General features: G+C 43.9%; 1 protein-coding gene across 5 annotated transcripts; it reads right to left on the reverse strand.

The window, feature by feature from the left end:
• Window positions 1-5,744: 5,744 nt before the first annotated feature.
• DCBLD2 (discoidin, CUB and LCCL domain containing 2) lies at window positions 5,745-96,378 on the reverse strand. Of its 5 annotated transcripts, XR_016443330.1 has the most exons (17): window positions 96,105-96,377; window positions 74,595-74,822; window positions 60,188-60,325; window positions 58,639-58,690; window positions 57,097-57,169; window positions 56,464-56,597; window positions 53,271-53,311; window positions 50,608-50,823; window positions 44,092-44,216; window positions 26,620-26,767; window positions 26,034-26,168; window positions 24,576-24,669; window positions 22,061-22,110; window positions 11,367-11,504; window positions 9,071-9,518; window positions 8,138-8,200; window positions 5,745-7,607 (listed from the first exon to the last, which is right to left on the reverse strand). XR_016443330.1 is itself a non-coding variant. In XM_090055909.1 (16 exons), the coding sequence occupies exons 1-15, from the start codon at window positions 96,214-96,216 to the stop codon at window positions 9,076-9,078; spliced, it is 2,127 nt and encodes a 708-aa protein (XP_089912035.1). In that variant the 5' UTR covers window positions 96,217-96,377; the 3' UTR covers window positions 5,745-8,200; window positions 9,071-9,075. The 5 variants fall into 5 exon arrangements, 3 of the variants coding, with proteins under 3 accessions (XP_089912035.1, XP_089912023.1, XP_089912046.1); XR_016443328.1 differs by having other exon boundaries at window positions 8,138-9,518; XM_090055909.1 differs by having other exon boundaries at window positions 5,745-8,200.
• Window positions 96,379-116,339: the final 19,961 nt, after the last annotated feature.

Below are 116,339 nucleotides of genomic sequence, written 5' to 3' on the forward strand. Positions count from 1 at the left end.
ATTTCTCCAACATATTAAAAATCAAGAACAGGTATGGGCACTGAACATAAGTATATTCCTGTTTTAGACATAAAAGGTAAAAACACAAAGACAAGTTTTTAGTTCTGCTCATTTCCTGAAGAGATTGGGAACCCTACAGTGTTAAAACGACTAGTAGTTCAAGACCACAACATAGATTTGGACCCCTTTGCTCTTATGGTTGTGTTTAGCAGGGAGTTAGCCAGCTATGTTAGTCTCAAGTCAGGCAGAAGGCAAGGCAAAGCTGTGCCTTAAAGAATTATGACTCTCAGTATCTGAGGAAGCGAGCTGTGGCTCATGAAAGCATATACATCTCTAATTTGCCTTTAATAGGACGAGCAGAGTTCTAATTATCAAGTAAAGTCCATAGGCAATTGTCCGGGGACTGGATGGCTTGAGAAATTGTAGTTAAGATGTATGATTGAGGTGACAGTGGGGTAGGAATCTGTATACTATGAGACTGACTCTTCTAATACAGGCACCCCCTGCTTAGTGCTCTTAACTGGTACCTGAAAAACCAAGCGTTAAGTGAAACAAAAGTATTTGATGACCCAAGATAGCAACTGCAACTGTTTTTAATGACCCAAGATGGTGACCGCGAGCGTTATAATGAAACCTGCTGAGCACTGAGATCAGGTATCAATTTTAAATGAGCGTTACAGTGAAATAGCACTATGTGAAACAGCATTAAGCAGGCGTTGCCTGTAGTGCATTTTTCTCGCACATTGCCAACTGTTGGTAACGCTGGAACTGAAATATCTGAAAAAACACACTTTGTCCAGTAATTTCCCAGTGAAATCTCTGGAAACATCATGTTCTGAAAGGCTCAAAGGCTGGAGTACAATTTTAAGGGTATTGTTGTCTTCTGTAACCAAATACTGTAATGTTATTTTGTAAGCAAGGCAAGAAAAATATCCTGTAATTATTTTAATAACTTAACAAAACCAGACATTGGCCATCTAGGGCCACAGACTCTGGTGATGAGAGGGAAAATGTATAAAACAACAGAACAACAGTCAGTCACGTGGAATCATGGTGAGGAAATATGTAGCTGCTGATTTAAGGTCACACAACTATTTAACTACAAAAAAAGGCCCACTAAGCAGAAATGTTCCTGGAAAAAGAGGTGGTTCTGGTTTTGACAATCACATTTTTCATGGTTGGAAATACCTTGAACTTTTAGTGCCTAAAGAACATGCGTGCATCATACTAAGCTCAAAACTGCTTTTCCAGGCAAAGTATTTACATCTGCAAAAGGAACTAAAAACTGTCAGGCAAAGGTGTTCCTCCAGGCACAATGGGAGAAAGTGCAAAGAGATCATACAAATGGTAACTGGCCCTCCATGTAACAGCTACCATGCTGGATTAATACTGCAAGTTGCTTTATCCTCTCTCCAGTGCAAGTAGTGGTTAGTTAGTCACTTTAAAAACTCTTACCTTGAGATTTGTATGTGGGTTTTGTTCTTCCAGAGGCCCCTTAGAGTACATGAGCTTCTGATTGTAGGTCTGGTGGCTGCTGCTGTGAACTCATGTCTGGATGCATCCTGCCTGCAGCATCATAACTTAGATGTGAAAGGTCGCCCAACAATTCCTAGGTGATACCTGAGGCAGTGTTTCTGTGATTGGCTAGGTGCTCAAAAGGGTCCTTTAAAAACCAGTGGAAAAACATGGGTCTCTTTTTCAGTTGAGAAACTGAACCAACATCTGGCTATCTGGTGTCATGAATATTCACCCGAGACTTTTTAGAAGTGTCTTAGCTTTGTGCCTTGACCAAACTCTAGTGTTCCCCAAAACTGTGAAGTGTTGCTGTTAAACATGTGCTGTGTTCCCTCCAGAGGTGGTTGAAGTGATAACTAGTTAAGAATTGTCACACACAAGGCTTTATAAGTCCTGCTTATTCCTTTTTAATCCACCTTTGTGGATCAGGTAAGGTTGTGACTATAAGATAATAAATTTGCCTGCATCCACTTTAGAGCAGTTATGAAACAAGGCTGCAACTGCAGGCCTTCAAGCCACACAGGGGCTACAAGTTCTTAACTCATAGTCCATGGCTTCCACCACCTTTACCTCCTTAGCTCCCTGCCCTTCCCCAATGGGTTCAGGCATCATTCTCCTGCTTCTTCCTTCAGCTTCTGTTTCCTGCCATGTAGCCTGCAGCCACTCAGAAGTTGGACAGCCCTGATTTAGACTATTGGTATAATACAGCATGATGCCTTTTTGTAGAGCAAGAACATCTCCGCATTCCTAAGTGTCATTTACATTAACATGGTGAATCATGCAATTACTCTGTTAATAAAACTTAATTTTTGCATTTTCACTTATAGAGCAGTCCAATTTGGAAGAACTTTCCAGGGTACCTCCTAAAGCTGTGCTTGGGTAGCTAAATGTTGTGAAGCTGCAGCAGGTTCACCAGCAAGAATGGTCTGAAATTCAGGCACTTAGGAAAGAGCTGAAAACGTTAAAATAGTTCAGAGCCCAGCTGCTGAAGAAACCAGCAATAGGTCTAGAAACCAATGGGTTGGGATAAAGGTGGGGTGGGGTTGCGGGAAGACAGTCTTTCCCCTTCTATTTTGTAATTTAACTACAACTTAATACAGAGATTGCAGAATTGTTCAGTTCTTTGAGTGACTAATCTCTGATAACTTTATGCTCTGATAACACACAGTTTCATGGGTTTCTCCCCAAAGTATGTTAAACCACACATATTAAGTTAGATTTTTGCCAGAAGGTGAAGTTCAAGTTTGGGCTAATTTAAATTCAATGCCAGCTAATACTTTTAATCACATCTGCTTTTTAAAAGTGGACATGCACAACAAGGGCAAGGTTGCAAACAGCAGTCCAACTAGAAAGCACTCTTGGCCTGAGTGCTCAGCAGCAATCTGTTTGCTCTTATTGCTCGTTAGACTGCACTTATTTTATGGTTGCATTAAAAAGAAAAAAACAACCTGTAGTTTTTAGATCAAAACTAATTCTCATCTCAACGGTAACAGTCTGGACAGTTCAGATTCTTAAATCACTCATCATCAACTAACCTCTTCCGTATCAACCCCAACTACTAGTAGTAGTAATACACTCTATAAAGATGTGTTAATGATACCTGAAACAAAGGGAATTTAGGAGGATAATGTTTGTTTGTTTTATCCTGGAATGAGTCTTGTAAACACCAAATATAGGAAGCAGAACAGAGAGTATAACAGGCAGGACTAGGTCTTCATTTCATTGTCGCCAAAGTGAGCTAAATTAATCTTGGATAGCTGTATTGTTACATTCTGTCAGACCTTTTGTAGCAAGTAACACTGGGGGGCTGGCTGCACCCAGAGGGTGGTGGTGGATGGGTCCTTCTCAACCTGGAAGGACATGGGCAGTGGGGTCCCCCAGGGCTCGGTCCTCGGGCCTGCACTGTTCAACATCTTCATCAGCGATTTGGATGAGGGGGTAAAAAGCACCCTGCTCAAATTTGCTGATGACACTAAGATGTGGGGGGACGTGGGCACACTGGAAGGAAGCAACAGGCTACAATCAGACCTAGACAGGTTACAAGGGTGGGCAGACGAGAATAGGGTGGGTTTCAACACAGACAAGTGCAAGGTGATGCACCTTGGGAGGAACAACTGGCACCATACCTACAGGTTGGGGAACTCCCCTCTTGTCAGCACAGAGGCGGAAAGGGATCTGGGTTGTGAAGGTTCAACAATGGCAAGGTATTCCTTTGAAAAACTCCTTTTGGTACTTAATCATTCTTACTTTCAGTTAATTTCTGCTCACTTCTGTGTTCTGTCTCTCTGTAAGATTATTCATCTGAAGTTACTTGAAAGATACCGCGTGTTCAAGAAAAACATTTTTCCACAAGGAAGACAAAGAATCTTGAATGTGAAGTTGCAGCGGCACAAACAAAAGTAGCAGCAGCTCAGGTCAGTCAGAAGATATGGCAAGGTTTCAGTAAAAGGAAGGGATACTGAGGAACATGTTCTGTCTTAGCACTGTTGGGATGTGAAGTCTTCCGATTGGCTAGAGCGGTGCGTATATCAAGTACTGCATTGTTGGAGGACTGATGGAGAAATTTTGTACAAATACTGTTTTAGGATGGTAACACCAACCTAAGCTTAGATTCACTAATACTACCTTAGCCCAAAAAAGTTATTTAGCAATGGTTTTCTATAAACTGTATGTTTTTAAAAACTGGTGGGGAAAAACAGTCCAAGCTGTTAAAAGTAAGTCTTGGCTAGCTGGCTTTGTGATAATCCGGTAGACTGTTCCCCTTGGCATTTTTTCAGTAATGGGACAAATCATGGAATGTAATCTGAGATTGAGAGTGTGGAGTTGCATAGTTATAGCAGTCTGAGTACTAGCTCATATTGCTGAATTTGCTTACTGTAAAAAATGTAATTGGGCATATAGCCTGTAGACAACTTAAACTTGGTGATGAGGAAAGAACTGGTCCAGGAGGCTAGCGATCTGCCTGTGTATAATGAATAATAAATAGATGGCTCATGTCCCTGTATGTCACAAAAAATAACTGCAGTTTACTTAGTTACTCCATGACACTTGGCATTTCCCTTTCAGCAGAGGGCAAATGTCTCCTTTGAACTGGCTAGTCCAGTAGACTTGATCATGAAATTTATAGATAAAGTAATAATTGTTTTTCCTATTAAATTTCTCTCCTTTTAGGAACATCTCGGTAACACAAGGACGGCATTACAAGAGAGAGCAGCCTTTTCTCAGTCAGTGAACAGCACCCAAGATCTTGAAGGTTATCTTAAGATGAGACTAAACAGAATCCTGCAAAGAACAGATATTGTTTTGGAAAGAGAAAAAATAATCCAGAGTCATTTGGATTGAAGGGATGCTATCCTTAAATCCAAATGACTCAAAGCAACTCTAGGTCTAAGGAAAGACCAGTAGCTTGTATACTTGAAAAGATGTATTAATAAACAAGACAAATAGAATACTGAGGATGCAACAAAATCATGAAAATATTTCCATAAGCTTCATTTAAACATCCCTTGAACTCTGAAAATTTAAACTAAAACAGGGCTAAATTGTGACAAATGTATATACATTCTTAGAGTGCACGGCTAGTGTTGAAAACATACTAAAACTTATGAATTACTATGAGCAGGAAGGTCAAAATTACTAGGAATTTGATACAGGGTATATGAAAGGACAAAATGAAAATCATATTTTTTAAGTTTAGACAATGCTTTAGAAAGCTCAGTTGAAAGTATATAGTGTGTGTATAAAATATAAATATATAAGCTTGCTCTAAGTAATGTTTGTGCCTTTGAATATAAATGGTTTTCCCCAAAGGTCATGCTTCATTGAGATGTTCCTGGAAAAATGAATATACAAGTATATTGTATGTTAAAATTTTACTGCTGTTGTCACTACTGTTTTGGGAAGTTGCATACACAGGCTTTACACGTCCTGGTCTAAATCAGCTCTGGATAAATTCTTATTGCTGTCTTAGAGCAGATCTTATTTGTAGGTTAAATAAAATGTGGGTAGCAGATAAATGCAAGCTTGAAACAAATTAGTTCAAGGCAGGAATGGGAGACCAGAGCTGTTCTTCCATTTGGTCACAGCTGTACCTAAAATAACAAACCCCTACGCTTGTAGAAATGGAGAAAAGAGTAACTAGAAGAAGTACAGACCTTGAAGCAGTTGTCAGTGTAAGGTATGAGTACATCAATCCTGCAGAACTTAAGAAAAGGATACAGACTCTGAAGAATGATACGTATGTACAATTTATTTAAAATACATAAAAATCTTATTATACAATCTAAATTCTAGCAACATATACAAATACAGACCAACTACCAATACATGCTGAGGTAAGAAAAATACATTCTGGGAGAATATAACTGACACTCAAGCCATTCCCATTTTCATACAATATTTATATGCATTTCCTTGTATCTATCTTTTCAATAATTAAAAGAAAGACCTTAAACGTACCTTTCAGTTATGTTGTACATGGGATAATGCCAGAATTAAGTCTAAAAATGAATGCCTTTTATATCATGCATTTTACATTCAGGAATCAAGATCTACAATATAGGATGTTAACTCAAGCTTGATCCATTTGGGCAGGGGCAGGGAGGGTTAATACCTCACTTAAAACATTTTAAGAAAATGAGACAGTGAATATCTCAACTGGTCCTAGATATTGTGAACCAAACTGCACTGTCTCCAACTTCCAGCATTTCATCCTCTGAGAAGAACAAAAAGTTACACCCTTTTGTTTTAGGGAACGGAACTTGCATTATGCTGACCTTGACTGAAATCACTATTTTGCAGGAATTGATCAAAAACTCATTCCATACACAGTGCCAGTAGTGAAATCAATTTGATTTCAGTCTTAACACCAATTTGTACCAAGTTTTTCTAAACCCTGAAGATTTTTCTTCTTTTTTAATCATAGCTTTTAAGACAAAGTAACAGCATAGGTCGCATGAATATGGATTTCAGAAAGCAAAGTGGCTTCAATAACTTGTTTTATGAACAAACTTTTATTTGCACTGGATGCATTCTACTGTTTCTGAATTGTAATTTAAAATTTGTGCCCAGTTAGAAATGAGGGGATTTTTAGAATGGCTTTTTAGTAAGTCATTTCCATTAACCACTACTTGACTGACCAACGACATTTCCAACAGGAATTGGGTACAGTATGCACAATTCTCTTTTCATTTTTTCCTCTCTCTTCACGTCCCCTCAATCACTAAAATAATCCTTTTTTCTTTTAAAAAGAGTTGTAATTTTTTGGATGAAGTTTGATTAATTTCAAAGTATATGGAACAGTAGGGAAAGGGTTTTATGAGAACATTATTACTTATTATCAAGTTACAAGAAAGTAAGATGCACTTAAGAGCTACAGATTCAATTCTCTTAAAATAAATAAATATCACACATTGTGGAGAGTGACTCTCACCATGTTTAACAACACTGAAACAATAATGGGGTTTGATACTTTTCAGCAGAAGACTGACTCTAGAATACCATTCAAGCTTAAAACATTCACATTTAGGCATGAGGAGCCCAATCCTGCAAAATCTTATTCTCATTAGCAGGATTAGTCCTGTGTTTGTAGAATCAGGCCTTAAGCAGCACAGTGTATAGAATCCCAAATTCAAACTGTTTAGTACGACACAGTGAAAAGTGTTGGTACCACAAAAACAGGATTTTCATAATAACAAACTAAATATCAAGGGAAAGTCAGAGTAAATATCCTAAACTGAAGGAAAAAATGAAGTACTACCCTAAGTATAATTGATTAAAATATTCTAAGACTTGTGAGGGGTATAATCACCTTTGTCAGCACTAGTTTATTTATATCTGGATGCTACAAGTCTACTCTACAAACTGTGCACGATAAAGTCTTATTTGAATTGTGTGTTCAAAAAAAGAAACATTCTACCAACGACCATAAAACTGGGGTAATGTGTATACACTGATGTCACATACATAAATTCTTTCAGCATTCTCTCAACAGTGCCATCACGCTATTAAAATAAAAAGAGCCATTTAAAGAGGTTTTTCACTACTCACTGTTTCTGCTTAACCGATGTAAAAGCAGCAGCTGTGCTTTCTTTCTACAAGATAAATATGACTTATTAAAAATTAAGTATAACAACTCTAAATTGTTTTAAATAGCATCTGGCACAATTAAACAAGACTTTCTATCTAATCTCAACTACTATAGATACCAGTAAATCTTTTTCAGAAGATAATTCAGTATAGGTCAAAACCTAAAACTAATATACTGCAGAGAAAGGTAAAACCAGTCAAGTGTATGATGAATCCACTTGGTTACATAATTGCTTTTAAGCTGATACACTTTAAAACAAGTGCCAATTTTGTTGTTAAGCTTTGGTCATTTCCACCCTTTTAACGACAAAGTGGTTATATTTAAGGCCCTACGGCCAAAATTTCAGATGTGCCTGTGCCACATTGTACACACACACTTACGTGTAAGTAACCCTGAAGTGTACCATGGTGGCAAACCGGGGTTTGTGCTTGGGTACATGCATGAACACTGTGCACTTACCTGGGTGTTCATAAGCTTACACCTGCATGTTTTAAAATACATCCCTTAATCTCATAAGCTATCAACCATACTTGCCTCCTGATGAAAGAATCTCTAAAAGTTCTTGGAAAGGCAGGCACCCTTGTAGACCTGGCAGTTCTGCAAAGAATGACCAAGTTGTCAGACCAACTGTAGAGGCAATTGGAAACCTTGGAGGATTCAAATTCAGATTATTCAGTAGTCTTCACTTGCAAGGTGTGAACTAAAAAGCAACTAATTAGAAGACTCAAGTCTGTGCACACAATCCATTAGTATGAAGTTAAAGTTCTCCCTGGAAAGACCAGGTCTGAGTGGCTTGGGAAGATTTGACAGAATAAAGCAAAAACACTACTTAACTACCCAATTTCACCTTTCAGAGTTAAAAGGGGCAGGAAACTGTTTTCTCCCAAGAAGCTAAAAAACAATCCAGATTGGCAGGCCTGAGTTGCTTCTCTGTCATGGACAAAAGACAGGACTGCTCCTAAAAGAGTTGTAGTTCCTTCCAATGAAGTTAGTGGGAGTTTGCCACTGGGGTCAATAAGAGCAGGAGCAGTCCTCAATTATATCAATCAACTTGCTTTTTCAATATTATATGTGAGTATTTGAAATGTGCTTTAAGTGGGAAGGTGAATCTTGTATAACACTATTTTCAGACAGACTTAAATTACTGATATTTGTACTATAAAAATCATCTTTCCAAATGGATTGTTCGTGTCCATGCAGCATGACAACTTCAGCAGTTCACTGTGGAAGTTCATTTCCTCCTGTCTAAGAGAGTACTATACTGGTGTCCATATTTTCTGAGCAGGCAAGCAGTAATTGAGGGTGTATATATTGTCATAAAAAATGGCAGGAGTCTTAGTTTCCTGGACTACAGATATCACATTATTATCCACCTCCACGCTACTACAACTAACAATATAAAAACCATGATTAAAAAAATTAAATTCATAGCCACCATAAAAGAATTTTGTTTTAAAAAACTGTCACCTTTCCTAACTCAGTTCATCCTTGGCTCCTGTGGAATGTGGTGCACTCTGTGGTACCTGGTATACCAGTTCATCTGAGGAGCCTGGTCCCAGCATCCCCTTAGGTGTGTCATACAATGCATGTGCGGATGATGAACTGTCTGTCCTAGATAAAAGTTTATTATAAATTCCCAATATGGGAGGGGCTTGGTTCCCTGTAGCCTTGAAGGTAGAAATTGAAGAGACACCCAGAGGGACTGTAGGATGACTTGACATGTCCATGATTATTGGGGTTGCATATTCTGGTCCAGTTAGAGGCAGTGGTTCAGCATAAGCGTGATAGACTTCTTGCACGGGCGAATTATAAGGATCCAAATCAGCATAACTTGCTTCTTTTCCTTCTTCTGGCTTAAAGGTTGATCTTTGATGAAGAGTGCCAACAACTCCACCTACCAGTGGTTGAGCATACTCTGCAACACCCCCAAAAAAGAAAACAGTTACTAATAGGAACATTATCAACTCCAATATAGTGGCGTGATATTAAAGACAGAACTTCTCATGTGAACCACAGGAAATATTACACTGTGTCAGCCTAGTGGGTGCCTCCAGTGTCAGATGCTTTGGAGGAAGCTGCAAAGGAGCCCAGTAGTAAACAGTTGCTGTGCCTATAGTGAAATCTGAATAGTTTCCATTATAAACCCAATTTCACCTTTATGGGATGAAAATTTCCCATGCTGAGAAATTAAGGCTGTATTGTTTGGAAGGTACAGCAAAAACAGCTCATCCCCTTCCCAGACTTAGGTGTCAGGGATATGGTTTGTGCCACCTGGGTAAGCCATTGGCTTTTGAAAATAAATTTTACTTATGTTCAGTACAGACTTAGCTGGCAGCAACAACAGCTGAACACAAGAGATAAAGGGTGAGGGAGCATGGGGTGAGCACACAGGGACTGGCCAGGTGAAAAGCAAGACAGGACAGGGACAAAATAGAAGCCACTTAAGAGTTCGTGCTCATTATAGCGCAGATCTCCCACAGATCACACAGCTAGAGCGCTGCCACTACCTAAGCTAGCTAAGGAATGTCTCTGCTACACTACAATAGGAGTAACGAAGACTAGGTTTTGGATCGTTACCAAAAGGGACCAAACTAGACACTGGCATCTGGTAAAATCAGGGCTTCCCCTGAGATGTCCTAGACAGCCTTTCACCGTTTCTGGATGCTCTTCCTACTTAATTCCTGATTTCCTGTAAAAGATCCCTTACAGGTCACTCATTTGCCTGGTCAGAAATAAGCTATCAACTCCTTTGAAGAAAGTGAATGATACAAAATAACAGGTTTCCAGGTATTGCTGAAATTCTGAATGGGGACAGCACGATATAAAGGTAATTCAAATGGACAAAAACCTGATGCAGGTTGCCATCACTGGAAGATAATGTTGCACATGAGGGGAAAATCAGCCTGCAATCAACTTGATTTCAAAATAATGCTATTTGCATGAACAATACCAGGACAATTTTGCAGTACATTAATTATTTGCCATTCCTTCACTCACTGTTCTCTGCCCTTCTATTTGTAAAGAAACTGAAATTTAATCTTGGTACTACATAAGAAATTCTGTGTTCCTTGCAGGTATTCTTGGGCAGAAGAAAAGGAAAAAAAAGGAGTTGAGGGGGGGAGGTCAGCCAGGAAGCAGAAAGAGAAACGGAAGCTAAAAAAGTGGGAAGAGAACATTTACCTGAACAAAAAGGAAGAATCTAACCCCCACCACCACACAGGTTGGAACCCAGTTAAATGCTACTTTTATTACTTGTATGTCAAAAGGCGATTCAATTATTTTTAATGCATTACATTAAGAGCAGGCTGGTTAGACACATTGTGCCTCTATTAGTTTCTCCTCGGTAAGAAACTTGAAAATACTTCAAGCTGTTTAGTGCCTGTAGAGGAACTTTAGAATGATGTACGCAATGTCTTAGCCTCTATTTCACAAAAAACATTAATAGATTTACATGTTAAGATATTTAAGTGTTAATCATCTAAATCCCAAATTATGTTAGCATCTTGGGGCAGCAAAGATTATCAAGAAGCAGAAACTGCATTCTGGGAATTGCTGCACTCAAAAAAATAGCTGCATCTCTCCAAATGGCACCTGCAATTACAAGCTAAACTTTATTTTCGGATTCTTTATCCTTAGGATAGAACAGAAGTTATATAGATTTTGCATGCAGCAAATAGATACAAAGTATAAAACTATTTGATGTACTTATTCAGAATTCTTAGCCTACAAACAGGTAAAAACAAGCAAAGAAAACCCCAGGTACCTGCAGACTCTGTTTGCAACATGGTTGGGACATCTCTTGGTCTCAAGTGACCTATTTCACTGCTGCTATAGCGAACAGGGGTTTCTTCATGCTCGGCTGACTTGGCAGGAAAAAACTGCTTCATGCCTTTCCACCATCCTTTATGCAGATTTGAGAAACACAAGAATGTAGGAATTTGCATGCAAGAACTGTGTTGCATTACACATTAAAGGGTGACATTGTAGTCTTTTCTGATCACTAAATGGCCATTTTTTGGTCAACTACATGGCATTTTTCTGGCACTTACATTATAGTAAGTGGAATTGTGTTCCTGAACGCACAGCCCTGCATGTATAGAAAACCACCTAGGCACACAGAGTGGACATCTGCAGTAGTACCTGGGGCACATATGCACACACCTTGTAGACATGTGGGGGGGGGGGGGAAGAGAGAGAAAGGGGTGGAGCGGGGAGAGGGAGAAGGGCTTCCTGTCTTTTGCTCTCAATAGCTGAGAGCAAAAGACTCACCTAGGAAACAAAGGTCCTAGATTCTAGGCCACCCTCACCCAAAAGGAATTTGGACCTGGGCATTCCTGACTTGCCAGCATAACATTCTAACCATCATACCATAGACCAGATATTATCTAGTCCAATGGTTTTCAACCTTTTTACACTAAGGGCACCCGTTGGAAAATGCCAGCACTTAGTTTGCACTCTTTTTTTGCCCACAGAAAAATATTAGAGCAGTTTTGTTCTTGCAAACAGCTCAGAAAGACTCACAACTATGGATTCCTATTTGATATCTCTGGTTTAGCTAATGAACCATGTCTGTAAACCTAACAGCACTAACACTGCATGCCATCCTTAAAAGGATCTCAAGACACCCCAAGGTTGAGTCATGAATCTAATCCTTTTCCAGCCCTCCTTTCCACTGAATGAATAAATGGCTGTAGTACCTGCATTTACAGATGTGGGGAGGAGAAGGATTTGAGGAATCCAGTACCCAGCAAGAGCCCAAAGATTTTTGGAGTCCAGCCGACCCCTCTCCTCGCAGGGGTGAATATATTTTTTCCCCATTACCACTGTCTGATGTGAATGCTAGTTAATCTCTTGTCTAGCTTTTCAAAAAAGTGATTTTATTGAGAAGAAACAAGCGCTTTCTCATTATTTCATAGATTTCATAGACATTAGGACTAGAAGGGACCTCGGAAGATCATCCAGTCCAGTTCCCCACCCAAAGGGCAAGAAGTCAGCTGGGGTCATAGGATCCCAGCAAGATAAGCATCCAATTTGCTCTTGAAGGTGTTCAGTGTAGGTGCTTGAACCACCTCCGGTGGCAGGCTGTTCCAGACCTTGGGGGCTCGGACAGTAAAGGAATTCTTCCTTATGTCCAGCCTGAAACGGTCTTGCGGGAGTTTGTGACCGTTCGACCTTATTATCCCTTGGGGCGCTCTGGCGAAAAAACGTTCCTCCAGATCCTGGTGGTCACCCTGATAAACTTATAGGTGGCCATCAGATCACCCCTGAGCCTGCGCTTTTCCAGGCTAAAGAGCCCCATGGCTCTCTGCCTGTCATTGTAAGGTCTGTTTTCCTGACCTCTGATCATGTGCGTGGCTCTTTGCTGGACTCTCTCAAGCTTCTCCACATCCTTTTTGAATTGTGGAGCCCAAAACTGGACGCAGTACTCCAGCTGCGGCCTCACTAAGGCCGAGTACAAGGGGAGAATGACGTCCTGGGATTTGCCTGAGAAGCATCTATGGATGCAAGCCGGAGTTTTGCTCGCTTCACTAGCCGCAGCATCGCATTGGAGGCTCATGTTCATCTTGTGGTCAATGATGTCCCCCAAGTCTCTTTCTTCTGCAGTGCTAGCCAGCGTACCACTGCCGAGCCTATAAGGATGCTGCAGGTTTTTCCTCCCGAGGTGGAGAACCTTGCATTTTTCAGTGTTAAACACCATCAGGTTCTTGTCTGCCCATTTGCTGAGCTTGTCCAGGTCAGCCTGGATTGCCTGCCTGTCTTTAGGTGTGGAAGCTTTGCCCCAGAATTTGGTGTCATCACCGAACTTGGCCAGTCTGCTTCTGACTCCAATGTCCACATCATTAATGAAGATGTTGAACAGTATGGGTCCCAGGACAGAGCCTTGGGGGACCCCACTGGTCACAGGATACCGTTATGAGTCGCTTCCACCAATTACCACCTTCTGGGTCTGACCACGGAGCCAATTTCCTAGCCAGCGGATCGTGGTGGACCCAAGGCCACAAGTGGCCAGTGTCGCCAAGAGGTGATCGTGGGATACCAGATTGAAGGCTTTTTTGAAGTCAAGATATATGACATCAATCTCTTCTCCCTTGTCCAGGTGATAGGTCACCTGGTCATAGAAGGAAATGAGATTTGTCAAGCAAGACCTACCTGCAACAAACCCGTGCTAGCTGTCCCTCAGGATGTTGGCATCAGCCAGTCCATCAAGGATGGCCTCTTTAATAAACTTTTCTAAGACCTTCCCCGGGATAGAAGTCAGGCTGATGGGCCTATAGTTAGCTGGATCCACTTTCCTCCCTTTCTTGAAGATCAGCACCACATTGCCCTTCTTCCAGTCTTCGGGCACTACACCAGAGCACCAGGAATTTTCAAAGATTCGTGCCAGAGGTTGGGCTATAATGCTCGCCAGCTCCTTGAGTACCCTGGGGCCGGCTGACTTGAACGTATCCACTCTCTCAAGGTGTTCCTTCACGAGGTCAGCATTAATGGAGGGCAGGGGATCTCCCTCACCTGGACCTCCCTGTCCCGTGGTGGGCATGGGCATCCCATGGGACTGATGAAAGACCAACGCAAAGTACCCTGGAGAGCTGGGGGGACTGTTGTGCCCTCTTGCTGCCTTTTCTCCAAGATGGAATAGAATTAGCTTGTGCATTGAGGATTGCTCCCTTGAGCAATCTTGTATTACAAGACCCCATCTAACAAAGTAAACCCACCCTGTCCTAATTTGGAGCTAAAGGGCTTCCCCAGTTGACAAATTTGTGTGTTTTTGTGCACTATGTTTTTGTGTGAGGATTCAGGTTAGGTGGAAACTAAAAGCAGCAAGTCAGTATTGCAGGTGTGCAAGGTTAAATGGAAAATGTTATCTTACAATAGAGTTCTTTAAGATTTCTTGTCCACTCTTAGTATACACGTACCTCATGCATTTGAGGGCAGAATTATTTGGCTATTACTGTCCTTTGGGACCACATCTGACCTACAAGGATCTCTGGGCATTTATACACAAGTATTCACTACAATGCCATGTGCTATTAAAAGCGCCTGGTGCTGTTGCGCATACCTTTGTATAAATGGCAACATATGTGTCAGTGCTGAGAAAATGGTGCCAGTGCACTTTTGAACTAAAACACATTGAAGGTGTTTTAGTTCAAAAGCACACCACCACCTTTTTTTGCATGCTGACGTTCATTTTGCTGTTTATATAAATGTATATAACGCAGCTTGCGTGCCCTGCAGACTGGGTTAATTGAGTCTGCTCTGATGTGCTGGACTTCCAGTGTATCAGAGCAGACAAAGGTATGTATATAAATGCCCCTTGTGCTCTTCTGTCAAAGGCATAAAGGTTAGTGCAAGTCCAACAACTACTCAGTTCTTTTCCTGTCATAACGATACAGGAAAGAGGACTGCTCATGGAATATATGGACAAAACTTCAAATAACTCCAGTAACTTTACAGGTAAGCAGCATTTCTTTCTTCTGCAGTACGTCTGTATGTATATTCCATTCTTGATCAGTGTTTAGAGTCTGCCTAAAAATGAACTGTAATACATTATGGGCAAGTACAGTTCTACCAATCTTTCCTGCCCAAGTGCAGGTGGGCTGGACCAGATGATTTTTAAAGTTCCTTCCAGCCCCTAACAACTATGGAACTATGAACAGCATGGGGTAAAGGTATATACAGATCTTCAAGAGGCTGGCTTGCAGATGTCTACAATAGAGATGCCCCTTGTACAAGGACTGGAGTTTTTCCAAGATGCAAACATAACTTTTTACTACGATCATTGGATGGCATAAATTGTGAGACAGCATGAGAAGCATTTGGAGCTGCTTCTAAAGATATTGTAATGTGACCTTCAAAATTAGAAATATAAATCCATGACTATTCTTTTTGTTGCAATTTATTAACTGGATTCCATTGTAATTTAGAAATACAGGGTGCATTTACACAAGACATATGAACGTCTCAGTGTCTACACATGCACCCCTATTAGAGCACATGAAACTAATAAACGCCACACCTGGGTTGTACTTGTAGATGCTGATTGGACTAGTTGGGGTACAAGAGTGCTTCAGTGCAAGGGCTGCCTGCCAACTAGCCCCACACTAAAGCACCCTCATACCCCAGCCAGTTCCTCTGCAGCACACTAAGCCCGGTCAGAGCAGCCCCGGGCTGACAGGCTGACCCCCATGAGTCCCCTGCCAGATGGGGCTGCTGCAACCTGGCTCAATGGGCTGCAGTCCTGGTGCACATGTAAACCATGTGCCTGGGTGCAATACACTGCAGCAGGGGTTCTCAAACTTTGTGATAATGAGATCCTGTACAATAATATGTAAGTTCATGTGACTCCCTATGATTAAAGCTATTGATTTAATTAGGATTAAGCAGGAGATAAATAAAGAACATTTACCTTTGTATATTAAATTAAATATATTTGTCAAAAATCACTTTATAAAATTTATCAAATTCAAAACTTTCACTAAAAAAAACACTGTCAAATTTAAAACTGTCAATAGTTTTCAATGAGAAGGATGAGCTTGCTTGGTATTGCTTAGTTTTTCAAACCTGGGCTTTATTTTCAAGACTGCCAGTCTCATTTTGTGTTCCACATTTATTTTTGACCATTATTTGCTCTTTATAGTGGCAACTGCTGAAAAAACTTTCACTCAATCGCACACAGTCAATCGAACTGTTGGCAGATAAATACTGAGCTTCACTAACCTGTATATGCCGAGATTAGAAAACAAAAGAGACACTTCCAATGTGAGTAAGTCCAAGAACATGTGTGTCGCCGCTGGGCAAGGGAAGCAGGCAGAGTGTATGCGCATTGGGGAGGGAAAAGAAGTTTGTGACCCCTTTTTAAGTTGCTCGTGACCACCCAGGGGGTTGCGACCCACAGTTTGAGAACCCCTGCACTACAGAGCCATAAGTTCTGCAGTTCATTGCTGCATTTTAAAGGCACATAAAGACATGCCCATAGCCTGATACCTGAAATGCAACCACTGTAGGTTTGCAGAAGTTACATTCATAACTCAACAGATTCAATTGCTTTGACTTCTTTCTAGCTATGATCATTTTTGGCAGGTTTGGTTTATTCCTTCTGTTAGTTGTGGCAGCTACCAAAAAGTCCAGTTATGGAGACAAATAAAGGTATTCTCAAGAGAAGAAGCAGGCCCCTCAGCTTGCAGAATGCTACTTTAAGCTGCCTTAAGTTACAAATATTTGAGGTGACATTCTGTTACCATTTGGTTTTGGTTCCCTAAAGGTAATGTTCTATTTGAATTGTGTTGTCTTAAATGACATTGTGCCATTTTTGTCTGTTTTCCTTGAAATTGAGGACATGGATGTCAGCGTCTGCCAAACATTCTTGACAAAGTTCAGTGACATTTCATTAAACAGGAAAAAAGATTCTTCCTGGCAAAGGAGTGTAGAGAACACCTACAAACTTAAGCAGGGTCCCATATGCTTTTCCAATGGGACCTAGAATGATTTGGTTAGTCTTGAATCCTAAAAACTCCTGTCATGTGACTGAAACTGTGTGAAAGAAATTAGCATGAAGCCAAGATCCTGTCAAGCTCCCTGAGGTTCTTAATTCAGGCTAGAGAGCCTTCTTGGAATGGGAGTAGAAAGGTGATTCAGACCTTTCTTTGCTGTAAGTTCTCTGCAGAGATCTGCTTACAGTTTTAGATGAGTAGTGATGCTTGTTTCCCTCCATGGATTTAGCAGAAACAGCCTACTGGAATTTTTTTTTTCCATCTGGAGCCTTGGAAGATGAAGCCCAGGATTCAACAGACCCAGAATTCAGGAGGGCATTTCTTGACAAAAGTGATTACTGTCCTGGGGAGTCACCCATTCTGGATCAGAGCAGAGCACAAGGCAGTTTAGCAAAACATTTTAAGTTGCACTTTCTGTCTTTGGGGAGTGTGGTAGGGTGACGGAGGGAGACTCGCATATTGAACATTTACTACATGTCCAGATGTCTGAGAACCACCTCCTTTACCAGATTCTCTTTTCCCAGCTCTCTGTTGGCCAATGCTCAAAGGGTGGTCAAAGGAAATGGTACAAAGACACACTCAAGGTCACTCTCAAGCAGAGGCATCAACACCAACGACTGGGAGAAGCAAGCTGCTGACCATTCGGTGGGGTGCCACCAGGTCCACCAAGGCGTGCACCACTTTGAGGCCCAATGATTTAATACTGAGGCGGAATGGAAGCAGCAGAGGAAGGAGAAGGAGACCAAACTGGTGCTATGAATCCCAATCCTCCATGCAACAAGCCCCCATTGCCGAAGAATGTGTGTATCCAGAATCGGGATCCTCAGTCACCCGGGGACCCATCAAGCCCGATGGATGTCATCCTTGACTCCAAGGGACTGCCTCTGCCGAGGGACATGGACTTCCCCTACATACACAATACACTTACTGTACTCATCATTAATAGGGATTGCTCTCTTGCAAGAAGGGCAATATTTAAATCCAGGGCACCTAAAAAAATGCACCATCCTAAGATCCTGGCACTGGGAGCTATCACCATGTGGAAATACAACAAAGAAAAGGTAATTAAATTTCCTATCAAAAAAGAATGATGTACAAAAATTACTAATGGACAAATTGATATTGAAACAAAATTTATCTATGAATTAGGACAAGAAAGTGAAGCAGAGGTACTCAGACACAGCAGTGAGAATGAACTGAGTGGCAGTGGAGCCAAATAAATCTTTATGCCCATGGCATGGAAGCATGAAGAATCTTAGAGTTAATGTGCAGACAGTGCTGTTCAAAAACTGATGATCAAAAAATCTGTTACTGATAGGCTAACCAAAGGCAGTTTTCTAAATGACAGCCAACATAACTTCATTGTGAGCAGGTCAACCCAGAGGGGAAGGGAATCAGATGTCGAAGGGGAGTGGTTGCTCCTTAAGGAGACGATCCTCCATGCCCAAAGGGAGGTAATCCCAACAAGGGTCAAAGGGAGCAGGAGGGCACATAAACCCCCATGGCTCACTAGGAGCATCCGGGAATGTCTCCTTGCTAAAAGGGAGGCATACACCCAATGGAGGGTGTTTAGCCTCCACAAGAGAAGGTTAAGGGGGGACCTTGTGGCCTGCTACAAACTGGTCAGGGGGGATCAGCGGGTATTGGGGGAGTCCCTGTTCCCCCGTGCGCTGCCAGGAGTGACCAGGAATAACGGTCACAAGCTGGCGGAGGGTAAGTTTAGATTAGATATTAGGAGGTGCTACTTCACAGTCAGGGCGGCTAGGGCCTGGAACCGGCTTCCAGGGGAAGTGGTGCAGGCTCCTAGCCTGGGGATTTTTAAAAGGAAGTTAGATAAGCACCTTGCCGGGGTCATCTGACCCCGGTGCTCTTTCCTGCCAAGGCAGGGGGTCGGACTAGATGATCTACCTAGGTCCCTTCCGACTCTAGCTACTATGATACTATGATACTATGATACTCATTTCCTTCTACAATCAGGTAATTTGCCAGCTGAATAAGGGAAATGAGATTGATGTCATATTCTTGGATTTCACAAAGGCCTTTGACTTAGTATCCCATGATTTCCTCATGGTTAATATTGGGAAAATGCATGGCCTTGACTACTTTAAGGTCTGGTGGATAGAGTAACTGGCTCCATGAGATAGGACCCAGAAAGTATTGACAGACAGCACTAAGTCAACATGGTGGAAGGCAACCTGTGGTGTCTCTCAGGGTTCAGTACTCGGACCAGTGCTTTTCAACATGTTCATTAAAATGATTTGGATTTGGGTGTTAAAAGTGTACTGGTAAAGTTTGCAGATGACACCAAATTATGGGTGAGTGTAGTCACACTGAGGGCAGGCTGGAGAAACAGGTTGACCTAGACAGGCTTGCAAGGTGGGCAGAGCAAAACCTGATGATGTTTAACACAGAGCAATGTAAAGTGCCCTATATGGGGAGAAATAATCTGCAACACACTTACAGGCTTGGCGGTGCTACACTTGCCAGCACCACAACTGAAAGAGACCTGGGGGTCTTAAGAGACCACTGAATGAACAAGAGCCACCAATGCAATGCCATAGCTGGCAGAGCGAATAAAACACTGGCATGCATCTACCGATGCACCTCAAGCAAGATGAAGGATGTCATCCTCCTGCTCTACTTGGCCTTGGTGAGACCACAACTGGAGTACTGTGTCCAGTTCTGGGCGCTGCACTTCAGAAAGGATGTGGAGAAGCTTGAGAGAGTCCAAAGGAGGGCCACACACTTGATTAGAGGTCTGGAGAGTAGGTCATACAAGGAGAGGCTGAAAGACATGGGACTGTTCAGCCTGGAGAAAAAAAGACTTAGAGGTGACTTGGTGGTAGCCTATAAATGTATAAGCGTATATATAAGCATATATCAGGGCCTGGGTGAGCATCTATTCAACAAGGCACCCCAGGGGAAGACAAGAAAAAATGGACACAAACTGCTTGAAGATAGCTTCAGATTGGACATAAAGAAAAACTTCTTTCACAATTCAAGTGCCTGAGGGTCTGGAACAGACTTCCCCCAGGAAGTGTTACAGTCACCTGCCCTGGCAAGATCTTTAAAAAATGCAACTTGACACCTGCCTTGCTGGGGTCATCTGACCCCAGCAGTCTTTCTTGCTCAATTGCAAGGGGGTTGGACCCGATGATCTTGTAAGGTCCCTTCCAGCCCCTAACATCTATGAATCTATAAATGGCTTGAAGGGAATAAATACATACAAGGAACACTTTTAATGGGACAGTAAAGGAATATTGTGGCAGGGCACTGTTTGTGCCTGCCACTTTAAGGGCCCAGCCAAGCAGCCAGCAGGTGCTTGATTGCGGCAGATATTTTAGATCCCTGGCTGCCTATTTAAACAGTTCAGTTCCCTGCTTGCAGGCCAGGCAGCAACATCGCCTGGCTGCAAGGTTTCATGCATCATCTTGGAAGTAAGGGCAGGAGCTGTAGGGGATGGTTCAGAGGCTCCTGGTCCTGGGCATGACCTAAAACTGCACCCTGCCGGGGGTGGGTGGCCTGGTGGGGCTCCCAGTGGTGCAGGAGCCCCCAGGAAATACCAGGCCAGTTACCACCCTGGTGAAAGCCAGGTCAGGGTGCCTTAATAACCCCAGCTCTTGCAACCGGGTGGGTTAACCCCTAGTAGGGGCCAGAGACAGACCCAAGAGAGTGAGGGGGGGGCTAGTGGCAGAGGCCTGATGTAGAATACCCTCGACTGGTCAATGCTGGGGCCAGGACCAGAATGGTCAAAGGGCCAAGGGCCCACCATGAGTGACTCCCAGAGCTGAGGGCCTGGGGTTCCAACTGGCCTTGGAGGCGAAGCCAGGTCCTGTGTGGCCAAAGGTCCCAGGGGGACCACACGTGAGAGGGGAAATAGTTTCAGGGAACTAGGCAGCCCCGAATGAAGGCGGAGTAAGCCGCCTGAATGGAGGGATCTTAGAGGGGTCCCTATTGGAGGATTCTGGCGCCCTGAGATGATAAGAACAGTGGATGCCATCTGCGAGGGTTGGGTTGCAGTGTAGGGGAGGAACAGAGCCGCAGATAGCGCCCTCTGGCATCAGAGCAAGAAATGGGTAGGCTCCCGCCTAATTAACATTTTAATGAATTAATAGCAAGGCATGACAGGAGAGAAGGCAAGCGGTTGGCCCAGAAACAGGTGGGCCCCAAGAAGGCACCCTGTTACAAATATGAAAAGCTGACAGGCATACTAAAGGCTTTTGATACCACCTAGACCAGCAATTCTCAGTCAGGGTACTGTAAGATCCTTTTAAGGCTATTTTGGGGTGCCACAGTATTCTGGTATTGTTAGGTATACAAATACCTTTGTATGATTCACAGGATAAACCCAGAGATTTTAAATAGGAATCCACAGAGTCAAAAACTTTCTGACCTGTTGTGGTGCTCTTTAGAGTTCTTTGCAACAGAAGAATCACCCCATTTTTACACAGTCAAAAAACAAGTGAAATAAGTTTCAGAAATGAGGTGCTGCTAAATTTAGACAAGTTACAGGGGGTGCCCTCAGTCTAAAAGGGTAGAGAATCATCGACCTAGATCATAGGCTTTATCCCGAAGAGTGTCAGACTTAGATTTTTTCATCAATTTCAGAACACATAAGACATTCACTTCCCATCTGCGTGTAATTCTCTCTCAAAAGTGAAATTCTCTGTTCTATTTTTCTTGTTTTTAAGGAAAAAAATTATTGCAAGTTGGTATTCAAAGATCCTAAAATAGATTTAATAGAATACTTTAGACAGGCTGCTATCTTTAAGTCCAAAACACAGAAACAGAAGTTACAAGTCTAAACTGCAGGTAAATTCAAATTTAATACTCCAATGCTTATAATCACCAATCGCAGAGAATAGTCTCATAGCTCATTACGATGGAGGCAAAGATGGATGTTACTGTAGACTGAAATGTACATTTTAAGTGATGGTTAGATTAAAGAACGTTCCAGCCATTTTCTTACCTGCACGATTCCAGTAAGGCAAGTCATAGGTACCTTCAGTTTTCTTCCTTCTGCAAGGCAGAAAAAAATGTTAAGCATATTTAGGTATACCAATTAAATACAAATCAAATTAATTCTGATAAACTAAATGCCAGTTTAACATTTTTCTTGGAAAGAAAAAATCCCAACAATTTATAACATTGACATGTTTAAGGCTTAAGTTTCAAGATATCAATCCCAATAAACTTCCTTCTCATTATGACAATTTAACCTCCTGCCACAGAAATGAAAAAGTACAGGGAAAGTATCCTCGAAAGTGCTTTACAAGAAGTGTACACTAGTACTAGCTGACAAAATATTGAGTATTCAGAATGAAGAACACTTCATCTTCATATGAATGAAGATTATTTTGAACTGTGGGTTCTCGACCACCTAGGCGATAGCAATCATTGCCTACTGGAATTCACCATCCAGCGCAGGGTGTCAAGACTTCCTAGACTTCAGGAAGGCAGATTTCAATGAGGTAAGGAGACTAGTCAGGGAGGCAATGAGGTCCCGGGTGGGGGGAGTTGGGTGTCCAGGAAGAGTGGTTGTTCCTTGAGGAGGAGATGATCTTCCAAGCCCAAAGGGTGACAATCCCAACATGGATCAAAGGGGGCAAGAGTGCTCAAAAGCCCCCATGGCTCACCAAAAGCATCCAGGAATGTCTCAAAGCTAAAAAGGAGGTGTATGCCCAATGGAAGGGAGGGGCCATCACCAAGGAGGATTATACCTCCATTGCTCAAGACTATAGTGGGGCTGTTAGGAAGGCTAAGGCAGAGATGGAACTGGGACTAGTGACCTGGATCAAGGATGACAAAAAGTCCTTTTTTAAATACAGTAGGGGGTAAAAAGAGGGTACCGGGTAATGTAGGGCCTCTTCAGGATACGCTAGGAAATCTGGTGGTCACACCAGACAGCAAAGCTAACCTCTTTAACAATTTCTTTGCCTCCATCTTTTTGAGCAGAGGAGGCACTGCCAGGCCCAGGGTCAGTGAGGACCGAATCAGGGAACCCTGGCACAGCTTTACGAGCACGCGTGGTGCTCTGGCAAGGTGCCGGAGGACTGGAAAAGGGCCAATGTGGTCCCCATTTTCAAAAAAGGGAGGAAGGAGGACCCAGGAAACTACAGACCCGTTAGTTTTACCTTGGTCCTGGGGAAGCTCTGAGAAAATTATCCAGGAACACATCTGTGAGGGACCAGCAGGGGAGATTATGCTTAGGGGTAACAAACATGGGTTCATTTGAGGCAGGTCCTATCAGACCAACCTGGTGGCCTTCTATGACCAGGTCACAAAAGCATCGGACACAAGTGTCGCAGGGGACGTAGTCTTTCTGGACTTTAGGAAGGCCTTTGACACTGCATCTCACCCCTTTCTCATAAAAAAATTAGACAACTGTGGCATCGATGCCTACACAGTCAGATGGATTGCAAATTGGCTAGAGGGCTGCACCCAGACAGTGATGGTGGATGGGTCTTTTTCAACCTGGAGAGATGGGGGCAGTGGGGTCCCCCAGGGCTCAGTCCTCGGGTCCGCACTGTTCAACATCTTCATCAGCGACTTGGACAAGGGGGTGAAAGGCACCTTGTTTAAATTCGTGGATGACACTAAGATGTGGGGAGAAGTGGGCACGCTAGAGGAGAGGGACAGGCAACAACTAGATCTGGATAGTTACAGGGGTGGGCAGATGAGAACAGGATGGGATTCAATACTGACAAGTGCAAGGTGTTGCATCTAGGGAGGAAGAACCAGCAGCAGACCTACAAGCTGGGGAACTCTCTTCTAGTCAGCATAGAGGCAGAAAAGGATCTTGGTGTCATTACAGATTCCAAAACGAACAAGGGCCGCCAGTGTGGGGACGTGGGCAGGAAGGCTAACCGCACCTTGTCATGCATCCACAGATGCATCACAAGCAGGTCCAAGGAGGCGATCTTCCCCCTGTACATGATACTAGTCAGGCTGCAGTTGGAGTGCTGTGTCCAGTTCTGGGCGCCACACTTCAGGAGGGATGTGGACAGCATTGAGAGGGTCCAGAGGAGGGCCACTCACATGATCGGGGGCAGCAAGGCAGGCCCCATGAGTAGAGGCTACGGGACCTGAACCTGTTCAGCCTCCACAAGAGAAGGCTGAGAGGGGATCTGGTGGCCGTCTACAAACTGGTCAAGAGGGACCAGCAGGCTATGGGAGAGTCCCTGTTCCCCCGAGCACTACCGGGAGTAACGAGGAATAATGGCCATAAGTTGATAAAGAGTAGATTCAGGCTAGATATCAGAAGGCACTACTTCAGTCAGGGTGGCTAGGATCTGGAACCAACTTCCAAGTGAAGTGGTGCTCGCTTCTACCCTGGGGGTCTTCAAAAGGAGACTTGATAATCACCTTGACGGGGTCGTTTGACCCCAGCATCCTTTCCTGCCCATGGCTGGGGGTCAGACTTGATGATGTGCTCAGGTCCCTTCCAACCCTACCAACTGTGAAACTACAAAACATTCATTTACCGGTTCCTCCAGTGCCATGCACACACCAAAACCAGAATCAGAGTAGTGAAGACCATCACCAACACTGGAACCAGAACTGCTGCCAATGCAACATCTGAAATGCATTAAGCAAAAGTGGTGTAAAAGAGAGCAATTTATTATGTATCAAGTCTCATTTTGCAAGTTCTTTGGGGAACATGTAATTTTCTATCTGTATGGTACCTGGCACCCTGGGATTCTGTTGGCTTATGGGTGCTCCCACAGAGTAAATGTTAAATTGGTTGTATGTAGATATGTGGGGATGCTGCTCCAATACACTGTAATTACAGTGCATCAGAGCATACTTGATTAATCAAGTCTGATGGAGTGTGCTAATTAGCACGCTCCAGCATCATCCGTGTCTCATGTATTCAGTGTCCTCATGCTTCAAAATGGTGGCAGGAGAGCTGTAGTAAAAGTACACCTGCCGCCATTTTGAGGCATGGGACGCTGAATACATGAGACACTGTGGGAGCTTTAACTAGAGCAGCTCTTGGAACCATGCTAATTAAAGCACCCCCAGCCCTGGAGCACATGGAAAGATGCCATTAGTGCCTAATCTGGCACTCAAAAATTCTTTCATCTATTCTTTCGTGTACATATGCGTGCATACACAAGTAGGAATTTTTCCCAAGTTGCCAAATATGAGTCAGAAACTTGAAAAAACAAACAAACAAACAAACAAACAAAAAACCCAGAATGAAATATGTCTGAATATCAACCTAATAAAAACTGAACAACACAGGAATATACATCTGCATAGGTCTGAACGTCCCACAATACAAGTCATACCTTTAAATCAGTTACGTTAAGCACTTGTTTATGCATTATTTGGCATATGTCTACCCTCTATCAATGTTTGAACTTATACTACTGCTGACTTTGATACTATTTTTTTTTAAATTAAATCAAAGTTGTTAGCCCAGGTTAAATTTTCTCACCAAGTTTCAGGCCAACATGACTGCTTCATGGAAGAAATTAACGTTAAAAATTTTCAAAAGATCACTGTTTGACATGTACAAATGGTCAAAATTCAGTAAGAGATTGATTACTTTTTGATGAACCCTGGGAGTTCAAATTTGAGATTTCTTGTAACAAGAACCAGTAGCACATAATTAAAAGAGTGCATCTAATTTCAGGATTCTACGTCTTAAAATTTATAACTGCAGAAGAAACTGAATTTGCATGCACTTACTTAATTGCTAAAGGTAAGTATACATGAGCATGGATTATATGCATCTCAAATACTGTAATAAATATCTAAAAGGAAGAAATGAGTTTGTAGAATGTTAGTGTTTAAATTGGAAAACAAATATTTACAGTACCAAAAATGGAGAAAGTACGTGCCAATTAATGCCTTTTAAATAAACTATGTTAACGTAAGTCATATGCTATTCTAGTTCTAAAACACTGCTGCTGCAGCTGTTTGAATGCTGGTACCTTTGGTTACACTTGGAGTCACAGTGGTGTTTTTGATTTCAGGAATGAAGGTTGTTTTATCAGTTTGCAGGGAAAAGTCATTACTGGTCTGCGGCGGTGGCGGCGGCGGTGCCATTGTAAGTTTTGGGGACCGACCTTTGTAAAAGAAAAAATTAAGAGGAAAAAGTGTACTCAGTCATAGCATTAGTGTAAGTTTAACAAGCTCCCTTGGCATGAAAAGAAAGCATAAATAGTTTACTATGTGCCTCTTGTTCAACTGAAAAAAAATGTGCCTATGATTAAACAAGCAAATTACTAGTGTTGCAAGTAACAATTGTGTTTATCTTTATCACAAGGTAGCTAAAACAGGTATTTTTTTCCTAGGTGGAAAAGTCTCAGGCCACTCTGCAGCTAAAATAATTTGTCAAATAGAAGTTTTAGATCTAAAAAGATTTTTTGCCCCTCTTCAAAATGACTGTTTTTAGAGAGAAACATTTAGAGATTTTCTTTCTGAAGAGTCGAGTGTTCACATGCCTTCACACACACACATTTCATCAGTGTTACACAGATGTCATCTTTTACGGCAGAGGCATTTTATTTGTCTTACCTACAGTAAATTGACATCCTAGCAGTTCCACTTTCATTGCAATTTTCTGGTGCCACTTTAAGGGGTTAATTCTAACAAAGCGTGCAATAATGGGAGAGATGAAGTTATTACGAACTTCATGATAATATTCAGTGTTTCCTTGAAATACCTAGAAAAAGAGGAAAGAAGACATTCAAGCTATTAGCTCCTACAATGTATGTTCTACCAATTCTATGCTAATCAGGGCCTATTTAACTAAATAAGCTGTACAAAGTATTGTGTAATATATCATTTGCTTCCCTGAAAAGTGCTGTTGACCAGGTTTCCAAAGAGAGAAAATTTCAGAGAAATATGAACAAAAACATGTTACTTCAAATGTAGAGAACCAGAAACTTTAATATGCTCCGTGTATTTTCACCACCTAAATCTCAAAATAAAAACTGCTAAGCATCTTAACATTATTCTATTGACATCTTATATATAAGGCCTATTTAAAAATTCACTCCTAATAGTGCTGATAAATTATGCTGCATTTCACAGCTATCAGTCCTTTATTGCAGAAACTGGCAACTTCTGCTGCCATAGGTCTGAGTTTGGCCTCCTGCTGTGGGCTGCAATTCCTATCTCTACTCCCCAGCACCCAAGTCACCTGTACTTGCCCTTCCTGCTGATGTCTGGTCACTTTGCAGAAAGGGCAAGCGCCACAGGCATGAAAAGGCAGTAGAAAGCACTTCAGAGGGGATGTGTGGTTCAGTACAGATATGTGCCTTCCAATCCCCCATGCTGCCCTACCTGGTTGGACCTTTGTGAGGTGGATCCAACTCCTTCATGTGCCCTGTGCCGTAGCCTGCTATGCCCTGTTATACTGCCATCCTGCTCTTGTACCTCAGAAATAGCAGGCAATAGGAACAGAAAACCTTTGCCTTTTTAGATTATGTTTTAGGGCTGTGTGTCACGAGTGTCTGCAAGGCCTTTACTACACAGACGTCTGCTGAAATACCCGGTCATATTGCTCTCTAGTGGCTGCAGTATGCTAAGACAGCTAACCTTAAAGCTGAAAAGAATGAGATCACTATTCTGGGAGTTCAAATTTGAGAGAGACCTTCAACAACAAAACCTAAAAACAGGCATGTGGCTGTGCGTACGTAAATGCACGATAGGGTTTTAATAGGCCACAAAGTCATTGTACAAAGACAGTCAAACAAATGACAGTTGTTCCAGTTATCAGCCAACTGCCAATGACAAAGAGTGACCCAGAAAGACAACTATGTCCTTGAATGCATTATAGTCAACGTCTCAAAAAGTAGTCAACCGTATGATGCTGAAAATAGATCTCATCATAAATACTTGCATTTGGGGAAAGGATTTACTCAACTCCAAGACAATCCTGAATTTAAAATGATCCTCCAATAATTAAATTCCACATATATAAAATTTTAAATGTGCTATTATTTATTATAAACAGACCTACTGACAAAAACCAGCAAATCAAATTCAACGAAAGTTATCTACATTAGGTTCTGTCCTGAAAAACCTGGTGAGTCCTATTCCTTTCTTCGATCTTACAATTTAAAACTGGTCACTTTCACAGGCAATCTTACTGTTGCTCTCTTCACTACTCTCTTCGTTCTCTTCGCTGTTCTCATCTCCTCATCTTCCCACAAAACATCATCTTCGGGTCCATCCAAGGCCTCATATATACAGTACTTCTCAAATTTTTGCTTTTGCATTGGGTGTTACATGTCTTCTAAATGCCTCTAACACTAATATTCCTTGTTTCTTCAGCAGTGCCCCAGGTCTCCTGTTCCACACATTTAACCAGTCATTCATCAGTTCACTTGACATGCATCCTCATTTCTGGAGCCTAACCTCTACTCCTGGTGATAAGTTATCTTTTGGCAGATTTCTGTTTCAAAATCACACAGGATGGCAATTTTCTCCCATACACCAATACTGCTAACATCAATGTTATTTGCAACCCTTCATTTCCTGTACTTGTCAAAATTATGAATTTTGCACCTCTCATTGATTGTGACATTGCTCAGCACGTTAAAATAGACTAGAGTCTTGGCAGAATTACCTGCCTGGCCCAGTTGGTAATCATGTGCCTTGCACAATGCAATAATTCAACAAGCTTTTCACTGCAGCCTGGTGGTTACTTTTGTGCAAGTAATGTATTTCTTAAGCCGTTGCATCATTTGGAGAAACCACCCATTATTTGCTTTTAATTTTTTGCCGCAGAATGTTCAATTCTTGTTTCTAATGCTCGAGTCTAAGTTCTTCATGACTAACTGACAGTCCCTCATTTCTCTTTTCTTGAGCATACTTAAGAATTCACTTATCAATTTCAGGAAAGTGGCCCCTTCTTAGGCCACTGAAAGATTTCCAAGTGGACTTAGCATTCTTGGGGTTTACCTTTCATTTGTCTCCATCAATTAACATTTGCTCCAGAAACATATACTCCCTTCCTGCCTCTCAATTATTTATTTATTTTTTCCGGATTATTTATGACCATCGTTTATAAGTATGTATCACAGCTGTGCCCCATTCCTTTCCAGTATCTCCATATTTGTACCACTACTACTTGTGTTTCTATGTGATCTGTCATAATGATACTGAAAGTTTCCCTGCTGCTGCTTGCCCAGCAGAATTGGTGATCAGGCCCTGTAATACACTGCTTTCCCTGCCTCCATCTGCCTCCGCACCATGTGCTCCCTGCACATGCCTTACTGCTACTGTTGCCACAGGCCACCGTATGCCTCATCACTGGGTCTCTTGGCCAGGTGAATTCCTGTCATGTACCTCACTGCCAAGTGCCAAAGCCATGTGCCAAGTGTCTGTGTACTGCCCCCTGTCTCAGAGTGGAATCCTACTGTCTCTTTTAAATGCAAGTACTGAATTTTCACCTGATACCCCAACCTAAGACAAGGCTTCATGTTCCCTTCGTTGAATGGGGAGGGAGGAAAAAAACCTCTTCTTGGAATAGAGTAAATATGGTATAAAATGATGAGATCTCAGAAGAAAGTTGTTCCCTTCATTCAGAGCAGTGGAGGCAAAAATCATCAGGTGCTTATGGCGGGGGGGGGTAAGGAGGGAGGAAGAGTCAAATACCTGGGGTCAAAGGTATCTAAGACTCTATTTTCTTGGTATATTAGTACAGAAACATCTCATATAAGGCTACAGAATGGTGGGTTTGGATTTGGTCATTTCCACTATATTGTTCACCTCACCACACACACACACACACACACACTCTAGGAAACCGTTATATAACTAAAGCAGTCTGTCGCAAACCGGCCTCAAAAAGCATATTTAATTATGAGATAGACGCAAAATAGTCACATTTGGAGTAGGTTTCAGGTACGCTACTTAGTATTCCTGAGACAGTGCCAATTAACCTAGTCTCATGTTAATTAGCTGCTCTCTGCTTCCAAGAGGAAACAGAGCATCCCAAGCTCAGCAGCGTGCAGAGATGAGTATTTAAGTGAGCCTATAGCCTCATCTTAAGAATAAGGAGTACTTACAAAGAAGATTTTAAACCAAGTATGGGTCTCATGTTCAAAATGTACACCATCTGACAAATGGGATCTGACTTTTAATTAATTCAAGGACTAGCTGCATGACTTTAGGTGTAAAACTCACCATTTAGAGATAAGAACTCATCAGTTCATGGTATCAAGCAATTCAGTGCATTCATAAGTATTCAATTACAACTGTATTTCATTATTTTGACATGGGGGTCAGTTAAAAGAGATTTCAAATTGGTAACTGTCATGCTTTCAAATCACTGTATCCTTTTGACCAGTAATATTACCAAGCTCCAATTTAAATCTTTCTCTATTTAAATGAAAGATAAATGACCACTTTAACACAACATATGAAGAGCAACATGAACAACTTCTCTTTCAAACTACTGTAAAGTATTATTATTAGTACATAACCCTTCCCTGGTTTCCAATAGCTTTTCTAAGTCTTGAGCAAGAATGGTACCATATCTTTACCCCAAAAAGCTATTTTTAATAGAACCAAATCTTAGGGCAAGTATATGTGGTTTATTTTGAAATAGTTGAACACCATCATATTTAGCTTCCAATAGTGCATCTGTGTTACACAGAAGTCACTTCCCTGTCTCAAAGGGTGAAATTACCTGCTGGTCTACAGCCTTTCATATAAGCCAGTGGTTCTTAACCCTTTTCTAGACTCAAGGAACCATTCATTAGACACGACACTCCTTGGATAAAATGCCAGTTCTTAGCTTTCCATCTTTTTTTTGGAATACAGAACACTATAAAAGAGCAATTGTTCTGTTGCAAAGCACTCAAAGACCACGACACATCAGAATGATTTTGACATTATGGATTTGAAATCTTTGGACTTATCTTGTGAATTATATGTATGTTACTGCACCCCTAAAAGTGTTAATACTGTTCTATTCTTAAAAGGATCTTGGTGCCATCTCACAATATCACTTGAGAAAACAAAATTCAAACAGAACATTACCATTGGTTGCCAAATAGAACCCATGAAGAGAAACCATACCTACCCTATTGTTATTTTTGTTTGTGCTACGCTGCGCCCATTTCCATGCTAGGAAAACACATTCCATTTGTACTCCATTTCCACCCGGTTCTTTCCCTTTCCACCTTCATACAGCAAATGAGGTACAACAGATTAAACAGGAAGTGAGGGGTAAAACACAATTAATTTCAAATATTTCTCTCCCAGTCTTTCAAAATAAAAGCCACAGCTGCATGTGCATTTACTTTCCCTTTGTTTCTGTTTGTTATCTCTCCCTTCTTTCTTTCTCTTTGTTACCAAGCTACTACTGGAAATCACAATATTGCTCAATTGTGACTGTTTATATTTATTTTTACAATATAAAGTGGAATAATTTTTGCAGGCATATGCCCAGTGCCCACCATTTAAGACTCAAGGGGAGAACAAGTACATGTGAAAGGTTATTGAAAATCACAGCTCCGCTGAAGAGGATCTTGGAAAAGGAGGGAAAGGTTTTAAATTTGTAAAGGTATACCTATAGATTTTTTTATACAAACTTAAATACACTTTGTATCAGGGTTGGCACTTTTTGGCCAAGGCCATATCTACAAAAGCATTTTAATATATTGATCCTTTGAAGATTTATTTGAACTACAAGGGAATGCTATGCTATTTGTTGTGTTAGACTTTAGGGATTTCCAAATGGTCACTAATACACAGAACAAATATGCTCATGTATTAATATAAAAAAGGAAAAAAACCCTTTAGTTTTTTAGACAATAAAGCAATCCAACTGAACATTTTTTGTCACCCAGCCTGATTTTATAAGGCTAAATAGTGAACATTGTATATCACCAAGGCCAGAAGAGGGCAGCCAAAACTTAAATTAAAAAGATAATGTCTGGATTGTTTTTCTTTTGAATATCTAAGACTCAGTTTCTAGCTGGTTTCCTAGGGAGTTTCAGTATCCAGGACCAGTGCCCTTCAGAAAGGCTACCTATGCGGAAAATTCTCTTCAATATTGTGATAAATAGGTAAAAAAAGCACTCCTATCTTTTGCCTGACAGCAAAAGTCTTCTCGTTACCTGGTAACTTTGAACTGCAATTTAAAAGTGCCAAAAAAGCCATCATCTCCATAACTGAATCCTGTCCAGGTTCTCATATCCTAATTTGAATCCATCCCCACTTCATTTTCATGCAAGGATCTTTTCCAGAACTTTCTGTGATGTGGTAAAGGCAAACACTTTCTGTGATGTGGAAAGGAATAAATCTTTCAAGTGGGCATACATTCAAGCTCTTCAAATCTAGGTTAGCTTTGATGCTTCCTTTTTGGGGAGGGGTATAATAAGGAACTGATCCCCAGGCATCTCTCTAGCCTCAGTATCAGTTAAAAAAATCACAAAGTGGGAAAAATCCTTTCAATCATTTGAGTATTTCTTATCAGAAAAGGGGAATACAAAAATCAAAGAAGAATCAACTACAAGAGGCCTGAATTCCTTACCAACTATTTCAATCACTCATCAATCTATGGGGTGGCATGTTCCTCCCACAAGGTTGGAATCATTTTATCTGCACCAAATGTAAGGTGGTGTCTATCTTGGAGGAAACTAATGGAAGGTGGGAAGCACAGGTATCCACACTGCATGCTATCAAGGAAAAGGAAGATTTCTTGAATAGCAGTTATGAGAATTTGACAATGAAGGGGCAAAAGGGAAATGAGAAGTGGCAGCATGTGACTGCTTCAAGATGGAGGGTCCCAGAATTCAAGAGGAATAGAACAAAGTCAGCAGCTGCTTTCAAGCACTCCGTGGTATGTCCGCTGAGAAAAAGGCAGAGGTGAGAACATCAGCAGGCAAGACCCAGTGGACTCAGCAGCCTAGAGAACAGGAAGTGCAGGGCCCCACAGATGTGGGCTCCAAGACAACTGCACCAGGAAGTAAGAGGAGAGTAGTAGTGGTTGGTGACTTCCTTCTGCAGGGAACAAAAACACTGGTATGTCATCTGGATTTGGGGTCCTGGAAGGTGCGCTCTCTGCCTGGAGCCCAAATCCAGAATGTCAAAGAAACTGCCAGAGCTCATCCATTCTTCAGACTACTACCCTGTCATGTAGGCACCCTGATACTGAATGACAGTGAGCAGGTCAGAGGAGACTGAGTCTCTTCGCAGAAGAAGTAAGGAGCTTGGCGCATAAGTGGTGTGCTCATCGATTTTTCCCATGGAAGGCCAGGGTCCAGACAGAGACCAATGCATCCTGCAAGTAAACACGTAGCTGAGATGGTGGTGTTGACATGAACGCTTTGGCTTTGACATTGTATGATGTTTTGGCATAGAGGGCTGCTATCAAGAGATAGGATCCATCTACCTGGGACTGAAAAGAAAATCTTTGGCCATCATCTGGCAAACCTAGTAAGTAGAGTGTTAACTTAGGTTCTACAAGGGATGGTGAATGAAACCCTCCAGTGACAAAAACTATCCAGAGGGAAAAGGACCAGAAGAAGCAGCTCAACTCCGGGAAAGGGCAAGACAGTCACTGGACAGCAACAAGCTATGTAAAAGGGAAACAAGTAGGTCAAAATGCAAGGTATATCCAATATATGTGTACAAATGTGAGAAGTAGGGGAAATAAGATGAGCTAGAAGTCATAGTCTGCAAAAAGAATTACGATCTGACTGGTATTTCAGGGACGTGGTGGGACAGCTCTTATAACTGGAATATCAACATTGAGATTTCAGAAGGACAGGGTTGGGAGAAAAGGTGGTGTTGTCACGCTGCATGTCAAAAACACATACATTTGTTCCCTAGTTCAGAAGGAAGAAATAGCAGATCAGAACACATTTAGGTGAAGATAAAAGGTGAAAGATACAACTGATATAATGGTGGGGATTTATTATATGCTTCCAAGACAAAATTATCCAGAAGTTATGAGATGGTACTGATGGACTTCAGTTTTCCAGAGATCTGCTGGAAGAACTATACAGGCAAACAAAATGATGAGCCAGTCCCTAATGTGTGTGGAATACAACTAGGGGATCATCTAACTTGGATCTTGTCCCGACCAATAGGGAAGGATTGGTGGAAGATATGAAAATGATGGGAAACGTGGAAGGAAGCAATCATAATATGACAGAATTCAAGATCCTGAGATGGGAAAAGTGTAAGGTCAGCAAAACTAAAACACCACATTTCAAAAGGCAGATTTCAACCGATTCAAGGAGAGATAGTAGGTATGGTGCCATGGGAAGACAGACTGAAGGATAAAGTCTGGAAGCTACTAAAAGGCACAATATTGGAAACCCTACAAGGAACTGTTCCAATACAATGAAAGCACAAAAGAACATTAGGAGACCAATGTGGCTGCACCAGGAGTTTCTAGGATGCCTCAAATGCAAAAGGAAAGGACAGAGGCAATGGAAAGATGAGCTGGTCACCAAGGAAGCAAAGCAGGAAACAGCAAGAACCTGCAGGGACAAAATTAGGAAGGCAAGGGTAAAAAATTGAGCTGTCCCTGGTGAGGGAAAATAAGGGCAACACAAAGAGGTTCTATAAATGTGCCGGCCAGAAAAGAAAGACCAAGAAAGCTGTAGCTTCACTGTTATATAGCCAGAATGAACTCTGAGTAGAAGATGCAAAGAAGATGGGGCAAATCAGCAGCTACCTTGCCTTAATATTCATAAAATAATTAAGCTTCAACCAAATACCTAATAAGGATTATTTGGATACGGAAGGGGACATGCTGAGGGATTAGACCAACAAAAGAACCAGTCAGAGAGCTTTTGATGGCTCTGAATTAATTCAAGGCAGCAGGGCCTGATGAAATGCATCCCAGGGTACTGAAGGGACTGATTACCTCAAAGCCCTTGGCAATAATATTTATGAAGTTGTAGGAGACAGGTGAGGTCTGAGAGGACTAGAAAAAAGCCAAGATAATGCCCCTCTTTAAAAAAGACAAAAAAGAGGGGACATGGGAAACGAGAGACTGCTTATCCTCACCTTAATACACAGGAGCATATCATAAGGAAATCCATTTGCAAGTATCTGAAGGATGAAAGGCTGATCAAAAGCAACCAGCATGGATTTACAAAGAATAAATCATGCCAAACAAACTTGATCTCCTTTGACAGAGTAACTAGTTGTGTGGATAAAGGAAATGCTGTGGGTATAATGCCTCTGGACTTCAGCAAGGTTTTTGACAAGATCCCTTGGCAATGACAAAGAAATGGGGGAAACATGGGCCTGACAAATAAGGTGGACAGACAACTGGCTCAATAAATGGATCCATGTGAGAGTGACAAATTTTCAAGTAGAATCCCACAGGGGTCTGTCCTGTCCAGTGTTGTTCACTGTGTTTATTACAAACTGAGAAGGATTGTGAAAATACTGGAAGGCAAAAGCACAATTCAGAAAGATCCTGACAGATTGGAAAACTGGGCGGGAGCTAACAGAATTAAAATCAAAGCTGGCACATGCAAGGTACCTTGGGGAGAATATTCAAAAACACAAATACAAAATGGGCAATACCTGGCTTGATGGCAGCACTATGCAGAAGGATCTGGGTGTCTTGGTAGATCACGAGTCTGCAGGGTGATGTAGCTACACTAAAGCTGAATGTAGTTTTGGGAAGCATCAACAGAATCATTAGGTGCAAGTCATGGGAGCTATATTGATTCTTTACTCAGCACTGGTTATGCTACATCTGAAGTAGTGTGCACAGTTTTGGACTCCACATTTTAAAACGACTCTGAGAAAGGGTCCAGAAGCAGGCAACAAAATGATAAAAGGTTTGGAAAGTAAGTTGTACGAGGAGAAGTCGAAGGAAATAGGCAAGTTCAGCTTGCAGAAAAGGCACTTAAGAAACGACATAGCAATCTTCAAAAATCTGAAGGGCTGCAATAAAAATGAAGAATGCTTTTTCTCTCTGGCAGGGGGGCCCCCAGGTGCCAGGGCTACGGGGCCAAGGCTTACCTCTGGCTCACTTTTCTTCTGGAGTCTGGAAATGGCTTGCCACTTCCCTGCCACCCTGTTTCCCTCCCATGCGACCCGGCATGGCTGGGGACAGAAGAGCTGCATGGGGATCTCCTAGTACCTGCTTGCCCTGCACTGTCCCAGTGATGTGCCTCCTGCACCCGGGGCTGCACTGAGGAAAGCAGCAGGCCAGGAGGCGCATCTGTTCCCAGCCATGCTGGGTCATGCCTGTGTGGCTGCAGAGGCCCCACAGGAGAGAAGCAGGGCAGGAGCTCAAGCCCGCAGCCTGTCCCAGCACAGAACTGGGGGGCACAGATCCCCCTTACCCCCCAGGAGCGTGCGCAGCCCCCAGGAGCTGGCTGCGCCCCTGCCTGAGCCCAAGACCGCAGCAAGCAGCAGTGGGGGAGCTAGCTCTGCGCACCTTCTGCTGCAGCTGCCTCCTGTTGGGGGCAGGGAGTGGCGGACCTGGGTCCCTGGCCCCATAGGCCTGGCAGCTGGGGGCCCCCTCCAGCAGGGCTGGGGGGTAGGGGCTGTGGGTGGGCACCAGCAGGGGTAGGGGGCTGTTGTGGGTGGAGTGAAGGGCACTAGCGGGGGTGGGGGCATAGGGGGGGGAAAGAGGGGCACCAGCAGGGCTGCGGAGGGCTGTGAGGATCTTTAATTTTAGTAATGGACTTTGGGGGTTTTATCAGAGAATTTGTGATTTTTTTTTTTTTTTTTTATCAGGGAAAACCAGGATCCTTGCTGATGAGTCATTAGGCCACCAGCTGTTTTCCTCTTTAACCTCATAGGCTATGGGTACTAGTCCCGCTCACCCTTCCCCTTCACTCCTCCCACCGGCCTGCCCTGCCACCTTCTGGTTTGTGCTGGGACACTGGGTGGCTTCCCTCCCGACCCCGTCCTTGTCAGACTGTGGTGATCACTGGGCTTATCAGTTAAATTATTAATAGTTTAACCTTTCACATCTCTACCTTCTAGCTCTACTTCTATATGATTTTGTCACTGGATGAAGCTGAAGGGGCATAGTTTCACAGGCATCCCAGCTTTACATATGGGTACAGGAAAGGAAAAAAAGTATTTTTGGTATTATTGGACCTGGGAAAAATACTTCCAGGATGTTTCACTTCAGATTTGTTCAAAGCACTTTCCGTTGAGTTACAACATCACCTCACTGCAATGTAGATGAGGAGGATGTTTAGAAGTTACTTTCTAACTTCTAATTATAATAAATATGTTAACGTTTTCTTATCTCAGTCTGACATTTAGGGCTACTTTGCTTATACCTCCAAAATATTCAGGGTCAAACAGCTCAGAGAGGCCATTAAGACTTCAGATAACTACATTTCATGCCATTTACCTACTTTAATGACAGAATCACAAAGTAAAAGCAAGACACAAATCCGATACTAGAGCTGATGCCAGAGAGATCATAAATAAACATTGATTCCAAATTCTTCAGGCCACTAATTCTAAGAGGAAGTCCATCTAGGCTTGCAGCATTCAAGCTTCTGGTCCCAAGGGGGCTGGATCTGTAAGCATGGTCAGCCCACAGGCAAAAAGTAAGTGCTCTGGTAGCCAGGGAAATAAGAATCATAGAAAATTAGGGTTGGAAGGGACCTCAAGAGGTCATCTAGTAAAACCCCCCTGCTCAAAGCAGGACCAGCTCCAATTAGATAATTCCAGCCAGGGCTTTCTCAAGCCAGGCCTAAAAAACCTTCAGGGATAGAGATTCTACCACCTTTCTTGGTAACCTGTTCCAGTGCTTCACCACCCACCCAGTGAGAAAGTTTTGCCTAATATCCAACTAAAATTTCCCTTGCTGCAACTGCTCCTTGTTCTGCCATCTGTCACCTCTGAGAACGGTCCAGCTCCATCCTCTTTGGAACCACCTTCAGGTAGTTGGAGGCTGCTATTAAATCTCTTGCAGTCAAGGATGATTCTCTTCCATGATGGTCTTATCTGTGTGTCCAAAGATGGCTGGGGTGTCCTATCTGGGATCAACAGACTCTACTGCACCTTGGACATGTGCAGGTGGTGCTGGATTCTTGATTTGGTCCATGACACACTTTTTCTGCCTCTCCTGATTTTCAATCTCCTGTTGTTGTTGTGAGGTTTCAAAGTACTGAGAACCCTGCAGCAGATTCTTGGCTGAGTTGGGAGAATAAGACTTGTACATTGTCCATGTCTCAGTTCCATACAGAAAGGTGGGGATCATGACTGCTTGATAAACCATGACCTTGGTTTTGGATTTGCTGTCATGATCTTTGAGCACTTGTTCCTGCAGGCATCCAAAGGCTGCACTTGCACAACTGAGACTATGTTGGATCTCTTTGTCATGTCAGCCTTCTGTGAGAGATGGTTTCCAAGGTACAGGAAATGTTCAGTGTTCTCCAGAGTCGCACCATGGATATGGAATACCAGAGCTGAGGACTGTTCATTAGGAACTTGTTGGTGGAGGACCTTAGTCTTCTGAATGTTAAGTGTCAGTCCCATTCTCTTGTATGCCTCAGTAAAGATGTTGATGATTGCCTGAAGGTCTCCTTCCAAGTGAGTACACACTACAGCATCATCAGCATACTGGAGCTCAATGATTGAGGTTGGGATGGTCTTCGTTTTGGCTCAGAGTCAGCTGGGGTTAAACAGCTTACCATCCATTCAGTAGTTTAGCTCCACTCCAGTTGGAAGCTTGTTGGTGGTCAGATGCAGCAAGGAATACTGAGAAGAGAGTTGGAGTGATGATGAAGCCTCAAAGGGATTGGTGTTAAATCCATTAGTGAGAACCACCACTTGCATACTATCATGGAGCAGGCAGAAAATGGTGACACATCATAGATTCACATTCAGTGGACATCCAAACTTCAGAAGGACTTTTGGGCTGACAGAATCTAAAGCTTTTGTGAGGTCAAAGAAGACCATATAGAGAGGCTTGTGTTGTTCCTGAGATGCAAGTTTTAGCTATGTTGGTCTACAGGCAAAAATACTCAGAACTCTTGGCAGAGGTTATATCTTTTATTAGACCAACTAAATAGTTGCGAAAAATGTCTTTATTTTCAAGCTTTCAGGCTCACATGCCCTTCCTCTGGCAAAGAGGAATGCACAGATTGTAACATTTCTCCCAGGTGGAAATGAAATTTCATATACTGTATATACATTTCAAGCAGGTGAGCTCAAAAGCTTGAAAATAAAGACTTTTTTTTGCAATGATTTAGTTGGTCTAATAAAAGATATAACCACTGCCAAGGGTTCGGAGTATTTTTACGTTATTTCTGGCATTTCTCCTGCAGCTGGTGAGTTGTGAAGATCATATCAGTTGTGCCTCTTGATGCCCTAAACCCACACTGAGATTCCAGGAGGAGCTCTTCAATAAGTCAGGACAGGGAGGTCCAGGTGAGGGAGATCCCCTGCCTTCCATCAATGCTGACCTCATGAAGGAATACCTTGAGAAGCTGGATACGTTCAAGTCAGCCGGCCCTGACAATCTACACCCCAGGGTACTCAAGGAGCTGGCTAGCATTATAGCCCAGCCTCTGGCACAGATCTCTGAAAACTCCTGGCGCTCTGGTGTAGTGCCCGAAGACTGGAAGAAGGCCAACGTGGTACCTATCTTCAAGAAAGGGAGAAAAGTGGATCCAGCTAACTATAGACCCATCAGCTTGACTTCTACCCCGGGGAAGGTCTTAAAAATGTTTATTAAAGAGGCAATCCTTAATGGACTGGCTGATGCCAACATCCTGAGGGATAGCCAGCACGGGTTTGTTGCGCGTAGTTTTGCTTGACCAATCTCATTACCTTCTATGACCATGCTTCATGGTCGGACCCAGACGGTTGTAATTGATGGAAGTCACTCATCATGGTGCCCTGTGACCAGTGGGGTCCCCCAAGCCTCTGTCCTTGGACCCATATTGTTCAACATCTGCATTAATGATGTAGACACTGGAGTCAGAAATGGACTGGCCAAGTTTGCCGATGCCAAGAAATTCTGGGGCAAAGCTTCCACACCTGAAGACAGGCGGGTGATCCAGGCTGACCTGGACAGGCTCAGCAAATAGGCGGACAAGAACCTGATGGTGTTTAACACTGAAAAATGCAAGGTTCTCCACTTTGGGAGGAAAAACCTGCAGCATCCTTATAGCCTTGGCAGTGCTACGCTGGCTAGCACTACAGAAGAAAGAGAATTGGGGGTTATCATTGACCACAAGATGAACATGAGCCTGCAATGTGATGCTGCGGCTAGTAAAGCAACCAAAATGCTGGCTTGCATCCATAGATGCTTCTCGAGGAAATCCCGGGACGTTATTCTCCCTTGTACTTGGCCTTGGTGAGGCCTCAGCTGGAGTACTGCATCTAGTTTTGGGCTTCACAATCCAAAAAGGATGTGGAGAAGCTTGAGAGAGTGAAGAGAAGAGCCACACACATGATCAGAGGTCAGGAAAACGGACCTTACAATGACAGGCTGAGAGTCATGGGGCTCTTTAGCCTGGAAAAGGGCAGGCTCAAGAGTGATCTGATGGCCACCTATAAGTTTATCAGGGGTGACCACCTGTACCTGGGGGGACGTGTGTTCACCAGAGTGCCCCAAGGGATGACAAAGTCAAACAGTTACAAATTACTACAAGACCATTTCAGGCTGGACAGAAGGAAGAATTTCTTTACTGTCCGAGCCCCCAAGGTCTGGAATAGCCTGCCATCGGTGGTGGTTCATGCACCTACATTGAACACTTTCAAGAGTAAATTGGATGCTTATCTTGCTGGGATCCTATGACCCCAGCTGACTTCCTGCCCTTTGGGCAGGGGGCTGGACCTGATGATCTTCCAAGGTCCATTCCAGCCCTAATGTCTATGAAATCTATAAGTGAAAGGAAATGGTTCAGGAGTGTTCTCGCAGTGATCTTTCTTGTGGTGGACAGCAAGGTGATCCCTCTGTAGTTTCCACAGACTTGTCTCCTTTGTTGAAGATGCCTACGTGATTTCTTTTATCATGGACTAGATGCTGCACATCAGCTTCTACATGGCTCTTGATAGAACAGGATGTTGCTCCAATGGGAAGGAGACCAAGATAATGGGGATTTTGTTCCACTGCAGCCTTCATCCGTTTTCACAGCTGTTGAGATTCTAATATCTTCTGCTTGCTCCACTGCTCAGGACTTGTAGACTCATGGCTGGGGGCTGGGCAGGCCTATTATAGTAGCAATCTGTACTTACCATGTCATAGCACCATTAAAGGATATAAGCAGCTTTTCAGGAGGGAAAGCATTGTCATCTGCTGTCCCCACCACATCATGGTAGTGCTTCTGCCACTTGGTCTTCAACTGCTTATTCATCAGTTACCCCTACTTATTTCACAGCTAACCTTTCCTGAAGTTCATTCAACTATTTGCCATATGTGGACATGCTAGGTAGCAGTACAGTTCTGCCCCAGAGTGTTAACCAATATACATTGTTTTAAAGAACTGCTTGCTTCACTGCATGTGACTTTGGGTACCCTGTGCCTTTGAAGAGATGAAATCTCTCTATGCCAAAAGGTAGCTCTTTGGGGGAAGAGAGGACACAAATAGCCAGGGGGAGGAGAGGGATCATGGATCAAAAAGCCACATTTTGAGAATCCAAGGAGCCAAGGGCTCACCCTTTGTAAAAGTGATGCCTAGGGTGGTTTCAAGGAGTTCTTAACCATGACTGTCCTTCTCCTCATTGGTGTTCACAAGTAAGGCAGGGGATCTCTGGTTGACTAGTAAGTTTCTCAAGGACCAACAATGCTCTTCAGTTATTAACAGGTCTGAACTTCCCTCCTAAGGCTGCAGAAGTGAGGGAAACCAAGCAGTGGAACAGCAAACTAAGATATGAGTAAGCATGAGGTCCAGTATTTCCAATTTTTGTTTTAGAGAGTTCAACTATTCCCTTTTTTGAAATCTCATTCAATTACATAAACATTTTGTGTGCAAAAAAGAGACCTGTCTCACCCAGATCATATCACATTTTCGGCTCATGAACAAACACTGAACTGGGATTCAGAAAAGTTTGTTTCAGTTCATGGTTTTGCCACTATTTGGATGACTGTTAACTAGTCATTCCATCTGCCTGAGCCTCAATTTACATAACTGCAAAATGGGGGACAATGCCACTGACTTCACTTTGTAAAGCACTTTAAGGCCTACTGCTGAAAGATATATAAAAGCAATATATTATTAATATAAAGAGATGCAAATGGAAGCTTTATTATAAAATGAACCAGTCCTACGCCAGATGAAAACAATTTCTCAAGGTACTCACAAAAGAATAATCAACACTGTCTTATTGTTACTTCATGGCATTAAACAACTTCTAAATGAAATTATAGAAAGTATGCCATATCATCCCACTCTTTGGACTTATTTAGATTTCTTTATTATTTTGTTTGTATGTGGAAAAAATATATCCATTTTCATGTTAGGGTATATGCTAAACTCCTACAAAAAAGCCCATTAAATGCTCCTTATTCTTCTAGACATTTCATGAGACAAATTAAGTAAAACACAGCAGTAAAAGGGACCAAATTTTGGTTCCACTGAAATAAACAGCAATCTTCCCAGTATTTTAACAGAATGAGAATCTGGCCATTGAGGGAGGGAAACAAACTAACTGAAGGACAGAGCACTATTCTTAATTTTTACCATCTATGAAAATGCAAGCAATACTGTCCCCAAATACTTTAAGCTTATATGTTTAATCTGACATTCTTAAAGTTAATTTATTTTGACGCTACACACCTTAGTTCTTTTCTGAATGAGAATTTTATACAATCAAAGTATTAATGACAGAATTCAAGTACTTAACTGCTATAAGAAAAGTAAAATGCACGTATTGTTTTGTTCAAGTAGTGAGTGATGAACATAATAGAAAGAAAATAAAAACTGAAATAACTCCATATACTAAGGCTGTACGAAGCCTAGGTTGCCGATTTGATTCGGTGGAGATTTGGCTTGATTCGGCAGCTGAATCTCCAAATCTGAATCAAATCAGGAAACCCTTTAATTTCTCCGAATCGTATCGGAACCTTCCTAATCGATTCGGAGAGATTTGATGATTCGGACATAGACACATCTTTAAATGTCTTTTCTACATACCTCTAGGTACCAGGTGGCTCGTGAATGCTGAGATGCTGGGGCGGATGGAGCGTCTCACAGGAGCGTGAGGGGTGGGGGTGGCGGGGGTGTCCCAGATGTGCTTGGTAGTGGACCCAGAAGCACTTCTGCTCCACTTCCGGGTTTGCCACCAAGCACGCAGGGCCCCACCCTCCTCACCCTCATGCTCCCGTGGGACGCTCCATCTGCCCCAGCATCGCTACATTCATGAGCCACGCCTGGTACCTCGAGGTATGTAGAAAAAACATTTAAAGCTGTGTCTACGGCCAAATCACTGATTCTCTGAATCAGCATCAAATCTTCAGATATGGCCAAATTGAATCAGGACAGTGATCCCAATCAATGAATTGAATCACTGTCCACGATTCGGGCTGAATCCGAATCAAATATGGCCCATTTTGCACACCCCTACCAAAAATCTGTTACATTCATCAGGTGAAGAAAATAACATCTTTTATTGATGAGCATAGAAAAAAAGGAAAAATTCTACTTACCCTTTCCAATAGCTAGACTTCTATCCTCTGGTCATATCTAGCTCAAACTACCCTGGCCAGCAGTATTCATCTCAAATATGCTATGGGGCATTCCCAGACTGGTAGAATTGTAGCCACATCTGCTATGTACAGCCTAATACATAATGCTGAGAGTCTGGTCCAGCCAGTAGTGGGCATGGCATGCTAAGTCTAGTCTAGACACGACCTCTGTTGCCTCCAAATTTCAGTGTTTTAAAGATATTTTTATATTTTCAGCATACTACAAATCCTCATAGTTGTATGGATTCAACACTGCTTTTGTTTACGTGTAGTTGTGTCCATGACTCAAGAATCAAAACTTTCTTTTTCCGCGATATAAGGAAAATTCTCTACAATTTCCATCATTATGCCTGGTCATATATAGAGAGAACCTGGAGTAATTTTACCTTATCCTGATCAACGTCGGATTCTCTGTATACAGTCCATTTCTGTGCATCATCACTGTATAGAATTCTGTAGGCAGAGACGTAATAGTAGTATTCTACTAAAGTGGATCCAGTAGTTACAATGCCTGCAAACATGAAGGCTCCATTTACATAACCATTTTTCAGCTGGATATTTGGCATTTTTAGCAGCATTTTCATCCAATATTTCATAATATACAGCATTCACCCAACATATGCCAACTTTAGATGGAGTCAAACACATTCTCTTTATTGGGTCAATCAGTATTTTAAAGGCTTGTCTTAAAACAGAAGGATCTGTAATGTATTCATTTAGTGACTGTGACCTTGTAATTATTTTAAATAACTTCTGTTTTAATTATAAACATACATTTTCTAAACATTTTTTTTCTTTCCATTCTTTGATGGAGTGTTTGGCCTTGGCATACTTGTGCTCTTGATATACTAAAACAAGATAAACCACCGTGATTTTTGACTTTATAGATTTCAACAACACTGAAAGGATCCAAGCTTTCTTAAGCTTGGGTGATTCTATATTATAAATGGACTTGCGTAAGACAGGTATTTTATATACAGTATTAATATAGAAGTGAGATTAAAATAAGTGTAAGATTAAAATAATCAACTGCAGCCAGACAAAAGATAGTATTTGTATGGATATTAATTAGATATGGGGCAGGCAAAATACAGCCCATCGGCCACATCTGACCTACCAGGCCATTTTATCTGGCTGTGCAGCCAGGAACCATGCGCTGCTGGAGTGGCAGGCAGGTAGTGGCAGCAACAGGCAGGAAGGAAGGAAGGGAAGCAGCAGGGGAAGGCAGCAATGACAGGTAGGGAGGGGAAGAGGCAGTGAGTGGGCAGGTGGGCAAGAGCACTGGGCCTGCGAGTGTCCTCAGGCCAGGGCCAGCAGGGGCCCAGGCTGGGGCAGCAGGAATGCAGAGCCCAGACTGACAGGGGCCGGGCCAGCTCCACCCCTCTCCCTCCTGGTAGTCCTGGGGAACACCGGGACTGTGCACCCCCGGGGGTTTCCACCTGCCACTGGCTGCCAGTACCCCGAGGCCTCGCTGCCTGCTGCTGCCCCTGGTTGCAGGGGCTGTATGCAATGAGGGAGGGGGGCATGTCTGTGGAGGAGGTCCTAAATACACACCTCAACGTACACATGTACCCACAGCCCCCATCTCGCACTGCCATTCACGTGCACCCACACCCCAAACCCTCCCCCTCAACACATGCCGCAACTCTCAGCCACCCTCCCCCCACACACTTACAGTTCACCACAAACCCCACACACACATCTACCCATATACCCATACACAAGTACCCACATAAACACTCCCCCACAGCTCTCACAAACCCTGTACCCACCCACCCATATTCCCCACACCCCTCCATACCCCCCCCACAATATATAGAAGACTTCATTTTACGCTATTATGCAATCACCTCTATGTACACACTACACAAACACATAAATTAGGACAAAAATATTTTTTCAAATCAAATTAATGTATATTATTTGATTTTTAAAATATATATACATATATTTTCCAGTTCCAAGATGGCAAACCCCCTTGTCAAAAAGAGTACTCCCAGGGGCAATGGGAGGGGCTTCTGGTGACAAAGATTAGGGGATAGGACTTCTGGGTCCAAGATGGCGACCAGGGGGCGGGGCTACCCTTGTGGCCCTCAACAGCTTGCCAAAACTTGTTAAGCAGCCCTCCAGTCGAAATAATCGCCTGCCCCTGAATTAAACTGTACTGAGACAGAGAATGAAAGAAAGCCAACCTATAGCCATTAACAGTATAAGTAGTTGAATTTACACATTCTACTTCTGAGAAGAGTGAGAGACCAAACTGGTTAACACACAAAAATTATGGATCATCTTCTTGACTCTCTGGGTAATGAAGACAATGTCTACTCTGTCTAAAACCAATTCACTTTCTGCATGCAAAAGATTGTGCACACACATACGAACACACTCATTAAGAACAACGTGAAACAGTTTGAAGAGTTAACACAGAAGAAATGGAAGTCAATGGCACCTAGAATGCACTTGCGGGTTTCATACAGAACACAGTTAACACTTACTGAAGCAGAGACCATAACCTCATTGGCTTCCATAAACAGAAAGAAAAAAGCCTTGGTGAAACTGGCAAAACAGCAGATGATAATCTTTCTACACAAACACAGGTTACTAAAGACGAAACAGTCTTAAAGAACTGCAAAAGAGTTTCTCTCACAGACCGCTGTTCACTTACCTTACACATATCTACTTAAAAAAGACAACATAGAAAAGAACAGGGACAATTGTATGGGTAACCCCACTCCCCAAAACCCCAACTATACTGTACTTACATAAGAAAACTCAGTAGTCACAATATGCAAGCCCACTACAAAATCTTGGGAGAACTCCTAAGAGCTACGATGGCCAGAGGCTATTCTCCAGCTGACACAAACTGCCATCTATATGCAAGATGGTTTATTAGTTGACTTGTGCTCCTACTTACACCAAATACAGGCTTACTGCTCTGAATACTGAACAGTGCCATTTGGTGAAACTAGAAAACTTATTGCACCTGTAAAGTTGACAAACATCCTACTCAATGAGACCTCCAGGAAAGCAATAAATAGTTAGTCCTATTAAATATTCTATTAAAAATTAAGCATTGTGAAAGTTGCTGCCAATCATCTTTGCAATTTTCTCCAAATTTTCAAAGTTGGTGTTGTTGCTCTTACCACCCATATTAAAAAATGAAAAATTTTGAAGCACGTAAAGATGAAAGTGGACAATACACATGTGACTGTTGAGATTGAGCACATGCATAGACATTAATTAGATGCACTGTATATGTGAGTAGCAGCTACTTTCTCTACAACCACATGACTGCCTACCATTAAAATGAGAAGAGTGCATTTATTCTGTTCTCTCCAACAAAGGAAGTATAGATGCAGCACATCAACTTTGAGAGTGAGAGGAAGGAGATATTAAAAAAAAAGATAAATGAAGATATTATGCACCCCGAAGAATGAAATTATAAATGGTTACACAATGGTGAACATGTTATACTTTTTGAAAGATAGGTATTACAACTTCACCCTATACTTGGCATCCTGTGCAGTGAAAGGACATACTATATATACTTATTTGACTAGAATCAGAAATTAGAAATAGATTCAAGAGACAGGACAAGCACTACCATAAGAATAAATGGCATAATACAGATGAGATATATAAATGTGAATAATGTATAGAGTTGCAGAGAAGTGCACAGCCTTGTAAAGAGAAACATAATGACTCCCACCTCAAAGAATTTTGTAATCTATGTTAGACAACTGGGAAGATTTACAAGATACATGGCATGAGGAAAGGAGAGAATGGAAAAAGAAAAAAGCATTTGGGTGAGAAGTTACAAAAGAAAATCCTGCTCCAGGGAAGACAGCCATTTTGTAGTAGTTGTTATGTTTTTGCCATCTTTAATATAAGTAGGGGTGAATGATAGCAGCTAGAGTTATAAGATCAGTGAGAGAATCATAGAATCAAAGGACCAAAAGGGACCTGTAAGATCATCAAGTTGAGTCCCCTGCCATGAGCAGGAGGTAATTGGGCTCAAACAAGCTCAGTGATGTACTTGTCCAGTCTCCTCTTGAACACCTCCAAGGATGGCAACTGCATTACCTCTGCTGGGAGTGTGTTCCAGATTCTAGATACCGTTACAGAGAAGAATTTTTTCTTTATGTCCAGCCTAAATTCTTCCTCAACTAGCTAGTGCCCATTGGACCTCATCCTCCCAAGGGGTGCCTTTCTGAAGAGTTGCTCCCCTAGAGCTTGGTGTTCACCCTTAACATACTTGTAGGTAGCTACTAAGTCACCTTTCAGTCTTCTCTTGCTCAAACTGAACAAACCCAGTTCCTGGAGTCTCTCTTCATGAGGCCTAACCTCCAGCCCCCTAATCATGTGAGTGGCCCGTTTCTGTACCCTTTTGAGCTTATCCACATCCTTTCTGAAGTGTGGTGCCCAGAACTGGACACAGTACTCCAGCTGTGGCCTCACCAACACTGAATACAGCGGGAGAATCACCTCTCTGGATTTGTTTGCAACACATCGGCTGATACGCACCAGAATTCTACTTCCCCTGCTGTCAACTTCATCACACTGTTGGCTCATATTCATCTTCTAGTCAATTGTCACCCCCAGATGCAGTGCCACCCAGTGGATTACCACCCATCATATAGTTGTGGTGAAGGTTCTTCCTATCCAGATGAAGAACCCTGCACTTGTCCCTATTGAACCTCATCTGATTATGTTCAGCCCATAGGACCAGTCTGTCAAGGTCATCCTGGAACCTTACCCTATCCTCAGATGTGCCTGCATTTCCCCACAGCCTAGTGTCATCTGCAAACTTAATCACTGAGCTTTCCATCCCAGTGCTTGGGCTGTGCCCTTTAACATCTTTATCAGCAACTTCATCCAAGTTACTGATAAAGATGTTAAAGGGCACAGCCCAAACACTGACCCCTGGGGGACACCACTGGAGATGGCCCTTCAGGATGAGGCCATCCCATCAATTACAACTCTTTGGGATTAGCCTCTGAGCCAACTGCCAGCCCACCTCACTGTAGACTGGTCTAGGCCAACACCCTCCAGCTTAACTGAAAGAAACTCATGGGAAACAGTATCAAAGGCCTTGCTGAAGTCTAGGTAAACGATGTCAACCTTATATCCCTTGTCCAGCTGATTAGTTACCTGGTCATAAAAGGACACCAGGTTTGTTAAGCATGACCTACTCTCAACAAAGCCATGCTGATTGCTTCTTAATACCCCACCAGTTACAAGCTTGTGGCTGATGGCCTTCTTGACAATTTTTTCAAAGATTTTTCCCAGGACTGAAGTCAGACTGACAGGTATATAGTTTGCAGGGTCGCCCTTCTTCCCTTTCTTAAAGATGGGTATCTCGTTAGTCCTCTTGCAGTTGTTCAGGACTAGTCCCAAGTTCCATGACTCTTTGATCAGCTTCGCCAGCCTACTATGAGCTCAGCCAATTCTTTCAGGACTCTCATGCAGGTCATCTGGCTCAACAGACTTGAACACATCCAAATGTTCTAAGAGTACCCTCATCTGTTCAGGACTGATTTCATGTGGATTGTTGTTTTCCCCATATTTCCTGGGCCTCTGGACAGGTGAACAGCTCCCATCTGATTTCAGGAATACTAATGTAAAGTAAATATTTAAGAGCTCTGCCTTTTCACGAGGATCAACTGTAGGCTGCCCCCCCATATTCAGTAGGGGTCCCAGAGTGGAGCTTGATATTTTTTCTTGCTCCCTATGTACCTATAGAAGGACTTTTTGTTGTCCTTTATTTCGGTTGCCAGTTTGATCTCCATGCCTACCTTGGCTTTCCGTGTCTCATACCTGCAGACCCTGGCCATATGACTGTACTCCTCTCTGGATGCTGAACCATTCTTCCATTACTGATATGCTTCTTTTTTCTTTTTTAAAAGTTCCCTAATATCCCTGTTGAGCCAAGTGGGTCTTTTGGCTCCTTTCCTGCCTTTTGACTGTGTGGGGATGGCCATCTCTTTTTGAGTAGTGAGAATTGCCCCCTTAAGGAAACACCACTGTTCCTGAACTCCCAAATCATCCAGTCACTGGTTCCAGAGGGCCTTTCTAACTGGACTCCTGAGTTTAACCAAAGTCTGCCCTTCTGAAATCTAGGTAAGTTAAGATGAAGGCAAGATAAAGTTGGTTGAATTTTGATTTATAAATGTGATGACACTATGAACATTAAAAGAGAATAGACTGTTGGGACAACAAACAGAAATGTGGAAGGCTAACAGGAGAGTGTAACACTAACACAAAAACCATCATCATAACATGGAATCCCTGATTTTTCAAGTAATACTTATAGATTGGAAGCATGATCCTGCCATTTCCCTTCAACATAATGACACTGCCAAGATAACAAATGATCACAGAAGGTTAGGGGATATAAAAATTAAACTGCATACTGAAGGAAAATTGAATAAGAAAAGAACACGGACCAGCATAGTTCACTTTACGCCTGTTAGACAGGCAGAAAATAAATTAAAATGCAGACACCATGAGACCTAAAAGCACTGAGCCATTAGTAAATGCTTGTAAGTGTTATGTAAGATAAGAAGTCTTATTTCAGTGATCCTCCTCAAAAAAATGCAAATTTTCTAATCAGTGACAGTTGACAACTGAGATGAATCTAAGAAAGGTCTAAGCCACAAGCAAATCCAAGGACAGAACAGCCAGCAGAAACAGAAGGGTTCAAGATCCAATATGAGGCAGGAATCAGACACAAAATTCAAAGGAAAAATACAAACCCGCCCTCTAACTAGAGACCATGGAAGCATCATTGATTTAATTAAAAACCCATTAAACTTCCTCTATAGTCCTAATTTAGAATGATAAAATTTAGTCACTCCCTGTACTGATAATAGCATTTTTAAAGCTAGCTCTGATCTGGTTACCTGTTATTTTCTTTTTTTTATTCAGATCTATTTGTAACCACTGATCTCCGTCAGTGGTTAAAGCAGCCCAAGGAGGTCCAAACCTTTTCAATCTGGCATTTTCAGGTTTCCAAATATTTGCCTGACCCATTCGGTCAGACCACTCCAGAACTGATGATGCAGTAATCTGAGAATCAGGGATTACTCCAGATTCCATTCCCAGTGTTCCATAGCAACCTGAACAACACAAGAGATAAAGGAGAAGGGGTGGAGTGGGGAAAAAAAGTCAAAGCTACACAGATAGCATTTTCATGTTCAGAATTCACCTTTAAAGTTCACAATTGTAGTCTGTATGAAAAATACTGGACTTGCATATTGGCATTTAATTTTAGACTCTGACAAATTACCTCAATATTTGACAATTCAAATTTGATTAAAAATCAGGCAATCATAAGGGCACAAAGGGCAACTTGCTTGGTAAAGACAGAAGTGTCTAATGGCATATCATGGAGTAATATTAGTTTGATATTAACACCTACAGTATAACAAGCGTAAAGAACAGAACAAACACAGGACTGGAAGGGATCTCATGGATCACTCAGTAACCTCCTTTTCACCTGATAATGGTTAAGTTAAAAGAAAAACTATCATTTCCTCTTTGCCAAGTTCCATCTTCAGACTTCTTGCAGTAATAGTCATCATACCCAGCTTCCCAGTAACTTCTCAGCTGGCGTTATAAAATGCAGTACTGACGTGCAGACATACCTACTGAATTTCCCACCTAGAAAATTAGTTATCTTATCAGTTAGCCTGATAAGTCCCTGTTCCCCCAAGCACTACCAGGAGTGACTAGGAATAACGGTCACAAGCTCGCAGAGGGTAAATTAAGATTAGACATCAGGAGGTGCTACTTCACTGTCAGGGTGGCTAGGATCTGGAAACAACTTCCAAGAGAAGTTGTGCTGGCTTCTACCTTGGGGGTCTTTAAGAGGAGATTAGATATACACCTTGTTGGGGTCGTTTGACCCTAGTACCCTTTCCTGCCATGGCAGGGGTTTGGACTCGATGATCTACTCAGGTCACTTCTGACCCTACCAACTATGAAACTATATGATCTACTTTGGTAAATCAGTATTGTATTTTGTCCAACTTCTCATTTACTTCCAGGTCTTTTAAATGTGTAGGTAAGATTATTTGTTATAAGGCCTTGCATATTAATGAGGTCAGACTAATAGTTGTGTATGTTCTCAGACAATTTTCCCCCTTTCTTTTTCTTAAAGAAATCCTACATTACATATTTTCCAATCATATGGTGCAATTCCCAACAACTTGATAGATTTAATACAACTGTTTGTTACTGGGCCTGCAATTGCACACACATTCTTTCAGATTTTTGGTTCTCCCTCCAAAACAAATGGCCATAAAGCTCTGAGCTTTGCTTCTACCTCAGATGGGGCAAACTTCCATTTCCAGATCCTTATCTACATGATCCATGCTCTCTTTGTCCCAGAGTTCTATATCATCAGCCTTACCGCACACTGAGACGAAATACTAATTTAGGTTTTTGCCATACCTAGATTATTCTTTATTTCTACCATGAATGCACTGTGGACTCACTTTCTCTTTATTCAGTTAAATGATACATTAGTAAAGTTTAACGGAACCTACATTGGGCTTACTGATATTTATAACACGCAACAATATTATATGAAAACTTACAAGAAAAGCGGTTTCAATTTGGAAAACAACAACTAATTTACCATAGCAAGGATAATTTAAGAGATATTCTAGAAAGGGTAAACATGAAAAGCAATAAAGCCCTAAAATGTGCAAAACTGACAATTCTGGGCAACAATCTAACAGTGAAGGTCAATGTGAGTTAGGTCTGAGAAAGGAGGGGCAGTCATGATAGATCAGGCAGCTTTGTTAGCACCTTAAAGAGAAATAATCTGGAACACTCCATTCAGTTTTGAGCATCGCAATGCCAGAAAGATATAAGTTAAGAGAACTGAGTTTTTTTAAAAGCTAAGTTACTTAGCAATAGGCAACAAATGATCTGTAAGAATGGAATATAAATAAGAAACAAATTGAAAAACTGCTGTAAATACAGAGTACCTAAGCAAATGCCAATAGCTCCAATTTTCAGTGCATTGAAATAATTTTATTCTTGTACTTTAAACCATATTAAGAAAGAGAAACAAGTAATACATTATCTTTCTGTGGCAAAATAGTTTTGTCGCATATTGTTCTACAGGGAAAGACTTAAAGGGCCATGCAAGTACAATTTGGTTAACCAACATCTTTGTTGGGTTTAGGAAACATTTCTGGATGTCTCCAATCTAGACACAGAAGATTAATTTAGAATGATAAATAGAGTTCTAGCTAAGAACAGCTGAATAAAATTTAAAAGATTGAGAATCACTAAATTATTCCTTATACTAGGGGTGGGCAAAATGGCGGATCTTCGAAGCAGCTGGACTCCCCCCTCCCAGACCTCCCCCCATTTTGCAGCACATTGGCTTTATTTTAAAAGCCCAAGTTTTTATAAAATCCCAACTATATAGAGCGTCAAATAAAAGATAGAATCTTAAAAATTCCTTGCTTCTTGCATTTATTAAAGAAAACCTTTTCCTACATAGAAAGTGCATATAATGAATAAATCGAATATACATTGATATTCTTACCGCTAGTCTTAAATGTGAAGAGGCTTGTAGATAATGGACCTCTGCAGAAACAAAGGAAGAAATAAAAGTTTTTTGTGTGGGTGCCAATGGGAACTTTTAATTCAAACTGTTGCCTAACTTATGTTCTAATGAAGGAATAAGGAAAAATAAGTGCCATACTGGGTCAGACCAATGGTCGACCCAGGCTAGTATTCCATCTCTCACAGTGGCAGAAGTGGATGCTAGAGGGAGAGCACTGAACCAGATAGATCTGGAGTAATCCGTCCCCTATATATTACCCTCCCTGGCATCCACTATTATTGGTTTCGAGATGCCAGAGGATACATCTCCATGCATTCTGTTCAACAGCTATTAATAGATCTAGCATCCATGAATTTGTCCAGTCCCTTTTTGAACCTGGCTATGCTATCTGCCTTTACCAGCTCCTGTGGCAATGAACTGCACAAGTAAACTATACATTGTGTAAAAAAGTATTTTTTCTTGTTATTTTTAAACCTGTCTCCTACATGTGTCTGTTAGTTCTAGTATTCTGGGAGTTAGTGAACAAGAGTTCCACACCTTTCATGATTTTATAGACCTCTATCATGTCCCCTCCTCAGCCTTCTCTTTTCAAGGCTTCAAATTTGGAGAAACAATAGACAACAATTTTTTGGCCTTCTGAACAAAAGTAATGTTCTAATCCTCTAAAAATCCTGCTGGCTACATAATATGGTATCGATAACTTCTTCTGAAGTATCAGTACAGGTCTCAAAGAAGATACTTCAATACTGACTCCTGTCTTTCCTCAAGGCTTGTAATTTTTTTAAAAGTTTCTACTGTTACTAATGCTGATTCAGCTCCAGTGATGTTAGCCACACTGGAAGCCCATGAACAGAACAACATTGCATCAATCAGAACAATAAATGTGACTTGCTTGGAGCAAGCTTACTGAAAATAACAGCAGTGGCCAATGGGCTTTTTATAATAAATTTCCAACCCTGCTATCAACAGTGGAACTGATCAGATGTCAGAGATAGATGACGGTGTCCAAATATAAGTCATTATCTATGTTAGGTCAGCCTAAGAAATTAACCTGAAACAGAAACAGGTCTTCTTTTTTCACAAACGTATAAAGAACTATATGGCATGGGGTAGTTCAGGGATGTCAAAGACGCAGCCCATGGTAATCAATCAGTGGCTCGCAGTGCTGCCTGTGGAGTTCAGATCAACCTCACATGTCACATGTGCTGGCCCCAGCCCTATGGGTAGGTTGGAGTATAGACAGGCATGGAGCCTGTCTGGCACAGGCTACACATGGCAACAGGATCTGTCTGGTGAGGATACTGGAAGGAGCGTGTGCCCTGGACTGACCCTGGCTGCTGCCTGCAGTAAGCATGCTGGTTCCAGCCCCATACTCCACATGTAGTGTGAGCTGACTCTGGCACTCCGTGTGGCACACTGTGTAGGGCAGATCTAGGCACATGTTGCATGTGGTACAGTGGGTCCATGGGGCATGTTCTGCACATGTTGCCTATGCCAGACTGCTTTATACATTGGATCCAGTACATGGGGCTGGTCGGTGGGCCTGATCTGGTCTGCAGACCAGCCCCGCATCCCTTGTTTGGCCCCTGGGGCCAGATGATTTTGAGACTCCTGGTGTGGTTCAAGCTGCTGAATTCAAACTGAAAAAGTTTAACAAGGAAAATAGGCTAGAATTTTTTATATCGTTTCCTTGCCCTTTAATCTATTCTTAAGGGGAAGGAGGAGGAAGGGAGGGACTCACAATAAGAAAACTGAACAAAGAATTACAAATTGGACTTGAACAGTAAAGTTTCAGTCAAGACTAGCCATGTTCAATCAAGAATGGATTTAAACGAAAGACTTAAAAAGCACATGGCATGACAATAAATTCTGAAGGTATCCTCTCTAATTTTGCAAGGAAGATATAATTTCCCTTGTGATATAGGTGTCCCTTGTGATAGTCTACAAAATCAATCATATTACAGGAATGAAAACAATATAAACATTAGAGGGGCACCAATAAATATTTTCTTGGCCAACACCAATAGCCGATTATTCACCAAGCTATCAGCCGATCCTGATCTGATAACTGATTTACAGGAGCACAGCCAGGCATTATGGAGAGCATCTCCACGCAAGTAAATCTGTGGAGGGGAAGTGGTGTGAGGGGGGCAGCTCAAGGCCCCCCACAGTGAGGGAGGGAGTGGAGCATGGAAGGGCCTTGGGGCACTGCCCAGCTTGGGCAGTGAATGGGACCCTAGAACCAGGGTGCAGAGTGGGACGGAGCCACAAGTGGCTTGTCTAGGGGATCAGTGTCCTGGTGCTTAAAAATGCCAGTGGTGGCACTTGAACTAAAGCTTGTCAAATGAGATTCTAACTGGAGCCAAGAAGGTCGAGGGTGGATGTGGGCTGCCCACTGTGGACTCAAGGCTCTCCACCCTGTTGCCTTTGCCCCAGAGGCTGTGCACTGGCTGTGGATCCCCTACCTATCTGGCAGCAGAAGGCACAACTTGCTGCTGCTACTGTTGCTGCTGGATGGGCAGGGGATGCTTCTGGTGCAAAGGCAGCAGGGCAGAGAGCCCTAGCCCACAGCAGGCAGTGCACATCTGCACTCACCCTGTGCACATATCCAGGGGAGCACATCCAGGGGTGTGTACAGTGGAAGGGAGCCGCCCCCCCCCACACCTTGCCTTGTGCCCCCTGATTGAACTGCCCACTCCCCGTCCCAGCCCTGGGTCACATTCGCTGTCCCCAGCCCAGCCCCTGCCCCTCTCTTTCCCTCACTATGGGGGCCTTGATCTGCCCCCACCCCGCCCCTTTCCCGCCACAGACTTACTTGTAGAAAGCTGCTCTCCACACTGCCCGGCTGCATTCCTGGCCATGTGCATGCTGCATCCGGGGCCATGGCCAGAAGTCACATTATATTTACTGGTACATTATTGGCTACACTGGCCAAAAAAATCCAATAGCTGATAATGTTAATTGTTCTTTTATCGGTGCTAATCCAATATAGCACAGATATATCTGTGCACCTCTAACAAACACTTACACAGATTAGAATATACCTTTCCTGTGGATGGGTATTTTCACTAATTTAGAATACTAAGACTATGCCTGATGATTACAGGTGCATTCGTAGATCTGCTATTAGCCAGACATAAGTATAAAAATATAACATACAAAATACACTTACACTTTTGATGTGACATTGTTAGCCAGAGAACCTTCATAATATGGAATCCCCTTGCTGATTACAACATTGATTCGGCCACCCAGAAAATTGGACACCACTCCTGCATGCACACCAGCCATGCAAAGAGATGAGGACTTTGGAAAAAAAGAAATGTCAATGTTATATTCCAATTCCTTCAGACTGTTCATATATTGTTTTATTACCATAAAATACACACTGTTAATATCTCCCTACTACACACAGAAATCATATATCTGTTTTAAAATAAGGTTTAAAACAAATACATTGATTTGCATTTACCTGTTTCTATAGAAGGTGTGAAATAGGATATTAAGAAAATAAGGTCTTTAGCTAAAACTTAATATTAACCTAAAGTAGACTTTTGATTCTGATTTTTAATGCGTGCACAAAATAGTGTAAGTACAAAAAAAACACATAAACAAAATAAAATTGTGCCCAAGGGACAATTATAGGTCAGTTCCGCATTTAAGCTGAATGCAATTTTTATGGTTATTTTGAAGGGGAAAACAGTAGACCTTCACTCACAACAATGTTGTAAGACAAACACCCATAACAGGCTTTTATTACAGAGCAAGGAATTTAATCAAAATGCATATAGCTATGCTTACTTACATCTCTGTATCCATGAGGAATAGTTCCAGAAATGTCAACAAAAGGAATCGCACATCCAGCTGGGCAATACTTACTAAAAGAGAAGGAAGCATGCAGTCATAACAGGCATACCACCATCATGATTTACTCTACAAAAAAATACTGCTTTAAGAAGCAGCACACTTGAGTTTAAAGTTTTGTATTAAAAACCACAAACAGGAAATTCATGGTTTGTTTGGCTTATAATATTCTACACTGCTCCCTAACAAACCACTTATTGGTATGTCATAATTTGAAACAGCTTTCAAGTAAGAAATATATTTATTATTCAGGAAAAGAGTCATACAGTTAAAGATCATGCATTTAAAGCATGGAATGAAAATGTGCTTTTTAACTAGACTGCTGTTTTTTAATAAAGGATGTATAAATCTAATGTTTGGTACCATACATATAACAGCTGTAACATATGAATATTGCAAATCAGAATCTAATGTTCTAGTGTATTTTATTTACACACCATTAGACAGTATCTAGAAACTGTACTTTAAAAAAAATGATGCATCTGAAAGGTGTACGTACTTTACAGCAGCTTCAGAAAATAATCATAAAAATTGACTGATTTTGATTAATATTTTTATACCATGAAAACACCTTTATTGTCTTTTAGTGCCATTTCTTACCGCAAATAAGGAAGTGCAAAACTTAAGAGAAAGCTATTTGTGCTATACTGTGGCCTAAATGTCACCACTTCAGCACCTACATTAGTTCCAATGCAAATTCAGTGCTTTGCTGAATAGGCATATACCACTAAATGGAGGTGTATTTATGGAGAGGTGAAATTTATGGATAGAGAAGGGAGGTGTGAAAAGGATGAACCTTGAAAGATTTGGCAACGACATGACTTCTGAAGAACTTACTAAATTAACTAGAGTTACCCAAATTAATTTAAGGGCATTACAATAGCTTGTACTTTTAAGCTGTATACTTATTTAGAAAAAGTCCTGTTGTCCATCTTTGTCTTCCATTCAAGCAGGAAGAATACAACTGCTTTTATGCCACAGCAGAACCTCATTAATTCACACTATGAAACCCAACACAAATTAAATTAATTTCATAAATTTGAGGGAAGCAGACAATAGAAAAGCAAGCTAATGAATCCTAAAATGTACTTCGATCCTTTGACAAATGTAGTTTTGATACGGTAATACTTGTCTTTCAGTATATGTTCTGTAGTATATTATATATAATCATATTTCTCAGTAATAAGGAGAGGTCACTATCTCTTATTTTTTGGCTGGAAAGCAGGACACTGCTAACTTCTATGTATGAAATAACGCAAATTAGCGAGGTTCTACTGTATATCGAGATGCTAAAAGATCCTCATTTTTGCAAAGTGTAAATGTCAAAATCATCAAGTCCTGATAGTAACCCAGTTTAAATGTAGATGTCTAAAATAACTTCAAAACAAAATGGTATCAGTAGAAGATGGGGCATATACTAATATGAATTAAAGCACAGTAAAGTAACTGTAGTGAAGGGGAAAAAACAAGCAGATAATCTTACTTGAATTCTGGTTCAGAAAACTGACTTGCATTGTCTAAACAGGTTATTAGGTCTGGAAAGAGAAAAATGTTAGGTCAACATAACAAAAAGACAACCAATTCTAGTCTATTTTTAAGTGCACAAAGACTACAAGGTTGAGTCTCTCAGACTAAAGCCTTTTGGTTCAAATAAAGTCTCAGAATTAAAACAATGTACTCATTTAATTTTATACGTCTTTTAAGTATTGTATATACAGTAGAACCTTGATAATTTGTATGAATGACTTAGAAAGCCAACAGAATTATACAAACAAAATATTTTGAAACTATAGGATTAAAAATGTATTGCTCATTTTTTGTGATTTAATTCCCATTATTTATACAATTCTAATAAATGAATGTACACTTTAGTAGAGTTACAAGACGATGGTGAATAGAAAGATGAAATTAACATATTAGCTAAAACAATTATGAGTTTTTAACAGATGACATGGGAGCTGGATGGCATACAGAATACAAGAGGGCATTTCCCACGTTGTGAAAAACAATAATGTGAGCCTGTCAAATTTAAATACACAGGACCAAATAATAAAATTCAGAATAAAAAGTCCTCGGACACTTTTTGTACTATTAACTCTGGCAAAGAGATTCAAATGAATAATCTGAAAAACGCTTGTGGTCCGCAGGAAAACTGGAGGGTCACCATTTTGTTCTGCATTCACTTCTAGAAGCAGCATTAAGAGGAGGAACAAGTACAGAAGCCTCTAGCAGAGGCCACAGCATCATAAGGACATGAGAACACATGAACTATAGAAAAGGGAACAACTAGCCATCAGCTGGGATGTAAGTATGAACTTACTCAGAAAGGAGCAAGGATAACAAAAGGCCAGTCAAGGAGGAGGCAGCAAGGAGCAGAAAAGTCAAAAAGATGATCAGATAGATGCATGAGCAAGTAGACAAGGTAGAAAAATGTCAGTAACCAGAGGATTTTTAATAAGAATTTGAATATTGGATAAACTTTCTGTCAGACTGCCACTTTACAAAAGAAATCCTTTCAAACCCAATTATTTATCATTTTCATTGTTAAAGTCCAAATAAACACTATCACCTCTTATCTAAAACATGTTTAAATCTAAACCAGGCGTGGGCAATTATTTTGGGCAGAGGGCCGCTTACTCGGTTTTGGCAAGCCATTGAGGGCCGCATGACAGGCAGACAGGGGCAGATAAACATCAATTTTCTAAATTTTTTAGGGGCCCCGTGGGCCAGATAGAATGGTCTGGCAGGCTGCATTTGGCCCGCGGGCCACATTTTGTCCACCCTTGTTCCAATTAAGTGGTTCTTAATTTGTTTGTCCTCCAGAGTAAGCTTTTATATTAGCATTTCTTACACCATTTCGAGTAGTAACTTACTGCAACTCAGCAAGAATAGTCAAGAATGTTAAGTCTGCATGTATTTTTAGACATCCAATACTCATGTTAAGACTACAGAAAAATAGGTTTGTACTGTGCATTCAATATACTGTTCCAATTTAATCATTACAAGGAAAGGCAAGGAAATCTATTGAGTACCTGATTTATCGGTGGTTGAATATGAAGCAAGAAATCCACGTCCAGAGACATGTCCACCACTCATGAATTGCACAGTAACCTCATTATTTTTTGACTCAATCAAACCATCCATCTGAAAGCCCAGCCCACAGTATTTTCCTAGAAAGAAAAAAGTGCTATATGTATTTTTACATTTAGCATAAGCTCACATTACCCTCAAAGTACACAAAAAACCCTTAAATGATCCACAGACATCATTCAAAGTGAAACACATATATAGTACATGCTTAGGATAAATGGCACAGAAAAGACTGAATATATTTCAGTTATTGAGGCAACAGTAAATGCATGATCCTGCCCACTAACACCCAGAGTTTGTTGAAGTCTGCTTTTCTGAAGTTCAGTGGCCGTATTCTACTTCTTTCCTTTCCTCCACTTAGAATCTTGAACTCTATCATTCCACAGTCACTGTCACCCAAGTTACGTTCCACCTTCAAATTCCCAACCAATTCCTCCCGTTTGGGAGCAGTAAGTCGAGAAGAATTTCCCTCCCTAATTGGCCTCTTGACCATCCATATAAAAAAATTATCCCCAAGACAAAGAATGTATCTTTTCTCTCATTATTTTAGAAATCTGTTCCCTTTTCCTTCTCTTCTTAATTTCTTTCGTTCCTTACATGGAAAGCTCTATCTCCTCTACCTCCTTTCTCCATGCCCCTACCCCACCCCACTCCAGTCTCTCACTTACTTCCTCCATGCCAAATTTTCTATTCCCTTATCAGCTTCTTGCCCCCTTCCACCAACTTCTGCAAACATCTTCAGTGCATCCAATTCCTTTAATTATTTCCCTCTCATATTACAGTTTTTTCAAGAACTACCAGAGACCTAGTAGTCAAAAGGACTAAACCAAGGTGACAGGGTTCTTGTTCAGGAGCTACCACCAGAAGAAAATCAGAGTCCTTCTATTATGCCAGCTACTTGGTCATTCCAAATAATTGCATGTCCCTGCTGTTGCTCATTGCTTTTAGCTATAGTGATATTTAACTAATCTCAGGTTTAATTCTATATGGCAAGGGTATCAAAGATACAGCCTGTGGAGACCTGTTACTTAGCCCCTGGTGCTGTCCCTGGGTCTCAGAGTAGACCTACAGGCTGCACATGACAATTGCCCTGATGGTACAGGATCCACACCACACACGGGTTCAAGAAAAGCCAAAGTGTGAATCCTGGACTAGCCAGAACAGGCAGCATGGGTCCAGGAGTAGGTACCTCAGGATCCAGCATGTGGGGGTGGAGGTGGTCTGTAGGTCTGACCTGTTCCATGAACTGGTCCTGAGCCATTCATCTTGTGAGAAGAACGCTTGGCCAAATCTGAGCAGTCGCAAAGCTTCCTCTTGTGCATGGATGACCTTTATCTGACACAAGAAGTCTGTGGATCAATGAAAGGTAAAGGGCTGCTTGACCTGGTACTGGCAACTGGGGACAACCTAATCAGCGACATAACAATTGAAGGGAAGTTGGGTGACAGCAAACATAAGCTTATCACCTTCACCATCTGCCATAAAGTTGGCAAGTCAGTCAGCAATACAAAAGTCCTCGACTTTAGGAAAGCTGACTCTGACAAGCTCAGGAGGCTTGTCGGTGAGGCCCTAAGGGACCACGACCCCAAGGAGAGGAGAGTTCAGGAAGTGTGGTTGCTCTTCAAGGGAGCGATCCTAGATGCATAAGCTAAGGCTATTCCATCTCGGAGGAAAGCCAGCAAAAGGGCACAGCAGCCTCCTTGGCTCAGAAAGTAACTAGTGGACCTCCTGCACCTAAAAAGAAAGACCTACAAAGGATGGAGGATGGGCTCCCCCTCCACCAAGGAGGAATATTCTGCACTGGTCCAGACCTGCAGGGAGTGAACCAGGAAAGCCAAGGCTGCGATGGAACTTCAACTGGCTACTAGTATCAAGGACAATAAAAAATCCTATTTTAGATATGTGAGGAGCCGGAGGAAAAGCAAGGGCAACATTGGACCCCTGCTAAACCAGATGGGACAACTTACGACTGATGCCCAGGAAAAAGCCAACCTTCTAAATGGGTACTTTGTGTCGGTCTTTCACCAGTCCCATGGGACGCCCCTGCCCATTATAGGACAGAGAGGCCCAGGTGAGGGAGATTCCTTACCCTCCACCAATGCTGACCTCGTGAAGGAACCCCCTGAGAGGCTGGACACCTTCAAGACAGCTGGCTCTGACGGTCTATACCCCAGGGTACTCAAGGAGCTGGCTAGCATCATAGCTCAGCCCCTGGCATGGATCTTTGAGAATTCCTGGCGCACTGAAGTGCCTGAAGATTGGAAGAAGGACTCCACCCATGACTGGACCACGGGTATAGAGGGCTATACCCTGTACAGGAGGGATCGTGTTGACAAAAGGGGCGGGGGTGTAGCTCTCTATGTGAAGGAAAGCTACATGTCCCTGCAAGCTGATGTTGGCGACCGGCATGGACAGCTAGAGACCCTCTGGGTAAAAATTCGTGGGGAATTCGGCACAGGGGACACAACGGTGGGAGTCTACTACAGACCTCCCACTCAAAGTCCCGAGCTTGACCAGGAGTTCGCCCAGGAACTGACTGAGGCCGCTTGCTCCAGGACCTTGGTTGTCATGGGTGACTTCAATTACCTGGACATCTCATGGGAAGATCACTCAGCTAAATCTGAGCGGGCGCAAAGCTTTCTCTCGTGCGTGGATGACCTCTACCTGACTCAAGAAGTCTATGGGCCAACGAGAGGCAAAGCGCTGCTTGACCTGGTACTGGCTACGGGGGACGACCTAATCGGCGACCTAGTGATGATGGGAAGTTGGGTGACAGCGACCACGAGCTGATCACCTTCACCATCCGCCGTAAAGCTGGCAAGTCAGTCAGCAACACAGAAGTCCTTGACTTCAGAAAAGCCGACTTTGACAAGCTCAAGAGGCTAGTCAGTCAGGCCCTCAGGGACCATGACCCCAGGGAGTTGGGAGTTCAAGAAGAGTGGTTGCTTCTCAAGGAAGTGATCCTCAGTGCACAAGCTAAATCTATTCCAACACGGAGGAAAGGCAGCAAGAAGGCACAGCAGCCCCCCTGGCTCTCCAGAGACCTAGCGGACCTACTGTAGCTAAAAAGGAAAGCCTACAAAGGATAGAGGACGGGATTCACCTCCAAGGAGGATTACTCTGCACTGGTCCGGTCCTGCAGGGAGCAAACCAGGAAAGCCAAGGCTGCAACTGAACTCCAACTAGCTTCAGGCATCAAGGACAACAAAAAGTCCTTTTTCAGATATGTGGGGAGCCGGAGGAAAAGCAAGGGCAATGTTGGACCCCTGCTAAACCAGATGGGGCAACTGACAACTGACACCCAGGAAAAAGCCAACCTATTAAATAGGTACTTTGTGTCGGTCTTTCACCAGTCCCATGGGACGCCCCTGCCCATTATAGGACAGAGAGGCCCAGGTGAGGGAGATTCCTTACCCTCCACCAATGCTGACCTCATGAAGGAACCCCCTGAGAGGCTGGACACCTTCAAGTCAGCTGGCTCTGACAACCTGCACCCCAGGGTACTCAAGGAGCTGGCGAGCGTCATAGCCCAGCCCCTGGCACAGATCTTTGAAAACTCCTGGTGCTCTGGTGTAGTGCCCGAAGACTGGAAGAAGGCCAATGTGGTGCCGATCTTCAAGAAAGGGAGGAGAGTGGATCCGGCTAACTACAGGCCCATTAGCCTGACTTCTATCCTGGGGAAGATCTTAGAAAAGTTTATTAAGGAGGCCATCCTTGAGGGACTGGCCCAGGCTAACATCCTAAGGGACAGCCAGCATGGGTTTGTTGCGGGTAGGTCTTGTTTGACCAATCTCATTTCCTTCTATGACCAGGTGACCTATCACCTGGATGAGGGAGAAGAGATTGATGTCATATATCTTGACTTCAAAAAAGCTTTTGATCTGGTATCCCATGATCACCTCTTGGCCAAACTGCCCAGTTGTGGTTTTGGCTCCACCACGATCCGCTGGCTGGGAAATTGGCTTCGTGGTCGGACCCAGAGGGTTGTGACTGATGGCAGTCACTCATCGTGGTGCCCTGTGACCAGTGGGGTCCCTCAAGGCTCTGTCCTGGGACCTATACTGTTCAACATATTCATTAACGATGTGGACATTGGAGTCAGGAGTGGACTGACCAAGTTCGCCGATGACACCAAACTTTGGGGCAAAGCATCCACGCCAGAAGATAGGCGGGTGATCCAGGCTGACCTGGACAAGCTCAGCAAATGGGCAGACGAGAACCTGATGGTGTTTAACACCGAAAAATGCAAGGTTCTCCACCTTGGGAGGAAAAACCTGCAGCACCCTTATAGGCTCGGCAGTGCTACGTTGGTTAGCACTACAGAAGAAAAAGACTTGGGGGTCATCATTGACCACAAGATGAACATGAGCCTCCAATGCGATGCTGCGGCTAGTAAAGCAACCAAAATGCTGGCGTGCATCCATAGATGCTTCTCGAGCAAATCCCGGGACGTCATTCTCCCCTTGTACTCGGCCTTAGTGAGGCTGCAGCTGGAGTACTGCATCCAGTTTTGGGCTCCACAATTCAAAAAGGATGTGGAGAAGCTTGAGAGAGTCCAGCAAAGAGCCACGCGCCTGATCAGAGGTCAGGAAAACAGATCTTACGATGACAGGCTGAGAGCCATGGGACTCTTTAGCCTGGAAAAGCGCAGGCTCAGGGGTGATCTGGTGGCCACCTACAAGTTTATCAGGGGTGACCACCAGGATCTGAGGGAACATCTGTTCACCAGAGCGCCTCATGGGATGACGAGGTCGAACGGTCACAAACTCCTGCAAGACCGTTTCAGGTTGGACATAAGGAAGAATTTCTTTACTGTCCGAGCCCCCAAGGTCTGGAACAGTCTGCCAGTGGAGGTGGTTCAAGCGCCTACATTGAACACCTTCAAGGGTAAATTGGATGCTTATCTTGCTGGGATCCTATGACCCCAGCTGACTTCCTGCCCTTTGGGCAGGGGGCTGGACTCGATGATCTCCCGAGGTCCCTTCCAGCCCTAATGTCTATGAAATCTATGAAATCTATGAAATGTGGTGCCTATCTTCAAGAAAGGGAGGACAGTGGATGTGGCAAACGATAGGCCCATCAGCCTGACTTCTATCCCAGGGAAGGTCTTAGAAAAGATTATCAAAGAGGCCATTCTTAACAGACTGGCCAATGGCAACATACTGAGGGATAGCCAGCACGTGTTTGTTGCAGGTGGGTCTTGCTTGACCAATCTTCTTTCCTTTTACGACCAGGTGACCTATCACCTGGACAAGTGAGAGGAGATTGATGTCCTATATCTTGACTTCAAAAAAGCCTTTGATCTGGTATCCCATGATCACCTCTTAGCAAAACTGGCCAACTGCGGCCTTGACCTCACCATGATCTGCTGGGTGGGGAATTGGCTCCGTGGTCAGATCTAGAGGGTGGTGGTTGACATTAGTAAATCTTTGTGGTGTGCTGTGACCAGTGGGGTCCCTCAAGGCTCTGTCTTTGGACCTATTTTGTTCAACATCTACATTAATGATGTAGATATTGGTATCAGTAGTAGACTGGCCAAATTCGCCAATGATACCAAATTTTGAAGTAAAGCATCCATACCTGAGGACAAGAGGGTGATCCAGACTGACCTTGACAGGCTCAGCAAATGGGCGGACGAGAACCTAATGATGTTTAATACCAAAAAATACAAGGTTCTCCACCTGGGGAGGAAAAACCTGTAGCATGCCTATAGGCTCGGTAGTGCTACGCTGGCTAGCACTACATATGAAAGGGACTTGGGGGTCATGATTGGCCACAAGATGAATATGAGCCTTCAGTGTGATGTTGCGGCTAGTAAAGTAAGCAAAATGCTGGCTTACATCCATAGATGCTTCTCAAGCAAATTCCAGGATGTCATTCTCCCTTTGTACTCAGCATTGGTAAGGCCACAGCTGAAGTACTACATCTAGTTTGGGGCTCCACAATTCAAAAAGAATGTGGAGAAGCTTGAGAATGTCAGAGGAGAGCTACACGCATGATCAGGTCAGGAAAACAGACCTCATGATGAGAAGCTGAGAGCCATGGGACTCTTCAGCCTGGAAAAGTGCAGGCTCAGTGGTAATCTGGTGGCCACCTATAAGTTTATAAGGGGTGTTCACCAGTGTATCCCAAGGGATGACAAGGTTGAACAGTTATAAACTCCTCCAGGACCATTTTTGGCTGGACATAAGGAAGAACTTCTTTACTTTCCGAGCCCCCAAGGTCTGAAATAGCCTGCCATTGGAGGTGGTTCAAGCACCCATTTTGAACGCCTTCAAGAGAAATTTGGGTGCTTATCTTGCTGGGATCCTATGACCCCAGCTGATTTCCTGCCCCTGGGGCAGGGGGCTGGACTTGATGATCTTCCAAGGTCCCTTCCAGCCCTAATGTCTATGAAATCTATGAAAATCTGGTCCATGGGGCCAGATGCATTTTATGCTTGTGGCATAAGGAGATGCAAGTAGGAGCAATGTAAAGTTGCTACTGGTCCATTTTCATTCTTTGGAAGCTAGGATAGCTACGAGTAGGAGTCTGGAAACTAGAGCTGTCAGTAGTAAGATAGTACTGCATCAGTTTGCATCTAGCTCACATATGGTAGTTTAGCTTTGCACCTATGAAAGATTATAAGTGTAATGGTTAGATGTTGAAATGCAAGATCCTAGACACGTTGACAGCATTTCCCTGCTAAATCTCAGAACTGCCAAAAATAGGCTTGGCATCTGTAGCAGGGCACTAGGGTGCCTGCTACTGATAATAGGAAATGGATTCAGCTGCCATTCATTAGGGCAGCAGGTGGCAATTGACATGGGAACTAATTGGATCAGCTGACCGCCAAGGGGCGAGGCTTGGCCTTCCTAAGCAGGGAAGGCTGAGGCCAGAGGCAGTTCCGCTCTGGCAGCTCAAGGAGCTGGAGCTCTGCTAGAGTGAGCAGGGCGGTGTTGTGCAGCAGCATGCGGATGCAGGATGGAGAGGACCCTGACAGGGATGAGAGAAGGATAGCCAGGCTGGCTTAAAGATTCATGTTATGGCCTAGGGGCCTTGTGTTTCTGTTTGGGGTGTTGTGATTATTACACCGGAGGATCGGGCGAGGCTGTAGGGGTGGAGGAGGCCTCAGGAGCTCCCCAGTAAGGAGGGGGAGTTCTTGGCACCATGGAGGGTGCCGCATTGTGGGGCTGTCCCGACCCCAGCCCATTGGGGCGACTTCGGGAAGAGTCTAGTAGAGGCGGAAGCCCAGTAGGGCACGGGACCAGGAAGGTGGGTCTAAGCAGTGGGGGGGACCCGCCCCCAGCCCAGTGTGGGCATTACCGGGACAGGCCCCAATTGGAGGTCCCAATTGGGAAGAGCCCCAGTGGGGCATAGGCCCGAGTGCGGGCTGCGAGCACAAGAGGCGCGATCACAGGCCTCAGTGCGGGCATAGAAGGCCCCAGTGCGGGCAGCGAGCGCAAGGAGAGCGAGCAAAGGCCCCAGTGCGGGCAAAGAGCGTGAGAGGCGCAGGTACAGGCCCGAGTGCGGGCATAAAGACCGCGGGGAGCGCAGAATAGGCCGGTACGTGAGTGGTCGCGGAACATAAGGGAGGCAGGCCCGAGTGGGGCACTGCCTGTGAGATACAAAGCCCCGAGAGGGGAATAAGCCCATTGGGAAGTCCGGGCTGGGCTAGAGGGGACGCAATCAGAGAGCTGCCCCAGGAGGGGACGCGTGTATTGAGTTGGCCCCGGGAGAAGACCGGCACTGGGACTCGGAGAAAATCCCGGCATAGTAAGATCAGCCCCGTGCCAAGAAGGGTAGGAAGGCAGCCTCCACTGACAATACCAAGATCAAAGACGTGGCGGGCGAGATAGAGGGTGCATTCAAAGCCCAGGTTGGCACGGTAGGCAAGGGCACTAGGGGAGGTCATGGCACCCCTAGGGGCCGTCCTGCCACAGCATCCCATGGAGGTGAAGAACTGATGAATGTTAAGGATAAATGAGCTAACAAGAAAACCCTAAACCCTATGCTTACAAAGTAATTAAAGGAGGGAGGGAGAGAAAGTGCAAGGGGCAGGGGGAGAGGTGTGGGGAGAGAAGTGGGGAGAAAGCGTATTGCCTACTCTGCATGCTTCTCTGAATTACCGATGATATAGCTCCCCTATGATTTTATTTAAGATGTTGTGCCTGATAAACAAACACAATTAAAAACATCAGATAACTTATGTGGTAAAGCACAAGTTGTGCCTGCCACTTTAAGGGGTCTGAGCAGGCAGTAAGCAGCCTGCAGGGGGGAACAGGTTCAAGAAGACAGTCACATGTTAGGCAGGAGGCTGCCTGATTGGTGGAGAGACTAGGCGCCTGGGTATAAGGCTAGGCCAAAAAGCAGAGCTGGCAGTTGCTGCAGGGGGCTGAAGGAACAACATTACCCAGCTGGCTGCTTCTAGAAAAACTTGGGAGGTTCAGGGTAGAAATGATGGGGATGGGGGAGGTTCCTGGTCCTGGGGCATAACCTAAAACTACACCCTGCTGGGAAGGGTTGCATTGTGGGACTGCCTGTAGGAGGGTAGTCTCCAGGAAATGCCACACCTGTGCCCCCCCAATGAACAGAGAGTATGAGGCACCAGAAAGCCTCAGCCCCCACTGCCTTGTGGGTGACCCCATGGAGAGGAAAGGCTAGGGGAGCACACCCCAACATCAACAGAAAAGCATAGGGCCAAGGCCCACTGAGTGGGGCCTGAAGGGCATTAGGCTCAGAAGCCCAGTGAGGAGCTGAGTGTTGAGGGGCAGGGTACTGAAGTTCTAGTGTGGATTCACAGGGACCCAGGTAGGTCTGAAGATGCCTGAGGCCAAGTTTGGAGTTTGTAGATATGAATGCCAGCTGCAAGGCCTGGGTCATGGTATAAGGGAAGGCTGGGAGCTGTGTATTTGCCCTTGGCATCAGGGCAATTAAATGGGTAGCCTCCCACCTAGGAACGTGTTCAGTTACATTAAAGGCATGGCAGCAGAGCAAACTGCCCTAGACAAGTGGGAGAGCCAATGTCTGGACTGGCCCTGGGACGGCACACTTGTTACACCATACATACTTAATGGTTTACTATTCAAGTTCATTCATTCTCTTCATAAGAGCAATGTTATCTGACTCTAGGATAAACAAAAAGAAAACCAGATACCCTCTCAGCCAAGGGTAGATTACACTATTAGAATTTGTGACAGAACTTTGAACAAATGCCTGCAAACTGCACATTACATGCATATATAGTGTACACGTAGTTTGCTAATAAATATTTAATAGAAGTCTGGACTTTTCTAATATATATATAGAATAAGAAATCCCAAGAAGTGTTGACATAATTTCAAAAGATCATTTTTATCATTCTGCAATGACTTCCTAAATGCAGCTTACTGTGACTACTCTTAAATAAATCAGTGTTTTCTAGTCATATGAAAAATGAAAAATGTATAACTTTATTTTATAAAGGCTAACTCCTGTTAAACATGTTTAATCTAATCTAGCAGTTCACCATATACTTTAGTTGTCTGCTGGAGTCATAAAAATTAGATCCTAAGCCATATGAATTTACCATTTCATTTGTTATGCTGTTCCAATGAGTTTAATTACATTTACTATTAAGAACTGCTGTCTCTTTTACCAACTGATTTTTTTCCTAACGTCAGCTTCTAGTTACCTGGTCGTCTTAAGCTATCGTGTGATAGAGGTAGAGGCCACTACTGTCCTATTTCTTCTCTCATTATAGATACTGATAGATTGTAAATAAACTGTTGTTTAGCTTTCCCTGTCTAAACTATAGATTAGAGTATAATGCAGAGATAGCATAGCATAGTTTTAAACTGCTAGTTTGGGTATCAAAAGTTGTCTAGCCATATCAATAACACAGTTCAGCACAGGCTAATTTACCATCCCAAGAAGCTTCTCCAGGCTAGCTTGTTTATAATTAACTCACATACTGCTAAACCAGTTGTGCTCATAGTTTTGGTCCTATGAGTCAGATGAATGGTGTGGGCTAGTCTGCAGGCCCTAGAAGCCCCTGCACCATACCTGCCTGTTTGGGATCGGGTCCAAGGGGCCCCACACTACCCTGTGCACCCAATCTAGCATACAGGGTCATGGCCCACAGCATCTCCTACAGATCTGTGGGGAGCCCTATGGGCCAGATGACACTGTGCTGGGGAATGAATCTGGCTAAACTATATCAGTATGGAGGGTAGAAATATCCTTTGATGAACTATAAAACTGAACTCCTTAAGACTCCTTGTAAAATTCCTTTCGTAGTTCCTTCCCCAAGGAAAGGCATATAGAAGGTAACCATGTACCAGGCAATCAGAGATACTGAGCTACATTAAAGATGGATGTTGTCTAGAATGAATGGAATCCTTCCTAAGTGACTTGTAAGGTTTGCCAAAGCTCTGTTGGACTTCCAGTTTCTGCAAGACTCCTTTCATTAAAAGTTTTCTTTTTTATGATGTAAGGAAATTCCCAGGCAAAGAGTGTGAGAAGTAGCACCTAAGAATATTAAGACCTTGGCTGGGATGACAAAGTTGGGGATGGTCCTGCTTTGAGCAGGAGGTTGAACTAGATGACCTCCTGAGGTCCATAACAACCCTAAGTTTTCTATGATTCTAATATCAATTTGTAGGAAAACTTGCTTTTATTTTAAAGAGTTAGCAGAAAGGGGAGGTCTTCCACTTTTTCTTATGAGTTTTCTAGCTGATATAAGATTTGTTCTGTTTTACCTTAGAGTAAGCTTAATAAATTATTAGCTTTGTTTTATGGTCAAAATGGGGGACAATCACTTAACTTTTCTAAAGTCTTTTTTCAAATATATAAATATTAAGCAATTGTATTAGCAACTGTATGGATGCAATTCTTAGACTCACCATTAGTTCCACGAATTATACTGTTAACAGAACAAAACTAATACTTAGTTAAGCTATCATGCCATTACACCAGCTGGGAACAGATTAAATTCAAGAGAAACAAAAAGCAGAAAATTTACTTTAGTCAGCTAACTCACTTGTAAGCGAGTAACAGACTGATCTGCACTGAACGTTCCTTGCCATTTAAGGACCTTAGTGTTTTATTATTTTGGAGCAAATATGGCTTAAAGAGACTCCAAGCTGATACTTATTTTCACACACACACATTTATGTAACAGTAAAATGAGTCAACCTGAAAAAAGCCAGCTTTCTACAAGTGCCTTTACAACAATATTTGCTTTAGCCGGTTCAATGCTGATATGCAGGGATCCTGGATTGCTCTGTTTAAAAATCCAAATTTCTCTGATTAAAACCCCCGCAGAGTTTTTGCATGTTTAAAAGGAAACTCCATTGTATATATATATAAAAAGGAAACTCCATTGTATATATATATAAAATGGAGTTTCATTTTATATATCTCAGTTGAACACATTTCACTGATATATTATGATTTTTAAGCAATTTGGAAGCTTATCAGGTGCCACAATCATTATAATAAAATACATTCTAAATACCTACACATTTTTCCATTTGGTTTTTTTTTTTTAATCATGGAAAATAAAAGCTCTCCCTGTCCCCTTCACTCACTAGGACATGGGTCCAGCTACAGCTGTCCCCCCAACCCCCTACTGCTTTGTGGTGCTAAGCAGGCCTGATATGCCAATGCCTTGTCCTGCCCATGCCATTGCCCCTTGCCCCTCACTCTCAAGCCACAGTCCCCCTCAGCCCTCCCAGTGCCACTCACTCCCAACCCACAGCCCCCCGGCCCTGCCAGTGCCCTTCACTCCTGACCTGCAACTTCCTGTTCCCCCTCTCCCCATTGCTCAGCCCTGCTGGATGGGGCCTCCAGTTACTAGGGCTACGGGACCTGGCATCTCTATCCTGCCTGTCCCCTGCTCCTTTAAAGGAGAAAATCTGTTTTTCCACAGAAAATAGAAAACCCAAATCCCTACTGATAAGTTACACAAACCAAATCATTGCTGAAACATCACTAACTCAAACCAAATCATTGCTGAAACATCACTAACTCAAAGCTGTTGGAAAAAAGTTAAAAACCAAAATATAGCTGTGCAGAAAACATCAGTGCTTTGGCATTTTTTGCCTAAAAACCTGAGTAAAATTCCGTCACATGTTGTCAACCTTGAAGCAGAAAGTTTATATTTGTTACACTGCTGTTTGAAACAAAAGAAGAGTTCTCTGCCCTTTTAGAGAAAACTCTGAAAGCAGGAAACTTCTGAAGCGTGGTTATCTTTTCAAAGGCATCAGGCGAGATCAAGAGAAGTCTGGAATCCTGACACTGAAAAAAAAAAAGCTTTTAACAATGCATTTTTCCATGGTCCTTTCAACTCTGGAATTCATTCCCCATCTGTTAGTGTAAAACAGCATAAGTAGATGGAACTCCCTGGTCACTCTGCTAAAACAAATTTTTGAGAAGTGCTAAAGAGAGACTGGAAATAGGTTTTAATTACAGAACATGAAGGAATGAAGATTTTGACTTGTAACATACTCAGTCACAGTGAGTTGCACATATGAGAAAGAAGTGGTAATCTTCGCATCAAACAAGAACCAAGATAGCAGCAATTTCAGCAGATGGCAATAGTGGATAGATCCACGAATGAACATTTTCATCTATTATAAAATCTATTAAAAAAAATAAAGGATTTTAGCAGTCCAGACTTTCTGTGGACAGTTATAAGTTTGAAGACAGAATGACTGTCAGACTCCTTTTCTGGTTACCGCTGTTAAATTGAATACAGACAGATTTCATTTGTATCTTCCTTTCCATCTATCAGAAAAACACACAGCACAACTTCAGATTACCTGTTCTAGAACAGTGATTTCTAATAAGTGCTTGATGAGCCAAACAACTAGAACTGCTGTCTGATTAATCTCCTCATTTGATTGTGAAGACCAGATGCCATCGCATTAAGAAAAAGTTTTGCCTGATTTTTTTTGCTCAAGGACTGTGGGATATGCAATTGTCCCATACTAAAATTTCCTGTTTCCCTTATTAGAAATTCCTGTATACCAGTACATAACTCAACACTTTCATCACTTTTGTATTACAGCAGCAATTAATACATACCACTGAAATAAGCATTCCTCACACAGTCAAGATTAAAGCCTGCTTGAAATTCAGTGAAAATGTAACAATTCTCTGAAGTTTAGATATGAATTACTGTCTACAATGTTTGACACGGATACTTGTTTATGGACAGAACATTTTATTAAAAGTGTTTGTGGTAGAGCACAAGTTGTGCCCGCCACTTTAAGAGGTTGAAGCAGGCTGTGGACCAGCCAGCAGGTGCAGTCAGGCCCTATTAGGCAGTCACATGATCACATGCCCTCCCCCCCCCACCGGATGAGGTCTGGACAGCCAGGGTATAAGCCCAGGCCCTAGAAGCAGAGCCAGCAGTTACTTCTAGGAGCCGCTGGAGCAACACTGCATAGCCTGAGAGCAGCTTCTGAAACATCTGGAGGTTAGGGTAGGAACTATGGGGGTGGAAGAGGTTCCTTCTGGTCCTGGGTTAGACCCGAAACTGCATCCTGCTGGGGTTGGATTGTGTGGCAGGACAGTCTCCAGGAAATGCTACACCAGTGCCTGCCCAGTGGAAGGCAAGGCTGGGATGCTGTATTGCCTCAGCCCCCGCTGCCTTGTGGGTATCCCCTGTGGAGGGGAAAAGCTAGGGGAGCACACCCCAACAGAAAAGCACGGGGCCCATGTCCACCACGTGGGGTCTGAGACAGGGGCCAAGGCCCACTGAGTGGGGTGTAAGGCCCAGTGGCCCAGAGAGGGACTAGAGGCTGAGTTTGGCTCAATGTGGGGCAGAAAGCCAGAGGCTGAGTAGATTAGGGCTTGCAGGTAGTCTGAAAGACTGTGCGTAGGTTAGTCAAAGTGTGTGAGCGATGTAGCCAAAAGGACTGTGTAGAGTAGGGCCAGGGTGGGACCCAAAGGGCTGCGTGGAGTAGGGTGCAATGGGTGAGGCTCAGTGAGGGGCCGAATGGGTGAGGCCCAGGAGTGGGCAGAGTGATTGAGGCCTAGCAAGGGGCCGGAGTTGTCAGCAGTTTAGACGCCACCTCCCAGGCACTGGACACAGTGTAGAGGTAGTTTGGAGCCATGTATTTGGCCCAGTACACCATGGCCAAGATTAGGACAGCTTCCCACACACAACAACCATTGTGGTAACATCAACGGTGTGGCAGGTGAGGCAGGGTAGACTGCCCTAGGCAGGGGGCAGGAAAATTATGTGAGTGGCTCAAGGGCGGAGCTTGTAGTCGCCCCCCTGTCACAGTGTTTTAAAAAGCAACAGTAAAAAGCAAATATTTTGCCATGATCTGCAGGAAATTACAACATTCGATACTGAAAACAAGGAATAAAAGCTCATACCTATCTCTGTCCTGGTGGGTCCAATTCCATTATAAACTCTCAGGTAATTAAAGTGGCAAGAATTTGAGTCTTCAATATCAAAGTCTCCAAATTTGAGCTGAACTCTCTCACCAGGTTTGACACGAATCTCCCACTCACACACTGAACTATTGGGGTAGGTCTGTGGGTAGTTTATTGAAGTAAAAGTTCCACTTTCAGGGCCTAGAACAGTATGTCCACATCCATCACCTAAAAAAAAATTATAACAAAAATTCACACAGTATAAATCTTCAAAGTTTCATTTGTAGTCTCATCAACTTTAATATTGGTTCAAGTTTTTTCAAATGTGGTAATTAAACTCAAAAACAAAACTGGCATCAGGGAAACTATGAACATAACACGATAGGATTTAATAAACTTTATCTAGGCTTAATGTCTAAATACAAACATTTCAGTTAGCGCTACCTTTCTCAGCAGGTTAAATTAACCTGGGCAAATGTAGTTACTCTGCATGTCGTCCCAATAGTCAGTTGTTTTGAGCATGCTTGGACATCTGTAGATGCACCATTTCATGCAGTGTAAACATGCTTTATATTCCTTACTCCATCTATCCGAAGAGCTACAACAGTAACCTATTTGGGGGAAAGAGCGGCAGTGTAGGGATGCAGCCAGGCACCCTGGGCAAAGCAGAAGCAGTGATTTCTGATTTCTACCATGACAGCAAATGTGTGGTGGCCAGCAGCAGGCACATTTTTCATACCTTCCCCCAAGCTGGAGCTAGGGGCAGTTGCTCCTAGCACCCTCCCCTTCTCCCTAATCACACCACTGAAACAGACTTCCTATTTTGGGAAGTCAGTTGGCAATAGTTAATGGTATTACCACACTGTAAATGATAATACATAAATAAATGGATACAGCTACCATGTTAGTGAAGATTTATGACTTTTGAGCAGAAAAAATATAACAGCTGTAAACCAAAGGTATTCCCAAAACATTCATGCCAAGCATAACATGACTACTAAGATGAATGATATTTAATAGTAACTAGGTATTTTAAAATTATTTTTAAGGAGAGAGTACTATGTAAGTTGCAAACATTAGTACTCATTCTATGAAGTTGGTTCAAGATGGAAAATAGTTCTCAATATATTACATCCAGCTAAACTGTACCACTGGATACAAATCCCAGAAGACTAGATTCTCTGACAAGTATTTGTGTTAGGACTTAAGCCAGGGGTGGGCAAAATGCAGCCCGTGGGCCAGATGCGGCCTGCCAGCCCATTCTATCCAGCCCACAGGGCTCCTAAAAAATTTAGAAAATTAATATTTATCTGACCCTGGCTGCCTGTCATGTGGCCCTCGATGGCTTGCCAAAACTCAGTATGTGGCCCTCCACCTGAAATAATTGCCTGCCCCTGACTTAAGCAAAGACCACCACCTACTGTGTAGACCCCCTATGCCAGATTCTTGTGAGATGCATAACACTTCTAGAAGGGCTCACATAATTGTAAGTGAAGAGTTATGATTTGCCCAGCAAAATATATTGCTTTGAGTGTTCTGACTCAAACTTACTTGGCATTATAAAATGTTTGAGAGATCTATAATACTGGGTGGGTAGGGCTGGATTATGACAGGGTGGGGCCCTAAGCTAGGGGCTGCCAACCTTTCTATGCTGCAGCCTGGCAAACCGTGGACAGGAAGTGGCTGTGGCCTGGAAAACTGTGGACTAGCATACAGAGCTCTGTGGCAGGGATTTCCAACTGGAACTCAGGTAAAGATACCTCCACCCCGCGGGCAGGGGAGTGGGCCTAAACCTCACCTGCAGCTGCCACAGGCCCTGCAGGAGGAGTTGCAGCCTCTGCCCGGCTCTGTGGGGCCACTGTTTGCTGGTTCATGGTCACTTCCAGTCCAGGGGTTGGCTTAGAGGCCTCTCATAATGTGAGGCCCTAAGCTGCAGCTTTCTTAGCTTGTACCTAAATCCGGCACCGTGCGTGGGCAACTGCCTAGTCTTTAGGACTGCTGCCATGCACTGAGAAGCCCTATGAACCAACATTTCTTTCAGCCCAAGTTAGAAGTTACTTTTGTAGGTCGGTAGAGACATTTAGTGTTTTTCACTCATATTACTGCCCCTTCCAGTTTGGAAAAACTGTATCATATTTTATTTAAGTACAAAAATTGAGACAGCTTTGGTCTTTTCTTTGCCTGTGAGGCCATTCTATTTGGCCCATGGGTCCCCTAAGAAATTTAGAAAAGTGACAGGAACCCAGGGCAGTAGGACCCAGGGGAAGCCTGGTTGGGTCCTGCCCGCCCCAGGTCGGAAGCCCCAGCAGGGGCTTCTGGCCTGGGAATATGTGGCTCCTTGGCTGCACCAGCACAGGAAACTCAGGTAAGGGTGGGGGGGAAGGGTAGGGAAGGAGCCCGGGGAAAAGTGGCCCCTCCCCCTCTCCCACCTCATGGCCAGCACTCCCTGCTGCAGCCACTCACAGCCTGTGTGGGGCTGTCCAGAGCAGGCATAGGCAGTGCCACACAGGCTGTGAGCAGCTGTAGTGTGGGGTGCTGGCCATGGGGCAAGTGTGGGGCCGCTTTTCCCCGCACTCAGCACCGGCTTGTAACCCGCTCCTGCTGCCAGCCTAGGCCCTGCACTGGCTCTCGGCTCACCCTTCATGGCTGTGCTGCGGCGACAGCTGCTGCGGCTCCCCCCCATTTGCTGTGCCAGGCAGCGTTTGCCACCACTGCCTCTGGGCTGCCCAGAGTGCATGAGCTCTGGGCGGGCAGCAGCAGCAAAAAACACTGCCTGGCATGGCAAGCGGCGGGGGCCGCAGCTGCTGCTGCCCTTTGCAACCCTGATGGGCGAGCCCGGAGCCAGCGCAGGGCTCAGTCTGCCAGCAAGGGTGGGCTACAAGCTGGTACTGAGCGCGGGGAAAAGCGGCTCCGCCCCGCCCCGTGGCCGGCACCCTGCACTGCAGCTGCTCACAGCCCGCCTGGGGCTGCCTATGTCTGCAGCAGGGAGCTCCAGGAGGGCAGGTGGTGTATGAGACAAATGGACTGACTCCTGCTGGTGTAGGAGATGAATGGCCTGGCTCCTGCCCCTTCCCCTCCACTGCCCCCTGTGGTGCCTGTACCCCCTGGTGCCTGCTGTGGTGCCTGTGCTCCCAGCCCCTGCCCTTCTTTTCCCCTGCTACTGCTTACTCTGAATCTCAACTCTGACTCCAAGTACATCATGGCTCTGGCCCCTGCCTAGCCAGGCAACAACGGTTGCAACAGCAGCAGTTCTTGGATTGGGCTGAATCTGGGACTGGAGCTTCAGCCACCATTGCTGCTTCTCCCTGGTTGCTGCGGTATGTACTCTGTCTCCCAGGCTGGAGTGGGGCCAGAATTAGAACTGCAACCGAGGGTAAGCGGAGGTGGGAGCAGGGTAAGGAGCAGGTGCCTGTGGCTCTGGCAGGTCTACAGCAGTTACCTATCCTCTTGCCCTCTTCCCCAGCCCCCCCACCCACGTTGAATGGGGAAAAAACACATCTTGGATTTGAGTAAATATGGTACTAAACGGAAAATGAACAAGAAACAGAATAGAGGGATTAAAAAGGAAGAAGAGTATAGATTAACTGCTGTAGTACTGGGACAGGATATAGGGTTTGCTGTAGGTCAGGGATCAGCAACCTTTTTAGGCTGTGGGCCAGATTTGAAGATGGCGGGTGCTAGGACCCAGCTACCACAACACTACTTTGCTCAGCAGCTGCATAAGGAAAGCACGCACCACCATGTTTCTGTGCAGCTGCAAGACAGTCTCCACAGCCAGATATTTACTCTGTAGCAACAAAAGGGCTTTGGTAGCAGTTGCTTTCCCCTACCACTGGGGAGGAGTGATGACAGCCACTGGGGAAAAACAACAGTGGAAGATGTGCCCGAGCACCCTCCTACCTCTGACCTGATCTTGGTCAGTCTGGCTGCTGAAACCCCATATCTATAGGCCAGATTATGGTTCCATGTTCTGTAGGTTCCCAACCCCTGCTGTAGGTGAAAAAGATCAAATTATCATACAATAAAATATTTAAAATTCATATTTCATCTAAGAACAAAAAACTGTAACCTCTCTTTCTCCATAAACTCAAAATTATGATAACAATGGTCTGCTCTTTGCACTTCTGGGGTTTCTTTCCTTTTCTTTCCCTTTTTTCAATATCTTGTTCATTTCTTTTAAATTCCTTTTTCTGTCTGTCTTCCTCCCTTGCAACCCCAGACTTTTCTCCAATGAATAACACTAACATATCTTCATTTTGGGAAACAGAACTGGGTGTGAGAGGTTGACATTATTTTAATAAAGAAATAACATGAATTATGCGTATGAATTATGACTGCAGAGAAAGAAGGGGTGGGGAAGAAGAAATCTAGGAGACAGCGAATCCTGCTCCCAGAGATCCTGTGAAGTTCAATAGGAGCAGTCTTGTGTTTGAAGAAAGGGAATGAGTCCAAGTATTTTTAAATAAATTTCAAAGCTATCTCCAACTTGATGGTCCTGTTTTCCTTAATTTTAGGATTTCATTTTCATGTTACATCTTTTTGAGTTTTTCTGCCTCAACTGAGTAGTGAGAAGTTGACGCAGCAATTTTTCATATAAACAACAGGCAAACTCACTTCATAGCTGCTTCTTAGGGCAAGACAGATTATGGTAGTCCATCTAAGTAGAGAGCGTTACATATTTAGACTTAAAATGGACTGCTTGAAATTCCTTTCTTTGCTTAGGTAAATCTAATGCCTTTATTCCAAGTAATTAAGAGAGTTATTCTTGATATATTACCTTACATGTCTGTCATTTTTTGTTTGCAGACTGGTGAATTGTGCAGATAAAACCTTCTCAAGCAGCTTAACAGTTAAATGCTCTCTCTTCAAACCTACATCCTATGTATTAAAATCTATATTAATGTTTTGTAGACTGTAGTTAGACTTGGTTTCACACTCTTTCTCAAATGACAATGTGGGAAGATTCTCTTGTCTTGTCTCTCGTTTTGAAATTTTTCTGATATTGGGAACAACATTGACTCTGATATAAAAGTTTGGCCACAGTGAACTGCAGGTTCTCAGAAGAAAATCAGAGTAGCTTGGCTATGTAATGAAGATCTTGAAATTAGTGATACCTTTCACAGGTGATCATCTTCTGTAATCTAAAATGCCTTATAATTTGCTCTGTGTGGCTTAGCATGTTTTCCACATTTTTTGTTTGTCTCACACATATTCTATAAGTTCTTAGTCTTGAGTTCATGCTTATCTATAAAAAAGGGATACCAACTGTTCATGAAGGATAAGCAGAGGAGAAGAGGAGGAGGAGGAGTTGCTCATTATGTAAAAGAGCCATATGACTGCTCAGAGCTCTAGTATGAAAAATAAGACTGTAACTCATGTCAACAATCACAATAAAGAGCTGACAGTTGCCCTGACAGTTTACACCCCAGGGTACTCAAGGAGCTGGCAAGCACCATAGCTCAGCCCCTGGCACAGATCTTTGAAAACTCCTGGTGCTCTGGTGACGTGCCCGAAAACTGGAAGAAGGCCAATGTGGTGCTATCTTCAAGAAAGGGAGGAAAGTGGATCCAGCAAACTACAGACCCATCAGCCTGACCTCTATCCTGGGGCAGGTCTTAGAAAAGATTATCAAAGAGACCATTCTTAGCAGACTGGCTGATGGCAGCATCCTGAGGGATAGCCAGCATGGGTTTGTTGCAGGTAGGTCTTGCTTGACCAATCTCACTTCCTTTTATGACCAGGTGACCTATCACCTGGACAAAGGAGAAGAGATTGGTGTCGTGCATCTTGACTTTAAAAAAGCCTTCGATCTGGTGGTATCCCATGATCACCGCCTAGCAACACTGGCCAACTGTGGCCTTGGCTTCACCATGATCTGCTGGCTGGGGAATTGGCTCTGTGGTCAGACCCAGAGGGTGGTGGTTGACAGAAGTCAATCATCGTGGTGCCCTGTGACCAGTGGCACCCACCCTTGAGGCTGTTCTTGGGCCAACAATATTCAACATCTTCATTAATGATGTGGACACTGGTATCAGAAGCGGACTGGCCAAGTTCGCCAATGACACCAAACTCTGGGATAAAGCGTCCACACCTGAGGACAGGTGGGCGATCCAGGCTGACCTTGACAGGCTCAGGAAATGAGTGGACAGGAACCTGATGGTGTTTAACACCAAAAAATGCAAGGTTCTCCACCTTGGGAAGAAAAATCTGCAGCATGCTTATAGGCTTGGCAGCACTACAGATGAAAAGGACTTGATTGACCACAGAATGAACATGAGCCTCCAATGTAATGCTGCGGCTAGTAAAGCAACCAAAATAATGGCTTGCATCCATAGATGCTTTTCAAGCAAATCCCAGGATGTCATTCTTCCATTGTACTCGGCCCTGGTGAGGATGCAACTAGAGTACTGCGTCCAGTTTTGGGCTCCACAATTCAAAAAGGATGACATACACTTGGGAGGAAGAAACCACACATTCATCAAAGATGGCCCTTCATTTGGGGGCCGAGATGACCCATTTCAGTTCTCTTATTTTCTGCAGGGTGTTCCAATAACATTGGAATGATAAGACTTTATACTGTCAACATTAATATAAAACAGATAAAAGTGTTTTAATCTTTGTGGTCTTTCATTATTTCAGCAGACTAATATTTACCCCCACCCCTTTGCAGGTCACTTTTAAGTAATATATTATGTAATGGCTTTTCATTGTAAGTTTCACAAATTTCAATGCTTCTGAGACCAGTAATCCAAGTGAGGATTCCTATATTCCTACTGATATGCTGAAAGTGAAATAACTGACCAACTTAACCTACAACCCACGATTTAATTCTCTACTCTGCTCATGACCTAATAAGGAAAAAATTCTTCATATGTTCCCACAGGATTCCCTGAAAATAATTTTTATTTTAATTAATCTCAAAAATACAAGAACCATAAATATTTAAATTCTATCTAGGGAACCAAAATATTGTACCTAGAGAACTTTCAACGGTGATCTACATAAATGAAGCAAATGATGTTAGTTACTTTCTTAATAATGCTAAAAGTCAATCAGAATGTTTGGATAAAGGTTCTTCTTCTTGATCTCAATCCAGAAATGATTTCATAAAATCAATTTAGTTGCTGGCACTATAAAATGTGATAATTATTTTCAATGTGTTCAACATTAATGATGCCTGATTCAACCTTCTGTAAAAGGAATATTAACCCTTCCTTAGGGGTCAGCAACCCTCAGCACACATGCCATTAGTGGCACATGGAGACATTTTTCCCGGCACAGTGGGAGGCACACAAAGAAATTGTTTGTTTGTTTATTTATTTTTAAGTTGCTGCTCCAGGCTGTGCAGTCACAAGTCACAGCGCTGCGGCAGGCACTGGGGCGGAGCCAGAAGAACACAGACAGGGATGCTGTCTGTGTTCTACCGCCCTTGCCCCTTGCCCCTTGATCCCAGGCTGTGGCTAACCCCTGGAGGGAGTTGCCCAGGCAGGCAGGCAGACACCCTGTCCCACCCGGGGCAGCACTGAGGTCAGATAGTTGGGACAGGGTCTGAGTGGCGTGGGGCGTGGGGGGCCAAGCCAGCCCAGTTGGGCCCTTAGGAACGTGGGAGCTGGGTGGGAAGTGGGGGCAGCCCCGGGACTCTGCAGGCTCAAGCTGTGGTGGGCGGGCAGGTGGGAGTGCCCAGCAGCACCTGCAGGGAGGTGTGGCCCAGTTCATGCAGCTCCTAGGGATGGGATACAGCCATCCTGCGCACGTGGCAATGCTGCCTGGCTGGGGCAGGACGCTGGGCTTGGGGATTTACCTCTCCAGGACTGGCCTCCCTGCACGATGGGCACAGTGCAGGCAGACCAGAACCATCCCCGGTTCAGGGTCATGGCCATGGGAGCCCCCTGGAGCCTGGGAACAGCCACCGCAGCTGCCTCAGCCTGCCCGGGTCCCAGCCTTGCCCACCCAGAGCTTCCTTCAAGGGGCCAGGGCTGGGTCAGGCACTGCACAGAGCCTCTGTGCTGCAGGCTCCCAGCCCGCTTGGCCCTGAGCACTGGCTGCAGCGGCTGTTCCCAGAGCCCGGGGAACAGCCTGTGGCTGCAGATCCCAATCATAATGTACCTGGCTGGCACAGAGACCAAGCAGGGAGCTCCAGGAGCCCAGTGTCCTGCCCCAGTCAGGCAACATCCCTTTGTGGGCAGGGTGGCTGCGCCCCATCCCTGCAGAGCTGCATGGGCTGGCTGGACCCCACCTCCAGTGCTGCTGGCCCCGCCCCTGCTGTGGCCTGAGTTTGTGGAGCCCTGGGGCAGCCCCCACTCCCTGCCTGACCCCAGCTCTCCTCCAGCTGCAGCTTTCCCAAGGGTCTGGCCAGGCCAGCCTGCCCACAGTAACTCCCCCCGTGCCTGCTGCTCCCTGCTCCTCTCTCCCTCTCTTCCCCTTCATCACAACATGCTTAACAAGAAAAAAAATCGCAAGTACAAGGCAGTTCATGAAGTTTTATTTATTGTCATCAGGTTTTGAATTTTTAGAAAGTCTGGTATTTACTGTTAAAAAAAGAAAAGAAAAGCAACATTAATGATTATTAATTGTATTAAATATGCAGTGCATCCTGCCATGTACCCCCTCCACCCCAGTTTTGTTTTTGTGGCGTGCCAGCACTCTGGCACCTTACAAGGTAGACATTGTGGTTTTTTCGGCACTCGGGCCAAGAAACGTTGCCTACCCCTTCCATATAGCTATCAACCTGTTTCCTTGACAGGGCCATTCAGATTACAAACCATCATTTTAGATTCATTAGCAAAACAAAAGAAGTATCAACTGACATTACCAACACTTGAAAGAATCAAACACCCCTTGAATGAGACAAAATCTTGATGAAAGGATACATTGGAACATTTAATCAATGTTTCGGTATAATTTATCAATGCATCAAAAATATATATCTTCACTTGGCAAAGGCTGAAATTTAGCAAAACCTGAAATTTCATAGATTTTTTTTTATAATTATATTGGATGTGAAACCCACTCATTAATATTCTGGGATATATCTTTGTACTCAAGACTTTAGTTAGGGGTCTTCAGATATTAGGATGCAGCTTTTTGCCACAGACTGCCATAAAGTGGTCTCTGATTATCTGGAAAACGTTAGCTGACTAGCACTAATTAAGTTTTATAGTATTTCTTTTTACTGTTTTCTTCTGTCTTAGTATATAATGAAGTTTTTGGCTAAGCCAGAGCTGATTTAAGTTAAATCAAAGTGATTAGACTACACTAAAAAAAGAAAAATGGACTCTGATCTCAAGGCTGGGGGAAGAAGGTCCATAGAATATTTAAGTTCCCTGTTAATCCATAGCAATAGCATTTCCCCAAAGTAAACGATGTGTCTTCCTGGTAGGATACGAAGATCTGGCTAGGAAGCACTGGAAGAGCTCTATTGCTCTTCAGTTGCTTGAATGTGTACAACTTCATGTGCTTCTGGCAGCTCTGTGTGGATCCACTGCAGCAGTTGTTTCAGCAGAGCACAAAATGCATCCTTTGGAAGGCAGCAGCAGTTGAATGAACTGCTAAAGATGGCAGAAAGTGTGAGTATCTACACATGCCTTTTGCAAGTGGCAAATGGTAAAAGAAGCCTTCCTTTGTTCATCAGAAAACAAATGCCTAATACATCTTGGCTATTTGATCAGTATTCTCATTCTGACCAAAAAAATAAGTCAAATGTGTGCCTGACCCAGGGTTAAAGAACTATAGCACACTACTTTCTGTAGCCACCAGCACACAAGAAAATGATGCTACTAGCATCCAGGGGCCAAAAAGAATGTCTTTTGGTTAGGGGTGCACCAATCAAGATTTTCTGGGCTGATACCAATGGCCAACTATTAACGAGCCATATTGGCTGATACTGATCTGATTGCCTACATGCAGCCTGGCGAGCAGCATCCAGCTAGTAAGTCTGTTGTGGGGGAAAGGTCAGAGGGGAGGGAAGGGGCATGGGGGAACAGATCGAGACTCCCATGGTGAGGAAGGGAGTGGGGGCTAGAGCAGGCACTGCCCAGCCAGGGTGGAGCAGTGCATGGGACAGGGCTGTGAGCAGCTCATCCAGGGGGTATGGGAAGGGGAAGATAGCTCCCACTGCTCCACTCACCCCCAGGGGAGGCATGGGGGGCATGTGACCCCTGGATCTGTGCACAGGGTGAGGGCAGGCACGGGCAGCTGTTGCAAGCTGGGCTCTTCCTGGCCAGGGGGGCCGAGATGGGGCTACGCCTGGCTTGGGCCAGGCAGGGGCAGCAGTGGTGCTGGGCTCCCCCAAGGGCAGCCCTGGCCCAGCGCCCCCACCAGGAAAAGCCCACTACTGCCTCAAGCCCACAGAGGCAGCCCGCCCTCATCCTGCACAAAGATCCGGGGGTCAGTTGCCCCCCATGCCTCCCCCAGGGCTTCAAACAGCAGCAGGAGCCCCCCCATCTCCCTGTGCCCCTGGATGAGCCATTTGTAGCTCCATCCCATGTTCTGCCTTGCCCCAGCTGGGCAGTGCCTGCCTCACTCTCTCCCTCAGCACAGGGGCCTCTATCTGCCACGCCCACCCCTTTCTTCCCTTGCCCCTCCCCGCCCCACCAACAGACTTGCCAGCTGGACACTGCTCTCCAAGCTACCAGGCTGGCTATGTGCATGCTGCAGCTGTGTACATGCACACAGCATTTATCGAGGACATTATTGGCCACATCAGCCAAGAAAAGACAGTTGCTGATAATGTCAATTTTTCTTTTATTGGTGCCGATACGATATGGACTGATGTGCACCTCTTTTGGTATTCCTTCCTGTTACCAGAGCTCTCTGCAAAGGCAGCCAGAAGAACAAGCCACCCAGTCTGGTACCTAAAAGCTGTGAAATCCCTTGCTCTGAAAAGAAATGCCTTTGCTCTGAAAAGAAAGAGGCTGTAGCCAAATCTTTTTTCCCCATACCATAATTAGTTGTGAGACATCAGCTGACTCTCAACAGGCTTTGGAAGGGACTCCTTTACACTTAAGACTTTATACTGGGAAGGCCTTTTTTGCACCTTAATGGCTAGAAAATTAATTTTTTTCTTTTGTTTAAATGATAAGTAGTCAATGATATGTACTTTGGATAGAGTCCTATTGATATTAGGATAAGTAGATGTTTCAACCCTTAGTTATGAAAAGTAAAAAGGAATTTTTTTTCTTAAAAAAAAAATCAATAAGCAAATGAATAGTCTATATCCAAATGCACATTAAGTTTGGTACTGTGCAGACAATGTGTTCTTTAAAAAAACTTCAAGAAAAGAATCTCAAAAATTCAAAGAGGAATGTTTTCAACATGTTTGATCTTCGAGAGTTTAATATTTTATTTAAATAGTTGCAAACAAAATTAAATTATTCCTCAAATCATTCTGTATGTCAATTTGGAGTCTAAGTTCAAAGTAAAACACAGCAGAAATGTAATCTTGATTTAAATGTAAGTTATGCAGTCTTACAATGATTTGATCTCTGCAGACCACTCCATTATATACCAGTAAGACTGTAAATTATTAATGAAACAGAGAACTGTCTTCCCCAAAGACCTTGCAATCTAAATAAATTTCAAGATGCAGAAAGAATTCTGAATTTGTATTTAGAAAATAAAATAAACATTCCTTTCTCACATAACTGTTTTATGTTACTTAGTAGCCAAAATAATTGAAGTTTAACTAATGAACAGGACATACTACATTTGTGACAATAGCTGAACATCTGTTAAGAACATAGTTTCCCAAAATCTGATCCAGGAAGAGCTGGCTAGTTATATGTGCTGGCTCTCTCTCATTTCCAGCTGTTAAACTGCATTAAAAGCAGCTAAAAATACATTAAATGCTTTCCCAATATCACTTTTCCATGAAGCAATTGCTATAGTTGCCATAGGGATGTTATAAAATCATGAAAGAGCTGATTTGCACAGTTGAGATAGTTTGCATCGGAATGTGGTCCTCACCATAAAATAGGATGAGAAACCGTGTGTTAGAGCCTATTATAAACAACATAGCTCTACATAATGTGATAAAGAGCACAATGGTTTATAAAGGAATATCAGCTTCTCCATGAGAAGTTGATGTTAATTTTTTTATGTTTATTGTGAAATGTGGAAGAAATCATTAAGTAACAAATGAACTCTCACATTGATATAAATACACAAGAGCTGATCAGAACTTGGTATGATTCCATATTTGCTGGAGGCAATTATAATATTGTTGGGTATTTTATAACTGCTGTTAAATTGATTAAACCATCAGTTTTATATGTTTTTCTATGCTGAATAAAAATATCACTAGAAAGCTCACCATTTTACTCTTGTGAAAAAACAGGTATGTTTCAAAGTACCCTGAGAAACTATCAAACTGAATTCAAACTATTATACGCAGTGCTGGTAGCATCACCTCCTGTGAAAGTTGCCCAAGAGTTCTTGATTTCAATTGCTTATAACTTTGTCAAACTAGGCATTCATGCTGAAATCATTCTGTTTTAGTTATCCGCCCCAGAATGATTTTTTGGGGAAAATGTGTGTCAAGATAGTTCAGCCGTTTTCAAAGAGAAATGTTGTTTTACCTGCATAAAAAGATGCCTGGATCCTTTTGGGGGGAAGCTCTAATACCTCCATATATCTGAGTAGGAAGTTGAAATTTGGCAGCAGGTGGGCTTTATTTTTAAGGTATGTATCTTACACTGTCCACTTGAAAATCCACCCACATTTATCTAAAGCATGAACCTCTGAAAAAACTGAAGTCTGCACAAGCTCAGTAGTGTTGGCCTGAGTTTTGCAGTTCAAGACTGCACATTAGGCACATTTCAGCTCAGGCCTAAGCAGGACTTAATTTAACTGCAACTCTGGGCTGCCACTAGATGAGCAAAAAAAATCATTGCAAGATCTGACAGTAGAAAGCCTGCTTCCTCTGTGCTCTCAATGAATCGGAGCACAGAGAAGGAAGATGCCCAATTTGAGCATGACAGAGGACAAAAATAAGGAAGAGCTGGAGAGTTGGACAAGAGCTGGGCAGGGGAAGGGGGAAAGAGGAAAACCAGGATTCCAGCTGGGAGAAAGATGTGCAAGTGAAGAGAGGTCTAAAATGGAGCTAGGGTATGGGGAGAGAACTAGGACTGGCTGGCCAACAAACTAGGATAAAGAACTGAAGCAGGAGAACGGGACGCAGACTGGAAGCATTCCTTCTGAACACAGAGTGCTATGAAACACTAACTCTTTAAAAGCAGGCTCTCCACGTTCTAAGCAGGAACTGAGCATCCAACTTACTAGACACTTTTGATCTTCTATTTGTAGTGTTTCAAGCCCACATCTGCAAAACAGAGATGATAATTCCACCCCCTTACTTTGCAGCGATGTTATAAAACAGTACTCCCCCAACCTGCTTCATCATGCATGTGCAGCCAGGTAGGCATGGCACAGCACACTGCCTCACTTTAAGCTCTCTATGGGCTTCTCTTGGGTACCGCAGCACACTGGTGCTCTGGGCTGCTAGCTTCCCTGGCACCAAGGACTGTTCCATGCTAAGCTGCCTTACTCCCTAGGGCAAAGACATACAGCAGAAGTCCAGGAAAGGGGAGCCCCAAGACCCCAGCTGATGCTGCAGATGGAGCGATAAAGGCCACAGGTGGGAGTCTGAGGACTGCATGTTAACCCCAGCAGGCCACATGTGACCTGCAGACCACCAGCTGGACAGCCCAGTTATAAAGTTTAAATATTTGGATACAATAGCAATGAGAAGTGCTGCATCCATAACCGACTTTTTTTCAGTTCTGTGGCCTACTCCTCCACACAAATAAAAAAGAAATCACTTTGGATCAATTCAAACTTAACATATTTCCTTGCCAAAACTAAAAATTTTCCATCTTTTCTCTATTCCAGGCCTTTTTTTTTAGCAGAAATAAAGCACTGGAAATGAAGGACTAGACTTTGATGCCATTCACAATTGGAAGAGAAAGAAATATAGAAAGAGGAAGAAGTGGTGGCAGTGCTGCCATTCCTTTTTCCAACAGCCCAGTAATTAGGGCATCCTCTAAGGGGGTGGGAAATCCAGACTTGGCTGTATAGAGGGATTTAAACTTGCATCATACAGGAGAGTAGTCTAACCACTTTGCTAACTAGGTTTTAGCTTTCATTTCTTCACTGGTTCACAGAAAAAAAAATATATAAACCTAGGTGTTGCAGGGTACTAAGGCGCGCTGGTTCCTTTCAAGGGCAAAGGCAGGCTAGTCAAGGGGGCCCTGAGAACTAGGCAGAGCTCCACAGCTGCAAGTTCCCTGAGCAATCAGCCAATGAGTTAATTAGCAGGCACCTGCAGGCAGTCAGCTGACCAGAAGGAGGCAGGGCCCAGGGTACATATAAGCCCAAGACTAGGGCTGTTAGGGTTCACTCTCTCTGGCAACTATTGGGAGAAAGAGCTCTTGCAAAAGAGCTACCTGTGACATTTTGCCACCTGCTTTGCTATCTTCAAGTGCAGTAAGGCTCCAGGAGCCCATAAGGTACCCAGGGCTAGAAGACCTGGTATGCAATGAGAGTGGTTTGTCTTTAAGGGACAGCGCATAGTTTCTTTTAGTTATTGGTATGTTATAGCCTAGGGGCTTATATTTGTGCTATTGTTTGAACTGGTGGTTTGAGATGGGCCTCTGGTGGGGGAGGCCTCATTAGTGCTCAAAGGTGGGGCAGCTACAGGGGCTGGAGAGCCTTGGTGCCACGGGGCAGCTATGGGGGCTGGAGAGCTGATTGACAAGAAATGATTGACTAGAGCTAGCAGCTCAAAGCTGGGCCTGACACAGCAGGTCTAGGCTAGAAGGCCTAGCTATACTAAAGGGGCAGAAGCTGATTAGGCTGAGATGCCCAGCAGAAGGAACAATATTCATGTAACACCTGCCAGGCATGGTAAAGGGGAGGTTTTGGAGCCAGGCAATTATTCTTATATAAGAAAGGGGTTGGTGGGTCTGTCTGTCACACTCTTGGAGCACTCTGGTTGTTTCAGTAACCAATCAGAGTGCTCCAAGAGTATTTTCCACAAGAGGTAGTGGCATGGTAGAGTGCTGCCATAATGGTGGGGGCAGAGGGCACATAACAAGGGGGTGAGGCCAACACTGCTCCCTCCCTCCCCCCCCCCCCTCCGCTCTGCTCCCTGGAGGGGGTGGTGGTATAGAGTGCCTGCTGAGGGGGATGGTAGCACAGCAGCAGCGTGGGGTGGTGAGTGGCGGTATTCTGTCCTTGCTCCCATCCCTGGTCATTCCTGATGGGTAGTGGCTTGCTTAGCCCATAAGGGTTGAGGTGCCCCATGCAACACAATACTGAGGACAGCAAAGGGCTCAAGGACCAGTGAGTCTTGGTGGGGTTCAGTGGACTGGGGCCACACTAAGGCCTATGGGCTGCCTCCCAATTTATTTTGCCAGCAACTTGTAGGCTATCAAGAAGTCTGCAAGGGGCTGTTTGTGGGGGGCCTTTCCTGCCCCCACATACTGGGGGGCTGGAGGCAGCAGGTCAGGACCAGGCATCAATGTTTACATATGGGTCCTGGTGCAAAAAAGGCTGAGAACCACTCCTATAGAGTGGGCTATTGGGTAAAAAGTTAATTCACTTCACCCAAAAAGAAAAATGAAGTTGAAGCTTTGGCATTTTGGCCCAAATTTGCACACAACCACATGTATAATAAGCTAAGAGCTTAAATTCTCCCCGTTCTAGTGATAAACTCCAGAGTTAAGTCTGTGAGGTAATGAACAATTTTTATCTTCACATCAGGGTTTGAATCGTGCATAGTAAAATAAGGCTTAAAGCAACATACTGAATGAGAAAAATAATGAATGGCTATTTTAAGTGAGTATCAGTCTTTCTATGCACTGAATGGAGCTTGTAGAAAGGACAGCATGTCTTCTTGTAATTAAAGACTGAAAGCAATTTTAATTCTGGCACTTCCTAACTTCACAAAATTTAAAGCACTCAAATCTTTATAAATATTCTTTCAATGTGGCAGGGAGCGGGGGCAGGCATGCATGAATAATGACAGTTCTAGAATTAACAATGGATTACAAAGGAAAAGTGTCTTACTTAAAATCCAGGACTCTAACCATTTAGGGCTATTGCAGCTTTTTACTAGAGATGCACTGAAAGACCTTCATAGACAATACCTACGGCCAATTATTAACCAAACGAGTAAATTGGATGCTTATCTTGCTGGGATCCTATGACCCCAGCTGACTTCCTGCCCTTTGGGCAGGGGGCTGGACTCCCGAGGTCCCTTCCAACCCTGATGTCTATGAAATCTATGAAACATATCGGCCAATACTGATCAGATTGCAGACATGCAGCCCAGCAGCAGAGCATGTCCAGCTGGTAAGTCTGGGGAGGGAAGGGATGTGGAGGGGCCAGATCGAGGCCCCCACAGTGAGGGAGGCAGTGGGGCAGATGCTGCGAAGCTGTGGTACAGCACAAGATTGAGCCACGGGCAGCTTGTTTGTTGGGTGTGGGGGGGATGGCTCCTGACACTGCACGCACCCTGGGAAGGTATGGGGGGCCTGTGTCCCCTGGATCTGCATGTGGGGTGAGGGTGTGCTGCACCAGCCTCTTCCTAGCAGGGGTCTGGGCTAGGGCTGCACTTGGGCTGGGTGGAGTAGGGTGGGCAGCAGCAGTGCTAGGAGGGGGGTTTAGAGGGGACTACAGCCACCACAAAATTCACTGCTGCCCTTGCCAAAAAGAGGCTGGCACAGCTCCTGGCCCTGAGCCTGTAGAAGGCAGCCTGCCCTTGCCCTGCACACAGATTTGGGAGGTGGACACCTGCCCCCCATGCCTTCCCCCAGGGGTGTGTGCAGTGACAGGGGCTGTTCCTCCTCTCCCTCCCAGACAAACCACCAACAGCTGTCCCATGCCCCACCCTGCCACAGCAGGGCAGCACCAGTGCCTGCCCTTGCTCCACTCCCTCCCTTACTGTGGGGGGCCTTGATCTGCACCCCCACCTTCCTTCCCCCCCCCCCCAAGACTTATCAGCCAGATGCTGCTCTCCAAGTTGCCAGGCTGTATTTCTGCCCACATGCATGCTACAGCTGTGTATGTGCACATGGCACTTATCAGCATCATTATCAGCCGCATATGCCAAAAAAAGCCAATTGCCGATTAATGTCAATTTTTCCTTTTGTTGGTGCAGATATGATATGGCTCAATTATATCAGTGCACCTCTACTTCTTCTTGCAACACTGGCAACTCCCCTACCCTGATAAGATGATAAATTATGATCTTCTGGTAGAAATCCTGAAACACCATTTTGGTAAGGGTACAATTTGTTAGGGGTGCACTAAATATATTGGTGGGCTATCAGATTGGCACTGATAAAAGGAAAAATGAAGTTATTGTCTTTTTTTTTTTTTTTTTGGTCATTGTAGCTGATAATTACATCCACATGCTCGGAGCACCCTGGTGAACATAGTTGTGTCCCAAAGTCCTGCCACTGGCCTGAGTCTGCAGCAAACTACAGGTCCTGGTGTACAGTGGGAGGGGTACCAGAGAGTGGTTACAGGGTGTCATGCTTGGCAACAAAGGAACCATTACCAGTTCCTGCTGTTGCTGCTCTCACTGCCATAGCAACACCACATGCATAGCAGGGGCCTGAGCACTGGGGCTGGTGTGGAGACATTGGGCTGTGTGGGCAGGGTAAGGTGTGTTTTGTGTGTGGGACATTCTGCTTTGCTGTGCACTGGATGCCTTTCCAGAAGTGGCTACTCCCTGGCAGCTGCAGGAGCTCAGCTGCATGGGGCCCATTGGCACTGAGGCAGCAGTGTGCTCTGGGTCTCCCAATGTGCCTGGTGCCACTGTCTGCATGAGGATCTGCCCTGCCCACCTGGCACGGCAGCATGGGCTGAATGAGGAGTGGAGCTGTGGGGAGGAGCTATGGGTAAGGGGGTGACTCTCAGGTGAATGAGGCAGTCACCGCCTTCCTCATTAAAGGCAGGAGGTGTGTGTGGCTTTATAAATGCAAAATAAACAAAAGTTTATTTATGTCAGTAGTTTAAAATGCCTTTGCCTTTTACTATTACTAAATATTGGGTATTGGATCTCTGCCAATATGGCTGGTTAATCCATTGATTATTCATATTAGCCAAGAACACTTTTATCTGTGTACTCCTGCAATTTATCACAAGTTGACCTTTTTCTATGAAACACCCCCCCACCCCAAAACTACTCTCAGTGAACAGCACCACATTCAGCAATGTTGGTGATGCATAATTGGAAGTGGCAGTAAAAGGGGAACTTGCTTTAAATGAAATTATTTTTTTTCTATAAGGAAGACAAAACCCCTCTAATTGGGGTTGAAATCTTTCCTGGCATCAAACACTTATTTAAAGGGACCAAGCTAGGAAAAACTTATGATATTTTGATAATTGTCTCTCTGTCTCTGTCTCATGTTATCTCTTTTCCAATGTAGTAGATGTGTGGAAGCCTTAAGCTTTTGGGGAGCCAAACACTTTAGATAGGGAGGTATGCAAATCAAACAAGCTTGAAAAGTAGGGGTGCACTGATGGAGAGTTTTGGGGCAGATACTGATAGCCAACTTTTAAGGAGGCTTATTGGCCAATACCAATCTAACTTTGGATACCAGCCCAGCAGCTTGAAGAGCAGTGTCCAGCTGATAAGTCTGTTGTGGGGGAAGGGGGGGGGGAGCAAGGCCCCCTGCAGTGAGGAAGTGGGATGGGCTGGGGCAAGCACTGCCCAGGAGGGTAGGTGTAGAACAGAACTGCAGCTCATCGGGGGGGGGGGGGGGGCATGGGGAGGAGGAGGAGGAGGGGGAACTCCCATGGCTGCATGTCGTTCATCAGGGAGCTGCTTGCCCATTCATCTGGCAGGTCCCACAGTTCATCTGGGGGGTGGCTCACTGGGCTGTACTTGGTGGCAGCAGCACTGGGAGCAGGGGCTATGGCAAATTTTGGGGTGGCTGCAGCTACCACTGCCTGCCCTGAGCACAGCACAGCCCCTGCCCTGCCCCAATCCAGGGGCACATAGCCCCCCATGCCCTCCCAGACAAGTGACTCCTGGATGAGTGCTGCACAGTGGTGGGAGCTCCTGCCCCCTCCCCCACCCATGGCTCCAGCTGGGCAGTGCTTGCCCCAGCCCCACACATTCCCTCATGCCCCACCCCTTCCCTTCCAGCACAACAGATTTACCAGCTGGACAGTGCTCTTCAAGCTGCCTGGCTGTGTTTCACACAGCCTACATGGTGTTCTGTGGCTGCGCGTGCACAGGCCACTTATTGGCCATATTAGACTGATTTCTGATGCAGACAATTTTCTTTATATTGATGCTGAGCCAACATTAGACTGACAAATCAGTGCACCTCTACTGAATAACAAAGGGGGTGGGGGGCAGTCTTCCAACCACTTCCTTTTGGGAACTAACAGGTTAAAAAAGGTTTGTCAAATTCCTTTCTGAATCACAAATGAACCATCCATTGGTGACACCACACAAGGGAATGGGGGGTGGAGGGGCAGGTGCCCCCCCCGGTTTCTACACTAACAGCAGGGCATGGGGCTGCAGCCTGGCTGGAGCTAGGGCCCAGCTGTGGGAGTGGTGGGGCAATTTCTGCACCAACAGCAGAATGTGTGGCTGCAGCAGCAATGCATGGAATTGTATTCCTCCTTTCCCTGCCCTGTGGTAGGGGTGCAGAGTTGTGCTGCCTCTCTAGGCACTTTAAGCTTTGCTTACGGAACTACTGTTTCTCCCACTATGTAGCCACCGTGTGGCTATGGCAGCAATTGCTTTCTAGCATCGCTTTTACATAGGAAGTAATTTCTTTTTAATGCAGTTACCTGGAAACAAAGTAGAAACCCAATGTTATGTTGTTACTGTGGTCTGTAAAACACCACCTGGGCAATCTCTGACCTAGCCAGTTCAAGAAATCAGTGAAATGTAGATTAACCATGTGTACACCTATCTCTATTGCAGACCCCTTTTGTGACTTTAAAATATTATTTTCCTTTCCCATTCAAGTCACAAGCACAAGACCAAAAAAACCTGTGGGAACAATAATACTTTCAAAGTCTAGCTATACTGTCAGAAACAAATTAAACTGAAGAATAAGCTTTTTTTTTTTCTTTTTATAAACTTTATTTCTGTGCTTTTTGTTTTGTTAAATCTGTTCCCTTTCACATATGCATACAGAACTCTGAACATTTAAACTGGCACCAAAGCATTTGCTTCAGACACTTTCCCCCAGCCTGAGATGAAAGTGACAGTCAATTTTACACTTCTTGATCTGCATCCCCTCACTCCAGTGACCAAATGTTGCCTCCTCTCCCCACCACAACTGTGTTTTGTTTTGTTTTTTCCAAAACTATGCTGGCTTTCACTCTTCATACCTGAAGAATGACTTGCATTCAAAAGCGTGTCTAACTCTATCCCAGCTATGCAGTTGGGCCAATATAGGATGGAAAGCAAGATAGATTTGCACTTTGGTTTATCAGTAAAGTGGATAATTTCTACATATGCCTCAGTGCAGGGTCCCTGCCTGCCTGCCCCCACACATCTGGGAGGGATGTGTGGGGAGAGATGCTGCCATATGCATGCAGAGAGCCAGATCTCTCCCACATCTGATGTAAGCTTCAACTCATGTGTGTGTACTAATGTGTGTGTGTATATGTACCATAAAATCACAGAAAGTGAGGGTTGGAAGGAACCTAAGGAGGTTGTCTAGTCCAACCCCCTGCTCAAAGCAGGACCATCCCCAACTACATTATCCCAGCCAAGGCTTTGTCTGCCTAGGTTTTAGAAGCCTCCAAGGATGGAACCTGTTCTGGTGCTTTACTACCCTCTTAGTGAGAGAGTTTTTCCCAATAGCTTAAACAATATGTAACCCCTTGCCCCAACATGCACCATAAGCATATTACCTCTTTCTGTCTCCATCATCCATCCATATCTGTAGATCTCCATTTAAACATCTCTGGAGACACATATATCTACACCTACTTTGGACAGTCCAGGTGCAAATCTCCCCTGCCTTCTACTTGATTTCTCACAATGGGCTAAGGCAATACAAGACACAGCCTGATAAACCCTTGCCTCTCTTCCACAGCACCAAGGCCCCCCAATCGGCAGTTCCCCACAAAGAATGCCCCCCGCACTCTAAAAACTAAATAAAGTTAAAAAAAACCCAATGAAAAGAATGAAATAAAGATAAAAGTGCATTAAAAAGATTAAAAACAAATAAAAATGAAAACCATTAACATACAAAAAATAAAATAAAAAATGAGAAAAAAAATCATCAACCCCCAGACAAGAAATTAAATGAAAGATAAGAGTAGGATGAATGAAAATAATGAAGAACTATAATAACTAGGGCGAATAATGAAACTACATGAAAAATAAAACTATAAAGAACAAAACAAAACGACTAAAAAGATATACAATCTCCCTCACTCCCAAACGAAAGAAACCAGCCATAGCGGCGCACTCCCCCACCCCCCGGGCCGAGGGACAGGGGGTCCCAGGCGGGCCGGCCGCGCACCCACCTTTCTGCGCGGCGGCGCCCAGCGGCAGCAGGAGGAGGAGGAGGAGCGGCGCGGGCGGCGGGCGAGCCCCCGCGGGGAGCGGCGGCGGCGACGGCGGCCCGGGGCTCACCATGCCCCACGGCGGCGCCAGCGCATCCCGGCCGGGGACGGGAGGGGCGGGGCGAGAGGTTTGAGGCTGCCGTGCCGCGATACTGCCCTGCTCTGCCCGCAGCCGCAGGCCAGGGAGCGGCACCCCCGCGCCCGGCCCGGCCCGATCAACCACCGCCCACTGCCCGCCGCCCTTGGACGCAACCGCTTCCGGGTTCCGCCGCGCCCCTCCGGAGGGAGGGGGCTGCTGTGAGGCGGCCGCGCTCCTGGGTGGGCAGCCGCCCTGCGAGCGCTTCCCGCCGAAACCCGGGGGCGAGTTGTTGCTGGGGGCTCTCGAGCAGTCCCTGCCGCTTTTTTTTAAATGCCCGCTGGATGTATTCGCCTTATTTGAAATGCGGGGCCGGATTTTGCACGGTTTCGGGGCAAGCCTCGGTGTTAACTGAAGAAAGGCCCTGCTAAGCGCACCCGAAGTGCAGGGCTTTTTTTTTTTAATTGAAAATGTTTCGAGTTCCAAGCCAAATCCGTGAGTCAGTCAACAACCGTAAGTGGCAAACGTCAGGGCTAAAGATGTTTCCAGATCCTTTTGGCGGACATCCTACTTGCAGGCTCAGGCTCTGTGGCTTGGGGTTCAGATACCCCCAAATTTCACTTGCCCATAACCATAAGGCCCCAGGAGCAAGCTAGGGAGGAGTCTCCCATTTCCATAAAGTGGGCATAAAGCCAAGATCTTCCCACTGGAAGTGACTTGGGCGGAGGAGCAGAGGCGTAACTGGGTACTTGAGTGCCCAGGGGCAGCAGCCACATGGGTGACAGTGTCAGATGCTGTTATTTCTGCATTTTGCCTGCTCCAGTCCAGAAGCACGCCTGATAGTAACTGTGTGTGTGTTCAGGAGTGCTATATGCAGCTTAATTTCTAGCAGTTTTTGTCAAATAGGAATGACTAGGCACTTCCACACTGCCTGGCACAGTGTGCTTCTTTGTGGCACTCCTCTGTGCACCATGGAGGCAAGGTAGATATCCTCTGATTCTGGGTTGGCCTAATCTCTCCATAACCAAATCTTTTGACCAAGAATGTTTTGTTAGTAGCTCTTAGGTACTTATCTGTCTGTTGTTTCCTTGATAGACAGGGATAACCTGGATAGCCAAGGACCTCCAGAATCTATAGGGCCAGGGAGTAAGGAGTAAACATTGTCTCACAGGAGTCCAGCTATCCTAGTATGACCTTACCTTATTTAAATCATTCCAGAGATCTAGAGAGAAATTTCAAGTCTTATCCAGCTTCAAATAACCTCCTTCCTTTAAGGGTAAAAACATGTTGCTTTTCTTCATAAAGAGAGCCTATTGTCCTAGAATCCTTCAAGGTACAAACAGGTATCAGATTTCTTTCAGGCCTGTCCTGGAATCCTACAGATGTACAAAAGCGTTGTCCCATTTTCATTACTGTTGAAGTATCCAAGAGAACACTTTTTCCTGGACCAGTTGCAGCTAATTTATGCCAGAGACAGTCTGCATGTGTAAAGGGCTACTCTGCTCCCAGGTCTTGATTTGGATCAGTCAGAACCACCTCACATGCAAGGTCCATTTTTATCCTGAATAGCATTCAACAAAAACAGAGTTAGTTAGATTAGCTGCAAAAGATGATAAATCGCAACCTTCAAGGTCTTCTCAATAGGAATGGAACTGTTCATATAGTGTCCAGTTTAGTGTACAGGAAACCCTCACTTCGCAGGTTTGGCATTCGTGGTTTCAAATATTTGTGGTGCCGTGCCAATCCATGCTCTCTCCCCACTGGCCATGTGATGATACTGTTACAGCACTGGCAGCGTCTGCGGGAGCTCTGCGCTTCCCACTGCTGGGCTTCTGCAGCACTCCTGCCACTGCCAGCGCAGCCGTGCCCCCCCAGCCACAGGGGGCACACACCGTTCATGACGTAATCGCAGATTTCGCCATTCTTGGGGATCTCTGCAACTTAATCCCTGGGAATGGCGAGGGTCTCCTGTATTCATTCTAGAGCTAGGTAATCCTGAGTTATATTAACAGAAAGGCTAAAAACAGACATGGGATTTCCCCCAAGACAAAGCCTTTTACTCTGTGATCCTACAGACATACAAACACATTGTCCCATGTGAAGTACCTGTGAAGTATCCAAGATAGGACTTTTTCCCAGGACAATCAGGGCTGATACCAGTTAATTGCCATTCAAACTGCATGTGTTTTCAGGTGAGTGAAAGTCTGGGACAACCAGATCTGGCATAAAAATGACATGTGTTTTAACCCATACTAAACTGAAATATTATGTGAAGCATGTTTGTATCATGAAGCTAGTTGCCAACAAATATTAGGAAATGAATTCACAGAATCTGGCATTTCTGAGGTTAAAAAAAAAGTCACAACCTTTTTTCATCACATACACAAGCATGCCAGACCTTCAAAGAAAAAAGAATTAATGAATATTTCTCTGATAATTCTTTCACAGTACTAATGTTTTCCAGAGGTAAATTAAGGGTGCGTCAGCACATCGCCATATGGCAACATTGGTGTGGCACCATGCTTTAGTACTTACTTCCTTTTCGAAGTACTAAAGCATGGCACAGAAACTGCCTCTACTGCACCGTGCATGCAGCGTATGGTTAGATTTTGCTGCTATGTTGCCATAATGGCATGCTAAAACTGGGGAGCATGCTGCTACAGCGATATCCCTGCTGATCGTGTGTAGACCTTTGTGATAGCTACATTGCTGTAGAGTGCTGTACGGAGACATAGCAACACACTAAATTGCCATAGGGTAACATGTAGATGCACCCTAAATGACTATCTCTATTGCTGTTTTTGCCTTTCTCTCTCTTTTCCCTGGAAAGGATACTGATGCACAGTGCTTTTTCCCCAATTCTGACCTTATACTTTCTACATTTCTTTCACTTTATTTCAAATACATATTTCAATGACTAATGTATTAGTTAACATACAATAGGGAGCTGTCCTGATTGTCAGGAGTTGCTGTAGATGAGTTTAATGAGTCTAATTTCACTGGTTTGTTTGGTTCTTTTACACAGTGCAAGTTTATTCCAGGGAGACACCTTCTATTTCTGTGAAAGGAAACAAGTGACATTTCAGCTAGGCAAATTACTAATAACTGAAATACTGTTTTTCTCATCCACATTCAAATTCATATGCTTATAAACACTTCTTTTCCCTGTTATGAAGCCTGAAATTTCACATTTTGGAATAGATTTACTCGGTGATAAAGTGGAAATGACTCTTTTCAAAGCTAAAATGAGGTCTTTACATACATCTGAAGGCAAAATTCCTCCTCTTTACTCTTAACTGGACCCTTGGAACCTTCTCAGTTTCACAGTTAATATTTAAGATTAGGATTGCAAACTATCCATACATTCATGGAAGGTTTGTAAAAAGGCTGAAAATATCTGTCCTTAAGAGTGTAAATAAACGTAGCTATTTGTGAAAAATTAAGCAACCAACCATGAGTTTCACTGAAGGTCCATTATTGGAAAGAAATCAGAGGTATGCATTGAAGGACAGACAGAGCAGATTAGTGCCACGTGGTACCTGAGCATCAGCCCCAGTGCCCTGCACCCAAACTCTGACAGGTTGTGTACCACCAATATAAAATTATACAACGTTAAGTACCACCAGCAATTTTTTGTCATATGAAGTAAGTTAATAAATCTGTTAACGTACCAGTGACAGGTTGTCTGCATACCACTGGTGGTACCCTTACCACAGATTGGGAACCTCTGGTTTAGCAGAATATTTGGTGCTTTAGCTCCACCCTCCAAGTCATGTGCTGCTGCTGCATCCCACAGTCTGCCTGTAACACTGTCCTTTGGGCGTCTGTACCAGGATGGAGGTGCAGGGCCAGTGGGGATCAGGTTGCGGGGTGTGCTGGTGGGAGACAGCATGGTGTGGGATGTAGTTGTGGGGTTAGAGGTGCCAAGGCATGTAGGGGACCCCTAGGGTAGGAGCAGCATGGTATAAAACTACTGCTGTAGTCAAACAGTGTTGCCCACTGAAGACATTTTTTTACTGATAATCTGCAAACTTTTTACTGACAACCAAACTTTTTTTTACTGTGGCTGGTGTTAAACTCCTAAATTTGAACCCAGACCTTGACCAGGGCGTGGCAACAGGTTTACATTTACATTATGTAAAACATGTCAATAAAAAAGTTTGGTTGGCAGTAAAAAGTTGGCAGATTGGCAGTAAAAAATGTTTTTCAATTGGCAACCCTGTCTCTGATATACATTTAATGATTAGGCAGTTGCTTTATTTTATTTTTTCCACAAAATGCATTCTAGGGGTTCAGATGGGATTTCAGCCAAGATAATTACGTTATCTGCTTAATAACCATATCACACGATGCCCTAATGCTGTTTAGATTACATCTGCTGCTGCAGTACCATCAGTTTGGGCTCATGCATTTACATTTCTTAACACCAGAAAATCTAGGAACAAACATTTCACGATTGCCTGTTAACTTTACATCAGAAATTTTCAGGGACACCCTTTATTAAGGTTTGATTTTGCAAGCTTGAGAAATCTATGATCTACCAAAGCATTTAAATATGCTCTTAATATTAAGCATCTGAGTTTTCCTGCTGACCTCAAAGGAGCTGCTTAGATACCTAAAGGTAAAAACAGGTTTTGGATTTCTCCTAGGACAAAGCCTTTTATTTTAGGATCCTACAGACTTACAAATCCATTGTCCCACTTTAAGTAGCAAGATAACACCTCCCAAAAAACCTTTCAATACAAAATTCAATTAAATATAATAAAAATGTTGAAAGCAAAAATTGAATATGGATCCATTAGCATCCTTGCAAATAGGAAACACTTGAAATTTCAAAATTATACACAATATTTAAAAAAAATACCAACTCTAAACACTTACAGTGTCGCCTTGAGCTGAATGCATCTTCAGAATTAATAACTGCTTATTTATTAAACTGAAGTACAGGCTCTTGCCATTTCAATCTTGATGGTGGTGAGTCTTTGCAAGATCAGACCCTTACAAATGACAGGCTCTCATATCCCATAACAAGTCACTATTTTATCCTTTTACTTTGTTGCGATTTTCATTTTTTCATCTTTGTTTTGATTTTTTCTGAATAGTGTGCTCAGACATTTTTAAAGAAAAGATATCCCAGTTGCAAAGTTGGATCTTATTGCAGCCTTTTAAAAAGGAAAATGGGTATTGATTGTACATTATTTACAACAAGTGGCTTCAATTAATCTCATCATCATTTACCGAATTGCTAGAAGGAAGTTTTGAAAGATGAATCACTTTACATAGGGGTTTCTTCATGGTGTACCAAGCATATTTATTAGGGGAAGACGGACACAACAACATTAGTGTCTTCCTGCAAGCAAACACCACAGGTATTGAGGCAATGATCATCTGACATCAACTTCACTGGGCAGCTGACTCCAGAGTACTGAAGCAAGTTTTATTCTCCCAGGTCAGCCAAGGCATATGCTTAAGAGGAGGGCAGAGAAAGTGCTTCGAGGATCTCCTCAAGACCAACCTAAAAAAATGGAACATGGATGTAAACTTGTGGGAGATTATTGCCCAGGACTGACCCAAATAGAGGAAGAGTCTGCTGCAGGGTTCTCAGTACTTTGAAACCTCATAACAACAACAGGAGCTGGAAAGTGGGCAGGGGCCTTTTTAGCAATGGGCACACTGTTTTCAGCTCCTGTTGACTCCGCCTTTGTTTACTGTTTGTTTCATTAGCATGGAATTACTTATGTATTTCATTCATTTATATGTCTTTTTGCTATGAGCGCATGTCTGAGACCTTGACTTCACTTCTTCGGTCAATGGGCGGACTTTGACCAAAACCTGGAAGCTTCTTCACCAATCCCCATTCACCTTTTTGCATATGTTTATCTGGGATTCTGTTAGTAATTACGTGTTGTTTTTTACATTCCAGTCTGTTTTTCAGTCCCAGGTTTACCATCTTCCACATTCCTAAGACTTCACGTCATTCACAGCACACAGACTCACTTGAAAATGGTTGACACAGTTAAGATGGTTAGTTAGCCTAAGCAAATGGCTGGCTTAGCAAAGCATTCATAAAATCTACTTTATCTCCTAACGCTACATATTTTACAACACTACTATATTGTTAAGAATATGCTTGCCTAAACGTCTTGCAATGTTACTTTTAATATATCATTCTGCCTTGTGGTTAGCAGCTTTACTAGGCCATGGGCTAAAGCCTCATATTCAGCTGCAAATCCACTGTTCCCCAAGATCCAAATATTGTCACCCTAACAATCTCATCATAGAAGGCAATCAGTTTGGTCAGGCATGACTTGCCCTTGGTACATAGGCAACTAGTAGGGGGTGCATATGCCCCCCCTGACGGGACCAGTGTCCTCCCTGACAGCCAACACCGATGCTGTAGGTAGGGCTGGTGCCACCCCTGACAGGGTCGGTGGCTTCTGCAGGTGCCTCCCCCCAGATTCAGAAGGCACCAGTCACTCATGCCTTGGTGAATCCATGCTGAGTGTTCCCGATCATTTTCTTCTCCAATTGCTTAGAAAGTGCAAGTTCTCCAAGTTCTCATGCACTTAAGATAGCTTATGCAGGGCTGAGTGTAGAAGACTCAAGTGATCAAGGGCTTCTTCAGGACCTGGACAAGCAAAGCAATCAGAGAGTAGAAGAGAATTTGCTGGATAGCAGCACTCTTTCTTGTCGCTGGTATGCTCTGTTAGTACAAGCTGCCTGATTCTAACATTTTTAGGCATCCTGAATCTGTAAAATGAAGATAATGCTTCCTTTCTTCACCCTAGCATTGTTTTGCTTATTCACCCTGTGAGCTCCTCAGAGCAAAGACTATTTATTATGTTGTTATAGTATCTAGTACAATGGATCAGCCTTAATTATATCACAATATAATAATAAACTAAATAGTAAGTTATATTTTCCTGTTTTGTTTTAAAGTTTAGGAGATGAATTCTGAGGCCCTTTGAGAAAAATTCAAATTCATTTAAAAGGAGTTTTATGAGGATAGAGAATGTAAGATTTAGTCCTCAGAGAGATAAAAGGACAATAAAAATTAAATGTAGGCCACAGTTAAAGAAACAGTGCAACCAGCCAAGTCTTTCTTACAAGGGTTAGAGGATAAAATAACATAGCAAAATATGCCATTTTTATCTGAAGGTAAACAGGATGTTTAGAGACCTGTCAAAAAACAGACTCCTTTTGTGGCAAATTTTACATTGGAAAACATTTAAATGTAGGAATGTCCAAAGCCTTTCTTTCCCTTGGATTCTGAAACAGTGTATCTTTTACCTTTAAAGCATGGGTGCTCATCCTCCAGCATGGAGGCCAAATGTGGCCCATAGAGCCTTGACATCTGGCTCACAGAGCTCCCCATGAGTTGGGAGATTTGGTGGTAGTTAATACTGCCACTCCTTCCCACTGCTAAAATCCCAAGCCCCTTGCAGGTGGTTGGAACTGGGCTGTGACCCTCCCCCAGCATGACTACATCAGGACTGGGCTATGCCCCCTTCACTCCGCAGAGCCAGGGTGGGGCTGGGCTGCACCCCTTTCTAGCCAAGGGACAGGTCTATGCCCATTCCCCCTGCACAGCTGGTTTGAGGCCAGGCCCTGCCCCTCTCCCTCCAGACAGCCAGACTGGGGCTAGGCCATGCCCCCTTCCTCCTGTGGGGCTGGGCCATGTATAAAATTTTCCACAAAAGGAGTCTGGGCCATGCCTCCCTTCCCCACCAGTTTGACTGGGTCTGGGCCACACCTTTTCCCCCCCACAGGGCTGGATTGAGGCTAGGTCATGCCCTCTTCCCCCACTGCCAGGATAAGTTGGGGCTGAGCCAAGCCCCCTTTTCCCACATGGCTGAATCAGGGCTGGACTACACCCCACCCCTATCTGCATGGCTGGATGGAGCCCCACTGCACATGCCCTGGGGGCTGGATTATGTACACCGGCCAGATCTGGCCCCTGGAGGGACCGGGCACCACTTATCCGGCCCTACAGACAAAAACATTGAGCACTGCTGTTCTACAGCAAAGGGATCAAGAAGCTGAATCAGAAATAATCCTTTTCTCTCCAAGACCGAATAGAACCCCTGCATCTCATTACACTAAATTCCAAACTTGTAATAGTGAAAATCAATAAGCAACAAAAATATTTTTATTCTGTCATCTATAATTCCCTTATGCAGCATGAAGACCTGTGTATGAAAGCCCAATTAGTGAGGATTGCCATAGGGTACTTTTTAGTATTTCAGTAAGTGCTTTACACTCAAAGCTTTTGCCAGTCGCTCACTGGTGATCATTGATTCTTTATAAAAGGTATATCATGGGCTCAAATCAAATGCCTCAGTCTGAAGACTTCTCAAACTTTGAGAAGCTACAGTATCAGAAGGGGATGGAGATACTGAGGAGCTGTTTTAGGTTACACACTATGTTCTTTAGAATGGGCTCTAAAGAACATAATGAATTGCCTAGTGAGAACTCCTCCTTACCTCCAGGCCTTGAATACATACAAATTTGTACTGGTTTAACTAAATCAGCTTAAAAACACCCCATTAAACCAGTACAAGCTTGCATGTAGGCAAGACTTCTGTTTGATGAAATGAAAAAGATTTAGGGGGTCAGGGCAATGATAGGACAATGAAAAACAACATAGAAGTGTTCTTCTTTATCTTACACTTTCTTAGTTTTTTTTGCATGTAGCTGGTGGGTCAAGTGATCCCTACAGTTTTTTTCTCTGAAAATGGAAAAACCAAGAATTAATCATGCCTTGGATGATAAGATATTATTACACTGAAGTTTTGATTTTTTTTCCCTGAATCAGCTCTTCTTAAATCATCTATCTGTGATAGCCACCATTTTGTTCAATAACGGGCATCAAAGCATGCATCACTCAAGTTGAGAACATTGCTTTCTGTAGTTTAGCTAAAACCCAAACTCAAAGACTGAGAACTTTGGCAAAGTTAGGGCTTGGCTACACAGGGAAACTGACCAACAGAACTGAAGAGCTGTTTTGCCACTCTAATTATGGAGATGCAAGACCCTATGTTATGTGGATATATGTGGATTTTCTGTTCCAGACAAATGTGAGTGTGTGTGTGTGTGGGGGGGATAAATACAACTGGGTAAATGAGCTATTTTATAAACTGTCATTCGAAGCCAGTTTATAAAAACCTCATTTCCCCAACTATTTAGTTGGTCTAATAAAATATATCATGTTTACCCAAAGAACCTTGTTTGCCTAGTGGTAACAGAAGACATTTAGTCCTTTGCAGAAAGCATTAAGGGTCGGGTGACACGATGGGTACCCTTCACTTGTACCCACTGAGATTGGTGAGGTTTTAGGCTGATGTGTAGTCCATTGTGTCTCTCCTATTCTGCCTAGAATAAAGGAAAGTCCTTTTTAAACACAAACAGGTTTGAACTCTGTGGGACTTTCAGTAACTGGGTTAGGGCAGATTTATTTCATCTCTATGTGGGATACATGAATCTTCAAAGTCTTTGTCAGTCAATCATCTGTGAACATCTATGCCTAATAAATGATGTATCATGGGAAATGATATATCATGGGCTCAGATCAAAAACTTGGAGCTGACAACTTCCTGAGCTTTGCAAAGTTGGAACTGAACCCTGGCTTTGTAGTTCAGGGCCATCTCTGTTCTCTCAGTAGTCCCCACCCAAGTGGACAAAGTGTTGTATGAGAGCCCCTTCAGTGTTGCTTACAGCCCCAGGAAAATAAAAAGATTAGACTGAGGTTTAGAGTTACAGCAGTCATGTTGCTCACAGGGCATTCCCTGCTCAGTTTTATTGCCCCAGCACCAGTTCTATTGTCCCTGTATTAATGGGTCTGATTCTCTTCTCTCTTCCACCAGTTTCATTTGGCTGGATCCCTACTTCACTGGTTTCAATTTTGAGAATTAGTCCCTGCGTATTACAGGAAAATCAGGTTTTACATATGCATAGGTGCTACACATACCAGGAGAAATCACAACTGTATAATAGTTATAGTACTATGGAATGAATTGTTCATAGGTAAAATTATTCCTGTGGCCAGCAGGAGTTTTACCTTCACTGGCATTCATAGTTTCATAGTTGTTAGGGGCTGGATTGTAGGCTTTAATCCTACTGCCCTACAGTGAAGAAACTGCCAGAAGACTGGAAAAAAAATATCTGAAGTTATGTACATTTTATATCAGGAGCCATATGAGAGACTAACATACAGTTATTTCTTTTTTGTTTCATACTGATCTGATGGGCCTATTCACATGAGTAGCATCTTGCAGGATCAAACCTTCAGTACAATGTATGGAGAAAAGCCAGTAGATCTTTTGCTTAGTATTAACTGCAAATGCACAATGCTAACACCATTAATCACCTTGTCCAACTGAAAAAAGTGTCAAGCTGTTGTAAGAAAACTTGGTTTTAAAAAGCAAACACTTCTTGCACATTGAGATGGGTACACACTGATGGATTAGGTAACTCTGGAAAATGAAGAATGGCTGCACAACAATGCTAGAAATGGAATGCATGTAAATGTCACCATGTACACAGAAGGATTGTGAAGAAATGAGAGGTATGTGAACCAGTCCTATAAAACTCAACCCCCTCCCACTGGTACTGCAAACTTCAGGATGTGACATTAAACAGCATGAATGAGAACATATGTGCTTTGGCTCACTCCATCACATGCAGGTTGCAGGCAGTGCTCTGAAAGGATGTTTTTCTCATTAGCAGAACTACTAAATAGTACCTAACTAATTCTTTTTTCTTTTTACCTGACTGAGCCACGGATGGAAACAGCACCTTAAAGGAGAGCATTAGGATGGAATTAAGTTCAATGAAGTAGGTAGGAAGTGGTACAATATTACTCCAAACAGGGGACTAACATTCTGGGTGAAAGTAAAGAACAATTTTTATTAAAGGGACTTGCTAGACAGGCTAGTTAATGAACAGGGAAATGGCTGTCAGGGAGTAAGGAGGAAGCAAAGAACATAAAATCACGGAATAAATCAGTACCACCCAGTTTAAAAAATGCCTGATGTTCTATTGCACTGTCAAACCAACTTTTAAAAATTCAAGTTTCTGGGGTTTTCACCACTTCCTTTGAGAAATGTTTCTATACCATAATCTATATCAGTATCTGGAAGTTTTTCCTGATATACAATCTATTTTTTCACATTTAATTTCATTCCATAATTTCTAGGCACTTCCTCTTGAACCACAATAAATAATGAATCTTTTTACCTTCAAATGTTTGCATACTGTTATCCTGTCCCCCTTCAGGGCCAGATCCTGCCAACCTTTACAGAGTAGAAACTTCCTTGGGAAATTAACCCCGCTGGCTGTGTTCAGACATGTAGGCATGTGTTATTTGTGGTGCTGCAAACCTTTCTACCACCACACGCTACCTGTGGTGAACATTAAAATGTACCCTGTACTGCAAATTTGCAGCATGGGGCCAAAATTTGCTACTGAGATTTCCCAGTAGCAAAAAAAACTGCCGAGAAAAAAGTGGTGCAGCTCATGCTACAACGCGCGTGCACCAGAACAAATGGAGGCTTAGTCTTCTAGAGAGATGCTTTGGCTGCTGGCCAGAGCATCGCTACTATTTCATTTGTGACCCAGCTGCTCCAGCACACCAGGAGCTGCTCCAGCACACCAGGAGAGGCGAAAGGGCAGTTTGCCCAAATTTATTCCTCACCAAAATGCACATGCAGAGGCATGCGCTGCAGCACAAAGTAGCAGCACAAATTTGTGCTGCTACCGTATGTGCTGCTGCAAGTGCTAGGCCCCTGCACACCTGGATGTGGCCACTGAAATCAGGGAGTATGACAATACCCAGAATAAGTAAATATGGGTGATTTGGCCCTTACTTATCACAAAGATCCATAAGCTGTGGCTTGAATCAGTGAGAGGCACATTTTTTCATTGGGGAGAATACACTATTAGTGAATCAGTTGCTCCATCATTGTAAATCAGAGATTGAACAGAAAGTTTTGCCATCAGATGAACCTAAAGCATGGTGCATGATATGCTACCCTAATGAGAGGAATATATATTTTTTACTGTTGCAGTGTGCTTCCTTTACCTCAGGGAAGGATGATGCTTCCATATTTACTGTAAAGCATAAGTAAGCACCATGGATTTTTGCTCCATTTCATAAAGAGGAACATTACTGGAGAAGAGCTGATTGTGGGATTGAACCTTGGATTGTTGGATTAGAAGTTAATTCAGTCTGAATTAAATAGAACAGGGCCACAACAAACATTTTCAATTTTAAAATAAAAAGTTTAATGAAAAATCAGTACCTAATTAGTGAAGTCAACAGGGCTAAAAAAACAAACAACTTGGAAGTGGAGAAATGTAACAGGGAGCCAGGGCTCTTATTACTTTAAGAGAGAGACTACAGCAGAAAGGACTCCAAGCAGCTGAAAAGGAGTTAGCTGTGAAAGGGGAGGCAGCAGGGGATCAACTGCAGTCTAGGCACAGTAAGCTGGCCATCAAGGTGAGAGAGCACACCTGTGGCCATTCAGGAGCATACCTGACCAGAAGAGGAGGAGCCCAGGGTATATAAGCCTGAGTTCTTGAGGTAAAAGGGGCAGTATAGCCCTGAACTCTGTAGGGAGAAGAATGGCTGCTAGGGGCAGGGGCTGCAGGCCATGTTAGGTAGTCCCAATGGTAAGATGACCCAGAGGGGAGCTTTGAGTTAAAAGTGGTTGTTTGTGTTTCTGTCCTAGTTTTATACTGGAGGAGCAGATGGTGGCTGTAGGGGTGCTAAGGAGGCCATACAGGGGTGCCTGAAATGCATGCCAGGTTTTGAGACCTGCCAAGGCAGGGGCACAAGACAGAAGCAGACTGAGGCTGCAAGGGACAGAGTCTGACCCTGAGGTCAAGGCACAGGCAGGCTGAGACCAAAAAGTCCAGAATCTCTCCCTGAGAGTGGAGTGATAGGGGTAGCCTAAAGCTGAGAAGGCCAAAGCCTGAGTCTAGAAGGGGCAACAGAAGCAGGCTGTGGCTAGGGTGGTCAAGGGCATTCTGGTTTTCTGCTAATCTGTCCTCTACTGATATGAAACCTGATGCCTTTGTGTCCTATTTTTCTCTTCAAAAGAAAAATAGAGGACATAACATCTGGTTTTGTATCGACAGAGGACGACTGTCCTCTATGATGACCACCCTAGCTGTGGCTGATGAGGCTGAGACCAAGTGGGTCTAGGCTACCAGTCCACAGACAACCAGATCAACCTGTAGGCTAAGACTAAGAAGGCCAAAACTTACACAGAAAAGTAAATCATGATGAAGTGACCACCATGAGGCATGCCCATGGCTATGGGGGGAAGCTGGAGGCCACAGTTAATGCCTTCAAGATGGCTTCTTGACAGAGGACAAGACTGGTGCCAGCCAGGCATGATGGAAAGATGTGAACTGAGGCTCACTTTGGGGCTCTGGAGCAGCCTCCCAAAGGACTAAAATACACATCAAGGTGTGGAAGATGAGACAAACAAGGGAGGGTACCCTGGAGAACAGAAGTGAGGCAGGGGTAGCTTGGCCACCAGGGGGCATCACAGCTGCTCTTGAGGGCCAGGACCTGCTACAAAGAGGCTTGGAGTTTCCTTAAATCAAATGTGCAAAAATTTGAATCCCAAGCCCCAGCAATGGGAAATGGTTGGAGGTAAATACTTCAGACTGAACTCTGTCACCTCTAGACATAAACAGAAAGTCTCCACAGAATGGCAAAAGAGACCTCAGTGATGTCTCAGAGGTGAGAAAATGCAGGATATAGGAAAACTTGTTGGGAGTGAAACTGAGTTTGTCTTCATTTCCTTTGGACAAACTAATGGTAAATGGCCTTTAGTGTATAGTGAAGATAGGGTTGGGATCAAAGTTAATCTTGGCATGGGTCAGAATCTAAATAAATGCTTTGCTTCAGTTTTCAGTAAAGATCAATGACACTTTGTAAGACATTAGTGAGATCTCATGTGGAATATTGTGCGAAACGTTGATCACCTGCCATTTGTGAGATTAAGTTCAAACTGGAACAGGTAGAAGGAAAACCTACCAGGGTAATTAGGGAGATATTATCTTATAAGACGAGACTAAGAGCTTGGTTGAGTTAGCCGGGCAAAATGAGGGCTGAAAAAGGACGAAGCTGCTTTCTATAATTATACAAGGGAATAAACATGAAGCTTGTCCCTCAATCTAAATAATGATGTTGGCACAAGAACAGACTGGTTCCAAATAGTTGTGCATAACTTTTTGGATTGGAAATTGGAGGAGAAATTAAACTTGGCAAGACCCTTGCAATAGGTTTACTGGCAGCAAAAGGCCTATTTTAAGATGGATCTTGATAAATGAATTATTAGGATCGTTGCCTGAAGTATCAGGGGGATGAATTTGATGACCTGGGAGGTTCCTTACAGTTCTGTATTTTGACTGGCAGAAAACAGGTTATGCCTGCTGCTTTAAGGGGTGTGATCAGGCAGTAAGCAGCCTGCAGGTGGGAGCAGGCCCAATTAGGCAGTTGCATGTTAGGCAGGAGGCTGCCTGATTGGTGGAGAAGCTGGGAGCCTCGGTATAAGGCTAGGCCCCAAGAGCACAACTGGCAGTTGCTCCAAGGACTTGAGGTAGGAACATTACCCAGCTGGCTGATCCCAGAACAGCTTGGAGGTTCAGGGTAGGGACTATGGGGGTGGAGAAGGTTCCTGGTCCTGGGGAATGACCTAAAACTACACCCTGCTGAGGGGGATGATGTAGTGGGGCTGCTTGTGGGAGGGAAGTCTCAATGAAATGCCTCACCAGTGAAGGGTGAGTATGGGGTACCAGAAAGGCTCAACCCCCACTGACTTGCGGGTGATCCTGTAGAGTGGAAAGGCTGGGAGAGCACACCCTGACAGAAAAGCACAGAGTCAAGCCCCACTGAGTAGGGTCTGAGGCAGGGTCCAGGCCCACTGAGTAAGGCCTGAGGCCCAAGGGGCACTAGGTCCAGAAGTCCAGTGAGGGAACCAGGTGTTGAGGCCCCAGTGAGGGGGCCTTGGGATCCCAGGTAGCTCTGAGGATGCCTGAGGCCAAGTTTAAGATGAATGCACCCCAGCTAAGGGGCTGGGGGAGTTTGTGGATATGGATGCCATACATGAAGCATGGGACATGGTATAAGGGGAGGTTCGGGATCATGTATTTGCCCTTGGCATCAGGGCAATTAAATGGGCAGCCTCCTGCCTAGGAGCATCTTCAATTACATTAAAGGCAAGGCAGTGGGCGAGCCAACTTCTGAACCAGCCCTGGGATGGCCCACTTATTACAATGACTAGAGCTGTTAGGACTGGGGCATATCAGCCTGTGGGGGAAGGGGGATGGCGACTGGCCAGAGCTGGCAGAGCGTGTGTGAGTGGGGAGGGGGGTGAGCGGTTGGAGCTAGCAGCTCTCGGCAGTGGCTGCGGTGGGGCCTGTACAGCCTTGTCTGCAGGGCCCCCCAAAGCAGTGGGCCCAGGGTGTTTGCCCCAATTTGCACCCCCCTCCCCCAAGATGGTACCTTCAAGTCATTGTCAGGCCCATCTTGGGTTGTTTTTAATTTCCTTGTTAGTGGAAAAATAATCACCTTTTTTTTACTGAATATTTATTATGACTGGGGAACTAATGGCATATTTTTCTCTCGGACAAGACAAGCATATCCAACTTGGCTTATTCCTGATTGGTGTTGGAGACCCTTCTAGACTTGGCTCATTTTCAGATGCATCTGTTGGCTTTTCTTCTTCTGCACTCTGAGTGCCAGTTTCTTGCAGTGATTATTCCTATACTCCTGTACTGCTAGGATGGCTGTTACTGCAACTCCATTAGTCTCATGTATAAAACCATGATGGGATAAAGCCAACTAGTCAACCCAAGACTATCAAAATTGGAGACTGAGATTAAATGGCTTATACCTTAATGCTATCTCTGTACAGTGTTAGAGGTTTCCCTCACCTAGCATGGTTTAGCCAACCACAGTTTTGAGTATCCGTGCTTAATATTCTATATACCATTTTGGTTACCACAGTTTTCCCACCACCTGCAATTTTCAAATCACCTGTGTTCTTGCTAGCCATCTATGGTGCTACCATCTCCTCAGGCACACTCAGTCTTGTGTTGTGCTTCACACCATTAACATCCAGTCACAGGTGTTCCACATTTTTCTTCCAGAATTGCAGAAGAAAGGGTAGGTTAATTTGTGGAACATCAAGACCATTAGAAAGGAGAGATGGTCATTGTTGCGTGTATGTATTGTAAGGCTTAAGTGCTTTCTTAACCAATACCTTACCCCCGTACAACATGTGGGTGGGATCCTACGTAGTGTCACCTGTGTGTTTTGATAGTTGTTCCTGCTCGTCTACCACAACTCTATGTTCTTCTGGTGAGACGGTTCCCACAGATGGCTTACGAGGTCCCACACCTTTGGTTTCTTCATGGGGCTCCAACCTCCCCATTACCCACCCTTACCACATCCAGGGCCAGAAAGGGTGTTATTCTTGCGGGGCTCCACTTTTATAGGTGATTGCTTCTCACCTGCAGGTCCTGCCATTATGGGGATGAGACCTCCTTGGCTGGCAGTTCTTTTTAGGCCATCCTTTAACTACAAGCTGATGTCCCCATAATGGGACTCACCATGGCTTTGTGCTAATGAAATTCTTCTAAGGAAAAATCAGAACAAACCCAATGGCCCAGATAAGCTGCCTCTGAGAGTACTGAAGGAATTAGCCGGTGTCATAGCAGAATCATTGGCATGGCTGTTTAAGCACTTGTGGCACTCAAGTCAGGTCCTAGGGCACTAGAAAAGGGCCAACGTGTTCTCTATTTTCAAGAATGGAAGGAAGGAGGATCTGAGTAATTATAGGCCAGTCAGTCTCACCTCCATCCTCAGAAAGGTCTTTGAAAAGATATGAAGTATCATATTTGTGGGAGTCCAATGGGAAAAATAATGCAGTAGGGAAACCAGTATGGATTTGTAGCAGGTAGATCATGCCTGACCAGTCTAGTTTTGTTTTATGATGGGGTCACAAAATGCTTAGAAGCAGGAGTAGAGGTAGATGTTATTTTCTTGGATTTTGGCAAGGCCTCTGATACAGTATCTCATCCCATTCTCATAAATAAATTAAGAGGCTGTGACAGATGTTTACATGGTCCAGTGGGTGGCAAATTGGCTTAGTGGTCGCAACCAGAGAGTGGAAGGATGTGGGTAGTGGAGTTTTGCAGAGTTTGGCCCTTGGACCTATACTCTTCAGTATCTTCATCAGTGACTTGGAAGTGGGTGTGAAGTGTACTCTATCAAAGTTTGTGGACTATACTAAATTGTGGGGTGAAGTGCGCACACTGGAGGGTAGGGAATGATTGCAAGTAGACCTGGGCAGGTTGGAAAAGTGGGCAGTGCACAACAGAATGCAGTACAACAAGGACAAGTGCAGAGTGTTGCACCTAGGGCACAAAAATATCCAGCACACCTACTGGTTGGGAAGTGACCGTCACAGCAGCACAGAAGCAGAAAGGGATCTTGGAGTCATAGTGGACTCCAAGATGAACATGAGTCATCAGTATGACAAAATCATCAGCAAAGCTAACCACACTTCATCATGTATTAGCAGATGCAGGACAAATAGATTGAAGAAGGTGATACTTCCCTTCTACATGGCATTGGTCAAATCGCAGTTGGAGTACTGCATCCAGTTTTGGGCGCTGTACTTTAAGAAAGATGTTGATAGACTCAAGAGGTCCAGAGGAGGGCCACTCATATAGTTAGGGGCTTACAGGACAAGCCCTATGAGGAGAGATTGAAGGATCTGGATCTCTTCAGCCTCTGCAAAATAAGGCTGAGAGGTGATCTTGTGGCTACCTACAAATTCATTGGGGGGCCCAGCAGGGGATTGGAGATGCTCTGTTCACCAAGTTGCCTCTTGGGGTAATTAGGAACAATGGTCATGAACTGACAGAGCAGATTTAGGCTAGACATCAGGAAAAACTTCTTCATGGTAAGGGTGGCCAAAATTTGAAATGGGCTTCTGGGGGAGGTGGTGCTCTCCCCTACCTTGGGGATCTTTAAGAGAAGGCTGGATAGGCATCTGGCTGGGGTCATCTGACCCCAGCACTTTTTCCTGCCCAGGCAGGGGGTTGGACTCTGTTCTGTTGAGGGGCCTTCTGACCCTAGCATCTATGAATCCATTTAAAGTACAACCCAAATCCAGTTCTGCTGCTATGCACTCATGGCTGTGTTCCTCACTGCTTTGCTCTATGGGCTTGTCAGCTTCTTGCTGCACCCTTTCAGCTTTACTGGGGGCCTTTAGATGTCTCCACCCCCTTATCTACAACCCTAGGCATCTGTGCCAGTGGTTGCTTTGCGGCCTGGCTTGGCCCTAAATGTCGGCCCTTTTTTGCAGGGGCCTCTCTGCTCAGGTCTCTCAGCTTTCTACCAGTCGCCAACCTCTCACTTTCTTTCCTTTTGGCCTGGGGCCAGGTTTTCTGCCCTGCCTTTTGGCAGTGCTCTGCGAATCCCTTCCCTGTGCTTCCCTGTAGGGTACCTGTTTGGCCAAATACAGCCTGCTTCAACTGTGCTCCACGTTGCTTCCTGCTTTGCAGCCAGGCTTGGTAGCCTCTCTGGGACTCTCTTCTGGGGCTTTGCCTTGGCGTGCATTTCTCAGGGCATGCAAGTAGCCTGTCTTTCCTCCTGGGGCTTGAGTGTCTTCCCAATTTGGTCTCAGCCTCTCTGGCTAGTTCCTGCCATTTTCAAGGCTACTAATAGCAGACTTTGAACAGGCAACAAATTGGGATAGGCATTATGTTATCCAGGTACATGAGCAAAGATTCAGGATGTGGAGAGGATGATCCAGGCTGTGATCCAGGCCACCAATTACTACCCCATGGTCCTAATCCATGTGGGTACTAATGATGCGGTCAGGAGAAGCCCTGATCACCTGATGGCAGACCACACTCTGGGGGGGCGTGCTGAAGGAGATGGGTGCACAGGTGGTTTTCTCTTCTGTCCTAGCAGTGAGCGGACATGGAAGATGGCATGTGATGTACATCGCAGAGACCAACTGGTGGCTTTGGGAATGGTGTCTCGAGGAGGGCTTTGGTTTCCTCGACAACAACCTGTACATCATGACAAAAGACCTGCTTGGATGGGATGGACTCCACCTTTCCCCTAAAGGTAAGCACGTGTTTTCTTCTAGGTTGGCAGATCTCCTCCAGCAGGCTTTAAACTAGGCTCGTTGGGGGAAGGGGAAGACGAGGGTGGAAGAAGCCTTGGACTGCCAAACCAAGCAACACCCACAGTACAGCCCAGCCTAAACTGATGAGCGGAACATATATACAGGTAAGCAACAGGGGCCAGGGTAATGCTGAAAGTAGGGGGCCAGTGCATACATCCTCAGGAGGCCTCAAATGCCTCTACACAAACGCTCGTAGTATGGGAAACAAGCAAGAGGAAGCTAGCTGACACCAACCCAGACATAGTGGGGCTCACTGAAATGTGGTGGGACCCAAAGCATGACTGGGTGGTGAATATCAAGGGATATAGGCTATACAGGAGGGACAGGACAGGGAGAATAGGTGGGGGTGTGGCGCTCTACATTAAGGAGGAATACACATCCTTGTCAATTAGCAAAGAATCGAGGAGGGGCACTCTGAAGTGCTCTGGGTTAGAATACAAGGCAGTCAAAGAGAAAGAGACTTAATGATGGGGGTCTACTACAGACAACCCAACCAAGGGGAAGAGCTAAACCAGGAATTATTAAGTCAGCTCACGGAGGTAGTTGGGTCAAAGGATGTGGTCATCATGGGTGACCTGAACCTTCCAGACATCTGCTGGGAAGAGCAGTCAGCCAGGTCTGACCACTCATGTAGGTTCCTAGCCAAGATGTAGGACCTCCATGTAACCCAGGAGGTGCACAGCCCCACCAGGGGAGATGCCTTGTTGGACCTGGTGCTGGCCATGGGTGACGACCTAGTGAGGGGGCTGCGGGTGCTTGACCACCTGGGCGACAGTGATCATTGCCTGCTGGAATTCACCATCCAGGGCAAGGTGGCAAAGGCCTGCAGCAAGGCAGCAACCCTAGATTTCAGGAGGGCAGACTTCAACGAGCTAAGGAGAATAGTCGGGGAAGCACTGA

This window comes from Crocodylus siamensis, chromosome 1, assembly GCF_052110815.1.
Source record: "Crocodylus siamensis isolate JL-2025a chromosome 1, ASM5211081v1, whole genome shotgun sequence".
In the NCBI taxonomy this organism is placed as follows: domain Eukaryota; kingdom Metazoa; phylum Chordata; order Crocodylia; family Crocodylidae; genus Crocodylus; species Crocodylus siamensis.

What these genes read in the sequence shown, in the direction of transcription:
- DCBLD2 (XM_090055909.1), bottom strand. Translation starts at nt 96,216, where the DNA reads ATGGTGAGCCCCGGGCCGCCGTCGCCGCCGCCGCTCCCCGCGGGGGCT. An exon ending in CTTCACATTTAAGACTAGCG is followed by an intron (nt 50,824 to 53,270) that starts GTAAGAATATCA and finishes TGTGTTGTTCAG; the next exon opens with GTTGCTATGGAACACTGGGA. An exon ending in GTTGCAAACAGAGTCTGCAG is followed by an intron (nt 9,519 to 11,366) that starts GTACCTGGGGTT and finishes GGGGTGTTGCAG; the next exon opens with AGTATGCTCAACCACTGGTA.